Source organism: Hippoglossus hippoglossus, chromosome 3, assembly GCF_009819705.1.
Source record: "Hippoglossus hippoglossus isolate fHipHip1 chromosome 3, fHipHip1.pri, whole genome shotgun sequence".
NCBI lineage: Eukaryota > Metazoa > Chordata > Actinopteri > Pleuronectiformes > Pleuronectidae > Hippoglossus > Hippoglossus hippoglossus.
Window position 1 is genome coordinate 11,609,515 of NC_047153.1, and position 135,082 is coordinate 11,744,596.

Here is a 135,082-nt window from a genome sequence, read left to right on the forward strand (position 1 = left end):
TATCGGACAAGTGATGAGAAACAACAGCGAGCTCTGTACTGATGCTAACATTCTCAGCTCGGAGAACATAGCTTGGGGGGACAGTGTCACAATGAGCATTTATACAGACGGAGCGGATGAATGACAGGACCACATGGGCTGATCGTGAAAGAATGCCATGACTGGACATGCATTCTGGGAGATTTTAAATGGCAAAACATCTTCACCTACACAATTTGTGCCACAATGTTCCTCCACTGAGAGACTTTTAACACAATATGAAACATAAGCTCAAATACACGCGAGGCTCTTCAACAACCTAAACCAACCATTCTTTGATTAAAAAAACCTTGAACAATTTGCCCTCTTTTGCTGGTAAGGCATTATATCCATGAGTAACTTTTAATGAGAGTGGTAGCTTAAGGCCTTAAGACTTTGACGCTTCTTTAGAGCAATTTGTCCCCCATTGCTGCTGAGGAATTATATCCATGAGTAACCTTTAATATGAGAATGTTAGCTGTAGGCCTTAATAGTTAACATTTCTAGGTCACCATATCCGCAAGCCTCATCTATCTGAGTCAGTACAACCTGATCCACTTTCTTTATAGGTTTATAGTAAATGTAGTGGCTCTCGGTTGGGAGATTTGAATTGATGCAAATTATAGTCAAGAGCAACAACAGCACATTCAACGAGACGTGAATGGGCAGAACGATGTATGTCCTTTGTACGATATGTACCAAGGTTATTCATATAATACTGTCTGAACCAAATGAACAGTGCTTCATTACCTTGGAACATCAATGGAGACTTTTTTCAAGTTCACTTCACAGCCCGTTCTGTTTCTATGATCATTTTGCCGGAGATGCTCCTAATTTGTGTCAGCGATGGTCATCTCACAAAAGAAGCTTTATTATCGTCTGGGGAATGACGAACATCAGACCTCCAGTGCAGTTTCTAGAAGAAGGTGATCATTGTGACCACTGACACTCCTCCGAGGACAGACAGATAGCGTCATCTGGCGTTTCGGTCACACTATCCCTTACTCGCTAATAACTCTCCGAGCCTGAGCGTCAAATTGTCCCTCAGGGCTTGCCTTTCTTATTGGGCATCAGAGCTAAAAGGAACAGCCTGGCAGAGAGAGACAAAAAGTGACAATCACTGACATTTTTCAGAGGATACAGTGGAACTGGGTCTCTTATATGACAACAGGGCGGAGAAAGGATTCCAAACAAACCTCAGTAGAAGCAGAATGGCCTGAAAGAAGCTGTGTTGGTCATATCGAAGGAAGAACAAGGAATTAGATGTGTATGCTGCATAATTCAGGGTGACACAGTGGGGCTGTGGTTAGCGTCACAGCAAGAGGTTTCACGGTTTGAATCCCGGTTCAGCTGGGGTCTTTCTGAGTGCAGTATACATGTATACCCAAAGTCCAAAGACATTCAGATTGGTTAATTGGAGAAACTAAATTGACTTTAGGAATTTGAACAGTTGTTTGTCTCTGTATGGTGGACCTCTGGTGACCTGTGCAGGATGTACCCCACCTCTCGCCTGCAGGGATCGGCTCCAGCCCTCAATCTACCCTTATAGGATAAGCAGTACAGGTTATGGATGAAACAATTCTATTCAAATGTTTATAACTGTGTTTTTTAAGTTTATAACTTAGCTTTATTGTTGTAATACTGGAAAATAGTGACAGCTGTGCTTTCATACTTTTTGCCTCGTCTTTTTTGTCGGATGAGGGGATAAGTGTGAAGTTGGGGTTGAAGGTGGAACAAGTGCAAAGGCCATACTGGTACCTAAAGGGTTGTACCACCTGCATTTACCTGCAGTTTGTTTGGGTTTAAATTGTCAGTCTATAAAACAATCACCACCAGCTAACATGTTTTTTTTCTCTTCATTTTCACAAATGAAACAATCCACACTGACTCCAGATGAGAATGTCCGCTGGTAAAAACGAGCCCATAGGTCAAACAGTTTATTATGACCCGTTACGTATTATGAGGAAATCTTTAGCAGCCACAGCTGTTATAGAAATACAAAGTCCGAGTTAGCAGGAGGAATTTGACACAGTAGATCTCAGATTAGATTCCATGTTTATTTAACCATGACAATGACGGTTCTCTAACCTTATTGAGGTACTTATTTCAAGTCTGCTGCATCTGAAAATGACCTCAAATAATGAGTCCAATGTTGCTATCGAGCTTCATATGTGACAAATTTGAATTGGGGCTTATTCTCTGTGGGTTTGTCACTATATGAGCAACCATTTTCACAGTCCCCTGACTTATTATTGATATAAGAATATTGATTAGAGCAGCTTTAATGTCAAAATGTTGCAGCTTGGTCAAGGTGGAGCTAATTCACTGCTAAGTAGTATAAATTAAGTCACATTCATAAAATAATAATGAATGATTTCTTCATTGGTAAAATCTCAATCTGACTAAATACATCAAAAAAATGTAGCACAGTAAAAAGGGACAAGAAGAGAAGCAAGTTAATACAAGCAAGTTAGGTTCAAGTACCTCAAAATAATACAAAAGTCCAGTACTTGAGTAAATGTACTTAATCACTTTCCACCACTGCAATTACCTTATTACTTTACTGTAGTTCATGATTTCCTTTAATATTTCAGTTTATTTGGGGTGTTTGGTGTTTGATAATCTGGGTTTTAATTGTTTTCCCGCTTTATAAAACCTAAGAAGACATTGGTTACACATGTTAAAATGATGAATGTATATATCTATTACATTTGAATGCATCCATACTGTTCCTTCAGCTTCCCTCACATGAACTGCGTTAATGCTCCTTCCACTGAATACCACATGTACACAGTGTCTCTGTCTGAGCAGCCTGCAGTGTAATACTCCCGGGGAGAAAAATACATGACTGTTGAGTGTGAAAGGAGTTTGGAGCACTGAGAAAATCTAACCACTGTGGGGTAGTGTTTCTCTTCATAAGAACTCAGCTACATCCATGAAAGAAAATAATATAAAAAGAATCTCCACGTCTGTTTGCTTTGTCTGAAATAGCACAACACCAACATGAATTTCTGATGTTTGCACTTATCAAATAATTGTGGACCTTGATTAGTGCTTGTTGCCAAATGGGCTTTAAACATCAAGACAAAGCTTGAAATCAACTTCTCCAACTCTTAATATGAAATAAATGAATCCTAGGGTTGAATATTGGTTTTCAATTAGATCATTTAAGAAAATACTGCCCCTCAGTGCATGTTTTCATTCGTGCCAATACACATATTTTATCAAGGTAATGATCTAATAATAATGCCAGAACTCACTGCTAATCTCTTTGGATGTTTTGGTGGAATCATTCAATGAGGCAAAGTGAAAAGTTCATCGTATTAGTTACAGCACACGACTCCATGTACTCTAAGCAGCACTATACCTGGAATGAAGTTTCTCCACAAATTCAGTCGAGTGGATGATTCATTGTGCTTTGACCTTTCGACTCATGTCTCACTCAGTTAGATCACAAGAGTGATAAGTCATCCCACAACTGCTATGTTTACACACTGAGTAACTGCTGGACTTTATGCATAAAGAGATGCTCTGAGGCTATGTGCCTTACGGCAATGGAACTTCTCGAATAAAAGATAGGTTGGGCATGGAACAAATAAATGTCTTGGTGTAGAAACCTGACCTAAGGCCAAAAGTCATCACTGTCACTCAAAGTTTTTACCTCCATCACAACTCACTGCTTATGTCTTTAACAACAGGCTTGTTTGTAATGTTACCAACAGTAAAATAAGACAAATGAAATGATCATCTGTGTAGGTCAAGTTCAAGAGTAAAACTGTGAACCATAGCTGATAGATTATTACATTTTATTTATTACTTATGAATGTAACAGTGTTATTTCACTAATGTTGATATGTGGTGAAAAGGCAATATTTGATTTATTAAATCATTAATTTATCTTAGTATATTTTCAGAAATGTTCATATAACTTGACACTTCCTGGACAATCATACTGATATTAATACTAATAAACTTTATTTACGTAAAAAAACAAAATCATAAGACAAAATGTAGCTTAAAGGGTGTTGGACAAGAGAAAATAATTAAAACGACAAGAATAAGACTTATGAGAGCAATGAAAGGTAATAAAACAATAAAATATTGGAAAGATAAAAAGAAGTAAAATCACAGAGAGATTGAAGAGGTATGAGTAGAGGATATAGGTGATAACAAGACAATAGCCCATTCTTAGGTGGAGCCACGCCACTGATAACGTATTGCTTGTAATCCAACCCCAGTGTCGATAATGTTTGTGCTGCAGTTGCTCTGAACGCCTCTGGCTATAAGAATACCAAACATCACCACACCCTGTGCACCTTGTCCCTCATTTGGTTGATTGGTCTTTCCCCATGCACCAGTGATTATCCCATAATGTGAAAGGTGGGGATGCTCTGAGTGTTATGGGTGCTGTCAGGTATTGTAAGAGCTCATGTGTTAGTGGTGTGAGAAGAGGAGCGGGTAACTCATGAGGTAACTTATTATGATGATCATGGCATATACACAATGTAGAGGTCTCGGTAGAGGGTGGACATTTTCAATGGGGTGCAAAAGTCATGTTAGCATTTATGTAGTTTTAGAATTTTGGACCAAACTGCAAGGGTTCACGTCCATTGGGATTTCTTGTCCCATCTAATCAGTCTTTTCAAATATACAGTACATACAAGGATGCATCGAATGTAACGTGCTCACAATATAAACAAAAAAAAACGGTTGTAAACTCAGAGGTTTGACTGGCACAAAAAGTTTAGACATTATGTCAAGACTATGCCTTAACAGTATTATTTTTCTATGTCTGATATGTTGGGAAAAGTGATTAACTTTTACCCACATATGAATGTAATTCAGATTTGGCCGAAATCCCACATCTGGTCCACATTCTGTGTGGAATGATGGCGATTGGACGGTCGGCTCTTGTTTGCCTGATCTGGGTCACAAGTAAGCCAGAGCAATACCACATGTCAATTAAAGGTGTCAAATTAGTTTTGTGCTATAGGGCCATATTCCCCATTTTCCCCATTGGCCACTTTAGGTTCACAAACAGATTACACCTCGCAGAGAACCACATGTTTGCTAAAAGTGACCGAAATATGGGGCATTTTACAAGTGGGCAACTTTAGGCTCACATCCATTTTGTTCCGGCCACAAGAAGGCCAGCAGTGCCTCATCATTGCCTGAGGTGACCCACATCAGTGTGCTATCTGGGACTGGATCCCTGAATTTCTACATTTGGAGACTTCACTTGTTCACTAACGCTGGCTTTGAAAAAAAAGATCATGATCATCGAGTATTTGAAAGAAAGACCTCCTCATTATTATATGCATTGCAGTGGATTTATGTCAAAGTGGTGGTTTATTATTAACTACTGGTGTTTTTAAATGTTCGAGCACTGGATATATGGAAGCATTCAGAAGTTATAGAAATTGTAGATCACAAACTGAAATTGTTCGATGCATGCTTGATCAAAATGGGTAAGATAGAAGCTCAGTGTCGAAATTGTACAAAACATTTGATAGATCAGTTCTAGCTTGTTAGCTCGTAAAATGAATTTAGGCTTAATTGACACCTAGTTAAATGGACATGCCAGAGGTTTAGTGTCTTCCTGTAAAAAGCTGTTTGACGGAAGGTGTTTATTCATGCAGCTCCTTGTGCTTTCCTGTGCGTTGTGGGTTAAACAAACAGGAAGTAATAGTTAACCCTTGAAACAGCAATGTACAATCCGTGATGTGCTGTGAGTGTTACTCTGCATTCTTTAACTGGTTTAACTTTTAACGTCATCACATTTCTAAGCTTCACAAAAGGAATGTGCAAACTTCTCATATGATTATGACATAAATACATTTTTAGTTAGTATATATTAAACTCTAAGTATTACTAGTGGTTGGTATTATAAACTGTGTTATTAAATATAGTTGTGTTGTAGATTTATTTTAAATGGATACAATTGCCATTTTTGTCATCAATCTACCTTCAATAACTCATAATGAGAAAGTGTTTATAGAAATCATTTAAAATTTAAAAATCAAAAACTGAAAACTATTTGTTAAAAAAGTATTTGACCCTTTGCTGTGATCTTTGACATCAGTGTAGAAATTGATTGGAGCTCAACTAAATTGATTAACTCTAGAGTCGTTTTGAAAGTCGCAATTCACACTGAATGGGAAGACAAAACCCAAGTCAAGAGGCTCAAAACCATTTATAAAGCTCTAAGTGATTGAGAATGGAATAGGTTTAGAATCACAAGGAATCTTATGAGAGTTTTCAGTCTGGTCGAAGTGAGTAACCAGGCAATAAGTGTGTCAGTATGATCAAGAACCCATTAGTCACCAGCCATTTTCCGACCTCTGGAGAATGTCCGCAGTATCGCATAAAGACTTTCTCCGGAGGTTGCTTTTCCCCATGAACAACGCAGTGGGAGATTCTTAAAAACACAGAAATCTCCGGAGCGTTCAGGTGAGGGGTCGGTGCGGCAGGAGGAGGGAGAACAGAGCTCCAGAAGTTGGAAGGACAACCATCTCACCAGTACGCCATCAGTCAGGCCTTTATAGTAGAGAGGCAAGACAGAAACTATTTCAAATTAAAAGGCATATTACAACTTTCCTGGAGTTTGCCAAACAAACAAATCTGCCCGATAATGTATGTGACCTGAAACAATGGCGATTGTTTCAGGTCACAGCCCAGTGATCGGAAGCATACAAGCCAAGACGACACCGGCTTCAAGAAAAGTCTCAGAATTTCCTTTAGCGGCCAAGCACAAGCTCAGACTTACACCCAGTAGAAGATCTGTGAAGAGACATGAAGACGACAATCTACAGATGCTTCCCATCCAATCTTACTGAGAGAGAGAATCTACCAGGAAGAACGGGACACATTTTCAAAATCCATGTGTGCAAACCTTGACGAGATTTACCCAAGAAAGCATATTCGGGCAAAGGGAATTCGAATGATTTAAGGGGCTGAATACATTTGGAAATTAAAGATTTTAGCTTTTTATTTTTAATAGATTACACCTAAATAATCTCAAATATCAATTTTTTACTGTAACTAAAAGACTCTGTCCAGACGAATGTTGTAGCTCTGTATCTGGAATAATGTTGGTCCATGTAAACTCACCTGAAAACACACATCACATGACTATTTACATTCACTTGGCATTCAGGTGTAACCAGGAAGCAGACTGTCTACTGTATAGTTGTATAGTTGTATTTCTTGTTACCGCTGTAATATAATTTTGGGATTAACTAAAAGGGGTTTTCACACGCAACAAATCCAACCATGATTCAATTGATCTGGTCAATCAAAAATGTTGGTCTGTTGGTCTTTCACACCTGTTTTTCTGGTTCAGATGTGAAAGCCTCCTCAAATGCAGCCCCGGTGTTTTCCAAATTTAAACAGGGCCAGCAGCTTTTTCAACCTTCTCTGTTTTAGGCGCTTGAAAACTCCAGAGTAGTGTGGACACCAGGTGTAAACACACAGTGATGCATTTTAAAACTAAAAAGTAATGTGGACACAGCCTGTGTCTCTTTTTACTCTTGGTCTCTTGTGCCTCTTTGTCTTTTCTACGTTTTCCTTTTGCTGTAATTTTACATCTCTTTGTTGATGCTTTGTGTCTATTTTAAGTGGGTTTGAATCACTTTGTATGTTTTTTAATATATTGTGTTCATTTCACATCTACCTGATGTGCGTTGAGTCTATTTTTAGTCATTTTGAATCACTTTGTATGTCTTTCCATCTCTTTTGTGTTCATTTGACATCTCTTTGTTGTTCTCTTTGTTGTTGTTTTGTGTCTATTTTTAGTCATTTTGAGTCACTTTGTATGTTTTTTCATCTCTTTGGGGTCATTTTACATTTACTTGTTGTGCTTTGTGTCTATTTTGAATCATTTTGAATCACTTCTTATGTTCTTTCATCTCTTTGGGGTCATTTTACATTTACTTGTTGTGCTTTGTGTCTATTTTTAGTCATTTTGAGTCACTTTGTATGTTTTGTCATCTCTTTGTGGTCATTTTACATCTCTTTGTTGTTGTTTTGGGTCTGTTTTGAGTCATTTTGAATCACTTTACATGTTTGTTCATCTCTTTGTGGTCAATTTACATCTCTTTGTTGTTGTTTTGTGTCTATTTTAGTCATTTTGAATCACTTTGCATGTTACTTTTCAGTGACATTCTGCAGGTGAAGCCCAGGGCCTCCCCTGGCCGTCTGGGCCCCTGGACCCGCCCATGCTCGCAGTGCAGCATGTTTGCAGAGCGGTGTGAGGAGCTGAACACACTCATCCACCTCAGGAAAAGTTTGACCTGGTGTTTTTCCTCCTTCCCAGCAGTGAGTGCTGGTTGTTGGCTGTGCAGACTGACGCTGTGGTGCAGGTTCTCGGTGCAGCACAGGCCGGGCCCAGTGCTGCAGGTTGTCCGGTAGGGTGCCCGCCTGCCTGCAGAGCTGTTGATGTCAGGAGCAGAGGAGGGGGACGTGAGGAATGGCTGAAAACAGACGGTGATCTCCTGCGAGGAAACAGCAAGTGATCGTCCGGTTACCGAGAGTTTCACCGGATCCGCTTCACAGCGACGCGACACCAGGCGCCGCTCGGTGTTTTCTCCGGGAGAGGGAGGGGGGTGGGGGGGGGGGGGTATTTAATGGGACAACGAAAACGCAAAAAAAACGCAAGGTAGGCTCCCGCTCCTGTCGCCAGCTCCGCCGACTGAATGTTCACTCACAGGGGGCGAGGAGACATGTCCAGCCCCTCGTCCTCGAAGGCAGCTTCTGGGGTTTAACGCTTAACTTTACGTGAACGTGGGTGTTTTTCGCTGGGGGCTCGTTAAACGTGTGATATGTTTTGAGAGGAAAAAAGCGTCATCTCTTCATGCCTCAACCGAGAGAACCGCGCGAGAGGAAGCCCGGAGCAGACTAACACGCCGCGGACAAAGCCTCCCCTTCCCGCCCGCCTTTTCCCTCCCGTCGCCTCCACCTGAACCGACGGGCAGAAACAATGCGTGCGGATCTGCTGTGGATGTGTTTGTGGGCTTTGCTTCGTCCTGCCGCCGCCGGTCAAGGGCAGTCGGCGGCCGTGTGCTCGCCCTCATGCGGCTGCGATGAAGATGGAGGTGCGGACTGCTCCGGCAGAGGACTGACCAGCGTCCCGGCCGGACTCAGTGCTTTCACCTACTATCTGTAAGTGCCACCACCACCACCAACATCCAGCAACTCTAAACATGGCTGTGCACTCAACACATGTCCCACAGCGAAGGGCCGCATGTGATGGGATGTTGTTGTGCCAGTGATGGGACACTCCACATCACTAAACTTTCCACTGAAGGAGAAATACCGTGAGGGAAGATATAGCCAGACAGTGTTAGGTAGTGAGGGCTCCAGTCGTGATGTAATGTGTCACAACTCTGTGTCACTTTTACAAACTTTACAACAACTTGTCACCAACTTTCCAGGCACATCTAGAAAAGTTCAATTCCCACCAGAAGCAACGTTAAGCCAGCTTTCAGTGTGGACACGTGTAGGTCTGCAGCTGGAACTTTTAAGTGTTTTCATGATGAGGATGTTAAAGATAATGTTTGATTATTTAGCACCTTTTTCACGAACAAAAGTCACAAAGTGCTCTACAAAGAAACACACTAAGAGAACAGTAGGTAGAGGCGACACACAAACATTTAAAGCAGACAACTTAAGACGATCAGTCTTAGAAAACAGTCAAAATACCCATTTCAATTTTCCTGAAAAAGTGACATCTTTAAATATCCTCTTTTCTCAGATCGTCAGTCAAAAACCCAAAGAGCTTCCAATTTGACAGAGAGAAGCATCCAATTCTCACATTTTAACAAGCGTCAACCCGTAAAAGTTTTAAAATTTGGTTAATCGATGAACAAAATCATTATTCAATTATCCAAGTAATTGGCAACTCATTTTCCGGCAAATCAACGTATCTATTAATCGACTAATAGCTGCGTGTTGTCATTCTGGAATAGTTTAGTCAATTTATCTACAGAGACAAATCAGCTAACTGTATTGTTTATCTATATTATTTAGATATCTGTTCATAGGTATTCTGTTTAAAGAATTCTCCGTGGTTCCAATTCCTCAAATGTGCAGATATTATTCTTTCATTTGTCATGATTGTGGACTTAATATTTCTGTTGTATAGTTTTGGTTGACGAGGCGAATTCAATAGATTTCATCTTGGATTTCATTTTGGTATTTTTGGGGATTTCATTTTGGTATTTTGCTTGTTTTTCCCCGACTATCAGTTTACATTTAAAACAATATTTACAGTTTTATAAAACTTAGGTGAGCAGGAAAGTTTTAGAGTCTGGAACGAGTGAATGTTAACCAAAGACTAAACAATGAGTCAGATATTAGAATTACTGCAGATTACCTGTCTCTCAAATAATAGATCATTTAGCCTATGGACATACTGACAAAGTTTTCTCCACTTTATCATCAGCATGATTTGTATTTTGTGACCTTAGCATTTTAATACGCTGTCTAGCAGAAAGTTGTTTTAAAAGAAATATATTCAGGTCTCAGAATTTTTGCCAGGAATGATACAAAGCTTGGAGCCAAACCAGCTAAGATTGGACTTACAACCAGGATATATTGGATTTAGACATTAGTTTGGCCCCTGACAAACATTTTATTTTTCAGGCACAAAGAACACATTTTATTTTCTGAGACCACAAAAACAACCTTTCTTTTAAAGACGTCCTGCTGCTGCACAACAATTCCCCCCCCCCCCCCCAAGGTTTGGATAGGAAACACTATGACTTGATTGTAGAGTAATGTTTGGAGTGCTGTGCTCACAAATGGGGCTACATTTGGGTGAGTTGTGCTGCATGGATTGAAGCCAGCAGAGCCTTGTACATTGCTGTACATACATTAAATAATTAGTTGTCAAACTTGTGCCAGACTTAAACTACTGGATCAAGTAAGGGGTGCTTATATGAGAGCATTTTTGCTTTTTTAAAGTAGAAGAAATGGGCACCAGGTATGTTCGGTCTGTGGAGTGGTGTAGATACAGTTGATGATTGCCCCATCTAGAAACTCCTTTGTTTCACAGCCACTGGGTTAATCATAAACTTAAGTACCCACCTCTGCAGCAGTATTGAAAACAACAATTTATGGCGTCGTGCTGTAATTTTTCAACTCCCTTGAATAATAAATAGGAGAAGTTATGACTTTTTAAGTTTACAGAGACACATGTTATTTAGAGTGTATTACGTGTTTGAGATAAAATAAACTTGTGTTGGACTGTCACCTTGTCTTTAAGTGTAAAGGTTTGCTCTTGTTCGTGGAAACCTCTGTGCTGTTTTGCCACCTTTCTAAGAATGGTGGGTTAAGTCTCGCTTCACCAGAACCAACACTGTACCACTTGAAATCACAATTGTGAAGAGAGTGTTAGGTAAAGTAAACAGAGGGAGTGGATTCATATGCCAGGCTGTCAAGACATGTCACACGGGGCCTGCTGCCTACAGCTGAAACTGTTAAAGCATACTTTTTTCCTCTGGGAAAAACAATGCTCCAATGTATTATGGGCAGTCTGACATCTTCAACATGAAACAATGTTTTCACAAAATGATATCATACCCCTTACCGCCACTCTGCTGGACTATTTTATGCCGAAGTGGAAAACAATACTTTGTTTTCACGATTGTGTTGTCTTCACTGTCTGCTCTGCACATGGTTATCTAAATGCTCTGCGACAGGTTTTAAACAGTGAAGTGCCTGGTACATTCACCTCAAACTCTTCTAAAAGTATGTGAAAGGTTGTTTGTCCCTCTCTCTGTCCTACTCTCATTTGTTCTCCTGGTCTCTTGAACTCTAGTTGTCCTCTCCCACTCCCTCCGTCTTTTGTATGTGAAGCACTGGGGTTAGGGATCATGATGGATTAGTGAGACATATTGCAGCTGCAAGGGCTCCTTCTTTCGTGGCTAATGCAGCTACAATGGTCTGCTGATGTGTAAAGGAAAAGTCTTATACACGAGTGTTTTGCCATTGCAATATCTCAACAGAACCTGCACAAATGTTTTTGCAGACATCATGCATGTTGAATCAGTGTCGTGGCGCAGAGACACCGAGAATAAAATCTGGTCTTGTCAGTGTGAAAAACACTTAAAGGTGTTTTGTAAGCATAACCGTGCCCAAAGGTCAGGAAAATTACATGGATAAATATTAAATGCTATTTATTTTATTGTTCTATTGACTTGTACTTTTTTTATTTTAGAAAAAACATGCGTTGTACAATAAATCATATGACAGTGTTGGACTGGACTCACCTACAGCTCACAGGGGCTCGAGTTTTGGCATTTGTAATGGAAACAGCCCTGTCACAGAAAAGCAGATGAGAGAAAAGAGGAGGCCCCTGAGCCTGTTACAAAGCAAACACTCCTTTTGAAGGTATGTAGTTTACCTGCCACCGAGTCTCTGCACAGGTTTAATTCTTGGCACGGTGTCTGCATGAACTCTTGCACATCTAAAGGGAGCAAGAGCGAGTTAGCGGCTTACATCTCACTTGAGTTAGGCCCTTTCATATTATGAACAAGGTTAAGACTTACAGAAAATGGAGGGGTGGAGTCAGGGGTCTTGCACTCTGCTTGTGAGGCTTGGCTGCTTCACCACTGGTGCCCTCAATCCATTTTTAACTGAATGATACTTTTGTTCTTGGTCAGCAGAGGTGAAAGGAGCCAGTCAGTGGTTCCCGCTCCCAAACTGGATGACTTGTGGATGGGAGAATATTAATGCCCTCTCCCCTTCTCTGAGTCCCCGACCCTGTCCTCCACTTTGACACCTATCCCCTCCCCCGTCACATAGTTCAACCATGTTGTTTTTTCTGAATCTTGTGCCAAGTATTCATAAACCAAATATTACCACGAGCGGAGTTTGATAGAAATTCAAGTTTTGAAGTTTTTGGCTTCATGTCGTACACCTGGCACAAAGTGTTTCTAAGTGTGACCCAAGCGTCTTTGCTAGTTTAAGACCCACGTAGGTCATTTTATCGTCTACAGCCCATTTTGTTTAGATTGAAAATATGCTTGTGCCCATTTGAGTGCCCATGGGCATGTTGGTTTTGAGATGAGATGTGGTCAGTTGCATTGTTATCTTGAGACAGCAGACCGTGATTGGGCTTTTGACCAATAAAAACATGGTCTGAAGTCAATAGGACGGTATTTCACTGTTATCCTAAGGACCAGTTATCAAGATAGTTGGCTAATATGGGCTTACAAAGGTGGGTTGGACCACAAGCTCTGTGTTACACAAACAGATGGTGTGCTCACATGCATTCACTTTGCACACAAGCAGATCTGTTTCTTCTGCAGAGAAGAATTCCCTCTTACTTCCTGGCAAATCTGTCATTATAAGCGCACCTGCCCTTTCGGGAACGGGTGATGGCACGCTAACTGGTTAATTGCTTGTTTCACTCAGACCACACTCTTGATTAATTTAGAGGAGTACAACCATCTTATACACTTGGCTAACAAAACTTGATTTGGACACGCTGTAGAAGCAGTTGCTACATGCGCATTAGACCGTGGGCTTAGATTGTTAAAACAGAGCCTTAGGTCTTAGGACAGAAGTGATGATGTGAGAGTTTAAGATAATGGGAAGATGTTCAGAGGTTAGTTTGACACAAATATTTATTATGTGCTATGTGTCATATGGAGAGCAAATCACGGACTTGTGACCATAAATCTCTGTAATCGTTGGTAGTTGACATGAGTTTGAAGAAAGCAAAGTGTAGTATAGCTCAAGCCATGAGCAGAGGGAAGCTTCAAATTCTGTATGATCTTTCATTCATAAAACTGTGCTGAAAGTCCTATTTGTTTGTTTTTTAAATGGGATGTAATGTAGATGGACAAAAACAAGTTATCTTTTAAATATATATTAAAAATCATTTGCTTATTTACCTTGTATAATATGAACTGCCAATGCATTACATGCTTTATTTGACAATGCTGATTCGTCATTCCTGTTTGTGTATCTAACTCTGTATTTGGCTCTCCAGTGTTGTTGTAATTGAAACAACTGCTTTTAATCAAGACTCTTTCTTCATCTTACGTTTACCACTGAATGATGATGTGAGGAATCATTGTTTCTCTATAAAGCTTCTTGGATGCATTTTAGAATACAAATAATTAGAGGTATTATTTTTCTTGAAAGACGATGCCTTTATTATGTTAAATTGTTATCATCAGCTTTGTTTTCAGTTTAAGAACTGTTCTTTGTCACTTTCTCACCACTTACCATAAAGATAAAGCAGATCAGTTGGGTATACTCTTCAACTGTTATATTCTGCTGTTAGTGTGTTGGATCCATTCACCTGCAGTAGTGTTGTACACTCAGGAGCAACTGAGAGACCTCATAGTTTAACACAGTGTGTCCACAAAGTTATGTTTAATGTTCTTTCTGCATTGGCAATCTTTCCCTAACCTAAACCAAGTCATGTGATTAGGTAAACGTGAGCGTGAAAAAGTTCAGCTGTTGATTATTTTAGTGTATTTTAATGATACATTCAAGAGTACTATCAAGGAAAAAAACTGTAACAAGGAAATTTGTAATTGGCTAAGTTTTTGATCAGAAATATTGGTTAGAAAATCATCATGTGTGGCATCATTTTGAGTGTACAATGGACAACCCCATGAAGGTGCACGCCAACTTGAGTCTTTAGTACATATAGGCGGTAGGTATTAATGTTTGCCTGTTGAGACCTCCGTGCCTTGTCGCAGGAACACGAACAAGCAAACTAGCAATGTCCTGCCTGCAAGCTGTGGATGGTAAAACTAAACGGATATTTTGACAATTCACAGTAAGATTTCTTCTGGTGTTGCTGATGTCCAAAGACAAATTAATCAATAAGCTGGAGATTGGATAGACGGCCAGATTAATAAAAAAATAATGTCACCTTACTTTATTTTGTTTCTTATGCTTTAGGGTATTAACTTGGTACTTGGAACTCCATGCAGTGCCCTCTTGTTGGTCACTCTTCGTTTAGTCTAACCAGTGCAACATATTTTTGTCTGCTTCCGAACACATTTTCCATCGTCCAGGGGATGCTGAGATGCAGTTAGTCTCCAGCCGTGGTGAAAGAAATTTACTGATACCTGGTTGTAGAAGCGTTTAGCCTTGTCCCCATTTATCACAGCTGCATTTTTAATGTCCTCTTCAATCCATCTTAGCTGGGACAGGCCCGGACCTTGATGAGTAAAGCAGCCAGACACAGAGGGAGGGAGGAAGTGTGACAGAGGCCTCCCATGCTCCCCGACCCTGCATGTGGTTCAGACCAGTCAACAGTCTGAGGAAGATTGAGTCAAACTGTTTGAAATGTGGTTAGGGATGCATCCATCTGACAGCCCGTGGTGGCAGATCTGCTGTGGTGGTTGCAGAACCACCACTGTGTTGTCAGGGTGGGATAAAAAAAAAAACCCATAAAGAGTAGGTGTACGTTGATAGAAGTGTTGTTGTAGCTGCACACTCTATAAGGTAATTGGATAACCAGGTAAGTGGAGATGGGACATAGGTTGCCGGTATGATGAGGGTTCTGTCAGGGCCCGCCTTTTAGTGTGTGTGTGTGTGTGTGTGTGTGTGTGTGTGTGTGTGTGTGTGTGTGTGTGTGTGTGTGTGTGTGTGTGTGTGTGTGTGTGTGTGTGTGTGTGTGTGTGTGTGTGTGTGTGTGTGTGTGTGTGTGTGTGTGTGTGTGACTGCAGAGGAAGGGCAATATGATCCTCGTAGGATTCAGAGGCCCACACACAAGGTCCTAGAGAGATCTGGCAGTGAAATTCAAGATGACCAGTTGGAGAGTGAAAGAGAGGGAAGGCTCATTCGCTCACTCACGGGGTTGCTACATTTGTGAATCCCGGATGTTTTTTCAGTCTTGATATGAGACGTCTCCTCTGGGGGGGGGGGGGGGGGGTTCTTTGGGGCAGGTTAGTGGATTTCTTTTCAAGATTAGGGAACAAGAGCTGAGTCTTCTTTCACTAGATTTCGATTGTAGACACAATATAGCATTTTGTCCCTTTTTTAAAATGTCATTGCCAGTAGAAAACTCTGCAGTGCTTTCCTATAGATAAAACATTTTCAGCGCTGTGTATATATAAGTATCTAAACTCATATTAGCTTTGGTGGGGAAGCAAATCAAGTCCTGCTTGCATATTTTTCATGCTGCCACATGCCTATCTCTACTTGAAGTTGGTTTGAAAAATGAAGATCCCTGCGGCTAAAGAGAAGGGCCTTTTCAAGGCTTTCTGTCATTCATGTTGCACACATGCAGGCACAGTAAAAAAACTCGTAAAACTCATGAAGGATGTGTGACATAGCTAGTTGTTTGTATATGTAGTGACCCCCCCCCGCCCACACACACACACACCTCATTACTATCTTAATTGCATGTTTTCTATAGTTTAAGGGATTAAATAAGACCCCATACACAGACAATTTTATTTTGAGGGCTTTGCAGTTACAATAGGTAAGGAAATAAAAAGGGATTAAATGGATCAATACAAGGAAAATGATCAATTAATAAGGTGCAATACTGCCACAAAGAAGCATTAATAAGAGGCTTTTGAGAATAAATAGGTTTCTGAAGTCTGTTGTTGGGAACTGATTTTAAAGTCAGTTTTCATGTGAACCCACCCACCCACGATGCTTATTAACATCCTAAAAGCAAGTTTAACCAACTGTGATTTAAAGTTTTGAATGAGCTACTTGGGTTTCTAACAGATTTTGTTTTTGTTCCCACAGTGACCTGAGCATGAACAACATCACTGAGCTCCCGGCATACGTATTCAAGAACTTCCCCTATCTGGAAGAACTGTGAGTACATGCCCCCTTCTTCTCTCGCTAATGATGTATTTACTGTGTACAATGTTGACATGAGGGCTGGGTTTTTATGATATGCACCTGGGTATCTCAATATGCACTGCAAAACACACAGTGCAGGCACACAACATGCTCTTCCTCTCATCTGAAGCAGATAAGCACGACATGACGTGAGGCAACGAATCACTCACCATTCAGGAGTTGTATAAGGGCAGTTTTGAAAAAGGTGCAGTAAACCTCAATTAAAAAGATGAGGTCAGACGACACGTATTGAGGCTATGATCATGTGACATCCTGTTTGGATTCTTTTGCTTTTAAGGGATTATCAGCGTGGCAACAGCACATCTACGCTGTGGGGCTTTGTTGAGTGGCGTACATCTAATCTTAGCGGGTGTTTGTTATTTCTTCGCTCTTTAAATACTCCGCTGTCTGGCCCGCTGCTGCAGGGAGCCCGAGATAAAATCTGTCTACCTGATATCAGGTAACACGCGGCCCTGAGAATTCAAACTGACCAGCGAGCAGCGGCTTTAGCTCCACTTGGTCTTAGCAATTTTTTTCCTTTTTTAGCTCTCGTGCACCTTTTCAGCCGATTAAGTCTTCACCCTCTTCTTTTCCATACAACACTCCAATCTGCTTTGTTGAAAGGCAATTTACTTTTCATCACATTGTGCGGAGGAATGCAAGACAGGAAGGAAGAGGGCAAAACAATTGTTTCCATAGCAACAAGGCCAAAAAAGCAACCCTGTCTCGCTGCTACTTCTGTCTTGCTTTGAATCATCGTAACGAATGGACTCTCGTTGGGGTTGTCAGTTTCTGAAGAATGATATTTTGATTGACATATACCGGTAGTTCACCTGAGTTTGTTTAACCGTTTTTTTTCCTGGTTCGTCTCAGTGAACTTTGGTGGATGAGTTTTTCGCTCAGGGCTGCAGCAGTGTCAGTGAACCAGAGCATGGGCCCTGAGGGCAAAGACAGGGAGAGAAAGAGTTGACAGAGGAGGAGAGCAGGCCATCCTCATTCACGACAGGAGTGAAGACAAGGGAGGAATATTCCCTCCTTCGCAGTCACGCAATCTCCTGTGCTTTCTTTCTTCTTTGCCAAAGGCACAACAAAGCTCAGCAGATGTGATGACAGGTATTCTCCGTCTCCATCGCAGTTTGTTTGTATTCTTGAAAATAACCCGTGACCAATAGACTATATCTACAGACACCTTTTATTTTCCTGTCTATTTATTATGGTTTGTAAAGCACCAAGGATATTACATTAAATAATATCCTATACATTTGTTTTGACTGGTTTGAATCCGGTTGAACGATATCCCCTAAAATCCAATGAGGTCTAATTGATCTTTTACCTAGAACTTTTATGTGAGCTCAACTTTAAAAATGCTTTTGTCAGAATTCTCAACTGACAATTTACTCTACAGACACAAACTCACTGGAGAGCCTCTTCTAGTAGAGCCGCTGCCCCATCTACAACACAGGTAGCCACACAGTGAGTCATTCAAAGAACCTGAATGTTCTTCCAGTGATTGCAAAAGCTCTACTGGGACTCCCTGTCTCTCCAGCACAGAGAGTTAAAGTACTTACTCACCATACTCCGAGTGTACCGTGACCCTCTGCATCACACACGTTTGTTGTGAGGGAGGGTTCCTGTTCAGAATTTAAGGGGGGAAGATACTTGTTAAAGATTTTGGAGTTATGCTCTGGAATGTTGGCTCATTCGTTGATTTTCTTGAACATGTAATAATGAGGCTCTACTAGTTTTTCAATTTTGAAAATTTCTTTAAAAGATTAGGTTCATCACTTTTACAAGAAATCATGTTTTTGCGAAGTGAACAAATTCATTAACTACAAAACCTAAGAGCCTTAACCTCTTCTGTCATAAAGAAGCTCAACAGTGCCATAAATCACAGCAGTAGCTAATATACACTTCATGGTTGCATGAAATAAAACACCACAGCTGCTGATTTGTTCAAAAATAGTTGAATGTTTCCTTCTCAGATGTATCTTTTGGATTATAGTTAACTTCTACTTTGATTTGTTTTTAATAAAAAAACGAGATATTCATGATTCAGCCATGCGACATTGTCTTTGGCGAAAAATGTGACTTAAAGAGCTATGGCACTTCCCAACTCTGTTATAATGACAAGGTTGTTGAAAATGGTCATATGAACATTGACATTAACAGAGGAAATGAAGTCATCAACCTCTAATTACTACCTTCACCAACCGTGATCTAAAAGGTGTGTGTGTTGCACATGTCGGAGCATGTTGTGGGGAGCGGGTGCTTGTTTGGGCTTTGCCACAGTGGTTTCCCATATAGACGTTAAATAGTGCTGTCACAGGAAAGTGGAGGCCCAAATGCTTTTATTTTGTAATTTTAGCAACTGATGTTCGTGCCTTTACAGCTGTCAGACCACACTTCTGGCCTCTTTGTCAATGTACTATTGACAAAGGTAAACCTGTGGGAGTGGTGTTGCACAAGGAGAGGATTTAGCCTTTCCTCAGTGAGATTTAGCACATTCTTTAGCCCCTATCGAAGCCTGGGGGGACAAGTATTGAATTTGCTGAGAGATGCAGAAGGAGAAGAAACCTGAACACTTTGTCAAACCATGTTTGCATGTGATGATTAGCTTATTGGGCATTTCGTTGGAAATCCAAAAGAACGTGCCATCTTTTGATTTCTTGGCTTCCATATCCTTGTGAAGACGTCATGATCATAACAGCAGATACAGATTAAAAAAGCTGTTGAAATGAATGCTCTCCACAAATTGTGTATTTAAAAATTTCAGGTATCCCTCAAAGCCAAATCAAGCTGAATTGACAGCTTATGATTAAGCTGTTGAGCTTTCATATCCAAATATGACAGCATTGTTCAACCAAAACAAATCAAACTGAACTGGAAAAACACGGCATTTGGATCTTAGCGCGCAGTGGAAGATTTGTTGGCGGAGCCCCGTGATGATGAGACATTTGGTATTTTACAACATTGTAAATAAATATCCAGGTTAGCTGCAGGTTTCCAGCTGTAATGACACTCAAGATTGACTTTTTTAATACTGCAACTGTGTCCCTGCAAACTAGGCACACTGGCTTGTCTTTTTTCTTCAGAAGAATATGTATATTTCACCTCGTTTTTGCTAAATCACTGTTATGAGAATTGTTATATAGCTGTTGTGTTGGAATTGGTTGAATTATCTTGATGTCTGGACCAATTTGTCTTATGGGCCATACACGCCTGGAGACTGGAAATTCCCCACCCTTGATTTAAAGATGATTTATTTACTGAGTCTATATTCATTGCATTTTGTTGGACTTTGGTTTTATTAACAATAAACCTTTTCTCCCTCAGCCGTTTTCCTTTATTTAGTATTTCTTCCTTTGGTGTTTGCATTTAGGTTTGTGGAAACTGTATCAAAACTGGTGGATGGAAACTTGTTGAACCAGTCAAATGTATTGCAAACAAACAAAGGTCTACATGAGGGGTACGTGGTCTAACACAGTCAGCCACGGTTCTCAGGCTCACACCCAGCAGCTCCTGTTGCAGGGAATTCGGCCTGGCCTGACTCACATTGCAGAGTGATAAATCTGTTGCTAATCTCTCAGGCCAGATAATATACTTGGGCTCTGTGTGCCAGTCTGCCTGTCCCATGCTTATTTACACCCCTGTTTCCGATACACTTCCTGTTCTAAGCAGGAAAGGGAGGTGTTCCCTGCCCCCTCAAGTAATTTGTGCAGAGGCTCAAGCAGCTGTCTTATGATAAATCATTGACGAACATAACATTTTTCCTCCACTGGCCCAGTTGGCCAGTAGATCAGAGTTTTACTGGCCTCTTGTATATTTTCGCTGGCCTGGCAGTAAAATATATGAAAACTACTGTATTTTTCCGTATAACCTAAAAATTAAATAATAATGACAATATATCGCAACACTTATTACGACAATTTCACAATGCAACAAATTTCAAATATTTTCAGTAATTATTTACATATTACATAATCGGTGAGTACCGTGCAGTAAATGAGATGCTGATATTGTGCGCTATGTATTGTTTAGACTGCTGTCTGTGTCGTGTGAATAAAACTTAACTCTATGAAACATCATGGCAACTGCCTGCTAAAATCCACAGCACTCGGCATTAGTTAGGCGAGTGCTAGCGCTATTAACTCTATACAGTCACTGAGCAATGACCAGGTGAAACAGAAGCACCCGGCTGCTCCACTTCTTGCCTGAATAATGATGAGGACTTGTTGCTGTTGTGAACGCGTCCATGCAGAGAACCTCTAGATATGCATCGTGGTTCCATTGCGTTGCCTTGCTTGCGCTTTGTACACAGAACATAGCAGAGATTCACTTTTCATGCAGCATTGGAGGCACCAGCCAATCAACTTGTTTCAACAAACACTCAAGTGCAGACACTAGCCAATCAAATCCTGTTCCTGCGAAAAGAGGCCACTGAGGCAGCTGGTGAGCCTGATATCTGGTTATGGATTTTATTTTCTGAGTACTTCTCTTAAGCATTTCATTAATAGCTAGCATGCCTAGCTAGCATGCCTAGTTAGCACGGAAGATGACTGCGTTGTTTTTTTCCCCCAAGCGTGGAACTGTGAATTGTTTTCCACTCTCTTTAAAGAAAGCATTGACCATTGATGGTTGGGAGGCACAAGGAGGGATGTAAGGAGGGGACACCCATGAAAAAGTTCTAATCTCTTGAAGGCGTCAGACGAAGTGACAACAGGCCATGGCACAGACGCATGTCTTCGACACCGCAGACCCCATGTTCAGCTTGAGAACGGAAACTTGATCTGCTGAGGCGCTGGATGTGTTCCTAACACTATGCATTGCCTTATTCAGAAACACAATAAACTCTGTTGTTACAGAATGTTCTTTTTTGCAGAAAATAAAAATGGTTTCCTGTAGCCTATGAGAAATGTCTTTTTAATATGATCTCAACTTTTCTTCTCTCATGCAGACGACTTGCGGGGAATGACCTGTCATTCATCCACCCTGAAGCCCTGTCTGGCCTGCATCAGCTCAAAGTCCTGTAAGCACACAACCTCCCTGTCTCCACCACCACCACCAGTGTTTGTACACTAACAAACACACACATTCATGGCTGTGACAGCGTGAAGTTTTCCACACACTGGGGGAGAAAGTAAATACTGCAGTTTGTGGCAACGTTATGGTGCTGTCAGTCATTGACACCCTAATCATAGTCGTACAACATCCACGCAGAACTGGAAAAATTTCTCGAAGAAAATGCATAAGTTAAATCTGGCAGCACACACAGTTGACTTGTATAGACTTGGACACTGAACTCTGTTGATTCTGCTCTGAGCCAAAAGTTTAAAGTCCTGTTGAGCTACAGGTGAGGTCTTGGATACCAGACTGAAACACAAACACATGGGAGCAATTTCTATACTCTAATATCAAGTGATTTATACTTGTCACAAATGAGTATTTTAATGGCACACAGATCAAACAACCCCATTCACATTGGGTGTGGGTCAGTTTTTACAAATATAAGTAGAGGGCGCACAGTTGTTTCTACATCAGCTGACAGTTTATGAGAGACCTCATCCACAGTTTGGAGTTGTGTATTTGTTTTAATTTTCAAACACTGATATAGGGAGAGTGTCAATTAATTGTGTTGTTGAATTTAAACAACAACACACACACGCACTGTTTTAGATTGATGATGTGAGAAAAAACGTGAGTTGAGTTAAAAATCACCATTTTGTCATTATACCTTCAGGATGCTCCAGAATAATCAGCTAAAGACTGTTCCCAGTGCAGCCCTGAAGAACCTTCAATCGCTCCAGTCTCTGTAAGTCATATATACCCCCCCCCCCCCCCCCCCCACACACACACACACACACATGCATATATGGGGAATTGTCTTTTATAATCCTAAGTGGACCTTTCCATATTAGGGAAAACACACTGTTATTGCAGCAGAGACATTGATAACAATTTTGTCAGATGAATGTAACTTTGGTTGGTGGTACAGTCAAACATTGCCTAACAGCAGCCTCAGCTGTGGACTGAAACATGTCTTTTGAATTGTTGGTGGAACATTTAATTAACTAGAAGGGCGATGGTTTTGGTGGTGATTCATTCATTCATTTATTTTAATGCAAGAAATCACTCTCTGATAATTTCAAGCCATAATGTCACCCCAGCCCAGTTAGTAAGTTTTATGTAGCTGCAGTTGATGAGTTATTTTGACGTAACCTCTTGGATGGAAAGTTACACTGCAGTCATCAGAGCTGCTGTCAGATACAGCTCTGCGGTGTATTTACACAGCCGACTATCCAAACTGAAATTCATGGTGTTTGTGCCAAAGTAACGACCGCATTCTAGACAGTTACTCACAGAGATGAGAAAATAGTCACAGCAGTAGTGGTGCTGCAAAGCAATACAAATCATTTCTACTGATGCATGTAAAGATCATTTTGCTCAGAAAATTTGCAAAACAAATTTATGCAGAAGTTGGTTTTCAGTGGAGTTTAGTTTGAGGCTACTGCTTCATCAGTGTGACTCAGGAATGATATGCACTGAAAGAATGTTTCCAATTCAGATTGGGCTTTCATACTTTTTGCCTCATCAGGGGCATGACTCAATGTATGACAATGTTGGTGAGTTGGTCCTCCATCTTATCACCTATAGGATACATCCCCTGAAGGTTGTGCCATCATCAAGCAGCTGACATTTGAAATTGAGAGTGAAATGTCATAAACGGATTCATATCCCCCTCAGGGTGAACCAGTGACCTTTGCTGACTTTTAGTTTAGGGCCATCATCAGGTCAATTCTTTCATTTGTCCAGTACTTCAACTGTACTTTGTGTTTAGTGCTAATTAGGAAATGGCACGATAACACATGTTAAGATGGTGATGATGGTACAGATCAGCATGCTAACATTGTTAGCATTAGAGATGTTCTTATTCCGATACCAGCTTCGAAAAATGCCCCCGATACTTCAGGAAAGGCCAGATTGGGTATCGCCAAATATGCAAATCTATGTAGCGATCAAATTCTGTCTTAATTAATTTTCTTAGTATCACCCGGATAAAAATGCAACTTTCTTCTTCAACAGTTGCGCTGTACTTTCACTGACAAATACTGTTTTTAAAGTGGTGAAGAAAGAATTGATGTCCGGTGATGTAGTTAAGCAACATTTGACACTGGAAAGTCCTAATGGTAAAGAGGCAACAAGTAACGAATGCAAGACTTCAGTCTCGTCGTACAACAATGATAGCAATCCTCACTTCCATACAGGGTTAGTAGCATATAGCTGTTAAAATACATTATATTACTAGTTATTTTTTAATGGCACTGGTATTGGATCGGAACTCGGAATCGGCCAAAGTGCCAAAGTTCAAATATTGGGATCTGTATCAGGAAGTGAGAAATCTTATTGTGCTCATTGTAATGCTATGGTGCAAAGCTCTGCTGTGCTTAAGTGAAACATCTATTGGCTGCCAGCTTGGCCGTAGACTCCTCATCGCTGTAGACAAACATAGTGAACTTTATAAATCATGAAAGGTTTTGCTCCAAACAACATTTAAAATAAATGTGAACTCTGGAAACACCAAACTGCACTGTGTGACAGTTTCAGATTTTCAAACATATTGTGCATCAGATTAATTCAACTGTACATAACTAATTCAGACAAATTGTTGTTTTTCACCGAGACAGTTACAATGTTCTTGTTTACTATGAGGCTGCAGCCATCACTGTTTGTTCAATGTTATTTCACTGGTAGGACAACAGTATGATGAGGGTTAAAACTTCATTCGTCCTCCAAGTTACACAGTTCAAATGTCATTATTTACTCATGGACATTACTGATGTCATGTCGGGGCGGCTCCACTCGTATCACATACTTTACTCCTGCTGCAGTGTTTGTTGTTCACTAAGCCCGGCAACAGCCCAGTGCTAATGTAGGTCAGTCTTATTGAGCAGATCTAACTTCTCTGTCCTCATGTTGCATTGTTGAGTTTTTAGGAGCTTATGTGTTTCTACGTGTTGACTCAAACATTAGCCCTCTCTCAATTTCCTCCTCCACTCACCCTCACTCTTCTCATTGTGTTTCTGTGCACACTGACTGTCAGCTGCACTGAGACCATAACATTTACATGTCTTTATTTGTGCCACCTCCCTCCACCACTGAGCTTTTTGAGTTTGACAGGGACTAAAGGAGGAAGGGATCCAGCTGGAGAAACGTCCTGAAAATTCAGCTCTCGGCTATTATCACTCCTCTATATCCCTCCTCGCGTCCTTTACTTCCCCTCTTCTTTTTTTTTTGTGCTTCTCTTCTTTTCTTTTTAACAGATGTCTCTTCTCTGTGAGGGTTTTAAGGTCTGTAGCTGAAGTAATACGCTTTGGCAGAGCCAGGACTTGGTTTGTATAAAGCCTTAGAGAGCTAAATGTCAATCAAGACTGTTTTTCTTCCAGCCCAGACACTTGAGGAATTTTGAGGGAGGGCGAGACACTCGGTGAAGGAGGATAGCAGGAGAAAACGGTGCAGTGATGGTGGAAGGAACACTTGAGCAGCCGTGATGCCCTTTAAATAAAGGATTTTCCCTTTCTTACAACCAAGGTGTTGGTTTCTGATCGGGGGTTAGAGCTCTCTAGTACATTCTAGTCCATAGTGAATGCTAAAACATTCGATTCAAGAAATACAGCATCAAACTTGACATTTGACTTTTTTTTTTTTAATTGACCGGTAAAAATTGACAGATTAACTTATCACATGGTCGCCCAATAAATTCAGTCATAACATCCTCTTAGTGCGAATAAGAATTATGATTTGTATAATTCATTTGAAGGATCAAGAATTTCTATTGGTGAGGGCTTATAGATTTTTCTGAATTGTCAGAGGTAGAGATGAATAAGGCCGTGTGGTTACAAACAGGCAGCGTAGCTACAGAAGGAAGCTCAAACCTCGGTCTGCAGTAATAAGACGTAGGTCCTGAGTAGTTTGCAGGGAGGATGTTGACGTTGAGCTGCCGACCCTCTGCTTCAAGATGAATGATTTGATGTTGCAAATGCCACTTGGGCGTCTCCTTTCATTCTGGTGGTATTCATGATGGGGCTAATGGAACACACCTAAGAATTAGATGCTGCCCTTTGCTCTGGTGTTTTAAAGAAATGGGCGTGGGTGTGGTTGAAACAAATGGAATCATTGAAGCTTAGTTAAGTCTTGCTGATGGATTGTGGGAGAACATTGGGTCCTGTAGCAGTGCTGTATGAACTTTGTGAAATGTGACTTTGACAGATTCCGAGTGACAGGTACACACAGACTAAAGACTGAAAGATAAGTTCTCACGTGAGAGAAACAACTGCATTGATGCCACAACTGGAGCAGAAACTATGAGGTCTGACTGTCTGCGTGGACAGTAACAACATTATGAGAAGTGTGAAAAATGTATTGGTTCATTATGAAACTGGGGTGAGGGCAAATTAGAACAGTGGATAATTAATGAGAAATATTGTATAGTATCTTTAAACTATCAATTCTTAAATCGCGAATATACCGCTCCTCCAAGAATGCATTGAACCAAAATCCGGGGAAGTTAGATTGAGTTGTTGGGAATAATTCTGCTGCTTTCAAGACATTTATAACAGCAATCAGATGTATTTGTCAATTTAAGCATTATGTTAACTAAATGAATCTGTGTTTTGCAGTCGCCTGGACGCGAACCATATTACCACGGTTCCAGACGACAGTTTCGAAGACCTTCAGCAGCTGCGTCACCTCTGGTTGGATGACAACAACCTGACGTCGGTCCCCGTCAGTTCTCTGGGTCACCAGGCAAACCTTCAGGCTCTTACGTTGGCACTCAACCGCATCTCGTACATACCAGACAACGCCTTCGCAAACCTCACCAGTCTAGTTGTGCTGTAAGTTTTCATAAGCTACAGGATATTTATTTAACAAATTTTTACCTACCCAGTTCAACTGTATAAACTGACCTCGTCCGGTGACCTAAAAATACTTTATTTATTGTTTATTTATTTATCAACTTGAACAAATTTTTTTTTACATCCGTACTATATTTAAAAAACACCCAGAAGAACAACATATGTAATGTAATATGTATGTAGATGAGGTTTAGTGTTCATGGTTTCCTTCATTCATTAATTCAGAAATTACAGTTAAACATTATGACATTTCATCAATCAAGGCTTTCAGTGAGAAGCTTTTCAAACGGTTTTCAGAGTCATTAAAGTGAGAGCGTTCCCTTGACAGACGAGCAGAAGCGTGCACTCAGGTGTTCAGAGACCTATACATTACATAACTCAGGAACAACCTGCTCGTGTACCTTTTTTAAAACCTTAATTAACCAGGCACACTGACTGAGAACATTCTATTTACTAAAATGACCTGAGGCAGAGCTGACAAGGTGAAAGACATTGGGCGTCAAGTGGATTAGGATATTTCTCAAGTTGAGAACAAGCACATGCAAATCCTCTGCAGTTCAATGAGGTCGCTTTCGTTTCTGAGCCATGTAAAGAAATGAAAGAAGCGGTAATTCCTTCTTACTCTTCTATACAGTATCCACATCATTTTATCACCACAAATTAATGTGACTGAGTTTTGCTTATGCTCTGCTTCAGCTCTGAATGAATCTTTCTACACCGTTCACTGCAAATGGAATATTATGGATAGAGATAAGCACTTATCAAAGTGCACTGGCACAGGATGTTTGAACCAGGGTGAATACTGTATTTGTGCATTAAGTATGTACTGCTGTTTGATTTGGAATGTTGGTGAAAAGGTTGCCCAACTCTGATACTAATGTAAAATCCAGATTACCTTGTTATATTATGCCTGGTGGGCAACTCTAAAACCTTCCATGAGAGGAACTTGTACAAATACTGTATGTCTGTCTCAGCAACAAATCTGATGTTGTTTTACATCCACACAACCGCACACAGACAAACACACAGACTGAGTGGTATTGCTGCAGGGTTAGTATAAACATGTCAGGATAAACAGGAAGAAGAGACCTTGAATCTATTAGTGCAGGAAACTCCTCTGCATATACACATACAGTATATCCACCTGATTTCACAAATCACAAGAATGTGGAAGGAATGTGAAAGATAATTTTGTATCTGTCACAACATGAAAATCTGAAGATGTGTGTAAAACCGCTCCTGCTTTTTCAGACATCTCCATAACAACAGAATTAACGAGATAGGAGACAACTGCTTTGCCGGACTGTTGAACCTGGAGACGCTGTAAGTGGACCTTCCTCGTACAGTGTGCATCGGTTTCAGTGTGTTTGTGCTTGTGTGTGCTGGCGGCTCCCCCCCCCCCACCTCTGCTCCAGTCCTCCAGACATCATTGTGTCCACTTCCTCCTGTAATTGCTCTAGAATAAATAGAGCAAAGTACATGATGCTTATCAAATCTGCCCTCCCACTGTTCCCTTCCTCCTGCCACACAGCCGCACCAAATGGCAAAGAGTTACTCTAGAACACACAGACCTTTACAGATGTCCTGACGTGCTCCATGGTTTTTTTTTATCCAAACTTCCAATGTGATACATTTGAAATGAATGCCCTGTCCCAATTCCTCTCCCTTGGCCCTCTCCCTGTATATAAAGTGCCCCTCGCTGGGAGTGTCCCCTCTTAACCCAGTCTCTCACTCAGACTGTTTACAGGCTTGTTTTGAGTCATTTTCCTGAAACACTTATCACAGCGATTCAATGACATTTTCATTTGCTACTGGATTAAATAGATATTCCGTCAACATGTTGAATTTCCGTCTACCCCTTGGTTTTTAGTGGGGTCCTGGATACACTACGGTTGAAGAGGTGTTTGAAGGGCTAGATGGCCACTACCCCTACATCACATGGAGAATCAAGAGAGAGAGGGAGGCGCAAAGCCAGGCGCAAAACGAAGGGGTAGAGCCAAGTGGTAGAGCTAAGGGGTGAATTGGGAGATGGCGGTTCTTCAGTCCTGCTTTAAGAGTTTTAATGTGTTTTTGGAGCTTAAGCTGCTCTCAGGCATTCACCGAAACAGCTCTATTGTGATCTGTTTATATTTAATATTTTGAGGAGATTGATCTGAGAAAGGAAGGCTTGGTAAGAATCAAAGAAAGTGATGCTGTGATTGTAATTACATATCTAGAAATGTGAGGAGGGGTTTTCTTTTCTTTGGCATTTTATAGACTAATTCATTTATTGTATTAATCAATAATTTTAACAATGAAGATAGTAAAGATTAACTACAGCACAAACTTGGAGGTTTGGCTTGTAACACAATGTGTCAGGAATAAGATTCAGTGTTTTATCAGTGTGAGTCTGATACTAATACAACAGTATGGACTCAGGATCATGTGGTGTAGTTTAATGTGTATTGCTGCTTAAAGAATTTAATTATTCAGAACAGATAAGTCTAGTAGATCTTGTTAAAAGGATTATAACGTTTGTAATCCTTGTCCCTTTTAATGTGTGGATAAAGTGTGTGATATTGAACTGACCACAGAAAGAACCTAATAATAACTAAAATCATAAACAGTTCTTTTTCTGGGGTCAGAGGGATGGATTTGTTTTGACATAAGGAAACTGCACTGACTGATTCCCCCTGTGTCTCTCTGTGTTTCACCCCAGAGATCTGAACTTCAACAACCTGATGGTTTTTCCCAAAGCTATTGAGGCTCTGCCCAAACTGAAGGAACTGTGAGTGCATCGTCCTGTTTCTGCTGCGGGGAGGAAATGTTTCCTACTTTTGTTTTGACATTTATGTCAGAGAATGACTCTTTTCAGCATCTTAAAAGTTTTCATGGGGTTGAAAAAGATAAATATCTGACAAAGTAGCTGTGAACTAAACAACTGTTATAAGCTGTACCTATTATTAATGAGAATCAGTAAAAAACAAAATTCCACATATAAAGTACAAATTATTGAGTTTTTCTTTACAGAGAAATATATTTGTTGAAATTCTTTCCTACATGATTCACCATTTGTGCTTTTATATTGAAGGCTAAATGCTTCAAGTATTACTTCCTGTTCTTCCCGATCAGCACATTATTGTGTTGGAGACTTTCATAGTTGTTTGACACCTTTTGTTTCGTTACTTTTGTTTTTCTTCAGTCATCTCTTTCTTGCTCTGCACATTTAAACCTGTATGTTGGATTTCATTTTTGAGCAGAGTGTCTTTACATCGTCTCTCTGACCTTCTTCCTGCAGCGGTTTTCACAGCAACGATATTGCCTCCATACCTGAAGGGGCCTTTCACAGCAACCCCCTGCTGCGAACCATGTAAGGTCACTCACTGACACACACACACAGCTCAGTAATAACACTGACATGCACGTTGTACAGTATGTTTACACACGCACACACAGTGGGTGAGATGATATGGGACACACGTGTCAGGCTTCAGTGGTTAAATGTCCAGAAGATGGTGCCATTCTTGCACAGTGAATGATTTTTGGTTTGAACTCTTCCCCTCTGCTCTCGATGCCCTCAGACATCTCTATGACAACCCTCTGTCCTTCGTGGGCGCCACGGCTTTCCAGAATCTGTCCGACCTGCACTCGCTGTAAGTCCCGCTGTCAGCACAGCTCCTGACAAATCACAATCAATATCCTTTCATGTTAGTTTGAAAAGGTCAATTTTTTGCTGTTTGACTTATTTTAATATTGGTCACCGTGTGTTTCAGGATGTTGCGTGGGGCCAGTATGATGCAGGACTTCCCCGTCCTGACGGGGACTAATAACCTTGAGAGTCTGTAAGTGACTAAGATGCAGCATCTGGAGTTCTTAATTGTTTTGCTCGTCTCAGGAGTGACTCATGAGGGTTTTTATTTCCAGGACCCTGTCAGGAACCAAGATATCGTCCACCCCCGCTGATCTGTGTGACGCTCTCAAGTTGCTCAGAACGCTGTAAGAGACTTTAACTTTCTCCTCAGCTGAAACTAGGATCTTAGAAACTAAAGCTTGTTGGGTAAACAATTGTTTCAACACTGCTGCCCACAGAATTTAGAATCCCTATCATACTAAAATGTGTATCTACTGATAGTGAAATTGTCAACAGAATAATAAATCTCACAAAGTGTAAAGTGAATAAAAATCCAACCTTTCGTCTTTATTCTTCCATTTGAATGTGTCCCAGTTGTCTTATAGTTGATCATTTTTATTTTCCTCCATCAGAGACTTGTCCTACAATGAGATCGAGGGGCTGCCGTCGCTGCAGGGCTGCGTCCGACTGCAGGAGATGTGAGTGTAGCACATGTTCATTTCACAAATGATTTCAGAAAAACTCATATTTTAGGCTTAAAATTACAAACAAGCTTATAAATGTGGTTTACTGCTGTTTTATAACCTGTTATGGTTCTTGTTTAAATCTACAGAAGCTTTCAGCACAACCATATTCAACAGATTGAGAGAAACACTTTCCAGGGTCTCTCTGCTCTACGTCTACTGTAAGTCCACTCAGTCACACACACACTTAGGGACTCACACACTCAGTGACACACACTGCATGCTTTAAAAACAACGGTTTTATGTCTGGACTGTGGAGTTGATTATATTTTGATTTTACGCAGGGACCTGAGTAGGAATGAAATCCGAGTCATTCACCCAGATGCTTTCCTCACCCTCACTGCACTCACCAACCTGTGAGTACGACCTGTGTTGTTCATCATAATGAGAACAGGACTCGAGTTACATGTCATTGTTCAGTTTTAAATGTCTGCGTTGTACAACATTAAATGGCTCGTGTGTGTGTGTCCATGTGTTTTTTGTGCAGAGATCTGAGTATGAACTCTCTGACTGTGATTCCAACAACTGGACTCAGCTCCCTCAGTCAGCTCAAACTCTCAGGGAACCCACAGATGAAAAATGTGCTGACTGCAAAAAACCTTCCCAAACTCAGGTGAGGACGAAATTCTGTGGCCTCAATGTCTCTTGTGATCTTGTGGGTTTGGGCTTCAAAGCATTGACTACAGCCGTTCTCTGACATTAACTCCAGAAAACTTCAGGGAAATATCAGGACTTGAGTGTGTCTCTGAAAGCAGCTAAAGTAATAGCAATTTTCCAGGTTCTACTCAAGCCAGTGACCTTTGGTGGGTGATAAACAATCTGTCTCCTCCATTAATTCTCTGCTGTCACTGTCTGACACAAAATACCTTTTAAAAGTACTTATTTAAAAGGTACTTTAAGAAAAAGTTTAAAATTATGCAGCTGATACAAAGGAATTGTTTTTGAACTATCAAATATTTCTTATGAATTGGTTTAAAAAACGAAAAGTCACATCGTTAATTTATAATTTGAATGAATTCAGTCCTCTGAACAAAGTCCTCTCTGGTTCCTCTCTGGTATACAAGGGATATTCTCCATCTTGTCCTACGTTCTAAAATATAATAGTATTTGATTTAATATAATTGTTAATTTTATTGTTTTACTTTTTTTAACACACTAACATTTTAGCATTCTATGAATAAGCTGGTATTTAATGTATTTCTTTATCATTTCACCCCTAAGTTGCTTTAAATGTCTTATAAATGTGTAACTTATATTATATTTTTCACAGGAGAGAAAACATTACCGGGAATTTCCTGGTGATTAAAATTAAATACATCACTTTCCTTGTTATTCTGTGTGATTACACATCTGTTACTGAAAACTGCGCCTCATCACTTATCTTTAATGAGAAAACCAGCCGAGTCTGTTTTCTCCACAACTGTAGACACACTATGGAAACATCCAATTGAAAAAAAAAATCCGAAGGGCCAGGTATTTGCAGACAAACATTATTTATTATTTTTCCAGTATGGTTTGAAGATCCCGGAGCATCTGTGTTATCAACACTGGAACCTCTGCAGGATTTTACAGCCTCTATAAATGATGATCGTTTGTTTGCAGGTCCATCTCTGTCCCGTACGCCTACCAGTGCTGTGCATTTGTCGGATGTGACTCAGTGACGAGCTCCTCTGAGGAAAATGACATAAAGAAATCGACAGGTGGGAACGCTGCAGTCAGAGCTTAAGATGTGTTGGCTTAACATTTCTAACATGTTTAAAAGCAACTAAAATATCAATAGTTTTTTACAGAATCCTTTTAGAATATTCCTTATAAGACGAGCAAATATCAGATTTAGATGTTGGGCTTACAGTAGATTTCCTTTTTTTTATTTAACCTGTAAACCTTTTTTTTGTGCATCAGTTGTTTTTTTCATTGTACACCTTAACATTTTAAATACTCACCTATATTTCTTACTTGTCTTGGAAAATGCACAGTTTAAGGAAACTTAAGGAGAAAGTGTGTACTTTGATTTTCTGTGCACATGACTTGATTTATGTGATCTCTGGTCTGTTAAAGTTCAAGATCATTCAACTTGACTTTATCTCTGGTACAGATGTTAATCTTCAGATGAAACTTTTTGACAAGACTACTCTTTAGGATTAGGTTTGTCTTTTTAACCTTTGCAGTCCTCATATATCTCTATTTTCTATGGTTTCAGCGGGGGAGGATGTGGAAAGAATCTCGATGATTATGCACTGCTCTCCTTCACCAGGTAAGCATTAAACAGTTTTTACATCTTTTCAGTGTATTTTACGAATCACATTTTCAGAGCTTTGAAATAATTAAAAAATCATTGTATTTTTTCATCTCCACATTGTTTCAGGAGCTTTTAAGCCGTGTGAGCATCTCCTTGGTAACTGGATGATTCGTCTGACGGTCTGGTTCATCTGCCTGGTGTCGCTGGTCTTTAACGGGCTGGTGCTGGTGGTCACCTTCTCCTCCGCACACCGAGCTCCAGGCCATTCCCACTCCCTGTCTCTCTCTCCAGCCAGGCTGCTCATGGGGCTGTTGGCGTTGGCCAATCTGCTCACAGGTGTGTATGTCGGCGTGCTGACTGTGCTCGACGTCGCTACCTGGGGCTCCTTCGCAGAGTTCGGAGTGTGGTGGGAGATGGGGCCTGGCTGTCAGATCTCAGGAGCTCTGGCCGTCTTCTCGTCAGAGTGGGCGGTCTTGTTACTGTCCCTCGCAGCCGTGGAGCGCAGCGTGGCTGTGCGGACTATTCTCGGGAAAGTAATGATGTCACCCAGGAGGAATGGTGGCAGCCCTCAAGGATGTTGGAGAGGAGGTCGACGCTTCAGCCTGGCTGCAGGACTACTGGGGCTCCTGGCTGCTGCTGCGGCCGGCCTGTCTCTCCTGACCACCAGCGACCAGACAGCGTCTCCCCTCTGCCTGCCATTCGCTGGTGGCGAGAGTCCAGCTCTGAGTGTCACAGTGATTCTGGTGCTGCTCAACGCGCTGGCCTACCTGTTCACTGCAGCCGTGTACACACAGATGTACTGCCACCTGGGCAGGGTGGAGCTGGCTGATCCAGAGCAGACGGGTGCCCTGCGACATGTTGCCTGGCTCATTTTCACCAATTGCATCTTCTTCTGCCCTGTGGCAGCTTTCTCCTTCGCCCCCCTCTTGACTGGCTCTACAGCTGGCGGCCCAGAGATCGCCAAGTCTGTCACCCTCATTTTCTTCCCGCTGCCCGCGTGCCTGAACCCAGTGCTGTACGTGTTCTTCAGCCCGGCCTTCAGGGAGGACTGGCTGAGACTACGTGGACGCAGAGGTTTGACCAGGGAGGTGAAGGCTGGTGCTGAGAATCATGGAGATGATGGTGGAGGAGGGTCGGAGCTCACGGACGGAGGCTCCTCCACCCACCTGGGCTTTGACTGTGGGGTGTACTCACAGCTCTGTGGAGAGACAGTTGTGTGCGAGCAGTGCGAGGCAGCGCTGCATGCCAGGACCTGCTCTTCCCCCTCGTCCTCCACAGTCTGTAGACACTTGGTGAAGTCTCACAGTTGTCCCACCCTCATGGCGGGAGCAGCCGTGTGCCAGCGTGCCGAGGGGTTCTGGGCCGACAGCGGCACGCCCTCCGCTCAGTCTGAGTATGCAGATGAGGGGGACTCGTTTGTGTCGGACAGCTCGGACCAGGTTCAGGCCTGTGGCAGAGCGTGCTTCTGTCAGTCCAGAGGCCTTCCGCTCGTTCACTACTCATACAACATACCTCGAGTCAAGGACTAAGGAGACTTCCGAACTCCACTGTGTGCACAGATCTCTCTGTCATGTGAATTTAGGTCCGACAAGAATATATAAGCGTTTGTTTTACCGGACAACAAAATGTGCCAACTACCCTGTTGAAAGACTATTCAGCAAGCACTTATGTAAACACAGTTGCAACCAGTCGTTTAAAGGGAACTTGGAACTTGTCTGAGTGAACTGAAATGAGCACATCGTGTCACAAACTGGTCAACAAAGGACCTTGCAAAGGAAACTGTTGCCACCAGTGCCTTCCTCTTGCTTTCGAGTGGATATCATGATGTTGCGATTTTACGTGTCAAAGATTTTGTGATTTATCTTTTCCCTGTAATTCTAAGCTTTTAAAATTTAATTTTTTAATTTTATACTTTGATTTTTTTTAAAATATAAATGTAGCAGAATGTAGTAATTATCCTAGACTTTTCCGTTTGAATGTAACTTCCAGGCGGTTTTCACCCACCAGAATAATGTAACGTCAGTAATAACCTCTGGCCTTACTGCCTGCGATCAGTGAGGATGGTAAACGTCAGTCTATTATTAAAAACAACTTCTTTGCTTTAAGTTACTAAGACTAAGAATGTGATGAAAGTAGCAGATATCACTGTTTAAGCAACAACCATGCTCGGTGGTTTTGAAAGATGTTATTTATTGTGTGAGCAGCAGGGGCTTCTGGGTGGAGACGATTTCAGGTGTTTAAAAGGCTGCCTTTTGAATGATGAATATACAATAGAAACATAGCATTTGCCAAAAGAGAAGCACCTCTTTTTTTAAATTGTTCACAAAATGAAAAAATATGCAAACAGGGTTAGGTCATACATTTTTTTTTTTTGTCTCAAAGGTTATTCCTGATATTTTAAATCTCAGCCTTATTCCTGAGTGTTTTCTATCAACCTCTTTGAATTGGATCAAAACTTTTCTTTTTATCTTAAACTGCACAAAAGCCCATAAATAATTCTAAGTATAGTAGCACTTAAGTGCGTTCTGCTGTTATCTAATGTTCAGATTCATTTTGGCTGACACAATAATTGTTGGCTTGATGCTGCGCTGAATAGCTTAAAAAAACCAAAGGATTAAACAAACAAGATATAGCATGATAAATAATGAGCTGTAGATATGGTGGTAAGTGGATGACATTTCCTTCAGAGGGACAAATGCTAGCTGCTTCCAAGCTCTATGCTAAGCTAAGTGTCCAAGTATTGCTTTTCATGTCTAACTCTGTTAATGAAAAGAGAATATTTGCCAAATATCCCAAAAGACATTAACCGTAGTTTACTTTTACCCCATAAATTGAAAAATCTTCTTGGCAAACAAGCAGGAAATTCAAAAACATTCTCATGAGATGAGTGATTGGTTGATTTAAAACCCATTTAAAGTACCATAATGGTAAAACCTCCACCAAAGCCCAACAGCCCCTTTTTAAATTCAATCAAACTGCACCAAGTTTCACCCAATTCGCTAAACATTACCCATCACGATCTACGAATTAGTCCCTGGGAAAAATGTCAAAAAACTTCAGATTTCGCAATGTAAAAGAAATTGACAAAAGAATTCCTGGATCCACAAAAGGATTAAACAGATTCTTCTAAATCGCATCCCTCCACCGAGTTTCCTAGAAATCCATTCTTTTGTGTAATCCTGCTTACAAACCAACAAACAGTGTGATCCGAATGTATTCCCACTCCTCAGCCTGGAGCAACATGCGAGCCTTCCAGCCAGCTGAGTCAACAAGTGTAGAAGCAGTGCTCAAAAGTTAGAAATGGGCTGTTATCAAAATGCTTATTCAACCACAGACCTTTTAAAGACAAGTATCTACAGTGATTTTGCCGATTGATAATTTCTCTGTGTTTGTATATAGCTACATTTTGACCAGAACAAATGGGCATGATGGAAAAAGTTAGGAAAACAAGGCCTTTATAGAAAACTCTCCATTTTGTTTGAAATCCAGCTACATTACCGGTGAATGACTCTGAAACTTGCTGCATCACTATTTAATTCTTTATCGTCCAGTTTGATCGAACAGGTCATCAGAAGCTGTAAAGCATAGAAACCTAGATCCCTTTCGCCCTGGGCGATACTGTGAGTGACGAGGGATCGACTGATGTGTGGTGTGCCGGAGCGTGACTGTTCACATTAAGGTGGATACGCCCTCGGAGCGTGTATCCACAAGCGCACGTCATGTGAGCGCTCAGGAATTTGGGCAATGTAGGGAAACGTTATCCTCCACTGACATGTCATTCAAGCCCTGATGATGCACCGGTTAATCGTCATCTCTCTGGTTTTTATTTTCTGTTTTCACGTGGTCTCGACTGGGTGTAAATTCTTGCACCAACCAAAATGTCCGTTGATTGTTTGTACATTTTCAGCAGATGGGACATCAGACATGTCAAATATTTTATTAGTTTGGTTATTGGTTTCTCTTTTTTTTTGTATTTGTATGTAAATTATTTGAAAAGATAACTAGTAATCAAGAATGGGATGCTAACTAAGGAAGCTACCTCCTCGACTGTAGTGGCTACCAGCAGTGCTTTGTAAGAGAATAGTCTATTTTCATTTGTTGTTGCTCTTTGTTTGCATTCTCAGTTTTATGTTGACACATGGTTGTACATCATCATTTTAGTTTAAGAGCAAATTGTGGGAGGAATCTATGTACTATAAGCTGTGATTTTATTTTTTAAATCAAAATATAGACTATGAATTGTTTTTCTGTTTTTACCTTTTATAGACACAAACCTGCAGAGTAATACAGCTTATGAAAAAAATATCTCTTAATTTCAATTCAAATTAAATTTTATTTGTCTCCCCAAGTTGTTATTTTCTGTTCAAGTAGCCAAATAATTCTACAATGTGTATGAATAAAATTGGACAAATACAATCATATTTTTTCTCCTTTTTGTTCAGATTGCAACAAAGACCTGACCTTCGTCTTCATCAGATACATTGTAAAACTAAAATTATTATTAAAAATAAAGCTAAAATATCTTTCTTTTGGTTTTGATGTCATTTGGAGTCTAGCGATGGTGAAGTGGAGCCACAGTATCGATGTCCTGCTGATATACGAACTCGACCAATTACAAGTCAGTCCCAGCTGTCAGTTATGATTTCACCACATTTTTATACCATCAAATAGCCAATTAACTTAGTTATCCGGAATATTCGTGGAAATTGTGACCAACAACTAAATCGTGCTTATTTGAAGCAATTTTAACATTTGCATTTATTAATTATGTGAATTATGTGACTAATTCTAATGAATATTATTCTGAAATGGGTCATTCTGCAGAGGGAGTACTTTAAATAACATTTGGCTGCATGGCTTGAAGTATTAGTCTAAGTATATTGTACCATAGACTTGTGTATAAACATCGTCAACACATCTCCACCTCCTCCCACTTGAAAAAAATGAAGCCAATATATCTGGGATACAAACACTGCCATCTTGTGCATTTGGAGCCAGTACTGCTGCCACGTAGTGACCAGGACATGAAGCCACAGCATCGAGGTCCCACTGATACACGCGCCTGACCGACTAGAGCCAGTCTCAGCTGTCAATTAGGTTTTACCCCGTTATTATAGCAATAATTAACTAATTTAAACAAGACGTTTTACAGAAATGAACACAGGGATAAAGATGAACAAAGATCAGTGTGATAAGAACATGCTAAAATTACAGAAACTAGTCTTTGAGGAAAATGTTATTGTACTTTAACCTTTTTGTTTTAGGCCACATCACATACATTAACATGGAGGCAAACTGGGTGTGTCGGCTTTGGCTTCACTTTTGGGGAGCTGTCGTGTCGTCCATCTTCAATCTGATTTGTCCACTGTGCTGTTGTTCCGTTTACTTAAGTAAAAGATCTGACTTCTTCCTCCGCCAATGCTAATGTTAGCATTTAGCCTGAAGCAGCTCTGTTTTTAGACTCACAATGCTGCTAGCGTCGCTGCTCTTACGCTTGTTGAACTGTTCTCAACTGAACGTGGCCTTGCAACATTATTTTCGGCCGTGAAATTCAGAGCCTGTTGACATATGTGAGACCATTCAGCGTCACTCAGTGGAGTTGCTTCCCCTGCTGCTGCCTTCACTCACGTACATGAGCTGTGACTCGGTGATGAGTGAGAGAACCAACCTCTGGGATTATAGAAGGAATCGGACATGAAATTCGATGAGTCCTGTTTAGCTTTGAACCATGTAGACGTTTCATTTTAAATTTGTGGATTCCGGTGACGTCTCATGTCAAAACATCTGGCACAGGCGGCGGCGCTGCGAGACGTGGGTCATGTGTGTTAACAGAGACGCAGTGACGGGTACAAGGCTCGCTGGATGTGTTGCAGCTGTACGCCGAGGGGGAGGGCACAGGAAATATTTACATCCAAGGCATCAAAGGAGAAAGTGTTGAGTGATGTTCCTGCAGCCCCCGCTCGACAAGCGCCGCCATGTGTTCTACTTCACTAAGACATCCCACCTATTCCAACCATTCACCCACATCCCTGCGCGGCGTGCACATTAGTCGCATGCCTCACACCGCTAACTTTACTGAGGCTTTGTTACAATAAAACTAAGCCCTCGACAACTCTCGTCCACACCACTGGACCTCTGACTATTGGCGGCATGCTCTCTAAATCTTCCTTTTGACCGTTTGCTGCTGCTGTGATTGTGATGGCAGTTTCAGGAGCTGCAGCGTGCACAAGTACTGAAACACTGGGACATAACACCACTACTGTACACGTGACTGAATGAAATCTCTGTATTTTGTTTTTGAAACTTTTTACATGCACACCAATCAATCACACACACATTATCCAAGGGTTGACAAATCATTAACATTGCCGTTGTCTATTATCCATATTTCTACACAGTATTTATTCAATCTAGTTTTTGAAATAACAGAGAAATAGTGACAAACCATTAATTATTTTTTTAAATAATACATAAGTACTTTCACCATGAGCCCAGTCAGTGGTTCATATGATGTGAACATAACAGTGAGGATGACTTGATGAAGGCTGGTTGGAGATTGGGGATGTGGTGCAAACACAAACGGATGAAGATGCAGGTGAAAAGTTTCTCATGACACAAAACAGACGACGTTCAAGAGTCAGCTCGCTGGAAACAGATCGACCTTCTCCTCAGTCGGCAGCTGGGGCCTCTTTACTGTTCAGCTTTCTTTTCTTCTCTAGCAATTTGAGCTGCAAGGCAGGAACATATACGGAGGCAGTGATGAATGAATTGCTCAAAGTTAAACTGTAATGTTCTTTTTAACCCATAAACTATTTAGATTTGTTTTGTTCACGGAAGCAGTGGAAACAAGGTGTGAACTCATCATCAATGTACTATATCATCAGTTTTGAGTTGATGTGGTTATGTCAGACAGATGCGTGGTTCCTATTTTTCAGAAAATTAGAAACACACATTGATCTTTACAGGAATGGCAGTAAGGAGAACACACGCTCGGAGTTCCACTTCTGGATCCAAAATCCTGAACCAATCTCATTCTTTCTTGAGTTTGTACAAAACCAACAATAGCATTACAGTCATCCATCTTTTCCTGATAAATATGATGCCTTTGTGTGCTGCTGATGAGCCAAAAGATGAAGTATTCCTGTATTTTATAGTTATGCTAAAGTGTAACTAAACAAGATGCTCCACATTCCTCATTTTAACACAGGCGACAGAATTACCCTCTGATATTCCCCCTCTAAAATAACACATAGCCTAAAATTATGACTAATTCTTGTAATAGTATGACTTTATTAAATGTCAGTTTTACTTCATATTCTTACGTTTACACCAAAGCTTTGATGTTTTATTATTTTTAACGGGTGAAGACGAGAGAAAGGCTGCGGGGTCTAAGTGGGTCACAAAAAAAAGGACCAATGCGTTAAACTCAGACTGATACTTACGGCGAACCTCCAGTTTACACTCCACCGTGTCCTCGCCGCTGTCGTTCACTGCTTTGCACGTATACACCCCCCCGTCGAAGGTACAGGGCTTACGTATCTCCAGTGTCAGGATGCCTTGCTTACTGAGCATTCGGTACTTGGCTTCATTTGTGATGTCCATCTTGTTTTTGTACCAGGTCACTTTGGGCTAATGAGGTAGATAAAGAAAATATAACAGATGATGCCACGCCACAGATTATTTATCAGAGGTTCAGTGACAACCCTAATCTCTAAATTGATCTAGATACTATGTCACTGATCTAAAAGACGTGTGTGTGTGTAGAGATGTCAGTTGTAATGACCCCTGACCTTTGGTATGCCTCTGACTGAGCAGCTGAGCGTCGCGTTGTATCCCGAAATGACAGAACGGTTCACTAAAGGATGCGTGAACTTGGGAGCCTCTGTGAAGTCGGGGTCCTTGTAGCTGGGCGGCTTGTACTCGATACCTGAGGAGGCATTTATGACGACCACTCCGATTTCACATAGAATATAAAGACTAATTCTGCATGACGTAAAATGAGAGCAGTAACTGCTTATATATTATTATGCGTGCAGTCAGATCCCACCTGTTTTCTGGATGTAAGCGCTGTCTTTGGTGTTGCAGGCCTCGGGGCTGAGGCCCACCAGGTTGATGGCAGAGACGCGGAAGACGTACTCATTCCCCATGATGAGGTCAGACGCGATGCAGTTGGTTCGCCGGTACTGATCGTAGACCGTAAACCACTCCTTCATAGGAATAAGGAAAAAATGATCTGATTCAGTTTATATACTGTATTTGTTTTATGTTGCACAGGATCTGCTTTACATTTACATCAGGTCCTTTTCACACCGTCAGCACTTTCCCCACGATTTCCCGCTTCCTCCCACAGTTCAAACACATGCAGCTATTGGTTAATTGCACATAGATGTAAAAGTAAGCGTGAGTAGTTGTTTGTCTGTTTTTCGGCCCTGTGACGCAGCCTGTCCAGGATGTACCCCACCTCTCGCCCAATGTCAGCTGGGATTGGCTCCAGCTCCCATAAGTGGTATGTAGCTAATGGATGGATATAATGACTACTAATATGATGGTTAATTCTATTAGATTTCCTTTGTTTGCACGTGTTAAATCAACTCATACAACAATTTATACCCAAATGAAATGACACAATCTAAATTGAATGAATTATATTAACTGCACCCTACACTAATCACCTGTTGATTTAATTTACAAATAGCTTAATAATCTACCTGGAACTACAGGACTTTTTACTTATTTATTAATTTAGGATGAAACAATGAAACAGGATATTGGTGGTTTTAAAGTACATGTGCCCTCAGCACTTTCATCTCTGAAACAGGTACACGGTGCACGTTGTTATTGGTAACATGATGATCAACATCCCCAGGGTCGCTATAAAGAGATGCAGATGAAATTAATTTGATCTAATAATGAGTACAGTGAAACATGAACCGTGCGCCGAGCCGGGCGGGAGAACAATGGTCCCTGCGTCACTGCACAGACGATCCAGACCGGGTCAAGGCTGCGAGGATAAGATTAGGACATTCCTGCTCGCCGTTGTTCCTGGCAGCTCGCGGTAGAGGTTGGTGACAGCTGGAGCTCTTGCCAACAAGCCCATAAAGTATCACTCCTGCTCCACAAAGGAGACTGTGTGCTCAGCAATGGCTGATTACAGTGGATGAGCCACAAGAGAGGCTAAAATATCCCTCGGTGTCTATGCAGCATTCATCCTCCCACATGTTCACCTTCACTCGTGTGTTAACAGAACAGGTTCGCTCAGTTGGTGTCTGTCAGAAGTAAAACTGAAGGAGCTATAACAACATGGTGGCCACTGCCTTCCTCTGAGGAGACATCTCAAGTCAAGTCTGTAACCCAGACTTGACTTGAGATCAGTGTAGGTGAATTCATAGTTTTCACATCTGTCTGCTATGGCCCTCGTAACGTAAATGTTGTTTTCACCCATGTCAGCCAGGGTAGGCACGAACCCCTATTTGACGTCCACGTGCAGACCCAGCTGAATGTACACATCAACTTTCCAATTCCAGATACAATATATCCACTGACTAGAATGAAATCGAAAGTGGGATTAGGTACGCATGCGTTAAATGCCAGAAAAACACGGCCCCCCATTTTAGTATAAATGGAACCGTAGGCATGTATGACTGAGACGAGTAGATCAGAGGACACGGAACATGGAGAGTATGGTGAAATAAAAACAGATGTGAGTGTTGTCGAGCCTCACCATGGTTTTCTTCTCAGCTTTCTGAACATGGTAGCCAATGATTTCACAGTTACCGTCGTCTTTGGGCGGTTTCCACTCGAGCGCCACATTGAAGCCCCAGATATCCATGATCTTCAGAGCCTCAGGAGGCCCGGGCAGATCTGCAGAGGAGAGAGGCTGAATGAATTCTGCTCCACCGTACGTGAGCAGGTCACAAGTGCTGCTACAGTTACCACAGGGGCTGTATTTACTCCTGTTAACACCCACAGTCAGCTCTCCACATGTTCACTCCTGCTTACCGACAATCTGCAGATTGATACTTGCTGTGTCTTCCACGTTTTCAATCTGCACGTGGAGCTCATACTTCCCCGAGTGTTTTCTCTCCGTCTTGCGGATGAAGAGGATCGTGTCTAGGTCGCTGTTCCTCACACTAGCGAATGTGGCGTCTAGAGGCTCCCCGTCTTTGCTCCATGTCACCTTAGGCCTGGGCTTCCCCTGCACGACCACACAAATCACAAAACAACAGTTTGCCTTCAAAACGCATTTGTGTCAGTTTACAAATGACAGATGGAGAAAGTCAATCTTTAAACAAAATACACGTGACTGTATGTTGTTACTACAATAATGATCTATTACAAACTTAAGGTGTCTATATACTTTTCATAGTTCCAACTTGGGCTGGGTGCATTGAAGGAATATAAGACACACTTGGACGGTGATCACTAACAGTTAAAAGGCCCCATACCCCTTGTATTATTTACCTGTTTGTAGATGTAACATGTCCCCCTTGTGTCTTTTATATGAACAAATAGATATTTTGAACAAGGTAACCAGTCAGTGTCATGGCTGAGTATTTCTACCTTAACACTGCAGTCCAATGCCAGTTTGAATTTTTATTTTATTTTATTATTTGTAATGTTTACTCCACCTGGAATGGAATCATAATGTTGACTGTGTCTCCAACTATCTTGATGAGAGTCTGGCGGAGATTTCTGGGAAGCCAAATTTTTGGGCGCTCTGTGGAAGTAGAAAACAGAAAACACAAAGTCTTGAACTGGAAAAGAGTCAAACAAACGAAGATGGATGAAGTGAGAGAAGTTCAGGGATTCCTTTAAATACAGGTTTGACTATGTGATGCTTGCGTGTCATATGTGTTAAATTCTGTCTATTTATTGTTTTATCATTACTCCAACATACAAATGAACATGAGAGATACATAGAATATCTAACAGCTGTAATGTTGAATGCAGCCCTAAAACAACAGTTGTCAAGCATCATGAATCCACTATCTACTCACGCATTATCTCCCTGATGGTGATGGGTTGAGCCAGGGTGGAGGCACCGCTGGGTCCCGCCATGTTGAAGGCTCGAACACGGAACTGCAGCCTGTCCCCGGTGGTGAGACCCCTGACGACCAGTGATGTCCGGTCAGTCAGACCCTCCATGGCTGGTATCCACTCATCAGCTGTGAGCACAACACACATGGTTCACTCGAAGGCAAATGTTACTATGGACCAAACGTTAGAGGTACAAATAGAAGTTCAATTGAGCCTCTATGTTGTAATTAGATGTTTATCGCTATGGTAAAGGTTGGTAACTGAAACAAAATGTCTAATGATCTAAACTAACATGTTAAAAGAATCATGAAAAACTACATTTCTTCAAAGATTGCACTGTTGTTGTTAGGCTTTTGCTTTCGTACACTTTTTGTTCGCTTTGTTCGTTCTTTCCTTCTATTCACGTTAAGTGACAATAAAACATCACAAATCATTATCAATTCAAACAATAATGGATTTTTCTGGCTGTTTGGAAGAGAGATCCATTGCTGCACATCAGTGTGTAACTGTTTGCTAAACCGGAACTTAGATGATGTATCCTGTAGATAAAATACTTTCTTATCAATAGCAGGGGTTGGCTCTAGCACTTACTGCCCTCCTTGCAGTACTCAATCCCATAACCCTCGAGTTCAGCCGAGCCGATCCTCTCAGGCTGGCGCCACTTCAGCGAGATGGAAGTGTCACTGATGTCGTCGACACACAGTCCGATGGGCTCACTCGTGGGGGCTGAGAAGGCAGAAAGATTAGCTTTTAGTGCATTAGTGCAATCATCTCAGGATTGATTACTGATAAAATAGATGAACCTGATCAGGAATTCACAAATTAAAGGAACAAGAACCTTCACTAAGCTTTGTAACGGAAAACAAGGCGTATTTTCTATCAACATCACCAATTACAACTTAACATTTGTCGTTCGCTTGATGGTTTCATTTCAAACATACAATGAATTCATGAACCAATCTCAAAAGAAGAGGGTGGAGTGTATGGAAGGACAACACACGGTCTTTAAATAAAGTTGCTTGCAGATTTACTGACATGTAATTTGAGTCTGTGATGCTTTCAGTGGCATCACCAACGCAGTTACTGTACCTGAAGAACAGGTTTCATACACCATATGCAAATAATTCTTATGGTTTACGAGATTGTAACTTATCAGTGACTTATCTGTTATTAATGCCTTTCAGTTTTTGCTCAGCTTTAAGTGCATTCAAGATTCAAGATAAACTTTATTGTCCCACAAATGGGCTCTTGTCCTACGCTGCAACCATAAAAATACACACACATGCGTCATAAGACAAACATCCATCCGCCCTTGTACAAGCAGCGTTTCAAGCTCCATATGTAGCAGAAATAATGTTTTGAGATCATGAAAACCCTCAAAGTACAGCCATCCATTATCTATACCACTTTGTGGGTCAGGCAGGAAGCTGCAGACAATCCCAGCTGACATTGGACGATAGTCGTATCACAGGACCAACATACAGAGACAAGCAACCGCATACTCCACACAGAAGGACCCTGGTTGAAGGATTCAAACGGGGAACCTTCTTGCTGAGAGGCAACAGTGCTAACCAAAGTACCACCGTTCTGCCCCTAAATGTACAATGTCCCTTTAATCAGACAACAAAAGTAAGCAATTCAAACACAAACACTAAATGAATGAGAGCCTACTTAAAAATGTCTCCATTGTATAATATGTTTATGCTATTTATTTACTATGTTAATGCTAGTCCTCAATTTAAAAAACAGACTTGATTATGATGGTCCCACATGAATTTCTTTATTAGATATTTGTGTCATCAGTAATGAAAGCCACACAGGCTTACAGTTGATTAGCCTCTAAGCCTGTATGTGGTATCTTTTATCACCCAGGGAAAGATGAGCCGTCTGACCGACCTGCTGAGCCGACGTCCCCCAGGGATAAAATGACACGATTAAAGTTCACTTTAAAAGACTTTGGTTCATCAGCCACGTCCCACGCATTGCTTATAGAACACAAGCTCTATGCAGCTAAATAAAAAAAGGAGTGAAAGATTCAATATTATAATAACAGACTTTCAGCCTTGGGATTTTTGGACCTGTGGTCTCATTTACAAGCTGTAGAGGTCAGGTTGAATTATATAAGAGCAGAGTAAATGTAAAATAGAATACTGATAGATTATGGAACGGTTAAAGCACGTGTGGAGCAGCAACCTCAACCAGCAAGCAGCTTGATACATTTATGTTTTAACAGCTGAGAACCCAGTGGTCCCTGTATAATACACACTACTACTCACTGTGAATATACAAGTGAAGAATCCTCCCAAGACAACAAAGATATATTACCGAGGTAATATTTAGTCCACCTTGTTTCAACAACATTTTGACAAGATGACTGAGTGAAAGGTGCTGAATATTAGTTGTGGCGTTGTTGTAAATAAGGCCAGGATGTCATAGCACAGGACAAGGGCACTGCAACGACACAGTGCAAGCATATGATGGGAGCACCTGTCAGAGGTCAAGGGTTTCCATGTGTATAGAAAGTCGCCACAGCAGGGAGTGTTTAAAAATGGTAGCCTGGACTACAAGTGTAAAGTGCAGAGGTGAATCACTTTGCAAAAACAAGAAAACAAGAAACTTGCGACATCAGCCACGTGATTACCAAATCATGCTGAAAGGGGAATTCTGGTATTTTGCAACTTGGGCCCTGTGTTTATAAATGTGGGTGTTTAAATGAATGGTACTCACAAAAACTCAGTCTCAAGTCCAGGGGTGGCATCTTATGTAATCTTATGGGGCAACTGCGACAGTCTACGAAACGTTTTATCAATTAAGGGCTCAAATTGTTCTTCTGGGTCTTTTCTAAGAGTCTGGCAACATGACACATCTCGCTTGATGAGAAGTCTCACCCTCAAGTAGCGCAAGTCCTGGGTTGATGCCGGCCGGCAGCAGCTGGTCCGATTTCAAAAGCTTTGTACCATATTTACAAACCCACAATTAAACACAATCAATTCTCATTTCCATTTCTGAAATCTACACAATAAACCAACATCTCAAAGTGAGTATTGCCTACTGTGGACAGGTTGCAGCTCTAGCTCTGGTTCAGGCTCCACAGGGGTCTCCTCTGACAGAGGTGGAGCTCCCTCTCCCAATCGGTGTGCTGCCTCTGCAGGGGCTTCTGGTTCCTGATCAACCTCAGGTGTTCGGGCCTCTGTCTCAGACTTCCTGACTTCTGCCTCCACTGGTTTCTTCTCAGCTGTCTTTGGAAGCTTAGGCTTTGTCATTCTCTCCTCATGTAAAGCAGTCCTGCTGCTGATTCAAGCTGGTGGTTGTATGTGTCCTCCTCTTCTGACAAATGCCTTCCTCTAACCTATGCTATCATTCACTCTCCCTCTCTTTTGTTCTCTTCTGTAGCCAATACAATTTTTCTACAGCAGCCCCCACAGAAGCATGAACCCCACTGTGTTAAGCAGCTGATCCCAGCAGAGACAAGCGCTTCCAAGCCATTATTTATGGAGAGGGATGCCACGGATAGTTTCCTAATCAGCTGTCTTGTCTTACAAGCAATTGGCCATCTGGATACAATGATGTTCTCTCTTAAATCAACAAGTGGAGGATGATATGGTTGTTAGAAATCAGTGATAGACAAAGGGATAATCCGAAGCTGAGCCCCTGCCTTGTAGGATACTGTTACACAGAGTATATTGGTACGAGCCTGGTTCCAGACCTCTGGATCATGGCACATATTTCCAAGAAGTTTGCTATTCAATTAAAATGAAGAGACAGGGCAATCCAATTCAACTCTGTTCTCATTTGTATGTTCGGTCTTATTATAACGGCCAAATGTCAGCTTATCGAGGTATTATTGTATATTTACTGGGGCCTGATGTGTGGCACATTTTCCAGGTATTCTTAAGTTAAAATGTTCATGTGGTGAAAAAAAGGATTTGTTAGGTCACAGCAACCTTGACCTTTGACCAAACCTTGACCAAATCTTATCACTTCCTCTTTGTGGCCAAAAGAATGTTTGTACCAAATTTGAAGTCTGTCCCCATCGATGATGTAACACAGACACACAACCCTCATGACCGATATTACTCAGGAATGACCTGTGGATCATGCAACGTATGTGCAACCTATATTTTTGTGAACAAACATCAGCTCTGATTGGCTACACAGTCACTTTACTCCCCACACAGGCTGCTATCGCTTCTTAAGGCAGATTTACGCTCCGTCGTGGACGCGAACCCTCATCTTGTAATCTTGTATTACAACAAATATACAGCAAACATAACTCATGTCATGACCACAAGTTAACCAGGCCCCATGACCCCAGAGAAACCTTAGACTGACCAAACCAGAGACGGAACAACCCCAGAGCGGTGAAACGTCACACACATACACTTTGTCACCAGGTCTACCAGCGTTCATGCAGACGATCCAACAATCAAGTGTACAATACAGATTATTTTTTTTTCAATTTGGGAAAGTAATTAATGTATGATCTCATAATTTCAACAATACACTAATGTTTAATAATCTCTTATCACTGAATGTGCACTGAAAATCGAGTAAATGTGTGAAATCATTGACAACATGTGGAACAAAACTCACCGACTGGCACAAAGGGCTGTGAGGCCTGACTGTGACGAGACATGCCGATGCTGTTGACGGCATACACTCGCATCTCATACGGCACTCCTTCAATCATCCTCTTGGCTTCATAGGTGGTTTCAGAGAACGGGTCAAAGTTCAGCCTCATCCACCTGTAGCCCTTCGTCTTCTTTCTCTCCAGCACGTAGCCTGAGAGATGAAATGGAATCGTCATGAACTTGTTTGGAATAACAAACCTGAGGAATAACAGAATGATTTCACTATGTTTTCTTTACCAATGATTGGCTGTCCGCCGTCAAAAGAAGGGGGATCCCACTGGACGACACACGAGTCCTCCCCCACGCTGAGGATTCTGGGAGCCTGGGGAGGATCTGGAACATCTGGAGGGAAAACATTCCTCATATGATGATTGGACAGAACGAGTTACAGAGCTTTTTTAAGAAATGAAAACCATTTGACATTCAATATTTTTAAGCTTCATGATTACATGTCATGAGTTTATGAACTAGATTCCTTCTTTGTGTGTGTGGAAACTATAGACTGTAAATAAAGATGGAAGACATGATGGTCCCTCAAAAGTGAAGCCAAATCATCTTGATGGCCTCCTAGTGGCCGGCTGTAGTATAGGTTATAAACCTGCTTCCTCCATGTTAGTGGATGGCACATGGACAAACTAAAAAGTCCACATCGAATACATTTATCTGAAAAATGGTTTAATAATAAAAATAATAATAACAATAACTTGAATTTATATAGTGCCTTTTAAGACACCCAAGGACAATTTACATGTGTCAGTATTCCATCTTTATATACAGTCTATGTTGGTAACAGTGACAGTGTTAAGGCTTATGTCTAGTTCAATTAAAACCAACCCTTCTCATTAATTACAGTCGGAGTTGTTTCTTACCAACAACTTTCACGTTGATATCTGCAGTGTCCTCCCCTGCAGGGTTTCGGACCACAACAGAGTAGATGCCCTCGTCCTGCCTCTCAGCCCCCTCGATGGTGAAGACACAGTGGCCCTTGGTGGTATCAACATGGACCCTGCTGTCTCCCTCTGTGAGGATCTACACAACGGGAACCAGAGCAGAGTTACTGGATTGTGCCTGAGCAGAGAATCTACTGGCGACTCTCCATCCGGATCCTGTGATGGTGGTACAGTAGATGTGGTTGAGGCAAGTTAACGACATGCCACGTTTGGAGACATGATAAACATAACACTTTGCAATAGGTACGTTTCTCAAAGCATTTGGGTAAATCATGCTTTTCAAAGCCAACAACACATGTTGATTTGAACAACCGACTCCAGATGTCCCCAAAACTTACCTACAGTAGTTTGTCCAAAGAGAAACCTTAACTCAAGGTCCACTCAATCTGTTACTGACTCTGACAGTAAAAAAACACTTTCACACTGTGGAAAATAACAGACCTTTTCTCTACTGTCCAAATGACAGCCAGGTGACATTCTAACAGTAAAGTTAGTCTGTTTGACTTCTGGATATAGTACTTTACTCAAAAAGTTAGGGTTAGTTTATTATTTCTTTTTATAAAATTACCATAGAAAATACTTACTGCCCAGTTTCCTTTGCTTTATGTCTGAAGGAAGATTTGAGACATGCTCTTACCTCACTGACATGCTGGGTAACACGCATGCAGGATTTTTTTGCACCAGAGAAACTACTTTTCATCTCTTTGTCTTTGCTGTTGCTGCTGCAGCCCGTGTTTCTCCAGGGTTGTAAATCAAATGGTAGTAACAACAATTATTTCGTATTTTGATGGCGGCTGCATGCATTATCTTTCAATTTCAAAACTCAAGTGGTGAAACAATAACAAGTTTACACAAGGTTGGCTAGACTCTAGGTGAGCCTATTTCATTATTTGTGTCTGTAAGGGCACACGTGGTAAAAAGCTGACACACCCGACTGCAATGCAAGCAAGACAAGATCCATACACACAGGCATGTACACATGCACACTTACTTCACCATCCTTCACGGTCCAAGAGGTTGCTGACCGTCCTTTCTCTCCTCCATCAGGTTTTACAGAACTAGCCTACGTTTGAGCAGAGCAAAGCGGTAAAAGCCAAAGAGAAGCGAGAGGCCCTGAAACCTCTCGTTCTCCTCATCTGTAAGATCAGTAAGCAAGTAGGCATCATTGAATTGAGCTGTTAGGAGCATTATCTACAAAACTAAGCATAGATGGTCCATAAAGCAGCTTTGTATTTGGCCTCTTTTGCATTTGTTTACATTTTTGCCAGCATTTGTCTGAATTATTTCAGCATTAGTAAAGCTGTATTTTTGAATGAGGCGTTGCTCATTCAGAAATTTCACACCTTACCTACCGAATTCTGGACAGACGGCACATGTCGGATCAACAACACGAGACTATCTGCCTGTTTTACCTTCTCTCCTTTGGTCCAGATCACTGTGGGTGCCGGGTCTCCAGTGATGGGGACGTCCAGACGCAGCTTGTTTCCAGCCACCACCACAATGGTTGAATCAGTGGTACGACCCATACAGTCCAGGTGGATCTTGGGAGGATCTTAGAAAGGGGCAGACATGGTGAATAAGAACAAGCTCTTGCGTTTCAACTGGTTTAATCTGAACGCTTATAGAGGTTAAAGTTGTGGTACCTTGGCGCGGCACGAAATCGATCTTCACCTCTAGGAGCACAAGAAAAAGAAAAAAGTGAGAACTTTTTAGTAAAATTTGGATTGTGAGGCTTTACTATTGATACTGACTTTGTACCGTTAAGTATGAAAAGTACAAATATTACCCAAGAAATTGAGTTTGGCAGAAAGGTTGAACGCGTAGCCGTCTGGCACAAAAGTGTAGTCCCCCTCATCCTCTGGTTTGACCTCGTCAATGGTCAGTTTGTGGATCCTAAAAAGTTTTTCAGACGTTTATTTAATGGCGTCTTGGGATGTACGCAGCACATTTGACGTGTACAAAATTGTCCTCACCTGCCAATATGTGTGATATTTATTCTGGCGTCAGGCTTGACCTCTATACCGTTCTTAAACCAGGTTCCCTTCACGTTCTCATCCGACACCTCACACTTGAAAACCGCCTCATCCTTGGCCTTCACCGTGAGGTCGGCGATGCTCTGGTAGACCTCCAGCTCTTTCTCTGCACAGTCAGAAAAACAACAGGCTCAGGAAGTGGAAACGTCTGAGGCCGTCAGACTTCAGGAGGGGGTGTCGCTTTATGAGATGACGGAATGAGATTCAATCATATGAAGATGCGTGAGGATAATGTGATGAAAGAAAATAGATGCAGAAGTTGTACACAAGGATATTATGGTAATGATGTATTCAAGTGTGAGGTGTTCATTATCTTTTGAAGCCTTTGTGTGTTGTATCATAGCAACAGACACGAGGGGGTTGGCTGATTGGATTTACGATAGAAAATAAAGTGGGTGGATATGAAGACCAGATGCACAAGCCTGAGGGTTATTACTGTACATCACGAGAAATATTGTACATGGGAGTTATTAAAGTTATCTCCAAGAAATTGTTTTCTGGCTGAGACAGCTCACACTGAGCTCCTTGTAAAGGTCACACGAGTTTCACGTAGGCTCGCTGCCATGGAGGCTGAATAAGGTGGGAATGGCATCATAATGGGAGTTCTGCTGCGGACTGAGGTGTTGATCCCTGCTGCACGTTGGCAGCTAGTAGTTCTTGGCAGGCTCTGCCTTCAATTAACAGGCCAGACAAGCTTAACAGGACTGAGAGCAAAGTTTTGGTTTGAATCTGAACACAACAACCTCTGTGGGGACACACACTTGTACATCACACAAACAAGTGAATATATACTGTATATATACAAACACAGCAGTATATATATCCAATATACAACCAGGACTAAATTAGAGCTTCTAACCACAAAAAATGTCCAATTATAATCAAACACTGATGGCTGCCATGTCATGGAAGTGGTTTTGGTACATAATGAGTTCTTCTGCTCTGTGAGCTGATGGTACTGAGATGAAATGGTTACTGGGGGGGTAGAAAAAAAGAGGATAAAACTATCTAGTTTATATTTTGCCTACGTCCTTGTACTGATGAATTTGAACCGTCACCATCCTTCATTTTTAGATCACCTGTGGATTAAAATCAAGACATATAAACATGTGCATCCACCTTAAATCTCCACCTGCAAAATATCCCATTTTTTAGACACATTGAAGATCATCAAAATATAAAAATCTAATAAATATCTAAAAATCTGACTTTTCTGAGGGGCCCAGTGCACATCTGTCATCAGCAGATCGTTGTGACGTGGTTCAAGAGGAAAATCTACCGTATACTAATAAAACAAACCTTTAAAACCACAACTTGCTTTTTCACATACGTCAAATATTTGAAAGATTTTTGAGGCAAATAAAAGATGAGTTTGCATCATGAAAGTGTAGCATTCTTAAGAATGTCTGGTATTTTTTGTTTTGTTATAAACTTTAAGAAATTCCAGGTTTTATTTTGCTTTAAATTGCACATGGTGATAAAGCAGTGATTTAATCGTGACAAAGAAGCAACAACAGGGAAAACAAAAACAAGGAAGTAAAGGCCCTAAGTTGATCGGAGACTTCCACCAAGGCCCAACAGTCTCCTTAAAAACGTCCCTGACATATACCACATCCTTCCACCCAGTTTGGTTGTTTTTTACGTAATCCTTGTTTAATTTTGCTTTACAAACAAACAAACAAAGTAAAAACCAGTTAACAAACAAAGGGACGGGGGCGAAAACACAACCTCTTTGGTAACAAAGACCAAAGAGAGAATCCAGGTCGCTCGAGCAGACCTGTGCCCTTCAGGTGAAATATGGTCCAAGTCTTCTAACTTTAGCTGGCATGCACACATCACTGCAGTAACCTTGGCAGAGTGACGCGGGCAACGACAAGAGCCACTACATCCTAAGAATAGACGGCATGCCAAGAGTGTCGAGGCCACGTGACCGTCGGTGTGGTATGAGAATGTGCGCTGGGAGCATTCATCACTGACAAAAGAGGCTCGCGCTGTACTCAGCACACAGCATGACTGAGACTCACCCTGCACCAGGAGTTCAGCCATCGACTCATCGCCGTTTGTTTTAACCTTGTAGTGGCCGCAGTCTTCCTTGGTGGCCTCGTTAATGATCAGAATGTGTTTGCAGCCGTCTTTCTTGAAGCGATACTTGAAGGACTCGTCTCTTGTCAGTTCCACGCCGTCTTTCTCCCTAAAATCAATAGTGTTTAAATGCATCATAGTCAAACTCAAGAGCTGGTTAAAAACATCACATGTTAAAGTGACTCCAAATTTAAAAAGGCTTATTTTTGGAGCTTTCAAGCACATCTCACATTATGATCTTCTTCCCACATATGACCACTTCACCACATGTTCTCATTAAGTTCATGTGACGACAATTTTCCTGTATGAAGATAGTGTGAAGTTGTTAAAAGCCGTGAAAACAAGCGTGACCTTTGACCTATTATTTTGACCTTTGACTGCTGCCAATCGTCACCTTTGCTGCACAGGCTAGTGACTTAATTTGAACCCTGAAAAGTCCAATAGTAGAAAAAGTTTGCAAAGGTGAGAACACAAATTTGTGCACAGATCTTTGTCGACTTTGTATTCTGACAGTTCCTCGTTCCTCATAAATCTTTAAGTCTGAGTGAATTTCTTAGCTTCGTCAATGTGATTTTTTTTTATGCTTCTGTTCATTGATCTTTGGCCTCAATTCCATAAAAATGATTTTAGACTCAAATAGAAGCCATCACACAACTTTCTCCTCCAGATAAAGGTCACATGGAACATACTAAAATGCTGACGTGACCTTTTCATTGAGGTGATAATTTACAGCTTGCAGGACGACTGCAGTCTATCACAGAGGCAGAGCTTTAAACACATGTCAAACTCAAATGCCATCTGCTGGGTGTCTGAGCAATAAACACTGGGAGTGAGAGTGAAAGAAAATCTGCTTTAAACTGAAAGAGAAACTCAAACAACTGTGATTACATTTGATTTGATGACACCTGATAAAAGCTTTTATCCAACAATTGCCAATGATTTCTTTTGTCAAAATTTGATTAGTAGCTAATCAAATCACAGGTTCCTGTTTCTATACAGTATCCTGTTGTGGTCCCCTCTGTGTAAACTCAACAGTATATCAATGGATTTTCACCAAACTCAGTGTGTAGAGGGTATCTCCAGTTGATGGGTTAGGGTTATCCCATGGGGCATCGGAAAGGAATGATACTCCTGCAGTAGAGACCAGTATGATTACTGCATGAACGCGCGCAGAAAAAGCACAATCTTCTGAGTTTATGCTGAATATTACCATTCAGCATATTATTCAGCTACTAACAGACGGTGGATTTATGAGCGTGAAGAAGAAGAACTAACCATTTAACATTGGCTCCTTCCTCTGAGACTTCACACTCCAACTCCACCCGCTCACCATTCATGACCATCTGATCCTCCAGAGTCTTCACGATCAGGATTGGAGGCTCTGCAGAGAACAGATAAGAATGGAAAAAAAAAAAAAAAACTTCCGTGAAACTCTTAATCCTGCAAATTCATATTCTTCTGGATTTCTCTAAACCTTTGATCACCTTTAACAAAGAGCTCGGTGGTGCACTTCTCCTCCCCCACCACACAGCAATACGCAGCATCATCCGCCAACGAGCAGTGGTTGACGGTGAGGTAGCGCATGTTGCCAACGCTCTCAAATATGTACCTGAACAGAGCAAGAGGATTTTCAAACACTTATCATACAACATATTGTTTTTCAGGAAACTTTTGTTCTTGTTTCATTGACACTTACTTGCTGGAGAAGTCACGGAACAACACGGTCGGGAATTTTATGAAATATGAATGAAAAAGACACAAGACAGAGAAAGTGAGAAACTTTAACAATTCAACTTGAGAATTTCTGGTCTTTGTTGAATTCACAACAATGTACAGGCGCAGCACGTTTATTGGAGATGAGGTGGATTCAAACCTTCCAGTCGGATGGATTTCCTGCCCGTTCTTCAGCCATTTCACCTCAACATCCGAATTGGCGACCTCCACTGCAAGTTTTATTTTGTGCCCCTTTTTCACTTGGTAGGCAGGATCCAACTTTTTCAGGAAAGCTGAGTTCATACGTACGATATGATAATCAGTCAGTGTTTTTGTCCCCTACATTTTGTTAGATCAAGAGCGGCTCATTAAAAAGTCCTACCTTCACTTTTCTTCTCTTCCTTCTTCATCTTCTTCAGTCGCTTCAGCATGCCCCTCAGGTCGGTGATGCCGTACTGAAAAGCAATCTTCTCAAATTCTGAGGCAGGAGCGTGGCTGAGAATATCCCACACGTCCAAGTCGGGCTCCGTGTGCACCTGCACGGCTCTGATCCACGGGAAAAACAGTCAAGACGAAACCATAGTGTGTTACATCATGAATATAGACTTATAGACATATGCTAACAGTAACATTTTGGTAATAACAAAGATAAATACTGATTAATTTTATTATTTACAGATAATTTACTATCAAAGTAACAAGCAAATGAGGATTAGTGAATTTCCTAGATTGTTTATTGCTTTATAACAAACATATGGTCATTAAGTTGATAATATATGACTACACTTATGCATAAGTACAAGTAATCAAGTGTTTTTATACAAAATCATAATTTCCTGCAATAAGTGTTGTACAATATTTCAGATTTTGTCCTTTTCTCTTTCACCTCATAAAATATTGGTCATTTTGTGATCATGAACAAGATACTGTCTATATGTTTATATATTATGAATGATCTCTAACCTTAACCATCTTCACTAGTTTAAAAACATATATGTTCATTGTTTTAAGGCCTTACTCAAACTTCTTACCTCCCTTGTTCATATATATGTAAATGAATAATCAATTTAAAACCTAAAATATATACTTTTCTTAAGATTCAGTGCTTCCAAATTCCATTGGAGGTGTTTCAGTAGAATCAAAAATCGATTCACATTTTTTTCAACCGTGAGCTAAAGATTGTATATCACACCCACACATTGACCGTTTACTGTGCATATAGTCTGGTTTGACTCACTTTCTTTTGTTTAACTTTTCCACATATTGAGCATCTGCCGTGAGTCAGGCTGGATTCTCGACACAGCAGCCGTCTGTTGTCTCTGTGTGTTTTTACCACACCTGTCCACTAAGTGTCCTCAGCAACTTTTCTTCCTCATTCATTCACAGACTGCTGACTCTGCTCCTGCAGCCTCCTCTTATCAACTCATCGATGTATGTGGACAACACTGTGTCTTTACAAGTTTCAGCTGTTTATCTCTGTTGCCTGAGCTGCTTATACTGTTTCACCCCTTTTTGTTCTTTGTCTGTCTGTTTTCTTGTTGCTTACTTATTGTTGCATCTGACTGATCAGAGAGAATTGTTTTCATGTTTTGGGTTTCTGTGGTTTCTGTGCTATTATTTAACTGTTTAAGACTGTGAACGCCTTGTTGCACCTAAATAATACGATATTTAAAGTATTTTGTTGTACATTAGGTCAAAATTATTCTGACGTATTCTATTAACAATCAGGGGACAACACACTGTAAAATAATGTGTGCACATATGATAAATCCTTAGTAGAGTATACTTAACACTATAGATTCGCAAACAACATAATATGATATTATCACTTATTGATCAGAGGATAATTGGAACGCCTAACAGCTCTTCCAGCATTGTCATAAATTAATACAATAATGTGTTATGTTTTTTTCAAATAAATAAATTGTTAAAATAACAGAATCTTCTTTTCCACACAGCTCGTCAACAGTTTCTTACCGATGTGAGGATTTTAAGAAACTGCTGCTCATTCAGAGGAAGAACCCAAGAGGCAAATATGGCAAAACAAACCAGACAAGTTAAAACACAGCAGAAGCAACACAACCAGCATATTAGAAATGTTCTTTTATCGCACAGTAGGGACAATGCGATAAAGCACGGCTGTTATTAAATAACAATGTCAGTTCAATCACATGTTAACAACATCATGCTTTGGTTTAGGGTGCGACATATTGTCCAGTTTCTCCCGTGCACAGAGAACAGGAAGTGTGTGTGATATTGGTGTCTGATGTGTTGGAAAAGTGACTTGGGCTTTTAAGAAAAAAAACACGATAAGTGAATCTCAGTGGCTGGAGACAAAATGTCTGGAAAAAATAATAATAAAGGGGTGAAAAGAAACAGCAAATCTTTGTCTGTTAGAGATTAGAGAGGTGTTGCTGTTTTAATAAGATAAAAAAGTGCAATAAGTTTGGGCAAGTAGGTTCCCAGGACCCTTTATGGTGTGAATAATTGGATGCATGTGTATATACGTATGATGTAATTTCACTGGCAAAGAAACTAAAATACTTTGGAGAAACCTTTGCAAACTCAAAATGATGCCAAACCTCATTTGCTATTTCAAATCCGGAGAACAAAGGTCACATCACGTTACTCTTACGTGTTAATGTTGTTTTACACGCAGGTTAAGTTTGTGATTATTCCAACTTTAAGTTTGCAGATGCAGATGTTGCTTACTCTCTGAAGACGCGGGGCAATCCAGAAAGAATGAGATTGAGACAGAGTTAGATTTTTTTTTTAAAGTGAAAGGCTTTACATTAAAATCAGTATTTTATCCTTGCTCACCTCTTCTTTAACAAGGTGCTGAAGTCCAGCTCTCCTGAGTCTTCATTTCCATCGGTGCTACTGCGGAAACATCGGCCACCAGCAACAAAACATAAACAGCACGAAACGCTTCTTTATCTCTCCACAGAAAAGATAAATGTTAATACTTTACAGGCATGGTTTGTTTTACAGTAAATAAAACAGATCCATATACCCAGGTTTTTACACCACATAAAAACAAGAGGAATTGTGTTGGACTGTTGAAGACTGACAGGAAACGAGTGGGTTGATAGATACAGTGGAAGTGAAGACAGGCAGATGTTTTGCTGGGGAGACAGGTGCTGCCATGTTTGAAGGAACGGGGCAACATTTTGGGAAATACACTCGTGGATTTATGCCACTTCAGTGTTTGTGTGGAACCAGAGCTGGGGTCCATTAGCGTAAAGACAGGACACAGGGGGAAACCATTAGAAGAACTGGATCGCCACGCCACAAAGATGGCAGCCAGTCATTTCAATGAAGGTTGCTCACAGTGTGCGTAGCCACAGACTTCCAGGTTTGCATCCATGTTGTGCAGCCCACTTTACATTTGTGTTTCTCCCACCTGACACATAGACTTTTCATAAGGGTGATGTCTTTCACTCCTTTTAATGCTTTTTGAAGCATCTTACTGTGGAACTTTTACTGAATTAGAGAGTTTGACTGAAAGTAAAGTGGCAAGACAAGAAACTTAGGGAGAGACAGAGGATGACATGGAAAAAAGCATATTACCTTTAAGCGGTCTAAACGTTAAAGGCTGTTTATTCCTGCTTCTACTCCTGCATCACCGTCAAACCTTTACCCAAAGATATGACTGCGGTCTCAAACCTTTCAATTATCTCTTGGCAAAAATGCTACGAAGTACATGTATTTCCCAAAATGTTAAACTGTTCCTTTAAGCCATCGACAGCAGCAGCAGCAACAGTCGTCCGAGCAAGAACAATAGAAAACACTCAAGGTTAAAGAAACGAACAGTGGCTAAATAGGGTGTGTTCATGTGGATCAGGAGATAAAGACGAGGTCACAGATTGGACTGTCTGCTTTTTTCCTGCCTCTGATCCGACAGAAGGATTAGAAGGTGAGTCCCTGGTTTATGTGGTGAAGTTACAACACACCATGGCTGCACTTCCTCTATGTGGCAACCGAGTGGAAGAGCTCGGCGCGCTCTCTCGATCAAACCCCCCGTCAAAGCCCACTCTGTGGTGGCTGTTTGTGCAGCTGGCTCTGCTGTTTTGATTGAGACCCAGGAGGGGATCAGAGAGAGCTCCCGGCTGCAACAAGTGCATGTTACTTAACAGTTTAATAAACCAAATACCTTCATATCGAGAGTCAAAGGTTAACAAGATGACAGTTTGTGTAAACAGCTATAGCTCCATCCGGGGGTTCAGCTCTCTCGTGTTCTCCCTGCTGTGTGAATCAAATTCAGCAGATCGGAGGCGGCAGCATCCAAAACACTGTTTCTGTTCTTCGACAATCAGAGTTTGAATTTGAGCCTCCACTGTTGCAACAAACCACTTTACTACCTTGCTGATGGTCCTGTCCTCTTCTTACCGGCTTCACTCCTGATAGGTCAGCATTTACATGGTTATTCTTTCACATATAACATGGTGATAATAATTACGGGACCTATTAAATCTGACAACAAACTGGTAATGTTTCATCTCTTATCAACCATATTCACAAACTTATATAAGAAAAACTGTAAGAGGGGTTTAATTTGTGCTTTTTCCTTCCTTTGACCTCTAAATGATCTAATTTGTCCAGTTTCAATGTGGGCTCACATTTGGTCTCTAATGAATTGAATATAAACCAAAATGCAAAGAGCGCTAAATAAGTGTTGCATATTCATACTGTAGTGTAGTTAATGTTCCCCGTAGATAGCAGGAAATAGCTAAATTCATTCTTGATTTAATTTGGTGACGCATTACAAGTTATGACATTAATTTGAGATTATGAGATTTAATAGATGGTTGAAGTTCCAAAAAAACAACAACTGATAAGATATTGGAGCAAAAGAAGATCCTCTTCACGTCAAGTTTATTCAGTTCATAATCATTACTTATCAACATGGCATCCGATTTAAATGTTTCCTTTAAACACATTTTTGAAGAATGGCTTTAATAGATGTTTTATTGTATTTTGACAAGTACATGTCAAAGAACGATATGACGATATTCAGATTGTATTAATGTTTGTTAACTTTTATGAAATGACAGATTGTTGAATAAAATCTTGTGATTTTTATGTAAAATGTAAGTGAAACCCAAATGGGTCTGATCCTAGGTGACATGGTTTGTATAAGTTCTGTACAGAGGCTAAACACAGAGGCTGACTTTTATAACAGTGTGATACCACTGAAGAGATGTGCCAGGGATCCAACACTAAAGCACTCGCTCAGCAATTACCATGAGCTCTCCTGTGTGCATCAGATTACAATATTTACCACAAATAGCAAACAGGGATAATCAGCATTTATTCAATTTGAATGTTAACTGCGACTAAAAGTATTATATATTTTCGACAAAGTAATAAAGTGTCATAATATAACTCACGTGCGCCTGAATGCTGCTCTTATGTCGAAGCCCTCAGGAGCACTCGCCTCTGAAATGCAGAGCACAATCCACAGTCATTGTCATACAACGCAATCGTGTTAGTGACCAAATCATTAATCACGATTGTAGGTTACATTAACAAAATCAAAAATACACAAAGTACTCACCATGCACAGTCAATTCAAAATTGCAGCTGTCAAACTTGTCCCTGGATGAAACCTCACATCTGTAAGCTCCGGCAAAGTTCGCCTTGGCTGCGATGACGAGCATCTCAAAGGTGTAGACCTGCAGCGACACGTGTGAGGAGAGATGTGAGGGAGGGTCCATGACAAATATCCTTCATTTTACACCATAACCTATGAGCTACAGAATATGCTTCATACAGAGAACATTATAAGTCAGCTTCAGGTTTCCCCTGCTTCATTCCCATTTAAATATTTCTCATTCCGTTTTATTCTGAAAGGAAATTCGTAGAGGTGATATCTCTGCCACAACTTCACCTTTAAGGTTGCAGCTCGTCGTGTTATCATGTTTAGAGGGGCGAGTTTGAACCCAATTAAAATATAAATATGTCCCATGGGCAGTTCAAGAAAATACAAATATCAAATTCTTCAAAAAACAATAAATTTTCTCCTGCTGATATCTATGTTCCTGTTCTCGTGTCTTTTCGGTACCTTAGTGTTGCGGTCGACCGTCTCCTTCAGCTGAAGGTGTTTTCCAGACTTGCTGGCGAGGTCCATCCACTTCCCTTTGAACCATTTAACGGTTGGTTTCTTCAGTAATGACCCAGCGTTCACTTTAGCCACAAACGTGATGTTTCCACCTGCACAAACGTGTCAGTTGTCATGTGGTTTAACACACGTCTTTTAGATTCTGATATACAATGCACTGGAGTACCTATAATTTAGCAGCAGAGACTCTATATTTTATACATTTTCTGTCATGTTATATATGTTTGTGAATTTAAACAGCAGTGAAATTTATAGGTTGGAATTTTACATGTACATATCTGTTTGGTATTATAATTCCTTTCATCATCTTTCTTTTCATTTTTTAAACTCTAAACCTTGTTATGACTTGGAACAGGTTTCTGTCTAACAAAACTTGACAAACCTTCAACTTTCTGTTGCATATTTTAAATTGTTTCCGACATACGAGAGAAATTCAAATCTTAATCTTCACTTATGCATAATCTTCTATCATTTTGTTTTTGTTTTTTTGTTTTTTCCAAGAGAGATCATAATCATGACTCTTTTTATGAAGTCACTCACCCATAGTCACTTCTCCACTCTGGGGTTTCTCTGTGAAGATTCCAATCAGGTCCTGTCTGGTGTCTGGAGTCTGTTCCTCTGAAAACCCAACATGTTCATGACAGAAATGTCACAACGTGGAGTCCAGTAGCATGTTGGAAATCAGAGGAGGGAACAAAAAACACTTTCATTTAGAACTGATGCTGGAATCTTCATATGAGCTCGGAGCCATAAAGGTTTCATCTGCACTATTTGAAGATTTTTGCCACTTAATTCAAAGCACTTATATTTAACCTAAAATTCGGGAAATTGTTGAATTGAAACCCTATTGGGTTAAAATTCTGATAGTATTTTTTGAATTCTTCCAACAGGTGATTCCAAAATCTGAGGGACTCAATCAAAGTTTCAAAAGCAGAATATTTGATTATTTTAAGACAACAAATGAGGTTTAGACACTTGAATAAAAATACATTTTCATATTTTCTGTTACTCATTTGGCAGGAGCTCATACCCAAAAGCAACGTACAACTGACAGCTACAGTTTGGTGTCATCTGCATAGCAGTTATATGAGATGTCATGCAAGCAGATAATTGGACCCAGGAAAGTATTTAAAAGTAACAAATTTAAATACTTTTATTCAGGTATCACACACCAAAGGGTGCTGAGGCCACAGGGGCTTACTGACATGCTGTGTCTTTGTATGTTGGTGGCAGCAACTCTTTAACAAAAACACTGGTATGTTTTGACCTTTCAGGTGGAAGCTGAAGTCAAAGATCATAATAGCGTGGGCAGCAGGATGTACCGGACAAGGGAGTGAAAGTGTGACTGATTATATGAATGTTGGAACTGAGTAACTCACCCTCAGCTTTGGCAGGTGGAGCATCGGTGGCAGGCGGAGCGTCTTTTGCGGGCGCAGCGTCGTTTGCCAGAGGGGCATCGTTAGCTAGTGGCGCGGACTCGACCCCATTTGGTTCTGCTGCAGGCGGAGCGGGGGCCTGTGCTGGTTCAGCAATGGACGCACCAGGTGCATCAGTAGTGGCCTCAGCTGGAGCTTCTGAGTCACCAACATCCACAGAGATAACAAGGCACAAGTGAGCAGTAAAGTACAAATACAAATAATGGGCCTGTACAGAATTTTGACCAAGTAAGTGTCCAATCTGCCCTTCTTAATTTATATGTGTTGAATGAGTATGAAAGAACACTTCCGCCTTCAAAATGTGTCTAAAAAAGGAAATTAGCTTAGAAAACGTCTTTTGTTCTGTCCAGAATATTTTAGACACATAGTGAGTAAATTCTCCACATTTGAGCTTTTCATGTTTCATCTATCGTTCGTCCAAACATTGTTTCGTCTCTGGTAAACATTTATCGCCCAAATATTTCTTTGGTCTTATCATATTTGAATGGCCGACTGGTTTTCCATTTGTTATCAGCTGCCTCTTCTGAGCGCCAGTCAAGTGGTGGTTACTCATGAGGAAATAATGTGCTGGTGTGAGGGTCAAGGTCAACATGCAGCCAGAGCCAGAGTATGAGTGGCTATGATATGAGCCCCAGACAGCTGTGGGCAGTTGTTTGTCGCACGCTGGGCCCATTAGTCTGCTGCCTTTCTTTAAGATTTGTTTCCACTTTATCAAATCCAAACAAACGACCTCGAGTCTCCCTGACGGAATAATGGCACAAATGTTGCTCAGTGACACACTTAGCCCTCAGTCAATGCAGTTACTAACACAGTGCTCTTTAGATTTGGTAAAGTGCTGGACAAAATGATTGTGAATAAGACATGGTAACACACGTTCACAGAATTTAAAGAATGGTAAGATTTTCTTGGAAATGTGCTTATTCACGATCTTACAATGAGCCAGGAGACCGTTAGTTGAGCTTAGCTTAGCATCAACAATAGAAACGGGAAGAAACAGTAACACAGAGGCAGGATAATTTGTAAAATAAGTAAAAATGAGTCTAAAGCATCATTAATAGTTAAAGCTTCCTCAGTTTAATAGAATAATGAATAACTGAAAATGTTCTAATTTTAATTTAATATCATTAAACAGCTTCTGTTTGTAACTTTGTGTCGTCTACTGTCACGGACAGAGAAAGCCTCCATCCATACTACTATGTTTTATTTTGAAAACTGTCACGTGACCACTCACGTACGCTGGGCATGTGCGTGCCAATATCAATCACTCCCCTCCGACGCATGTAAACAGTTGTAAACAAAGAATTTTACTGCACAACAGCTGTTAGCAAAGACAACAGGGTCAGCTGGGCTTGATTAATAAGCCCCCAGACTAAAGCAGGCAGTGTCATTTGTAGTTTGTGTCTCTTTGTGGTCGTTGGAATGGAAGGAATGTTAACAGGTAGCACCCTTTGACCCCACTAGGGGTTGGCTTCACAACTGTAGTTTGAAAATGCCTACGAAAAGCAGGTCTTTTTTATTCCGATTGTCACGTGTATTTTAGGAGATTCATTAATGAGATTTACAGTGCTAGGAGGCTTTTTTTTACCACCACTGGACCTAGCCAGGCTCGCAGTTTAACCCCTATTTGCAGTCTCTATGCTAAGGTATGCTAACTGTCTCCTGACTGTAGCTTTACACTCCCCATTGGTCTCATGTGGTATCGATCTTCTCGTTTAACTCTCGGCAAGAAACTGAATAAATATTTACCTCAAAATGTCAAAGTAAAAGTGTTTTTTAAAGATAGACAGGAAGCTGTTTCAGGGATTCGGAGTGGAGCAGCTGTCAGACGGTGCAGAGTGTGTGAGTTCATGTGCAGAAACATCAAGTTCATGCAGTGCATCAAATATTAATTTCCGCATTGAGTGCTCAGTTTCACTCTGTGCTCAGTGTCGATTATACAGCCTGTAGGCGAGCGAGCACACCCACAGCTGCCGCTTCAAAGTGCCCCACCTGGCTTTGATGTGACCTTCAGGTCAAACTTGACCTTTGACCCCCCAGCAATCACTGCATAGACATTGGCGTCCTCCTTGGTTATTTCTTTTATAGTGAGGGAGTGCTTTTTTCCGTCGGCTGTGATCACAAATTTGTCGCTGCTTGAGATGTCCTTTGAGTTGCACTGCCATTTTACTTTAGCATCAGACTTCTCGGTTTCTGCTTCAAACACCACAGAGGACCCCTCCTCTGCCGCCTGACTCTTTGGTTTCTTGGCAAATGCTGAAACTGAAGAGGGAGGGTGGATTCAAAATAGAAGTTAGCCCCTTTTCTTCTTACCACATATTTTGGTGTTAGCAAAGACCTTGATGAGAAGTAGACTTTGAAGTGTTTCGTCAAGTGAGATAACAGACCCATTTGCATTTATGTGGATTTTGTTTCATCGGAACTTCATATCAGAAGTTTGGGTCTGGGTCAGTTTGTCTGGGTCAGATGTGTTCACAACAGTCGCTGTGAAGTTTTACGGATATTTTCCTGATGCGTTCTCACTTGGGTTCACTCGGAAAAATTCCTTACATTTCACCAGGGGGGTGGCAGGAAATAAATCTGCAACTGACTCGGCAAATCCTTATTTTAACCAAAGATAAAGCTCCTGAGCTGAGTGAAGCCGCTCATGTGGAACAATGACAGTGTTGTACAATCCTGAGCTCACTGGCAGGAGCTGACTGAAAACCAGTGAATTGACCTTCTCTGACAACACACTGAATTCTTCCCAAAACAAACATTTGGCTGTCATACATGTGCAGTGTTGGTATGATATGGAAATACTAAAAGACTTCAGTGAAACATACATGATCCTAAATAGCAAAAAATTAATAAATTAAATAAATAAAACATGTCAAGGTGTCTATGGACAATCTGTCAAACTATTCATAGTATGTTTTACACTCATTGTGTAAAACATCTGCCAACTTTCCTTTTCTTTTTGAATATATTCATTGTCAGTCTCAAACATCTTCAAAAGGATTAAAAAATTGCTCTGACAACAGACACGTCTTAAACAGTAACACCATTTAGGTTTGGAACTATGAAACATGTGTGAGCAGAATTCAGATGCATATTACTCACAGGTGTAGGCCTGAGCAGTTATGCATGGCGTTGCAAAACCACGCAATAAAAATAACAACTCTCCACATGCTGCAAGATGAGCCTATGAGTTTAAATATAGGTTAACTATGTACTGGTCTAATAAATGAGGCTGGCAGGCTTCAGCTGCAGCAGGGGCGCAGGTATCACAGTGGAGGGATTAAGTCGACTCTATTTTAGTGACTGTGGAGGCTCAAAAAGAACGACGTGCCCTCACTGTGTCACGACATCTCTCGTCATGTTGTCAATTATTCATGTCACTTCACCTTTCACATCTTTACCTGACTTTGTCCAAAGTCAAAATGATTTCCTCCTCTCTATTTTAAAATCTCACCTTTCCTTGTTTTGGATTCTGAATGAGATCCTATGCGTCATTGTTAAAGCTGAATTTCAGATAGACAGGAAATGAACAGACACACCATGATGTAACTACTACACTGTCAACTACTCTGTTTACTAAGGTTCAAGTACAAATTCAATGTCAATAGTGTTTGTAGGTTAAAGTAAAAGCTTAAATTAACAAAAATGTTTATTTACTGACTCATAAAATAATTGCCTATAGCCTTTATGTTGTTTATCTAAGCTGAAGGTCAAAACACAAGGTCACTGACTGTCCGGCATGTATCTAAGTCACTGACACAATTTATATTTATAGGTCACAATATTTTAACATTAATACATATCAACTTTACTATCAATATTTAGGAGGATTTATGGTTGTGGTTTTGTTTAAATTACTGTTTGGTTGTATTTTTTTCCCATTAATTTTGTTCGTCTTAATATTCATATTTATGTTTAAGTTGGGTTTTTGAAATGAAATAAAAGTAAAAATGTGCTCCAGAATAAACCAAGTTAATTTACTTTTTTTACTGTATAAAGTTCTTATTTACTGTAGCTCAAAAAGTGAAAACAACTTTCAAACCTCCTGTTGATTCCACTGGTGTTAATCATAATTGGTAATAATGCTTCAGGCTCAAGACAATCATAACTGTTATTGTCCTCAACAAATCCTTGACACTAAAAGTCTTAGCGGCCATGTGGCGCTGCTCTGTGTCATCTGACACCAGACACATCCTCACTCCACACACACACATCCCCTTTCCACTGAAGACAGGAGGGGAATAAAAAAAAACTGTGGAAAGTCATTTGTCAAGTTGGAATCCTGTCGGGCATTTTTGGATCAGCGATGCATTTTGTGAATGTGAGCGTGTGGATTTCACATGGGACGATCTTTCCACCAGGACCGTGTGTGACGTGAGGTCCTGACACGGTCAGAGGGGCTTTGTACTAAGGATGGGTAATTGCTTCAGCTACTGGTTCCTAATATTACCAAGTTAAGCCAAAGATACATTCAAATTAAATGGGTTGTACTTTTACTGCCACTGCATCATGACTTTATTGCGAGCTACATTCATCTGTTTTACCCCCCTCTCAATTTCAATACACTTTATAGTTACTATTTATATTGATGTTTAAGGCGTTTCATGATGTTTCTTTAGTTTATCTATATTAAATTAAATTTGACTAAAAGCTGGTAATAGATTAAAACAAAGAACCGATCTGAAGTGAGTGCTTTGGTTGTGGTGTGAAGTTGTTTAAGTGAGAGGTGCAGTCAAATATTTTATAGTATTTTCTTACAGGACCTTTCTACACAAAGAAATATTATTTAGTGTCATTCTGCTGCAGTGTAGTTGAAAGATCACAATTTGTCCACGTTCCCTAGATGAAGACAGTGGTCAATAAGAATGTGCTAATATCCCAAAGTTGACATCTTTAAACAATTCACTGGACGTTGATTCATTTTCAAAAGTGGTTGAATCATCACTGACCGTTTTTTTTGACTGGCTCCGGCATCCTGAATGATCTCCTCTTCTCCTCCACAGCGTGACTCACTCGTCCTGCACAGTCTGCGGTCTATCTCAGCCCCTCTGCCTTTAATAGTGCTGCCAGCCTCCCCTCCTTTCATGAGCCATCCCATCTCTCAGGCATCTTCTTTTCTTTTTTTTTTTCTAGGCCCAACGCAATGTCCGAAAAAACAACAACCACCCACTCAACAAAGTTCATCCCACAGCAGCGGCGCCCCCCACCCCGCCGCCAGTAATGTCTGACCTCTTGGGCTATATTTCAACCATCCTCTCCTCCAACACCTCGGCTGAGTGACAGGACTCGAGAGGGCGGGGAGAGGATGTAAGGCAGCAGTTAAATTTAGAAGCCTGGATCCCAAAAAAAAGTTTGTTTGTTCTCGTCTCATCCCTCTGTCACCCTATAAATCTCAGAATGAATCCTGCAGAGGTTGGAATGAAGTGCTCCTCAGTTTGTCTGGTGCCAGAGACGACGGTTTTCCCTTGATGGACGAGGTCTTTAGGAAATCTCATACATTTGCAGACCAATAACCAACTAAATTCCAGGTTCATTAAAGTTATTTGTCATATACTGATTTAATTAACTTTAATAAAAGGTTTTTCTACATTTTGATATTTCAATATCAATTTCAACAACGCAAATGTCACTGTTCTAAAATATTTTACTGTTTATATATATGTTCTATTCTAAGTACCCTTTTCATGTAAAGCACATTTATACAATGGAAAGTGCTAATAATATAAATACTTTAATATTATGATTATTAATATTATTAATGGCCTTTTATTATTGTTATTATTGTTGTTGTTGTTATGCAGTGCTCATTCCATTATATTCTATTCTATTACTCAGCTGTTAGTGAGGGGTATGGTTTAGACCTTCACCATTGAGGGGAGCTGTTGGCTCTTGGGACAGCAGGTGTTGTTGTATATATATATATATATATATATACTTACACACTGCACGTTACATTTGAGCAAGTTATTACTCTTTATTCGTGAATATTATTTAATTTTGAGGTTTTTACTGTTGTTTTATTACAAATACATTTCATCTGTAAAAGTGAAATCTGTTGAATAGTTTTCTGTTTAACGTGAGGAGTGTCAACCCAGTTTATACGACTTCAGAGGTTAAACTTCTTTGTTTTGGAAAATGCTGAATTAAACAAACTGTGAAAGCTGTGAAAATTCATAGAAAACTCCAAAGCACCTTGCTTTTAAACAATTCAAATACTTTTATTATCATGACACGATCAAATTAAACTCTCAAGCCTTTAGAGATCTACTGGAACACATGCTCTCGGTCCACTGATAGGAATCTGTCACTCATGTGAACTGTGATAACGACAGCTACACGATCAAGCTGTTCAAGAAAAAGTCCGATATGCAACACAAAGAAAAAAAAGATTTAAAACTGCATGTCATGCTGGAACAGAAGATTAATATGAGAACAGCAGAGGTGTGAGTGTAGAGAGCTGGTATCTGCAGTGTGTCAGGCCACACAGGCCGATACATGTGAGAACTGAGTGACAAGCCACTTCACCCATCCTGGCCCGTATTAACCTCATAGTTCCTCATCGTTCACTTATCTTTAAAGCCGTAATGAAAGGTGAGAGAGCTCTTCGGTGCAACTCACACCAAACAACCCGATATGATCTTTACTTCTACGTCTTCTCCTTTTTGTGCCTTAACTCTGTTGTGAGATCTTGACACTAAAAAGGTTAAAATACACAGATGAACAATTCATTTTTTCTACAAGCAAAACACAAAGCATTACAATAATATGATCACAGTGAGCATTCCATCTCATTAATGACTTATTGGTGTCTCCCTCCTGTTTTAAATATGAAATGGAAATTTAAATATGTACAAACAGTGGTTTTACTCATAATTAAAAGAGAACCTAAGACATGAGGTGATACGAACATCAAAGGCAGAAGGCCCGGGCCCTCCTGGACCTTACTCATCATTAAAGCATTGAATTTAATGTTGAAAATGTGTAAAGAAACATTTCCCAAATATATTATGCACTAATAAATGTGTGTATATACATTTAAAAATGCATACAGGACATAACAGTGACTTGCAGTTAAAATGCAACACCCCTGTCTCTCTCTTCCCCCGACTGTACACTATTAATTATAGTTATTAAAGAGTAGTAGGTTATAAAAGATGATCCACTTGAATGTAAAGAGTTAGATAAGAAGATTGATACCACAGGTTTATAAATGTATCATATCATTAATTGTATAGACATTTAATATGAACTTAGTCTCTGACATCCTCACATTCAGACTACAGGAAGTCACCGGACAACAAACAGGCCATCACGTAACTCCACAAACTGTTGTGTTTAGGTTTCTGTCCAGATTAGATAATATGAGATCATCACTGAGCTTCAGACGTGTAAAACAACATAGAAAGAAAGATTTTAATACCTGCCTGGAAGCAGGTTCCCACTACTTCCTGTTTCTCAATGGAAAGCTAAGATAACCCCCTGCTGGCCACAGCTTCATATTAACTGTGACACTTTCTCAGTCTTGGTAAAGCCAATAAACATACGTCCCAAACTCTCAACTAACTTTAATTTTTACATCAAAAAATCTAATTAAACTAAATAAAGAAGATGGATAATTTGCCAGAGTTTGGAGCCTGTCACTGTAGATGATCAGGTTGGCCAGTGGTGGTTTTGGCACCTTGGATATATTAAACAGCGGTATTTTAAAGTGCGGCCTTTTCATTTCAATGAAACTTGCTCACCCAGCACATGCTGCACGTACTGTCTGCTAAAAAAAGTTTTGTATGCTTCCTGCGGGCAAAACTATGACGCTCATGTGTTTGTGCCTTTACTCTCACAGCTGCAGTCGGTGGCATTTGAAATGTAAACTCAGTTGCCAGTTGCAAATACAGTCTAATGCAATGATAAACAGTTCTGAAGTAAATCCTGCCTTTATTTAAAAACTTGTGTAGAGAGGTGTTGGTCAGTTTGGTGGATGTTTGTGTTGTTTCTGAATTTTATTGCATTATACAGAGTTTTAAAATATGTCACTGATATAATTTTGATTAAATATATTAAGCCCACAGAATCAGTGACAATCACTTCTTATAAGTTTTTATAGACTTACTTTAATGTGATGTCATCTTTTTACAATTTTTTTATCACCATGTGTTTATCTATTTATTCTTTATATGACATCGTCTTACATACACAGTACTTTGTTTTCGACTACCTCAACGTTGTTGTCTGGCTTTCTTGTCACATATCCTGCTGATTGTTAATTCTCTTATTTTTTGCTTTTTGGATTTGCGGTCAAAGCACTTCGTAAACTTTGTTTTTAAAGGTGCTATATAAATAAAGTTTATTATTATTATTATTATTATTATTATTATTATAGACTCACTGACTGTATCTGAGCTAATGATTTAAATTGTGATATTCAGAAAATGGTTTAAAGTTAATGCTGCTCTGTAATTCTTTTCATTCTTTTACTGCTGTTAGTTGTATATTTCTTTACAAGACTCTATGGAAAACTTTCCCTCTGAGTCATAGCATCACATGACTTGCAGTTACAACTTTGGCCACCACATGGAGACTGCTGCTCTACGAAGCAGCCTGCTGCCACCACCTGGAAGTAGTGGGCAGGGGTCAGAGTTCAGGCTTGGAATATTTCAGGATGAATCTGAGGGAATCAGAACATCGGATACTTAAGGCAAGTGGTCTCTGTTATGTCTTTCTATTCCACACTTTCATGCTGCATTACCCAGTATTTTCAAGGGATTGATTCCTCTGTACAGCAGTATTGGTGCTATTCACAAAATCCTACAGTTTTTACCAGAAGAACAAGGTTGATTAAGCATCTAAGACCAGAAACTACTTTTACTGACCCCACCCGGACGTTTCCCTCCTTCCTACATGTACGTTTTTCTCTCCAGGTGACCCCTCCCCAGGACCTCATCGCTGAACTGGTACGTGAGCTTCTTCTTGATCTTTTTCACCTCTCCAGTTTTGCCGTAGTTGCGCAGAGCTCGAGCCATCTTCTGGTAGGTCATTTTCTTGCGGTTGCCCTTCTGGATTCCCCAGCGGTGAGCCAGAGCCTCTTTGTGTTTAGAGGAAAACTGGAATGTCCCTTTGTCTCTGTCCACCCACCAGATACTGTCCTTCATATCGCCATTCCTTAAAAGGTCCAGCAGGAACTGGTACAAACGGATCTTCTTTTTATTTCCTTTTGGAGACATCAGAGAGTTGTATGTATTATAAATTTGGTTGCTCACAAATTCGTTTACACATGAATTTAAAAGATAAGAAAAGGTTCGAAATTCTGTCACATTCCTTTTAGCAGACATGGGGAGGGATGACATTTTAAATGTATTCTTGTTAAAATCAGTTCAGCTTATAGAATCATAGAGTTGTAGGGTTTAGGTCACAGAAGGTCCTCTGACACAGGGGACTACGTTGGACTGTGAAACAGTGAGTCCTGATGTGCTGGACACGACATCTGCTCAACAAACAAATTGCTGACACATTTCTGCAGTAAAACTTGGTTACTCTAAACAATGCGAACCAATAACCTCCATTATTCCCACAACCCAATGAAAAAATCCAGCTTTGGAGACAAAAACCACAACACGACATTGTGTCCACTTCTGTTGAGGATGTGTCACCACTGTGTCAAAGCAGTTGTGCAACAAATAGCTCGTCCTAAAACTGCGTTGTAAGCTGTCAGCAGAACATAAAGCTGACGTGAGTCAATACCCAACCCCCCCCCCCCACCCCAATAAAGACAAACTCTGGCCTGTTACCCAGAAAAGAACAGCTCTCATTCTTTGCATGGTGGGTGGAAACCATTAGTATCCACTCACAATTATTAAATATCAAAACACACATCTCACCCCCTGGTGGGAGGAGTCGTGGAATCAGAGAGACGACGAACAAAGCATTGTTGCGGCACAACCACATGTTGACAATATGAGCAGGGCAGCAATTGGACCTGCGTCTACTTCTTGAGATTCAACCATATAAAACAAGTCCAGTGACTTAGCACGTCTCCATATACCATGACCTGGAGGACTGAGAGACTCCACATGGCCTGCACAGTTGGTGTTCTTAAAGTGTCAGTGTTAACTGCTTACCCCCCCCACACACATACAGATACATACAGATAATATGACATGCCCTGTAAGTCTGGCCCTTACCCAGCTCTCCTGGTATGACATAAGGAACTCGATCCCTCAGACACTCTTCGTCAGACACCTCCAGTGGGGGACTGCGTCCTCCGTGGTCTTCGTCGTCAGAGCTGCGCTGGGACACGTGCGGCGGATACAAAGCCCGAGGGAAGAATGCCACCTTCAACACAGAGTCAGGGTTAATTCTCTAAACAGTCTTAAATCTTAATATTTGATTATACATTATTGATTATAAAATATTTGAAATAATATAATTTAGAGTTTAAAAGTGTTACTTGTAGTGTATACGTTGTATTTTATTGTCAAGTCTATATGGTATTTTAATAGCTACACAATTCTGCCACAGTAAAGTTAATAAGAAGATGAGGAAGAAAAAATAATTCATTGTATTTATTGAATATATAAATAAAATCATTCATACAAAGACTTATCTGTAACTTTTGTTTAGCATTATTGGAATAGTATTATTTTAAATTGCAAAATATGCTGCTGCTGATATATTATAGGCCAATGTTCCTAACATCAAACGTAGCACACAGCTCAATCTGTATGAGCTGTGGATCTGTGTGATCTGTAGTAGTAGCTGTATGTCTGGGTGGGCAGCGGTTAACATTGTTATAACATCCTTTACAAAAACACAGTGACTGGTGGAAACCTACATGGGAACTCACTGTGTGAATCGTGGTTTTCACATTGTTTTCTCTTATCACGCTTAATGCATTTAGATGCATCAGCACCCTTTTTCCACACTCAAACACATTTTGCTGCCATTAAAAAAGTAGCAGCCAATTTTTCACGTGTTCACTAGTGAAATGTGATGTGTGTCATGAGATCGAAAAGCACACATGCGTTGTGCCCTTGTGAGGGATTCAAACAACAAACTCACAAGTTTAAACTTGTTTATTTTTTCATTGTGTCTCTGCATTTACCCTGAAACAGGCGTATGAAAAATAAAGTTTTCTGCATTTTCCATGGAAATGTAATTCGTTTTATAAATTAATGAATTATTTACAATGACAGTCATTAGTAATGTTAGTGATAATATTGAGGTTCACCTGGAAGCAGTGCTAAATGCACAAAGGATAAATTACATGAAATTCATTATAGTATACAGTATATATAAAGTATTATTTTCTTGTTAAACATTCCTTAAAACAACAAATGGTCTGTGTATGTATGTTCACAAATGTATTACAGTTTTTTCAAGTATTTAAAAAAAATATGTATTTGTTTGCTTTTTACTGCATGAAATGTATTTTATATACCATGGTCACCAGCGAACTATTTATATACTTAAATACAGTATATTATGTAGAGAGGAAGTGTTTACGTGCCCAGCTTTAGTTTTGACTAGAATTTAATATAATTAATAATTGAAAGATAATTAAAATAAGCACATGCATGTTTTTTCTTTTAAATATGTAAAGCACTTCTGGTCTTCACAACACGACTCAACAAATGGTAAATGTATCGGAAGAGATTTGAATTGTTGTCTAAATTTAGTCTAAAACCATCTCTGCTCTATAAGCTGAGTAAGTTAAGTTCAGACTCAAGACCGTGTTTATTTATATAAATATATATATATATACTATAAACTGAAATAAAAAGAGAAGAAAAAAAAAATTCATAAACTAAAGATTTTCTTGTAACTCAAAAGATTCACTTCCTGATTTCTGTCAGAGGACCCTAAAATGCCACTAACTCTAAATTTCCCTTCTGATTGGAAACTCAACTTTGAATTATGCTGAGTTTTCACTTTGCTGTGAATCTGATGTAGATTTAAGGATTTAGAGACTTTACTGTGAACAATATCCGTTAGCATGTGTTCAGTCATATAACACCATATATGTGTGATAATTAACCAAGAATCGTTGTTTTAATCTTTTCTCCTTTAGCACCGTGAATACTGAGACCCTCGAGTCCGATCAGAAGTTTACATATTCAAGTTAACAGTGAGCGAGGACACCACGTTGTATAAACTGAATCATAATAAGGTTACATTGCTTAAGAAGTCCGACTGTTCATCATTGAAACAACAGACTATAGAAAACCAGGCATTCTGGGCAATATCTGTTAGGAATTTTTGTAATCCATAAAATCATGATGGTGTAATATACTTTGAGCAGCAGTGCATTCTGGGTGTGATGTTGGAGTCAATGGCAGAAACGCTGCTAGAGGAGAACATGAAGTTTTAAAGGAGTTTTTAAGGATATTTTATTTGAATCCTTCACTTTCTAATTAAACCATGCGGTAAGTTGAAATACATTTTATCTGTGTATCTACATGTTTGCTGTCATCCTCTGAAACAAACTAATAATAAAAGTAACTGTGACTAATCAGTAGCCTAACTAAGCTAGCTTGTAGCACTCTGATCCTCGTAACTTGCCGTACTGTGACGCTCACGCACAACAATAGTATTAACTTTGTTTAACTGATTTTTGTAGGTGAGGCAGAATTTTGAATAGTTTAAAGTAGTCAGTCATATTAGCTTTAGTTTTTGGGGGGTTGGTTTGTGGGTTAGCAGCGTCATTACGCTCAGGTTTGACAGTTTTTCCTCTTTTTGTCCGAGCTTTTCCACATAAAAGGTAAATATTAGATGTAGCTTACATCAAAAGGCTAACTGCAGTAGAGCAAGTTACAGCAAATTTTGGATTGTTACGCTTAAATGATTGAAAAGGACATCAACGTTAATGAACGTTAGCTAGATTCTTTACAATGTCTATCACAGTCAACCCCTAAATATCAACAGTAATACAGTTTTTGTTTTATTCATTTTAACTAGATTCACGTTGATGTTTAAATACACATGGACGTTTCTTGTGTCCAGGTATACATGCATCCATATGTGTGTGTGTGTGGGGGGGGGGGGGGTTTATTTTGTAGGTGCCCGATGGACTCACCGGTTGCTGTAACACATGTGCATGTGCCCCAAGATTTGGATCAAGCAGGCTTTCTGCGTCGTATCTTATGGCGTCGTGACGTATGAGGCCGGGCGGGTGGAGAGCCTGCACGCTCTGCAGTTCTGTGAAGTTTGCTTCTTGGAGGTTTTCAAATTCTGCTGGGTGCACGTGAGGGTGAGGGTGGTAGTCCCACTGATCTAAAGTGAGAAAAGTGAGAAACGACACAACGGCCACAGGCTGTTGGATGGTACACCACTGGTTTGTTTCGATTGCAACTTGTACCCCAAAAACAAAGCTCAGGAAGAATTGTCTATAAAATATTTTTTGATGTCTTAAAAAAAAAAAGATTAAATTAAACATGACTGATGACTCTTTATATTTGTGATAAAACGTCTAAAAGTGTGAGACAGTACTTGACACTGAGCTGTTAACTCATAGTGCTTGAGTTGGCATTAACTGAAATTACATGTGGAGGATAATAATGGACCATTCAGCAAGCTCTTTCCTGTTTGTTGCCACACTAGCGGTTTTGCCGCAGCCGCTGACTTTGAATTTGTACTTTTTCGTATCGTCTTTGATTTTTTTCCTCTCATTGTTTTTAATCAAGGTTTAACATTTTGTTTCTATATTTTAGGTATAACTACCAAAATAGAGTGGAGCCAGACAGAGGTGAACACACATGAAAACTAATCCACAATGCATTGTATATCCTTGGTAAATAAAAGCCTTGTCATGCAGCTTTATCTTGATTTCAAGACACATTTATGACAATTACAACTGGTGCCTTCTCAGCAGCACATTTTATGCTCTAACACTCCTCCCATTGAGGTTGTTTTGGTGCAATATTTAAAACAGTTGATTACCAGAGAAAGTAAAGCACCTCTCTTGTATCAATAAAAACCCCTTGGGGCAAAAGTCGTTCTATGTCTGTAGTTGTAGCAGCCAAAAGAAATTGCATCTGTTTCCTGTGTTCCATCCACCCTGATGTGGTGCGCTCCAGCTGCACACACTGCAGCCTTTTTATGTACAGTACAACAGAAAAGTTACTGTCACCACATCAGGCCATGGTGGTGGATTTGAAGAATAAAAAGAGAGATGACTATAAAAAATGACGATAAAAAGATTAGAGCACCGAGTTGAATACAAGATTCCTTTTTAGAGGATCTAGTTGATGTAATTAACATTTGCCCTCACAGTCCTTATCATTTGCTTCTGTTTCATAGTGTTTTAAATCAAAAGTCAGCAATTAAACGAACAAGTGATGGTTTGATTTAATAAAAAATTAGACAAAAATGGTGAAGTAAAACTCACCTGCCTGGATATCAGTATCAAGGACATATGGAGTATAATATTCCGTGATTTGAGGTCTGTAGATCTCTGGGTCATACATCTCTTCTGGATGCTGCAAAAGCAAATAAACAAAATACATTATACATTTTTGGACACAAAATAACATTAAAATGAAAATCTTTTACTGGTGTATATACTTCAGACGACACACATCAGCCCTTATGTGAAATATTGATACTCAGCAAATTTGGAAAAATATTACAAAATATACAAAGTTTGAAAATTCTTGTAAACATCTTAGCAATGTTTTAAAACTGAGATGAGGCATCAACAACACGTGTGATATAATGATCTTTTTTCTTGCCACTGCCGTTGTGAAACTCTCCAGAACGTTTGAGTTTCATTTTCACGATGATCTCAGTATAAAAGGCTCACACTTTGTATCCTCTATTCAAAGTGAAGTAGACTCACAAAAGTCATGTACTGAAAAATGAATATTGTCTATCCTCTTGAATATCAAATGTGTTTTCATTTTTGTCTTCCTTTAAAAAAAAAAACACAGCCGTTGCTTTGAGCCTGAGATGTTAAAAGTCACCGGAGAGTTTAGAAAGGCCTATAAATAAAAGAAACCATACTTACAGGTGGGATGAGATAGCTCTCCATTCTGTATGGATGCAACATGGAGACCTCTTCTCCAATGGACCGACTCTAAGACGCTTTGCTGGCAAAACACTCTCAACCTTTCAAAACTTTTGCGGCACCATTGCACAATGTTTCAAAATTTCCTCTCACTCAACGAAAAACCCCAAAATGTCTCCCTCTCTCTTATTGTAACGCTCGCACACAGCGTCGACCTTCACTGCCGTCGAAGGCCTTCAGCCGTGTCAGATAAAATGGAATAAGCGAGGCCTGCTGTTTAACTGTGAAATGAAAAAGGAACTTTTGACTTCTGTAAAATGTGTGTGTGCGTGTGGGTGGGAGCAATCGAGTGTGTCTGCTGAAGCTTCCTGGGCATTGATGATTTGTCTGAGGAGACCATGACATTTTTATCAGGGTCTATCTACTGTCCCCTCCCTCAGCAGCCAATCACCACCACGAGTTTTTTGCCCCACTCCCTGAAATGTTTTAGCCTTTTAACACATTTTCAATTAATGCATGTGTTGGTCTCCACACCAGTAGAGAAAATGTGGTGAGGCAGATCATAATGGGTACATGCTGTAAATGAATATACACTAGTAACTGGTCGAATAGAGGATCTTAATACTCAGTTAGTGCAGGTTAAAGTGAAGTGTTACCCAATATCCTTTATAACAATTAACTACATCAAACTGAATTAAAAGGTTTATTAAAACATGCCACTCCACTCGCTTACACATAATATCAAACAACACTAAGAAGCATTAAATGACTAGAACATTATAAATACATTTATTTATTAGATGGATATGATTTCATTTACAGTTCACATGCACAACAAAGACAGTGTCATTCATTCAATTTGTCCTCACATCAAACAGCCGGGTTTCTAACTGCTGTCCTGAAACTGACGGACTGAAAGTGCACACGGTGACACACACACACATCTGGAAGATAAGATGGAGGTACAGTATCAGTGGTGTAACTACACTGAGGTGAGTAGAGATTACGGTTATCACAAAGCGGAGACGCTGCTCGAACCTTTCCTGGGGGAACTGATTCCATCTGCTGCAAAACAACAATAGCCAACAAAGAAACCACCAAAGGATCTGTTTTTTTGTAATTGGTATAAATAAATGTTGCTGTTTATTTTTGGTCCTCTGTATGTTTGTAAGACAAAAATAAAAGTCAAATATGTTGGCAACTAGTTTCTGAACATATCATGGCAACTGTTGATGATAAGATAAGATATTCATTGCATGGTCCAGTAAGTGTGTAGCACTTTTTAGTGTTTATTGTTAGACCTGCTGTTTTAAGAAGATGACTGCAGTATTGAGATAAGGTTATGTGCTGAAAATATATTTCTGAAGGATAAAAATGTTCTGGTTATTTTGATCTCCTACCAACATCAGTATGTTTCTTCCTATTGGTGATGAGAGCTTAACAACTCTGTCGTAACTTTGACTAATCCTCTTTAAAACACTATACAGGATAGTAAGGTACAGGAATGTGCAGATTTACAGTGTGTACACCACTTCTCCTCTCCTGGATTTTATCATGTCACAGCTAAACTGTAAAACAGTTGGTTCAGATCCTTCGATCTTTGTGTGTGTTGTAACTCTTGGTCAATATGTCGTCCTGTCCTCTTTCCTAACTGATGGAGGACCATCAGAATCTCTGTATGTGGAGCTATTAAAACCTCACAGGCTGTGGCCAGCCCCCATCTTAATCACAGCTGGTTGAACAAAACCGACGGTGTATACAGCAGCATTTTCCGAGACTATTAATACACAGCTGCAGCAAACCATGCACTATTTCCATCACAACTATTTCCAGTGAAGCTTTTTTTTGTTCATCCTGAGCAACAAAGTGACTAAAAGCTGTTTAAAAGGTTAAAACTTAAGTCTGTCAATGTATTAAACTAAGACAGTTTTTATATTTTTTAAAAAGTGCTGTCGTTTTAATAGAGGTACTTGGATCATTGAAATAATAGTAGTAGTCGAAGCACATTGTAAAAATACCAAGAAAAAACCACAGTATCAGCATCGAAATATACATTATGATATATTGGGACTTAAATATTTTGTCTATAATTGTGTACATTAAAGCTGCAGCTGGTAAATGCAGATTATTATTATTTATTCGTTGATATTCTGTGATAATTACGAGGAAGCGTGGCTACATATTTCAATCAATCAATCAAATTTTTGTATAATTTGTCCCATAGGGCTTAACAATCCTCTGTTCTTAACCTTCAACAAGAGTGAGGAAAACGACCAAAACAACCCTATTAACAGGGGGAGACAACAGAGAAACCTCAGCAAGAGCCACATGTGAAAACCCAGGATGGACAGAAGTGCAATAGATCAGCAAAATATCAGTATTTACAATATTGATTAGAAGAAACAGTTTGTAACATAATGGAAAAAGTGTGTCAATGTTTAAAGTATTTGTACATGTTTGATCGAGATGAAGGGAACAGCAACGACAAATGAATTGAGGAGTTATGGTCAGTAATGGTGGCGTATGTGAGCAGATGAATTGTATGTGAAGCCGTCTTGTTGTTATCATTGTCCATGATCAGCTGCCACCACGATCACGCTCCATAATCCATCATCATGGTCCACCACAACTATCAGGATCCACCATCAGCGGCCAACACGATCTCTGTGTTGTAGTTTTTGTGTCAAAGAACTCATTTAAACTGTTTTGTTAACCAGGAGAATAAACATTATTTCAAACAGATCTGTGAATGAACAAAAAGAAAATCATTCACACCTTCATCAAGTAAAATTCATACAGGCAAATTTTATAAGCCGTATACAATTTATTTACGTTATTTGAGAAGTAAAATTTGAATAGATATAATGTTCACAGGCAGTGGGAGCTGCTGCCTTTTGCGTGTCCTTTTCTGACCTTATGGGCAATAACACACTACAAATGTATGATAACAATTTGACGAGACACTTTCAGCAGCTTAAAGAATGATTCAGTCAAACATATACTTTACTTTGTCTAGTGTGGTTATATCAACATTTACTGAAGAAATTATTGAAATAATTGGATTGTAAATTTTTATTGAAGTTGCAAAAGAAAACTGTATTAAATTCAGCTCTGCTGTACTCGTCACTGTGTCTGTTTTTCCTCTTTACACACAGACATCTACAGACTGTCTGTCTGATCTGCTTCTCTCAGCATTTTTCAATGACTTTTTAAATGCCTCCTGGTTTTCTACACAGAACTCTATTAGTCGCTGTCTGTTTGTTGTGCTTGTGGCCTGAGAAATAAAGTACACGCATACAGTGCATGCACACCAAGAGTGACATATTATTAAATGAGGAACTGGGTACTTTTGTCTCAGATTCAGTTCCTTGAAGTCCGTCTTTAAATGAATCCATGTCGTGTCATACGGTGTGGATGATCCAGGCTTCGATAAGAGCCGGTTGCTTTAGGATGGCGTTTGTTTTCCTCTGAATTTTCTGTGACTTGAAGTGGATTTCCACTGTAACCCTTTAATTGAAGTGCCAAGTCTCTGAGCAACCATGTTTCCTCCTTGATGCAGTTTGTCCTGTTGAAATGTCCTTTGACAACAAACTGAATCCATACGAGCTCCAGGTGCCGCAGCCCAGTTAAACCTTCACTGCCTCAGTGTCTGTGGGAAAGCAAAACCAAAGTGTAAGAACAAGAACTGACATTATTGTGTAAAACATATGCGAAAGTGCAGTTGAATCATGGAGGCAGATGACATTTTGGTTTCATTACACAGATATATTTTCCACCATCATTGTTTTTCCATTTCCTATTATCAAACAGTTAAAGGAATGTAACTGGTGGGTTTAGACCCAAAGTGGTCATTACCCAGACAGATCACATGCTGTGTCTTGTTTTTACAAAATGTGTACATGCTACTTATTGATCTCTTGCATTGAAAATATACCCACCTTGTTAGGTACAACTCTAAAATACTGTATACTGCTTTCAATACAGCATCATAAATACTAGACGGGAAGGTGTGAATTTAAATACGGCTGAAGTCGAAGTTTGTAGTGTAAAAAATATTTAACATGATTTTCACACTCCCGATATTCACTTTATATATTGGCTTTTATGTGCCGTATATAGTGGTGGAAACAATGGCATGAAAAAAACACAACAGCCACGCAAAACATGTGAGAATGACCATGTTCAGTGTTTGTCTGTGTCACATGAGTCATTTATTTGTGCTCCCACAGAGAAACACAACTGACAAAAAACATCAATTCTCAAAGTATCATATCAGCAGTGGTGAGATGTAACTCACTACATGTCCTCAAGTTACTTTTTTTAATCCGTCCATTTGATAGCCTACTCACCGTTATGCATTAAACCCTAACCCTAACCCACTTTGGCTTAAGTGTTTCCATATATACATCTTAGCTGGTGCACTGTTATACATAATAATGTAATAATGCATTAGTAATATTTAATGGCCATTTTCTTCCATCAGTACTTTTGCCCTTGATATTTAAACATTTTTTGCTAATAAAACTTAGATATGTTCCCTTTTAGAATTCCTGGTCAAGTGTCAGCTTTGGAATAACCTTGTCTGGCAGTAGCACAATTAAACAATCATACAGATCAGAGTGAGCTAACTGGTTAAACACCTTCAATTTATTTTGCTAACATTAGTGTCCACATTGCTCAGACCACATGGTTCTGAAAGAAATGAAGGTTGTTTCTGGGGTTTTTTACTTAGAAATTCTCATTTGTACTTCTTAGCGGGAGAATGTGCCATTTATCATCCAAAAGGTTATGTATTCTTGCTTTAAAGAACATTTTCAAAGCTGGAATTTTACTTGTCATTGAGTATGTTTTTCAGTGGGCTGTTGCTGCGGCCTAATGGAATAATTTGACATTTTTAAATAATACACTTTGCCTCCTTGCCTAGAGTCAGAGGAGAGGATCAATACTTCCCTCATTTCTGTAAACTGCATATGACAGTGACACTACAGCCAGCAGATTAGGTTGTTTGTTATCACCCAGACTGGAAACAGGTGTAAACATCTGGCCTTGCTCTGTCCACAGGTAACAATCTTTTTATCTGTATATGTGTAGTTTTATGAGTTGTGATGCGGTGGAGTGTTTCTAACAAATGAGATGCAACATCATTCATCCTTAAAGGTGCTGGTAGGTAGAGCTATTTCCAGGCTTTATACTAAGCTAAGCTCACCAGCTGCTCACTGGATCTTCATATTTAAAGCCGATCTTTTCAACTTGTGACAAGAAAACTAATAATCCCAAACTGTCAAACCGCTCTCAACACATCTCAACGGGTTTTCATGTTATTATAAACGTACTCTTACTCTATGATCACAACTTCTCCAGGGAGTTGTAATGTATAAAACAAAGTCGAGAGCAGGGATATATTTGTTACGCAGTGTGAAGTTGCCCTGCCTGCATATACTGGCTTCTGGTTTGGTCCCACCACAGGGTGTAACTGAACACTTCACAGTTTTGTCTGAATACAGTCACAAGATCCGTATCTGTGATGTTTCAAGCCCACACAGGCACACACACAGTTACAGTGGCACCTCTTTCTTCACGGTGGCAGAGTTTGGCCCCAGAGGTCTCGGGGCTTGCTGTGTGGAGGTGTCAAAGCTCTCATCACTATCTTTGCATGCTTTTATTTTAAGAGCCTACTGAAATTCTGACGGAGTCACCGTCTGCTGGTTGTACAGTACTACTATTACTGGTGTTTGTTTAACACTTCAGTACACATGAGCTATATTCAGTGAAACCAGGCTGTTATTCACTGTATTCTGCCCCCTTCCACTTTTAACTGCGCAGACTAAAGTCTCCCTCGTTTCTCAACAGAACGTGATACAATAATGTGATGTTTAACATGCGCCTGTTGCTGTAAAACAGTGTGAGAGAAGTCACGGCACAGGGTCACGAGGTTTTGCCCACACAGCCGAGCAGAGGGGAATGACACGCATGACCACTGACTGTGGAAAACAGGATACAGGGTACGTCGCAACAGGAAGTGTTGCACTCCTCCTCTGCAGAATATCAGTTTGACCAGAATGACTGCAGGTTGATGTCCACACTCTGTAACTCCTGTGGCTCGATTCACATTTCGTAATCGTCTTCGCTCGCCATTTCTTCTGAGATAGTTGAGTAATTCGGTTGAGAAAAAGAAAAAAAGAAAAAAGGGTTTGAGCAAAAAAGATAAAGAAAGAAAAGAAAAGAAAAAAATCCCTGACAAGCTGCATTATTGTTTTTACTGCGTGAATGCAAATGGCAATGGCAGCATATTTATCTATCTATCTGTCTATCTGTCTATCTGTCTGTCTGTCTATCTGTTTGTCTGTTTGTCTGTCTGTCTGTCTGTCTGTCTGTCTGTCTGTCTCTCTGTCTGTCTGTCTGTCTGTCTGTCTCTCTGTCTTACCATTTTCATCCAAATTACATTGCATTCTGCTCACAAATGTAATTATTAATGCTATGATTTGCTGAGAGGGTATAAAAGCTATATCAGTTTGAACAAATTATAAATAATAACATAAGTAAAAGAACAAATCGATAAATATAGTACAAACAGACATTTGGATATTGTATTGCAGATACGGATACTAGATAAATATAACAGACATGAGACAGAGAGTATATTGCAGTGAATCCATCTATCTATCTATCTATCTATCCATCTATCTATCTATCTATCTATCTATCTATCTATCTATCTATCTATCTATCTATCTATCTATCAAATTATCACACACTCTAGAAATTGGGAAATAAAAGCAAATCCTGCTAAATCAACCTTGCAAACCTAAACTCTATGTCATGTCGGTGTACTCGTGTGAGGAAAGTCAGGAAACGCCCACAGTCTCAGGCAGAGACCGAGTCTCAGGTCTTACCGTCGCTCTCAGTTCAGTACAGCAGTGATCAGTTGTAAACGTGTCCACGACAGAGTTGCTGGACGGCTGGAAGCAAATTGCCAAAGGTGGTTCAAAAACTCAGGCTTTCTATTTATCTCTGAATTAGCAGGGGAACTAAAAACTTCCTTAATTTTACCAATTTAGGTTGGTACCATGAGGCTTCTTCTTCTTCTTCTTCTTCTCCTTCTTCTTCTTCCTTATTAAAACAAGAAGGTGACAAAAACTCTTCCTACAAAGCACATTTTTCAGGCTGTGAATCCAGTATGGACTCCTGCAACTCCATTCAGTCAGAGTAAGACTGAACTGCTGACCCTGTTAATCTTGAATTTACTGTAAATGAATCTCCAAATCACACTGATTGTATGATCGTGACCTTATTGAGTCAACACTGCATGTCCATCAAGAATTCATAAGTAACAGCATTTTTCTCTTTCATTTTTTCTTTTTCTGTAAAGACTATATATTAGCTGAGAAACGTGAAACAGGCTTAATTTAAATAAATTCTTAGAGTTTGGCCACTTTTAATTTAGCGGCATGTATTTGCTTATCTTATTGGTACAAATAAGAATAAATACAAAAGTAAATAGATGCTTCCTCTTTATAGCATTAGCAACTTCCACCAAGAAGATTATGTTTTTTCATCCATCCGCTTGTTTGTTGCTTGGTTTGTTTGTTTGTTTGTAAGCAAGATTTTGCTAAAACTTCGGGAAGGATCTTTTTTGGGGATATTTTAGTTGTTTTCTCCGAGAATACTTCATGGATCTTAAAGGTTCAGTGTGTAGAATTTAGTGACATCTAGTGGTGAAGTTTCATCTTGCAGCTGAATCCCCCTCACCTCACCCTCCCCTTCTAAACATGAAAGAGAACCGGTGGTAGCCTTCAGTTGTCATAAAAACTCAAAAGGTGTTTGGTTTGTCGAGTTTGGACTTCCGTAAAAAACATGGCTGCCTCCGTAGAGAGGACCCGCTCCCGATGTAAATATAAAGCATTTAAATATAAAGGACCCATTTTAGCGTAAAGAAAACACACACTGGTGAAAATATCACTAGGATTATTTTATACTCAATTTCTAACAACCTTTAATGAAAAAGAAATCGGACATGTTTATGGGACTGATATTTAGGAGTGTGTGCAATTTGGTGCAGATAAAAATAAAAATCTGGATCTAGTGTGTTTAAATGTGGTTTAACAAGGGTACTGTTGGGCCTTGGAGGAGGTTTGTGCTCCACTGAATGCCATTTTAGTTTATTTATACTTTTAAAAAACAATAAACCACTTTCAGGATGTAGTGACAGTTAAACTGAGGCATCAATTTGAACGTGACAAACTGATTTTCGTAACAGTTTGAGCAGTGGTGGTACCCCTGTGACAACAAATATCAAGCATTAAGGTCAGCACCTTTATTTTTGAATTTGTTCTCAGAGGGTGCAACGTCCCAGCACAGTTGGAAATGTCTGATGTCTGTACGCATGGAAAATAGTTGTCTGAAGACATTTTTAACTCAAAATCATGTAAATTAATAAAAGATAACTTTTTATAACAATTTAATGTGTCTGCTTTATGTAATTGTTTGTTTTCGTGACTGAAAAAGTTAAGAAACAAAGTGAGCTTGACCTTATTTAGATTTTCATGTGATATGATCCGATGCATATTGTCTGTATAATAATTCAAGCAATGAGCTAGATCTGTATTTAATTTAATAAAAAACGGAAAAACATATTGTAGATGATGTATGCAGTCTCCCTTGTAGGACTCAATACAGTGTAAGCTACCAGCAGTCACTTCAACATGCAACATGCAGTTTTGGACGGCCTTCTTCACAAACAATTCAGTATAAAGTTGTATCTAAAACCCTCAAACCCTTTTTTCCCCTGTTTCACAAACGACATTGGGTGGACAGTCCACAGAGAGGGCCCAGGTTTCTTGGCTGATAGTCACCAGAGGTTTCAGTGGCCGTCGTGTGTTTCACAATGACATGGAACGGTGGCTCGACATGCATGCGAGGGGACATCCAGCTCCTCTCACTTCTTATTCCTGATTCCTCATTTTCTCTGGACTCCACAAGGTTCAACTATCAGACTGGGCTGTTGGTATTATTAGACAAAGGTGAATCACAAGGCACACAGACAGGCTCACACACACACACACGCTCGCGACATGACATGAGTAACTTTAAAGTATATAAAGTAATCTACTGTTTGAATCTGTTAAATAACATTTGAATGTAACTTTTTTTTATATCTTCATTCCCAAACTACACACACAAACACATACATTTACCCATATACACCCATATAAGGCTATAAGGGCTGTGTGGGCCTCTGTCCTAGCAAACATCCAAGTTCCTCTTTTTATATATTGCTCAAGTCACGAAGATGACTCATTACTGATATTAATCATGTTTTTCTTCATAATCGTCACATCTCACTCTGCTATGAATGCATGTCCGAGTTCGTCAGTCTATTTTTAGGAATCTGAGAACTTAAAGAGTGGTTAGACTTTATATCATACTTATGTTATATAAGTATATTATTGTATCTTGTATTAATATTAAAAAACGATGCCCCTGATTGTACGGTCAGTTTGAATCCACCAACGTGTTTTTGACAGGAGTTAAAACTGGTCGTCGTCATTCTTCAACATTTAAGCCATTTGATGTTATTCATTATTATGGTGGTAAATGTACCTGAGAATGTAGACCCATATTATTCAATCTCTTTAACAACTGAGTCAAAGTATAATCAAAAGGAGGATGGAGCAGAAGTCCTAAAGATGGCTGAGTTATTGACTATACATGTGGTCTAAACACAGTTTAAAGTGAAGATAATGCTCTGGCAGGGGATGAAATGTAATTTGCTTTGGTGAAATAATAACGTAAATATTTGGGGCCGTTGTCAGGGCAAATTTGACACTGTAAATCATGCAGTAAACTCCTGTCACGTACACCACCTGGTGGTCAGGCAGTTTATTAGGAGAAGTTACAGATGAACCTTGGGTGTTCTACTAGAGATGAAGGGCTGAGAGCATCATTACATCACAATATGAAAATATTGCTTTGACAAAAATACAGGCCGGTGCATCAATTTGTGTATGTTAAAGAGTAAAGCATAAAAATCTGGGGGGAAAAAACACTTCTGTGACTTATTCTGATATCTGTTTTACACATTATATCAGAATATTATACCTTTCTGTAATCCTTGATGTGTTTTCTAACCACACCAGGAGTAACAATGTAATATCATACCCAGAGAAGACATGACACAGCTTTTAGTGTTCTTTGTGGCCAAAAAGAAAACTCTGCCTTAATTTGATAATCATGGACCAGTCACTTTGTAATCTTGTATTAGGCTTTTAAAAAAAAAGCCTGAATCACCTTGCTCAATATTACCAGATTTTAAAAAGCATTATGCAAAAAGGACAGAGAGCTGAATAAGAGTTTTTTTTTAATTCATATTATTCATTCTATTAATTCATATTGACATACAGAAGTCCTATTTTTTCAGAAAGAAACCTAAATAAAGAAACCATCATAATTATTTCAAACATTCTATTAAAGGTGTATCACATTTTTTAAAATCGAATAAAATTAAATCAACAGCAAGCAACAATAACAGATTTTTCATTCAGTAATTCGTGAAACCAATGGCTGCCGACCCCAGGACAGAACAGGACTCTTCCTCTGTCCTAGAGAGCTAACTGATTATGTGCTAGTTAGCTAACCAGACAATCAGTTTGAACAGAAAGGGACAGACTCCTATCTGACAACAATATAGAATATAATCACAACAGTACACATGGATCAAAAACCATATAGACTTTTGTGCCAGTGTTTCCAAAGACAAGATGAGAACTTTGTGTCACTAGTGTCGTCTCGGTTAAAGTCCTTATGATAGCATTTTCTGGGTCAGTTAATCGAAACATACATTTTATATAAATTTATATTGCTGTAAATGTATGGATTGCACTAATCCATATTGGAAGCTTGAACAATACTAAGTCTGTGTTTTAAAAATATGCATTTACTAATTTAAAGGTCCAGTGTGTAGACTTTAGTGACATCTAGTGGTGAAGTTGCATGCTGCTCACTCACCCTGTCAGACTGAACTTTTAAAGGGATAGTTCACCGAAAAAGGAGAAATTCACTTATTATCTTCTCACCACTATGCCAATGGAGGGGTGGGTGAAGTGGTAAGAGGTAAGCAGTGTTGCAGCCAAATCCAATACAATCCAATGTGTTATCCTGTTATCCTCCTCTGGAGCAACGAATGAAACGTGGATCACAGAGAACATTTGGTGTAAATGACCTCGTTTCGACTTGAATTTAAATGTCGGGCCTTCCGGACACCTGGAAGACACCACAGGAGCAGTACGGAGGCATTTTATGTTTATTCTGCTGGTTTTTTTACATTTGAAGAATCAGTCACCATTTACTTCAATTGTATTGGATTTGGCTGCAACGCTGTTTACCCCTGAAACTCCAAAAGGGTTTTGCGGACTCAAACACTTCCCCCACCCCTCCATCGGCACAGTGGTGAGTGGATAATGAGTGAATTTTCATTTTTGGGGTGAACTATCCCTTTAATAAGTTGGATCAATAAGTTCATCGTGTTGATTATCTACATTTGTTTCTCTTTTGTTGAAAGAGATGCAAAGAAAAAACAATAAATAAGAAGCATCTCTTCGCTCTGATCCAGCTCTTTGGTGTGAGTGTGTGTGTTCACTTTGAGGGCAGAAACTTCCGAAACTTCCAGAAGTGTGAGTCGGGGCGGATCCAGATCCCGACCCTCCTCCTCCTCCCCCCCCCCCCTCTGATCCAGTGTTTTCCTCCGGGATGGTGCTGTGGACGTGGCTGTTTGGAGAAGCCGCGGTGGGCGCTGCAGTCAGCGGATGATCGCAGCCCTGAGCTCAGCAGCAGCAGCAGCAGAGTGTGGAGGAGCCCTGCGCCGCCGCCTGCCCTCATCGAGCCCGCCTGGATGGCAGGGACACCCCGGTGCGGGGACAGCCGAATTCACAAGGTATTTCACCGGGAAAACACCAGATTCGTGGTGCGGTTGGACGCTGCTTCGATGTTTCGACGCGAGCACCAACTTAGTGGAAGTGATGCTAGTTGTAGCTGCGCAGTCTTCAGTGTTCAAATCACTGCGTAGATGTGTCGGAGCTAACGCAGGCTAACGTTAGCCTGCTAACTTTATTTCACTGACACTGAGAGTTAGCCAGTTCAGGTGCGTGTTCGTTAAAAGCTCCGTCACATGGATGAACCTCGCTGTTTGTTCGTGTTCACGCCGTTGAGTTTAAATGTGTTTCTGTATTTTAATATCACAACTCTGAAGTGTCTCCGTCCTGCTCACTGAGCCTCACAGGAAGATGAGGAGCAAGGGTTTAAAAAACCCTTCAAACACCAACAACAACAACAACCTGCTGAAAGAGTTCTGCTAAAGTTAGGAATCAATAACCAGTTCAATCTTTACTCTCACTTTACTTCTCACAGTTTATGAGCAGCTGCCACACAGAAGCAGACACTGGCACATTTTCTCAAGTACTTGAGTATTTCCATTTCATTTCTACCACTTACATGTCAGGAATAAATACTGTGCTTTTTACTCACTGTATCCGATAGATGGATATTTTACAAATGATATGAGCAACTTAGAAAATATACCACATTGTTGATTTAAGGTTTAACCAGTGATTACCAGCCTTCTTTTGGCTTGTGACCCTTCAGGAAGATCCCACGGTGTCATGTGGCCCCTTTTTCAGAAATGATCTCCGAAAGAGTCTTTCCAGAGTTTGTGTTGTGTGCACGTAGGAGGAATGTAGCAGGCGATTGTTCGGGTCAGACAAGTTCACCACAACCGGAAGATATTCGGGAAATGTAGAGGAGAGGGTGGCCCCTGGGTAAACCAGGACAGAGGAGGGAAATCTGCTGTGGAAATTGGGAATCGCTCCAAATGCTCTCGAATCTCGTCTTTCCAAGTTGACATCTTGTTCTGCGTCCTCTACGTGTTTTGCTCGTCTTTTTCATCCCAAGATATTAGAAAGATCATCAATACACCCACTTTTTTCTGGACATTTTCTCACATGGGCTCACTCTGGCATTTTCTGGACATTTGACAAGGGGGCTGGCAGAAAAAGTTCCGGAAAATGTCAGAAGCAGCTGACTTGGTCATTTGTGGAAATCCTAAGTTTTAGGAAAACCTTGGGACTTCAGTGCCTGTCTGAAAGCAGCTGGAAAGTAATAAACTCCCCCACTAAATAAAGTGTTTATCTCATTTCACCAGAAAGCTCTGGAATCTCTTAGTCTTTCCAAGTTGACATATTCTTCTGCGTCTCCTACGTGTATGGCACCTCTTTTATCCTGAGATATTTGTATTATTTTTTCTTCTTTTTTTTTAACTTAAGTTAAAACAGTCATCAACACGCCCACTTGCATGCTGTGAATTCTCCAGACATTTTCCTGCCATATTCTCACATGGGCTCACTGACATTTAACAAGAGGGCTGGTCGGAAAAGTTCCTGAAAATGACTCAAGCAACTGACTCAGACTCCTCAGATTTATCCTGTGACCCTTTGGAGGGGCCATACTCGCATGGGAACCTAGAAACTAAACTAGCAAATTGTAGTTCTTATCTTACTTGTACATTCATTTATTAGTATAAATCTAATGATGTCATTCATGATAAATTACACCATGGACTTTAAGAAATTGCGACTGGAATTTTCTGACATTTAATTGACCAAATAACAGACCTGGTTAATCATTCAAAATGATCAGTAGTTGTAGTACTTACCTAATGCTATTAACAATATCCATTCCTTGTTTAAAAAGGTTCAAGAGAGGCCTGTCTGTCTGACCGTGTACTTCTCTTGCAGCTTTACTGGTTGCAAGTGCTCTTCGGACCGTGGGACGGATGGAAGGTGGAAGCTGTCGGAGGCCCCACTGGGCTGTAGCTGCTCTGTTTATCCCAGTTACTCTGCTGATGCTGACCTCCACGGGGGCATCAAGCAGACAGAATATGGCACAAACCGCGATGGCTCATGCAACCGCCACGGCTGCGGGACCAGGCCACAGCTTGACAGATGACCTCCCAGGCCTCCAGGCGGTAGCAGCCTTCATAGCCAGTGAACACGCTCATGTTTGGCTCCTGTCCCTGGTGGGCTCTGTTGCTGTAGGCCTCAGCGGGATTTTCCCCCTGCTTGTCATTCCCATCGAGGCCGGAGCAGCCCTCAAAACTGAAGGTAAGAGATGGTGATATGTAACTTATACACTGTGCCTTTGAATGCACAGTACTCTACCATCGGCAAGTGAGCAGCCTGATGATTTTAAATCATGATTCATTTTGAAGATATAATCTACTTTCAAGCAAATTGTAGATGTCTAATGTCACATTTACAGTTGTTCAACTCTAATAAAATGGATCCTCCACACTATGATCACAAACTAGCACTTGCTAGATAGCTGTGCTGATTTGCCAAATCACATCATATATCTCAAACAGTCTGTTTCAAATGTGACATATTTGAAAACATGCCCACGTGAGCAGATGAGGAGCTGGGACAGATGATCCACTTGGCTTTGCACCTTCAGATATTTCTCAAAGCAGAGTTACTGTATCTGTAAACTCGGCACTTGCAGGATTAATACAACAAATGTATTCAACCACCTTAAAAGGAAGCATCCAAAGGAACAACCAAGCTCATGTGTATCTTAACAACGTCCCAAAACACAAACCTCGCTGACCGATGCATTAGCACTCAAAACAAAACTAGTACATCAATTTGAATATTTATTTGCATTCTTTCTAGTGTCACCTGGTTTCAGCCCGTCATCTGTTTACTTCCCTCCGACTCTCTGTGCTCAAACACAATATTTGAATACTGTTCCCAATACAGTAGTTCTCATGTAAATGTTTTTGTGTTACTGTTGTCAGACACTAGAATAAGTATGAAATAGTGACTGAGACGTGTCCCATCAAAACATTTATGTTACCCACAAGTCCCTTCCAGGCAGTTACAACTTTGGGCACTGCCAGACATCAAGATTTTACAACCACACTGTCTGACAAAAATCACTCAACACACAAGTTAAAGGCTACGGCTGAGCTGTGACTTCAGCTGTAGTTACTTAAAAAATTATCACTCACAGACAAAGTTAGAGGCTCATTCACAACTGTGTCTGTGGCAGTGGTGTCAGTTTAATGAGAGGGATAGAGAGGCGTGCCTGTTGAGGTAAAGCCCGGCCTCACACTCCCAGGCAACACTAGCTCTTCTATAGAAAGCACCTAGTAAACAAACTGCTACATTTTTCACTTGGTTGTTTTTTTTAAAAGAGCAACTCAGAGTAATTTTAGGACTAATCTTATTTAGTATAAATATTTTATTTGGTATGAATAAATATGTGGATTGAAGGTATTTTTAAGACATCGACATCAACATGAACACAAATCAGACAATGTAAATGTCAAACAGCTAAATTAGTGCAGTTAAAAAAAAAAGGAATCATCTCGCCTCATTAACCCAACACAGTGTATAACAATGCTGTTTTATAGGCAATGCATTACAGGAACTCCACACAGGCGAATCCGTCTGCTCTGGCATCCACAACTCTCCCACTTCTCACAGCTGTATATAAAAACTTCAGCTCTTTACTGGCTCTGTAGTAAATCCCAGCTCTCCACTCCCCCTGAACAAGAGAAAACAAACCCAGTAGGCTCAACAATAGAACTGCCGGGTCTTTATCAGCCAGATATAGAGCCAGCTGCACCTTCTTCATGGTTTACAATGTCAGATGTGCACAACTTTAAATTGGTGGTTGAAGTTGCCTGTAAAAACAGCCCATTTACAGTTTTGACTTCATTGCATGTTTTTCTGAATGAAGCATGACTTGCCTTAAAGTATGAATGAAACTAAAGAAAGCAGACTGCCCAGAGATCCTTTAAAACATTCATTTACTTTACTTTAAATTGCCCTATTTAGAAAACTTTATGTAAGCACCATACATGTTAATTCAAGAGCATAGCAGCATTCACTATATTTTTGTGAAAACAATTTCAATCGCTCCAATAGTTGTTGTTTATTTGAGTGGAGTAAAGTGGTGGCAGACAGACATTACCATCCATAGAGACACATGGCGGTCAGTCCACATGTAAGGGACATGAATGTGCACTGATTACAACAGGTACAATATACTATATCTCCTTTTTTAACCAATTCATTCATAGCTGTTTAATTTGAAGGATAATGTTGCTCTAACACTCAGTCGACAGATGAACTCTTGAGAGAAATATGGTCTTTTGTAATTTTTGAATTATAAGGTACATTCATTCATCTTCTCACCTTCTGAGCTTCAGCCACCAGGGCTCAGTTACTGTAGGTCAGCCTGAGGCCTCTCCAGTGGCCCCACCCAAGAACGTGGCATTTTAGATTTATTTTTGGCCTCTGGCTTTCAAGTGCACTCCTAACCGGGGGTTAGGCATTACCAAGGGAACTCGTCAAGAATATCAAAGTCTGTGGGATACGTGACCAACCACAGTGTATGTTAGTTTCCCAGTTTACAGACATTTTAGTCCTTATGTTTCAATCCAGTTTTTTTGGTTAAGAAACATAAATCATTATGTGTTGGGGTTTTTTCAAGGAACTTTAAGAGCTGTAAATTCTTAGGTGTGGTTGTGATCTCTAGCCAGAAAGAAACTTCACATTTAATCAATGCACCTTTCTTCTATTAATCCCTGTACACTGTTACTTTGTTTATTTACTCTTCCTTTGTGTTTCCTCAGCTGGATGCCAGAAGCTCAAGCAGTTGTTAAGCTTTGCAATTGGTGGTCTCCTTGGCGATGTTTTTCTTCACCTCCTTCCTGAGGCGTGGGCGCTCTCTGGCTCTTCAGGTTGGTCTCCTTTGCACCAATGCCATCGCCACCTTTGTAGCTGAAGTGTGTGATGTTTCTTTGACTAACTCTTCCCACTCAGCAGTACACCAGAATAGTTGTTTGCTATTTCTCTTGCAGCTTTACTGGTCACTTGTCACTTGCTGTATTTGTTCACTCAGTCTTGTGTACAATCTGTGCTACTCCACAGGTAGTAAACATAACCACTACAAGACCCAGGGCTGGTGGGTAATCGTCGGCCTGTTGGCGTTCCTGGTCCTGGAGAAGATGTTTCCAGGCCGAGACAGCCATGAAGATCCCACTCCAGACTCGGACCTTAATTCTAATACTCCTGTAAGTGCTCCAGCTGTAATATTTTGTTTGCGGAGAATATGTTCACTGCTGTCCAAAGTCGTACCGCAGCTCACAGACCTGTCAGAACAAGATTTCAAATATTTCATTGCTTTGCATAACACACACCGCTTCCGTGTTTGGTTTGCATACTTCTCTCAGTGGTGTCAGTGTTTTGCTGACTGAAGCATCAGATGACCGACTGTACAATCGGCATATAGGCTACACATTCTCCTCTAATTTAAAGGACTAGTTCGACATATTGGTAAATATATTTAGTGACTGCTTGTTTTTATGGTTAACATTAGTTTTTATGGTTAATACAAACGCATGAAATAAGAACATTTAATTTCTTTAGCGTTAGATTTCCCTCATCTGAATGTTCCGTACATTTTCCTGTTGTTGTTGTAAACTTGTCTGACTCGGAAAATCTCCTGCTACATGAAAGACAAGCTCTGGAAAAAGTCTGGACCCAATGTTTTGGACATTTACCAGTTCATTCATGAATATCAGGTCTGTTCTTCGTCAAACAAAGTTGAGCTTGCAAATCTCTCAGTAAAAGACTCATTCAAGGAAAAGGTGTTTTTGTTTCTACAAACCCCCCCCCACCCCCAAATGCCAGTCTATGTGTCAACCAGCTAATGGCTCTCTACACACTAACCATACAAACATGTGAGTAGTTTCAACCTTCTCATCCAGCTCTCAGAAAAAAGCAAGCAGTCATATTTTATAAGTCAACTCAAACTATAAACACTATACATAACATGGATGACATTCATTGAACAGCCTGAACTCTGAGAGATATTTGTCTAATGTGTAGTAGGTGGAACCAGCTGCTCATGTTTTTTTTATTAGTAGTATTGAATGAGTGTGTTTAACAAGCATCAACATGAGATGCTTGTTAAACACATGGCTTCTTTGTAGACTGTTGTTGTCTGGTAGTTGCAGAGTGTTGCAGGGACGGCCTCGTCCTCCCTCCTGTTTTTTGTAACACGAGTGAGGGAGAAGATTTGAATCCACGACTCAGCTCCTCTACTAGAGTCTATTTTTAGTGCCAGGTGAAGCAGCTGCTTGAGCCATTTCAGTGTCCACAGGAGAGCTGAGCACTCAGTTTATAGACAGAGGCTACAATAGAGTGTGACAGAGAGGGTCAGTGTTTTAACACACTGTGTGTATAGGCTACGCTGAGCAATACATACTAGGGTTGTAACTTTATTAGGATTTCTTTTGTATTGGTCAGTGTTTTTTATATATCATATTTGTAGAAAGTTGCAGTGCTTAATGTATTATTTGCGTTTTCAATTTCTCATTGAACAAACCTAACAAAGTGTTTTTCAGTGACAGTGTCTGTCAGACTGCAGGAGGTGATTGATAGCCATGGAAATTCATCACACTTTATTACTTCTGCATGCTTCAATCATAGCCACAGAGGCAGCAGGCTATTTTCCTCTCATTTAATGTGACTATCATTTTAAATAGCAACATAAGTGGTTTCTGTATGAGGGAACGGGGAAGTTGGCTGTTCTCGGAAATAGGAGGCGACGGCCTGAGACAAATCCGTCTCCTTTTATATAATTCATATAAAAATATGTTGACCAGTGTTATAATTTAAGGCTCATAAGTTTTGAAATGTTTGGAAAATGAAGCCGAAGTACAAATGACTGCTTATAACACCACATGTGGAAAGTTCTGAAAATAGTCTGGATTTTTTTCAATAGCTGTTCTGTTTGTGGTGGGTGAACCCTGACACAGTGGGAGAAACAATAAAATCCTTGTTTATTGTTTCCATTAACATTAGTTTTTATGAAGATTAGTGTTAATGGTCATTGTGGGCAGCATGTTTCCTGGGGGGAGATATGTCCCTCCAAGTCAATTGCATGTAACGGATGGTAAATGATACTGTTAGTAGGAAAATACAAATTATTCATAAAAATGTTGATGATGATAGTAATGTGAAAAAGAGGGCGCACATAGAGTGTTCACTGTAGCTTTGTTTTTCTTCCCTTTTCTCTGCAGGCACAGTCTAATTCAGTTTTCGGTGAAAAAGCAGTGGTATCACTCCGAAACGGGCACCATGCTGAGTCATGGAAATCCTCCAAGCAACAGAGTCTGCAGGAAAGATCAAGGAAAATAAAGGTAATGCTGACAACCAAAACATCCCCTACTTAACAAAAATGACAGAAAATGATTTTACAAACTGAACAAATGAATAAAGAGAGACACCACTGGAGTTAAACTGTTGATATGTAATGTTTATTTAATGAGATGCATTTTTTGCTTCTTCAGTCCTCTCCAAATGGAGTAATTTTGTTTTTCATAACTAAACACAACTTACTGGCTTTAAATAGAGCACCCAGCTCCTGACACCCCAAACCAGCCCCCACTCATTTCACGGTGCACATTGTTTCTCAGCATTAAGTTACGAGCGAGTTAGAGTGAATACAACTGACCTTCATGTAAATGGGTCGTCGCATTTGTTCAGTCTGGGAATTCATGAATGAATTAATGAGGTAACAAATTAATTAATTAAAATACACAAAAGTAATTGAACAGTTCACCTCCTCAGAGTCTCACTGACAATATCAGGACAATCTGATATAGTATTTCAAAGTAAAAGCCTTTGGAAATATCATATTTTTACTGTTTTGGCTGTGGCAACAGAGAAGGAGATTCTTATGGCACTTGACAAAGATGACGTCATTGAAAAGATGGCAGAGGGCAGTGAGTTACTGCGCCGCCTACTTGTTTACTACTCTGGTAACCGTTACATCAACAATAGGGTTAGCCTGCAAAATAAGAGGTCTGGTGTTTTGCGGGAAAAATGTGGCCTGGAAAGGGAGTCAAATTCCCAGCCTAAATTATTGTCAGACAGACAGTCCACCACTGTTTTGAGGAGAAACTGCAGCCATCTGTATGATGATACAACGTGGGCGCTTTTACATCTTTTCTGCCTGTCCCAAATACGTATTGGTCAAAAGGAAAGGTGGGGCACATCTGAAATACTTCTAGAGCATATCACAGCAACAACAACAAAAACTGCTCCAGAAATTCCCGACACATCACCAGCAGTTGCTTTCTCAAAGTGTTTTAGCTTTTTTACACTGGACTCAGATTCTGGGTTTTTTCAGAGGAACAGATCATTTACAGCCTTATTTTTTAAATGGGGTCAGACAACAAAGAAGAAGGTAACTCTATCTTTAAACTAGAAGACTGACTTAGTATTTAAACAAGTGTACGTACGTTCTCTTTATTGACTAACAACTTTCCAGATTCAGCCAGCGTTGTTTTAGCTGATAAATGATCACATTCTACAGTCCGCCATAGTTTTGGTTGTGAATAATGAAGAATAATGTGAGTTACAAAGGCTTTATGTTTTGTGTGTGACAGACAAGTGGATACCTGAACCTACTGGCCAACTGCATCGACAACTTCACTCATGGACTGGCAGTAGCAGGAAGTTTCCTGGTCAGCAAAAAGGTAAGAAACAACGAGACTAACTAGACTGGCACTCAACAGAGCACAAACTTCCACCAAGGCCCAACAGTCCCCTCAAATTTAGTTAAGTTGCACCAAATTATACACACTTATAAATATCAGTCCCCTAAACATGCCTGATTTCCCCCCCCCCCCAAGAACCATGAATTATTCTCTGGAAAATTTGTGAAATTCTCAAAAACACAGCAATGTTAAAGAAGGTGAAAGTGCCCCTTTGTCGTTATCCATATATTCTTGGGCAATGTCCCATCCTTCCACCAAGTTTCATGGGAATCTGGTTGATTGTTTTTGTGTAATCCTGCTGAAAAACAAACAACAACAAACAGGGGTGAATTCATAAAAAATGTATATATTGTGAATATGTGTGAATGCAAATGTAGTTGTTGACACTACAAAAGGCTGAATATTAAGTAAAGCTTGAGAGCTGCACAATGACCTAAGAGGAGCGCTGTAATAATTAATGAAAGCAAAGGACAAAAATAAATCAGGGGTATGTGGACATACGACTCCTCCCTCGTGAATACAGACTCACTGTCTGAGTGTCGACCTGCTCCAGCAGCATTCTGCCTTTAAACAGGACCACTCAGGACCTTCGTTAACACTCTTCAACAAACTTTTTCTCTCCGTTTGTTCAGTTCCCGTCGTATTGTGTTTTGGGCTTGTTCAGAACAGGTTGACTTTAAACTGCAGGGACTTGAGTTTGCGTTGCTTCAGCAGTTTACTGTATGTATTTGTAGCAGTGGGAATGAGAGCGTCCAGCTGGAGAGACATAAGGCGAGCAGCATGAACTCTGGATCAGTGCGCCAGAGAGGAAGTTCGCTAGATGTCTCAAACATGCACACATTTCACCAGCATGTTGTGTTTACACTCATGCACCGTTGTCACAATGTGATTCTGCCACATTAAAATGCTGTGTGAAAATGATATGTTCCAAAGCAGGGTTGATTAAAAATGAATAAATTATAGTTCAGAGTTTGTAATTCTTAAGGGCTGATGAACATAGCTTGGACTTAATTTATTAGTTAAGAGCACTTAATTATGTCAAGAGGATCGTTTATTTCTTTAACAAGTCAGACAAAGCAGTGTTAATGAGCCTTTTCTTGCAGGTTGGGTGTCTCACCACCTTTGCCATCCTGCTCCATGAAATCCCCCACGAGGTGAGATTACATGAGTCTTGGTTGAATTGTACAGTCTTTAATTTTTATCCTAAACTTAGAAGTTCAAAGTTTGCTTTCAAAGTTTCCCGTTTCCATGATTTAAAGGATGTAGACAGAATCGGACCTCTATGGAAGTTAATTCTTGAAGGTTGAGCTGTCCCATTGTGTTTGTCTGCAGGTGGGAGACTTTGCCATCCTGCTGAGGGCCGGGTTCGACCGATGGAGTGCTGCTCGCATGCAGCTGTCCACAGCGCTGGTCGGGGTCTTGGGGGCTTGCTTTGCTCTGTGCACTCAGTCACCTAAAGGCACAGGTAAGATGAGACCAGTAAACATACAATCAAACCCAATATTGATGAAGGAAGACCACGTGGAAGTTGCCAGAATCAGTCACAAGTGTTTTGTTCCATTTCTAGAAAATGCCACAGCCTGGATTTTGCCTTTCACCTCTGGGGGTTTTCTCTACATCGCCCTGGTGAACGTGATGCCTGACCTGCTGCAGGAGACCAGTTTAAGGTACGTTGGATGTTTTCCAGCTCTAATGTTGTTAACCCTCTGAACCTCAAGCAGCTTCTGGGCGTTTTTTGCTTTGGTCACATTTTTATGCACTTTGGGTTCATTTTCACTGCAATATGAAGTCGAGAGTGTATGTATTTTGTAAAGTATAACAGTAAATGCCATAAACAACATTTTGTTGTTCTTGCATGAATCCAATGCAGGACCTGAAAATTCACATTTTGTCACGTTATGGAATCATGTTGTGTTATGGAACATAGAATTTTATATCTTTTACAGAATCTTTTTGGTACAAACATTGTATTTTGGGTAAATTTTAGAATAAACATGTTGAATAAAGCGATTTTAATCAAATATCACAATTTCCATTTGAGATTTATTTATTTTTCCCTGACAGAAGGTCTTTTCACATGTGATAGTTCAAGGACCGTGGGATAGTTCAAAATTGGACAATATTTATTTTTGCTGTGTCAACCAATGAAAAATGGCATCTTTTGGCGATTCGTTTTTTGTTTTCTGCATTTGTTACATCCATGTTTACCAACTTGTCGTCCTGCAGTCTTCACTGCTTCATGGGTTTGTTGTTTTGTTTTGCAGACACACTCTAGTGCAGATCCTGCTCATTTTCTGTGGCGTGGCAGTCATGGCTCTGCTTTCTGCGATTGTCGACTGAACACGGAGGCCTTACCAAAGACTAAATCTCACCACTAGAGAGAAATCCCGTTCTCCACAGACCCCTCACATCTGGTACCTACCATGCTTAGAAACCTTTTGTCTAAGACACTACACCTCTTTGATATCACCTTAATGTTACACTACAACAAAATGTCCGACAAAAGAACAGCACTTTATGGATGGATGACTTAGCGGGCGACCTCGATCTGCTGACAGGACATTTTTGTGGACACTTCAGACTGTGCCAGACGTAAATATCAAGGGAATTCAGAGGGTTTGTGTGGAAATCTGTTACCAAATTATTTTCTATTGTCGACAATCGTATTGTTTTGCACATTTACACATGTAAACCTGATGTACCTGCTCAACAGACCGGGTGTTATTGGACCTCCTTCTTAAAATCATTGAACCCTAAATAGTTTAAACAGTATTTAAACAGATTGTTGTGCTTCCTCGATTTCTGATGTAGCTGCTGCCTATTTATTGAAAAGAAAAGAGACACGCAACTGGGTTTTATAAGAGTTATGCCAGAACCACCATGCCATAATCTGTGTCTTGTCAAGAAAGAAGTGCCAAGAAGTCAGGACGGGCTGTTCCATAAGTGTCGGCTCTACACCAAAGTACAGTTTTCCAGTTGTATCACCCTCACTCAGAGCAGTCTGCACCGGCTCAAGTTGATGCTCACACGAAGCTCTGCTTGAATCAATGATTGTGATAAAGTTGCAGATTGCTACTGTTTGTATAGAGTATCCAGTTTTGACTTATAGTTGTTATAGTCATGGAACATACAACAGTTATTAACCACAAAGGCTTATTCACGTCATGTTTTATCATTAAAATATTTGTTGACTCACCTCCTGGTGAAAGTTTCCACTCCTGAATAAATAAAATGTAAATTTCTCTATAATCTTTATTTACCAAGTCTGTTTATTTTTATGTATACGTACTGGAGGGTAATTTGAAGAAGTGGGACGCAGGCTTTATATTGATCTTAGAGAGATTAGTAACCATGGTATTGATCGGTAGATCTGTGTTAAGGTGCTGAGGCAGCACAGTGGGTTGAGTTGACCTCGCCGCACAAAAACCTGTCCACCATTAGCGTATTTTTACTGCAGAGATCCTATGCCCGAAATGTCATATGGGAGTGAAGGGAGGGGGCATTGACTGTGTGTTCAACTCTTGTCCAATTTTCTACACAGTCTGTTTGGCAAGCTTCTGTTGCCATAACGACTCCGCCGCGGGTTGCCTTCCTTAGTCATCAGCCTGTGAGCAGCCTATTGTCTGTGGGAGCCTTCCTCAGTCACAGCACCAAAGGACAACAAACAAGCACTCGGCACACACTAGTAGGGGACATTCAGAGGGAAACAGTGCAAACACATGAGTGAAAATTCGTTCATTGATGCTCAGCTGAGTTCACACTACCTCACAGTTTAAGACAAGTGTGGAATTCCTGGAGTCTGGATTCAAATTCAAGTTCTTTCGGATGACAGATATGACTCTTAAATTGCCCATAGGTTTGAATGTGAATGGTTGTTTGTCTGTATTTGTCGGCCCTGTGTGACACTGGCGATCTGACCATGTACCCCCCCCCCCCCCACACACACCTAATGTCAGCTGGCTCCAGCGCCCCTACCACCCTCAGAAAGGACAAGCGCTATAGATGATAAGTAGATGGATGACATATATAACTTGATATAAATTGATTAAAGTTTTGTAAAATTATTACATACCAGTATATTTTTACCACTGAGTAAGTGTACTATAGTAAAAGAAAAACTAAGTATTGCAAACAAATCATTAACAAAGTATGAGTTGCACTTAATTCAAATTCAATTCAAATATTAGATTTAAAAAATACATTTTAATGTTTTGCTCCATTGAAATCTTTCTCTTGTGATCTTTCTCTCTTTCCCATTGAGCAACTGCATGTTAATGTCAAACTGAATCATCAACAGACATCAAATATTATACTTCACTTGAATCCCCTATGGCTTCCAGTAATTGATAGATCTGAGCAGGTGGAGATTTATTAGTTTAACTTGTCATTTATTCCAAAAAATGTTTACCTGTGGCCTTGTGACGTTATTACCTTTTAGCTGTAGTTTTATATGTTTGTCTAGTTTTCTTTACATATGCCGAGGAGGTACAGTTTTCTTAGGGGTACTAATGCACTCACTATTTTAGTGCCATTCTAGTCATCACTTATTGTTGTTAATGGCCTTTATCACAAGGTGACCTGCAGAGTGAATTGCTTTTGTTCGTTCCCGTGAATAAAGGTTAAATTTATGAGATCAACAGAGATTAACTTGCTAAGTCTTCCTCCTGTCCTTTCACTATAGAGTCTTGAGCTCTCGTGGCACATTTATGAATTCTTAAAATTATACTTTATATTCAAACATGTAAATATTGATATTTAGAAAACAGATCAAATCTGAGGTGAAACTTAATAGCCATGAGATAAATAGCCTGAATAATTCACAGTAAAAATAAACAGTGCAACTCATAAATTATAACCACCACTTTGTGTTGCTGCTGTTCAGGAATTCCCTGGTTGTTCCTAGGGAGAAAAATGATTGATCATTGTTTTCAAAGATTTTGCACGTGATTAAACTCCCCCCCACCCCCACCCCCTGCACCTGTGTTTTTACATGTTTACCAAATCCATAAAGGTGACCATCCAAGCGTCACAAATGACCACTCCCCCCCCCCCCCTGACGGAGCCCGGTCCTGTCTGCTCCCCCATCCCGCAGCATCCTGGAGGAGAGAGAGCGCGCAGCTACATCACTGACTCCTCCTCACAGCGCTGGTCTCCATCCATCCATCCCCTCTCCTCCTCCTCCTCCTCCTCCTCCTCCTGTACCATAACAGATGGTGGAAACAACATTGCATCCACCGGGCACCACAATAATAGACCGCAGCATCCAGTCCGGACGACCCTGGCCCCGCACCGTCATGCGCCCAGTGCGGGACTGAGCGAGGCTGTGAGCGGGGTACCAGCGCCGCCACGGCCGCGGAGGAGGAGGAAGCTTCTCGCGACTGTTTTGGGCTCTCCATCGAGCGGGGGGAAGATGGCCGCTATGAAAATATTAACCAGCACGGGGCTCTTCTTGGCTTTCTGCGCGCTGGGGCTGCTCGCCATGGCGATCTGCACCGATTACTGGTACGAGACGGACGCGCGGAGGCACCGGGAGAGGTGCAAGAACTATGCGAACAAGCGCAACGACCCGGGCTACATCTACATCTCGAACGGCAACCTGCCGCTCCAGATGCCTCCAAAGAGCCTGGAGAGGAGAGGCAGCGGCCCAGATGCTGCTGCTGCCGGCGGGCCGGTCATCAGCAGGGGGAAGCGGCACTTTGTGGCCGCAGCGTCCGCCATGGAGTCCCACTGCAGCCGGCAGTTCAACTCCACCATCTCCGGGCTGTGGAGGAAGTGTCACCGGGAGGGATTCGACCTGGAGACCGAGGACCTTATATACAAAGGTAAACAGGGGCAGTGTGGAGCCTGCAGGCCGTGATGCTCTGCGATGAGCTCACACCTACAGACACAGGAGCATCCACAGGCCCAGGCTCCCCCCTCACATCACCGTGTGCCTGTGTGCTTTTAAATATTCATGTTAGGATTTGGAGGATTTCGTCTTAAATTCATGTGTCATGTATTTGTGGGTTTTCGCTCTACATGCTGCTGAGTCCCTCTCTGGCTGCATGAGATAATGGCCGGTTTGGTTTAGCTCCATCTTCTTTTTTTTCTGTTTTGCATCTGCAGAAGATTGAACAACATCTGGTGAAGGTTAACGCCACACAGGGGGATTTTAGCTCAGTGCAAAGCAGGATGTAACACTGACAACACAATGCACGGCAGCAAGAAGCCGAATCTCAGGCCTCACTCGTACCTGCTCCACAACAAGTCCCAGACACAAAGAGGGGACTGGCACAAATGACTGTTGTTGTGATTGGAGCTGTCAGAGGCTTCATACGTATATTTAATGGCACATTATTTAAAGTATTATCTGTCAGCTATATACGCCATATTGTATGTTTGGGCCTGCACCACTTTATCTGTATAGAAATAATAAACTAAAATGATACCGAGCGCAGACCTCCGCCAGGGACAGTCCCCTTATGAAACCACATGCAAATTCACTAGATCCAGAATTTGACCAAATTGCACACACTTAAATATCACTGCCCTAAACGTGTCTGATTGTTTTTCATCCAAGTCTATACATTTTTCTGAGAAATCAAGGGAAAAGCCAAAAAATGCCCCATCTCGCATCACAATATCATGGATCTGTCCCAAATTTGAATGGGTGCTCTCCTGACCCACACCACATCCTTCCACTTAGTTCCGTGGTAATCCGTCCTGCAGTTTTTGTGTAATCCTGACAGACAAACAAATAGAAACGCAGACAAAAACATGACCTCCTTGGTGGAGGTATTTATTTATTGTAAAATGCAAAGTCTGACCGCCTTGTGTTATAAAACCACGCGTTCACTTCCGTTTCAGCAGCAACAATGTACAGATGACGTATAAGTGCCATCATTGTAGCTGACTGTGCCTCTTGGCCTCAAATGACTCCAGTTCTTGCTTCCTTCACGAAGCTTGTTGACGTTGTCTCAGGAAGGTGTCAATTCAGTCCTGTTTTAATTATAAGGTTTCACTGGATCTAAACACACATCTGTGTCTGTCTCTTACACATTGTGTTGGAAAGGAAATATTATTACGAGCCTCACAGAGGTAGGTTAATTGTATTTGGCGTTGAGCTGTTATAATGGATATTAATTGTACGTCTGTTTATGATCATCTGTCCACCCACCCACTCCTTCACTGCTCAGATTAGATTCTGCTTATATAATCTATTTAACTTCTATTAAAAGGGCCTATTAATTCTAGCTCCTGCACCTCTTGCTCATTCAAATCACACAAATAATTTAGTCATGTTCGCTCTGACATGACGATGCTCACCAGTTAGGAACCAAGTTTAAACCATAAACTGTAAATAAAGATGGCGGTTATGACAACTATCCATAATTCAAGGCAAACCGCGTCGATAGCCACCTGGTGACTGGCTGCAGTACAGGTCATAGGTCCCGCCTCCTCCATGTCCATTGATGGGACATGGACCAAACGAAAAAGTCAAAGATGGTTTCTGTCAGTTTAGGTAGTTCTCATCACACTGATGCTTGTTTAACTGTTCAATTCCTTGGTGAGTTTTATGTTAATTGGTTATTTGATGCTACAATAATGGGCTGAAACATCGTGATTGACAGCTGAGACTGACTAGCGATTGGTCAAGCTCATGTATCGACAGGACCATTCACAGACTTTGGCTCCAAATGAGCAAGATGGCAGCGTTTGCATCCAGTATATTTTGGCTTCATTGCTGGATAGTGGGAGGAAGTGGAAACTGGATGTCCATCTTTATTTCCAGTCTATGGTTGAAACACATTGTGAGATCAGATGTTCAAAACTTTCCTTCTTTATAATCTGACTTGTAGTTCAAACAACAAACACACAGCTCTCAAGTGATGGAGTTTACATTCCTGTGTTCAGGCTCAGACAGAATCAAAGATAAAAGCCGCAGAAATGTTTTGTGCGTCTCATCAGGGATCAGGATTTATAGGAAATAAATTTTTCAAGTACTTGATGTGGTGAACTTCGCCGGTGGCCGAGTGTAGAGGTGTGTGTTGTTTGTGTAGTCACGGTTACAGTGTTGATCATCAAAGTGTCGTGACAGCACTGATGCCAGGAAAAAAAGCAGCTTCTGCATTAAACAGATCCTGTGGCTTTGGAACAGACACTGTACTTTTCTGTGTCCATATGAATGATGAGGATAATATGAACAGTGTAATCATTATTATTCATTAAACATAACGTTGAGCTCTAATCCTCCCAAAAATCAGATATAATTGATACCTGATAAAGCTGCAATCATAAGCCTATTAATAGATTAGTTGATTAAAAGAAAGTTAAATGGCAGCTATTCTGATTATCAATTAATTAATCACTTCAGGCGTCTGTCAAATTTAAATGCTAAACTTCCAGCTGCTCAATTTAGAAAATAATCCCAAATTAATTCTTTGGGTTTAAAATGTTGCCAGTACCTACCAATCGTTATGAAGTTAACATTTCCTTAACATGAGATGCAAAATTTTTATATCAAATTCAAGTCCTACCAGGTATGATGGTGCATTCTTTCTATATGGAGCATAGAGATATATTATATACTAAACATTTTAAATCTGAATGTGTACAGTTTTAAATACTGCTCTGACAGCCAAATACATATGTAGAGAGTGACTTTAAATGAGAACAATTCAGGTTCTGTACATGTCCTTCTTGTGGAATAATCCATATTGTTTCCTAATCCCTCTTTAATAACAATGTAGGAGTGGTGGGGAACATGAGGTTAATAAGGCCATCTCCGTTTATTAAAGCTCAGTGATGGTGTATAATAAATGTGTGTATATTTTATTATAATCCCACGTGTGGGTAGAAGGTTCAGAATTAGATTTTTACTTGATTATCTCTCTCTGCTTGTATTAATATTTGTGCTCCAGTTATAATTGTCTCCATCACTTTTTTTTCTCTTTTCCAGGAATAATTCAAAGATGTACATCAGTCAAGTATCACTACTCTTCGTCCATCCTACCACGAAATCTACCTATCAACATCACAAAGACCATACGACAGGATGAGTGGCACGCACTCCGTAAGTCTGAAAGTGTCCGTCTGTCTTCATCCAGTTTGTTAAACTTAATAATGACTGTTTATTCCTTCTTCGCATCTTTTGTTCATGCACATTTATTCTTCTGCTTTCTACTTCTGTTGTATTGAATTGACAGACTATTTTAGCAATGAAAATAGGCGAGCGGAAAGAAAAGCCATAATCTATCATCTGATAATTGTCAACGTTTCACTTTAAGTCCCAACCAGAAATTCTTCCTATGAAATTAGGGGTTTAGAAGTATTTGTGAAATGTGGTGTACCTCAAGGCACGACTCTGGTTCCCATCTTATTTTCATTGAATATGTTTCTTGTAGGTCACATTATTTTAGAGATTTAAAAAAATAAATAAAACACTTTAGCCCCATTTCCACTACTCAAGAAAACCACTATCACTCATTAACATCTGGCTGTTGTCTGCAATGGAAATGGATACTGTCAGTATTCAGTCAGAGGTCAAAAGACTCTGCAGTAGACTCAGGTTTTTATCGGCTCCAGTCGGCTGTGATGGAAACATGAATATGTTCCTTTCGTCTTCTACTTCTTTATTTTGGCAGTCGAGACAGTGATGCTGCACCTTTTCCAGTGCAATGTTACGAACGTTCATGTACTTATTGTTTCTTACATATAGGGAACAAACAGAGTTCATCCATCTCCGTTTAAGTAGCAATCTAAAATCAATCAGTCGCCACTGAGTTTGAACGACAGACTGAAGTAAAATATATAAAGGTGTAATCACTGTATAACTAGCGCTGGTCTCCATGGTGCTTTCTTCTGTTGTGTGTTGTGTTCACCGCTTCTGGCTAGTTTGTGACGTCGAACGTGACTCACTGGGAGGAAAAAAAACAGAAAGGCAAACTTGTACACTGGCAATGGGAAAAGAGTCAATCACCTTTTTTTAGTAGGTTTACCCTCGTTTATAAACACCATGTATAACCATTAGTGTTGGTGTAATAGAGATAGATTTTTGTCTCGGTTTTGCTTGAATAGATTCATTATTTCTCTGTGCTGTGATCATTCATTCACATCATCTATAAAACAGTCAAACGCTGACCCTTACGTCAACCTCCTTACACCGCTCACCTGTCACATTCTGACTTGTTTGAAAGATTGTCCTCATCACGGTGAAGGCACAGCTGCCCCTCACTCCTGAACGTGCAGTATCATTGATATTATAAGCATCTCTCCTCCATGTCTGGACCCATGACCAGAGTTTATCAGGTCATCTCTATTAGGGAGCTATTGGCTTTAGTCTTATCTGAAGACATTAAGAAGGACCGAACTGTGTCATCTTTTAAATCTCTCACTCAGACACTTGGACAGGCCTGTGTGTCTGACTTGATATGTTTGACCTTGGATTGCTTCAGTAACGATTTTCAGTTTGATGTATGGGAGCTTTTATTTGACTGCTTCTGGGGGTTTTCTTTTATGTTCGGTGCAGATGTGTCTGGGATTTTCCGCTGTTTGAAATACAGCGTTGTGATTCTACTATGATGTGGCTTTGAACACGCTGTACTAAAACACCACATTCTTATTCTTATTCGATAAATTGTCCAATCTAAAAATGTCTATCATTACTGCTAACATGTTATACTACTACACTATACTACTGGTATAATGAATGCATAGTTAAATGGTAATCAAAGACCAGAATAATCAGGAAAAAAACCATCATCATTAAAACAGTATCATAAATCAGCATCATTAGCCAAATAATGTTTCAATGATAATCAAGCACAATTCCACTTGGTCACAGCTAGAAAAATAAATAATTATCATATATTACAGTTTGATCCTGTGAGCTTATTAATGATATTGACGGATTCTTAGTTTGTCAATTACTTCCTGATATATTCCTTATTGTTAGTTGGGTTTTTGTATCACATCTGACATAGTGAAGTAAAAATATATTCATTTTCAAGCTTACTCAGAAACATTTGTGTGGTAGACTGATATATGGTGAAAGATGCTGTGTCTCCGGCTTTACCACACAGCACAGTTATCTCCTATGTTCAGTGACTGAGGAAAAACAAAGAGAGTATTTTTCATAGATCTTTTATGTGATCTGTTGTAAGGCCAGTCACATTATTATTTGACACTTGATAAACAGCAAAACATTTTACAAATCTGATGTAGGTCAGTTATGTGTTATACCTTCTCACTGTGCTTCCAGAATATATAAGCATTATATTTATTGGACTTTTGTTAAATTGCTATTGATGAAAATTAAATTGTGATAATCATTGATATTGTTTATTACCCAGTAAGAAGTGTCCCAGTAAGACATGAGAATGTACCAGTATAATACAACATGCACAGCACGAGTAGCCTGAAACTGCTACATAATCAGCCACCATTTATTTTGTGCTGTTCCTGCTGTGACATTTCTAAATGTCCTCAATGAAAAAGGTCTATTTTCCTCTCTGCTTCCTTAACCACTTTTTCGTCACATGCACACGTACGCTAAAGTTCACTGTGACGTTTTCCTCTCTGCTTGCAGATCTACGAAGGATGACGGCCGGCTTCGTGGGCATGGCTGTGTCCATCATTCTTTTTGGCTGGGTCATTGGAGTGCTGGGATGCTGCCAGCAGCATGACCTCATGCAATATGTAGCTGGGCTACTCTTTCTCATGGGAGGTACTGTGAGAGCACATATGTTCACATCCACACACAAGCACGCAGACCAAATCCAATTACATTCAATTTCAGTGTTGATGTGGCGACAGCTGAGAGCATCTTTGGGTTTGCATGAGATAGTAGATCAATGTTGAGCAGTAACATGACTCCTCTCCTGCAGTGGGATGCACAGCACGTGTAAGAGTTTACTAATCGAACTGGAACCATTTACAATCACCGCTTGTCTCTTCTCTTCACACAGGAACATGCTGCATCATCTCCTTGTGCACATGTGTAGCAGGAATCAACTTCGAGTTGTCCCGCTACCCCCGCTACATGTATGGCCTCCCTGAGGACATTAGCCATGGCTATGGCTGGTCCATGTTTTGTGCCTGGGGGGGCCTCGGGCTCACATTGCTGGCCGGCTTCCTCTGCACCCTGGCCCCGTCCCTGAGCACGCCCACTCGCACAACGACCCACAAGCCAAGGCAGGAGAATGGAACCGTGTGACAGGACTGAGGCGTTGTGAGGCCAATGGCCCACCGAACACAGAAAACCCCACACCCTACCAACTTTGATGTACAACTCTGAAACAGTTTTTGTCTGATCACCATCTTACACCGCCCTCAACATCGCCATCCCCCCTCCAGTGTTTTCAGTGTGTGCCTGAGTTGTGACAGAAGGAGCAAAGTAATGACAAACTTCACGCACCTAATCCCCAAAACACGTGAGGGACCTCCAGGAACCGGAAGAGCAGCACCGACGTAACATATGACTGAGACACGGCTCTCACAGCACAAATAAGACACTTTTTGGTTCAGATTTTTGACCTGCTGACTTTCTGGTGATCTAAAGGTGACTGTTTTCTCTAAAGAGAATTTGTCTTAAAATGGTGCTCTCTTAAATGCATATAGCCACATACACTCCCACACTAACACACGCACACACACAGGCACACACACACACCAGCTTGTCCACACATGCTCAGTTACTCTGGGTGAATCACGAGAGAAATCATCCAAAAGGAACAAACCCACAAATATCAGGCATCCTGTCAGCATTCCTCTTTCAGTCGAGTGACGTGTGCTGTGTTGTTGTTCATTATGAAAAAAAAGAAAAAGAATCAGGTGTTGACTGCCCATCGCTTATCTGTAGTGTATCACACTTTACGAATATCAAACGTGAGCCCCGGGGGTAAAACGCCTGCAGCGTCTGCAGAGAACAGGACGGGTCGAGCAGCGAGGTCGGCTCGATAAACACACGGAAGTAAATTTGCATCGAAAAGAAAACTCATTTGACGCTTTTTTAAAGAATCTATATGTACAAATGCATCTCTACGTAGACCCAGATCATTCTTTGTGTAAAGTAGATTTTGAATAAGAAATGTTTTCTGTTTGTGTAGAGGTGAGGACGTCTGGACGTATGGAGACGATTGAGAGTGACAGGAGAGAATAATGAATCCATGATGTATTCAGTGTGAAGGTATTTTATGAGAAGTGAGGAGTAGAACAGAGCAGGAAGTCTCAGTAAACTGCTGAGCTGTGACTTGAAGCCGCTGTGCTGTTGCCGCTCTGAGAGACACAGTTGTTTGCCGACAGCTGAATCAAAACCTGACTGTGGAGGATGTGTTTCATGACTCGATTGTTTACCCTTAACATCGGTCAGCTGCTTTGTGTAATATTCCGGATTTTAACATAAGGAAAAAAAAAAGCGACCTCAGTGAACCCGCTCAAAAAGAAAAGCACAAACTGGAGTCACGTTTCTTGTCACTTGGCACAGGGGTAAGAAGCGTGATGATATCCTGACTGAAATCTGAAACAAGCTGAATATGGGAGATGATTCATGGAATAACAATCGTTTGGTTTTGTTTACCTGTGGGTGAGACGGCACAATCAGAGAAGCCCGGAACGGCACGAATCATGACATTTATTTACCATCAGCATGTCATTTACAAACATGTATCAGGACAAGCAAACAAATCACATTTGACAATATCAGAGCACAATAATATGACAGTGACCTGAATCATCTGCTGCTACTGAAAGCAAGATACTTCAGTCTTCTGTACTTTTATGATTCAATAATTTGATTAAAAACGCATTAAAAAAAAAAGCATAAACAATTTAGAAAAACACAATACAAGGCACAATGTGTACATACTGTGAAACAGACACAAAAAAAGAAAACCCATCTAGTTTGATTGATCTGTGGAAACATCGTGTGTCTCTTGATCATTAAAATACATATTGATTGTGTTCTAACTTCCAAAGTGGTAGAATACACAGTATATTATGTGGTATGTGATAGGAACATGAGGTTGTTAAAATTTTTCTATAACTTTTGGAATTCAATTGTTGGATTGACAATGCATCCAAATCTGCTGTTTGAAAAAAAAAAAAAAAGCACAAATAGTGATTAAGAAAGGCTCTTGACTGCAGAGACGTGTAATCCAAACACGCACCACATACTCATTTAGTGCTTTTAGTTGTGACGCGTTCACGTGAGGAAAATGACTAAATTAAATATACATCAAAATCGGAGGTATCCATAGTCAAATGTGAGTTTTGTTAATTGCCGTTATTCTCCAAAATACATTACATACAAGATACATGGTTTGTGTGGACGTCCGCTGCATATTCAAAAAGAATTTGGAAAAAAATAATGTCTTGATTTGAAACTATATGAAATTTCTTATTAACAGATTGACTGTTACACATCTTTCAATCGTGTCATCAGTTTTGAACACATAAGTATACACATCATAGTATGAAGTATGAGATGGGCCAGGGTCTGGAAACAGAGTGTAGTTGATAGGAGTGGAAACGGAAAAAAAACAATTTGTCCTGGTGACGCTTCAGGATGCAAACCGGATTATTTCCCCATTAATCACTTAGTGGAGATGAGCGATGAGATATTCAGCTCCGTCAATCAACATTTTTAGAAAAAAATAAGGTGTTATAATGTGTATTGACGACACTGTGTGTGATGTTCAGTCCTCTCACCGTCACCATGAACCTCCTCGTGAGGCCACCACCACTACCCTGAAGTCAAGAGCATTAACTGAGGCATGATTGAAAACTGTATCTCCAGTGTCTTGTTGAATCTTTGCACTTTGCTGGGTCTCACAAACGTCCATGAAGCTGACGTCTGAGCAGGCGGAGTTCGATATTATCCAGTATGTTTCCGAGGCCGCACATGGGAGCAAAAGATGATCAGAGCATGTAGTAAGCACCCTGTTGTGTCTTTTACCAAGTGTTTGGGTTTAAACCATGTTGTGTGTTTAGGGTCAGTGGGTGCAGGCTCTTATTGTGAACATATTTCAGGCTCTTATTGTGAAAATATTTATGCCAGAAACAAGGACATGCCATAAATATAAAGAATATTTATATCTATGGTTATTACACTGACAAACAGAGTCGGTGTACTTTCTGACATCCAGCGACTCACAGAATGCAACGCTGTTTGGTGTTTTGTTTTTATAAACTTTTAAGTTCACAAACTGATTCACAGTTACGTTACTGTGAGCAGTGAATTGTAATGTATAAGTATGTGGTGCAAGTATAATGTGTCGTTAGGACTGAAGCACAACTGCACACAAATCTTACAAGTTTTCTTTGTGTGTGTACGTGTGTGCGAGTGTGTGCGAGTGTCTGGGTGAGTGTGTAAATCTGACTTTTCCAGTATTGATGTGCCACCACTGCACATGTGCAGGAATTCCTAAAAAGTATTCAGAGCAAAAACAATTTTAAGCACATATTTACACCCCCGTATCTGAAATTGTAAGATTTCAAGCACATAACAAGGTCTGTATTTAAAAAATGTAAGATTTTGCCATCGATTGGATTCAGCTTCAACAGCAGCACACGGTAAAAACAATGTAAAGAACGAATGAGGTCGGCGCAATGTTACGACGCATCTGAAATTGTTGTAAAATCCCTCTCAAGTCACAACTTCCTGTGTTTCATGAGGACTCTGGAAATGTAGTGTGTGTGTGAAGAGAGATGCTCTGTGAAAACGCCACCGTTTGGTGTGGTACTTTGTTTCAGTAGCACAGCTATTATTTTCTACAAGTCATTTATACTGGTTCAATCCACTGCAGATGTTACGTGGGGACTAAAAAGACATTACAGTCTTGCATGATCTCATTACAGCTAGTTTCTTTCAATATATTTAAAACTTGTGTCCATTTTTAATTAATTTATTTTACTGAAATAAAATATGTAATTACTAATGTGTTGTGACTTTCAGTGTTTTGCATGTAAATCATCTTTTTACGTGACTGAATGGGACATCAGCATGTGTCTGTTACTGGGAATGTTGTAGTTTATGGAGTTAAAGCAGAAATAGAAGATTCAGTTCAGCTGAGGTTGGACGTCCTCAGCAGCACTGGAGACGGAGGCCTGGCTCTGTCACTGAGGACATGGTGCCATCTAGAGGGAGGACGTGATGTTTGGTGCTTTTGTCTTTTTCAGGCTGAGGTGATGAACTCACTGCTACACAGGGGTATTGTGTGTTTGTGTGTGTGTGTGTGTGTCTGTGTTTGTTTGTGTGAGTGCGCACTTTCTCACAAGCCAGTATTGGACACATACACACAATGTTTACAGTCTGAAAACTAACGTTATAAAAATAAATATGACAGTAGGCTGCAAAAATAATTGAAATAACAAATTTATTTTATCTTTTATTTTAAAGTTTAAACTAACTATAAAATACAAAAAAATTAAAAACACCTATACCTAAACACCTAAAAGTCACTATGCTTCGTTTTTTTGCTGACTACTACTCAAACTGCTCAGATTCAAACTCCAGTACCATGATACACAGAGAAATAGGTACTTTCTACACTACAAAAACAAAAGTCACTGTACAAAATGCTATATTATACTACACTGATTTGCATAGGGTGCTGCACAAAACCTTTGACAATGATTTTTAAGAGATGATACAGGAGTTGCTGCAGGATTTCCTCAGAGTATTTCTTGCTTGTTCTGTAAAATGTCAAAAGATAGTGAACATTTCCTGTTAAAATCTCTCACAGTTGTGTTCAAATTGTTTTAGCATTTATTCCAAAACCCAAAGATGTTCAGCTTGTGATCATATATGACAAAGAAAGGCAGCGATCTTTCACAGTGAAGAAACTGGAACCAGATGTTTGGCATTTTCCTTTAGAAAGGTGAGTGAGATAGTTCATTGTTTATTGAGTTTGTACTAGCTTCACTCCCAAATTGTTATGAGTATCAGTATATGGATAATTCATACAAATAACAATCAGGTCAGAGCAAGTCACATCCACCACCTTCAAGGAGGAAAAAGTTTGAATTTCTTTTTTGAATTTAAAGCTAAACAGATCTGAACTTTGTATTAAAATAATTGACCTTGTACAGTTTGGCCTGATCCAGTTTCCACCCCCACCCATTCAGAGTCTACTTCTTGTTGCGGTAATGGGCGCCGACCACCATGTAGCTGTCAGGTGAGATGTTCAAACTGGGCGACTTGGCTTTGTACCGACAGGCCCTGACCTCAGACCTGCCGGCCGGTCCTCCTCTGCAGGGGTCGTGTTTCTGCAGGTAACTAATAAAGGTTTCCCAGCCGCCGCCTACACGCACCATCACATGACGCTCATTCAGCATCTGCAAGGGAGACAAGAGAGCGTACAGTGAGTCGAGACAGGGATTGCTGGGTAATGAAGTATGCATACATTTTCTGGCAGGGTTATTGCCAGGATGTTAATGAATTCTGAATTACATGGGAAGGCAGTAATCACACACACACACACACACACACACACACAGACACACACACAGACACACACACACACACACACACATACACACATCAAAGTACTATTCACAGGCTTCTCCTGCATCCGGTGGCTATGACGTGATCTCTCAGATTGCTTTGTCAAAATCTCATTAAACCAAATGAAACAACACCTCATGGCACCAGCTGAGCACACACGCAGGATTAATCCACATATGAACACGCACACGCCACACGCAGTGACGCACAAAGGCACACGCCCACATAGGTCTGCAACGCAAACTGCACAACAATCACTATTTCAAATTAAAAAGAACTACAGCACAGAATGCCTGTCTTTTAATAGTAGCCTCAGAGACGTCAGTTTTATCTGAATCAACACATCCTCCTCAGACAGCCGTCCTTACAGCTGAAAACCAACTGCTGCCATGGCAACCGCTGCCACAATATCAAGCCTGGAGGGGGGGGAAAAAATGAAAGGAGAAATAGAGATGAGTTCAGCGCAGACCCCTCAACTCCCAGGAGACATTAACATTCCCAGGGGGTCTCTCGAAGCCATCCGTTGTCCTGTCAGCAGCCCACCCCCCTCTTGCCTTATCGCCAATAAACCCTTCATTACAGAGCCATTAAGGATGTGATAATACAAGTAGATCTGCCCGTCCTTATGAGGGGAGGTAAAAAAAAAATCATTGTGAGCACGGGGCACCTTTGGGGGAAACTCCAGACGTGCTGCGTCTCAGCTGTCGTCCTGCAGATTAAAATGTTGAGGTTGACAGGGGTCGAGGCTGACACCCTGAATAAACCCCTCTGCTGTCACACGTGGGGGGAACGTCTCTCTGGCTGGCCGTCATCTCCAGTTCAGAAATAAGAAACCAAATTATATCCATGCAACCAGGAATCATTGATCAGTTACGATTAGATGTGAAGCTTTATTCTTTTTGTCTTCTAGTTTTAAATTTTTTTTTTTTATGTAACTTTGTTTTCTATCACTTGTTGGTCATTACGCTTTACACGTCTCATTTGTTGTAATCTGGTCGTCGCTCTCCCTCTTCGTCAGACAGACTCCTTTATTTCTGTCTCTACAACCCCCCCCCCCCCCCCCCCACCCCCCACCAGGCTCTCCGTACAAAGTGTGCTACGTCTGCGGCCCATAAACCACCGTCTGGATTCCCCTGTGTCCTCGATGGCAGCGCCATTGATTCCCTCTCTCCTTCCCTGCTGAAAGATGCATGAGTGTACTCAGGGAGGAGGAGTCGTTTAGATGCTTGCCAGTAGGAGGCAGGCTTTAGCCACATACGCCGCTTCTGATGTTTCGAGCACAGTCAGTCCTTTGTGAATTTACAGTAAAGAGACAAACTGAGAAGCTTTTACTGTGTGTGGAGGCTATGATTGTTTCAGTGCCCCCCTCACGTTGATCAAACCTGCAGTCTCTGGACGTTCAGCTATTTTTCAAATTCTTTTCCTCATCAAATCCCGACTCAAAGGCAACGTTCCAGATTGTTGTGCATACACTCACGGTCCCTGGAAAATGAAGCTTAAGCTCCTCTCAGTCACGCAGTTAAGTCCGCACATATTCCTGAGATCTTCAATATAGGAGCTGTATGTGAAAACGCAAATGTCCGAGTGAATTGCTCCCGAACATTTTCAAGAGCACTTCCTGCCAGCGCCCGAGTAAAATGTCAGAGTGAGCCGACTTGAGGATACAGCGGGAAAATGTCTTGAACATTTCCCGCAAGAGAGTGGGTGTGTCCATGACGTTTCCAACACGCAATAGATGGAAAATTTAAATCAATAAATAAAAGGCAAATATCAGGAGCCATACACATAGAAGACTCAGACGAAGATGTCAACTTGGAAAGACAATAAGATTTGAGAGCTTTTGGTGATAAAGGCCAACGTCAGTGTCGATGTGCTGTGAACAAAACACGTGATCATGTCCTGCCTCATGCTCGACCTAGAAACCACCCCTCACCTGAATGTTATGGACATTTTCCTGCTGTTGTTGAATCTCCTTCCGCACTCTTCACATGTGAAAGGCAAAATCCGGAAAAGGGCTGTGCCCATTTCCTTTGGTGCCACCATGAGGTTCACATTTTTGGTCTTAGGCGAAGAAAATTCAACAACAGCTGTAATGGTGGCCATAGAATTTGGTACAAATATCAATGGTTCCACGACGAAATGAGGATGAAGTGAAAATTTTAGTTTACGACTAAATACTAAATAAGCTTTGTCCTAGCATGCTAATGTTAGCAGTCAAGTAACTGCCATACCTAAGTACCGAGTTGCTAATGTACATGTAGCCTATTAGATTATTCACGATTATTTCACAGAGGACTTCGCTTGTTTTCTGCGATTTATAATTTACATTTTGCATCAATAATATTTGCAATGCTAATTGCAAAAACATGTTTCACTTCCTCCTGAGCCGTAAGGTCAGAGGTCATTGTCGCCTACAGAGCAAAGGCCCTTCAGCTTCTATGGAGTCAGCGCTCAAGGACACTTGAGAGGGAAGGATGGTGAAAAGGTTTTATACCAAAAGTGCAGAATGAAGGTGAGAAAATACAATGACCTCGTCCTCGTTTTGCAGATTTTTGCTAAATTATAACTCTTTAAAACATTTTTTTCATTTAGTTTGTTAAGTTTGTAGGTGGATGGCATGCTGAACAGAATGATGCATGATATTGCGAGGTGTTTGCATGTCTCTTCACTCCACAGACAGAGTCAGCCAGTGTCCCTGATACAAAGCTGAAGGAGAGCCTAATTGGGTGCAGAGAAGAAAGAAAAAGCCTTCCTCTATTTTAACACCAAAGAATGGCGGAGCACTCCGGGGCTGGCATGATTGAATAGTCTCCATAGGGAATAGAGAGGTGGGGGAGAAAGTTTACATGTGATGGGAGGGGGGGGGGGGGGGGGGCGGTCATGCTCAGCCGCTCATTAACAAGCTGTCTGATTAAACCCCCCGCTAATGACTTTGTCCCAGTAATCAATAGTATCTGCTCTTTAAAAAGGTCTGTACACATTGAATAGCACACTCTCCCAGGAGCGGCACCGGGGTTATCGTGGTATATGGTAATTGAAGTTCATGGCATGTTTCCCTGCACACACACATGCAGGCAGCTGTGAGCTTCAAGGTAATGGATGGAGTCGGGCTTGATGGGCTGCGGCGCTCTATTCACACAGCTGAGGTGTGTTTGCTCGTCGGAGGTTTGGAGGAAAGGGAAGCGAGCGATGCAAATAGAGAGTAAACTAGTGATAATGCCAGAAAACCGACGCATGGACAGGGTTTTGTTGAGATGATGTATTTGTAAGGCTCTGCCGGGAACAAAAGGTCAACGGTTGAAATGGAGAAACATAAAAATGTCATTTTTCTCTTTCCTCTACGTTTCGTTTTCTTTACGTAAACGCGTTCTGCTGACTTCACCATAAACTAATGACACGTCTCGGTTATGGCGTCTTTATTGCCTCGGTTTTCTTTGATGTGGTGCTCAGACACGTGCCGGCGTGTTATCGACAGGTCTGCTGCGGAGAAACAGATGTTCTGTGACTCGACGTCGAGCGTTCTTTGCTAAATGGGCAGTAGGAATATCTTGTCTGTCAGCAAGTCGAAACGTAGATGTAACTGTGCTGCAGCAAACTGACACCGACAGCATTGATCACCAGTTTAGAGAGCGTTGGGTCAATGGGATTAACAAAGCATTCAATGGGTTTCAGGTAGAGACCAGTTAGTCGCCAATGCTGGGACAAATACCTCTGTGTTTAATGAAAGAGATATACACCGTGAAATCTGATTTTAGCTTGAATGAATGTGTTATACCCAATATTCTTATTTTTTATTTACCGCATATGCTCCTCTGGATTTCTGGATAATGCATAACTTAAATATACAACACACTGAAGCTGTTATTATTTTCTTTGAATGGATGGATGGTTGTTTTCCGACAGTAAAGTAAAACCTTCTTATATTTCAAACCCCCCTCACATAGACGGACTTGAACTCCCGAGTGGGCCGCCATTTGAACTGCACACCGTGGCCATATCTCCGCAAAATCCCCCTGAAAGAGACGTGTTTGTATTTCCTTCAGGTTTGAACTCTTTGCTGAAGGTTCGTGTGCCGAGCGTTATTGTCAGCCCGGTCTTATCCTGACCATCGGTTGCCAAGCAACCCAGCCTCCCAGAAGGCCATTCCTTGAGCCTTTGTACAGGTGGAGCACGACTCGCTGAAGCTGAAAGGCGCCTCCATCCCAAATGATCTCACTTCAGTCGCTCTGACACAATGCACTTGTTGCTGACTCAACTGATGATGAATCACCTGAACACCTCACATCTTAATATGTGTTGAAGAGTCAACGATTCGTCTTCATTGGATGAGCAATTTGATGTGGTTCACAATGTTCAAGTCAAGGTGTGAAGTAATAATTCCACACTATGAAATGAATGAATGTGTCTAATTTGTAAATCTATTTTGATATATATATTTTTATATATTTAAATCTTTTCCATTCTATTCTCTTCTAGGTGGACGTGAACCAACCTTGTCTCCTGGAAATTTATACAACTATTGGTTTTGATGTGGAAAAAGTTAGAACTACACATATGTCAGGTAGAATGTTGGGTGAACAAAGTGGAGGACTTTGAGCTGTGGTTCACATTCACGTGTGGTTACTGAAGGTTTTGGCAACAATTGGTTGAGGGTAGGGATGGATTGTGAGTCATGGTAAACAGGATCTGTTTCATGCTTGAAATCTGGATTTGGAAGCACAAGTTATTTTTTTTAACCGATAACACCACATTTCTCTAATCTTAAACAATTCCTGCAAGTTCTTAAACCTTACTATAAGATGGTTTGATCAGGATTACAGAAACAAGGATGAAAGAGTGGTTCTGATGTAAGCATTATCCCGAGGAGACAGGATCTGTGTGATCATACTTACGCGTATATACAGAATTTTTTCTCCAATGCGGTAGCAGCCTTTAGGTTGCTTCTCCACCAGGAACCTGGTCGGACAGCTGCAGGGCGGATTCTCAATAATGTTCCTCACCTGGAACACAGAATCCAGAGAGAGGGAAAATCAAGTAAACATACAGAAAACACCTTTAACACATGTGAGCTCAAATAATAAATTACACACAATATCATCCAATATGTTGTTGGTGCCTGCGCTCCTCCTGCACATGGATTTGCCAGAGGATCGAGGAGTCGGGGTTGCAGGTGGGGAGCTGATGGGGGGCGTCGCTGTTGGAGTGTGGTTGTTTACTGTGGCTTTGGCGTTGGGTACCAGGGTTTGTCCTGGCGAGGGCGCTGACAGCGGCGTCGAAGCAGGTGCGTTAGTGGAGCGGGATGAAGAGAACAAAGGTGTTTGTGTTGAGGCTGTGGTTGTACAAGGGTGAGAGGCTGAGGTGCAGGGCGGAGGGGGGGATGAACACGTAGGCACTGGGTTTGTTGATGGAAGATCAGAAGCGAGGGATGCGGCGAGTGGTTCAGACAGACAGGTCGTAGCTGGAGTGAGTGGCGCAGGTGGAGGAGGAGGAGGAGGAGGAGGAGAGGGGGCCGAGGGCAGGGATGACTGTGATGGTGAATACAATAATGTAGTAGGAAAAAAGAAGAGGGGCAGAGGGGACGATGGGGATAAGCCGCCCCTCTCCTCCCTCTCTATCTCCCTCTCCAACTTCACCAGACCTGGAGGCTCCACTCCGTACCTGAGAGGTTTTACAGAAACACAGGATAAATCACCCATAAATCAAAGAGCAGTGATTTCCTACCAATGGAGCTTGAATCCCAGCATATACTTCTGCAGTTATCATTATTACAACTTTTGAGCATGTCTTTTGCATCATGATTGTTGTGCGGTGAATATTTCACATTACCAAAATAAAATGCAGCAGTTTTCTACTCAGTGTGAATCAATTGTTGTACTGTTCAGGAGCTGCACCATATGGGGGGGGGGGGGGGGGGGGGGCGGACTGTTTCCCAGTTACCTGGCTGCGATCCGTCCCAGCTCCATCAGGCACAGACACACCTCGCGAGGCTGCTTGTGGAGGACTTCACACAGCACATACATGAAGTACAGACAAAGAGGGTGGAGGGGCAGGGATAAGAATTTACTCATCTGAAAGGAAAGATGTTTCCAGAGATAAACTTCAGCAGTCTGGACTGAAAGCACATTTCAGGAGGTTTTTCTATTGTGCATCTGTATCTTTGAAGCTGAAGAGGAATTCCTGTGGGCCCCGGTTGTGCAGCTGAGGGCATGAGGGCAGGAAAAAGCCTCCAGTGCAGAATTTATACATTTTAAAAAAGGTGCTTACTTTTCCTAACTCAATTTGGGTCAAGGAAAAACAAAGCATGGAGACAAATGTTTAAAATATGATGTACATTATGTGGTGCACGATCTCAGTCAACAAGATTTCTGACAGAATTGTCGATGGTATTTTTCTACCATGAAAAGAGAAGAGAATAAAAACTATATCATGTGTGCATTTGCATCAGTGCGTCAGTCGACTGACGCCTGTCAAAGGAAAGTAAGTTTACTCTCCCCGTCATTCAATTAGTCTGGTGAAGTAGGTTAGTGTGCCTGCAGGCTGGACTCATTGTTGCCGGGGATTAACCTGCACATTATCATTCTCACGCATCTGCAGCCATGCATAGACATGCCCAGGTAAGAAGAGCAGAGAGAAGAGTCTGCTTAATGACACAGAACCATGTTGGTAGCATGTTGACTGCAGGTTTTCTCCTCAGGGACACAGAGCTTCATACAGGCAAAAGGTGAAACGTGATTTGAGGAGATATAAAGCACAGAAATAATCACATTCAGTGTGATCCTCATGACTCAATTAGTTGCTTTTAACTGCTTTATTTTAATTCGTTTCTGAGCAGTGTTTTGAGTTCATTAAATATATTATTTTATACTTTATAAAAGATTGAAGCAAAATTGAAGTATCTTATTTAATTTAAATGCAGTGAGTTATTTGAGTTTATGACTAAAATGAACTACAAATAATACCAAGGAAGTCAAACAAAAAATAATATAACTCAAAAGTAACTTCTGCTCGCAGAAAATAAAATCTATGTGTTATTCATTTACTTATTTACAATGACTAATGTATTATCTTTCAAAATAAGACACAATCCATCATTTTTATTCTGACAAAATCAGAGGGTTAGAGCTGGAATAAAGACAATAAAAAGATTTAATAAGAACTTGTTATTCACACACAACAAACAGTTGAAGACAGAAAAACACAAACACAATGTCTACAAATAGCTCTTCTGACTTGTTGGTATTATTTTACCTCAGTAAGGTTCCTTCCTTCAAATCTAAAGTTTTTACTTTAATCAATAACATAACAAGTGCTGTATAACTTGGTTCTCTTTCAGGCCTTTCACTGGCAAAAAGGAGGGAAAAAGGTCAGAGCTCCTTGAGTCTATTCAGAGCCATCTCCCGTCTTAACTCACCCAAATCCTCGGACTCAAACAGGTAAGCCTCATCAACGCCAATCTTTCGACACCAGTAAAGGAAGTTGGCTGTGTTGTCCCGGGCGAAAAACGATCCCGAGGTTGCATCCGCTCGCCAGTGGATCACTCTCCTAACAAAGGGCTGTAATAGTTTTCACCACACATACACACACACGGGTTAATGGATTAATGTTGTTTATTACAGGAGTGTTTCAATAACAAATGATGGAGACAAAAGTGGAGACGTCTCTTTCTTTATCTCAAGTAGGATCTTGTCAAAACAAGATCTACAGGTACGGACAACTTCTGAAAGCACCACAGGAGATACTGTCATTGCCAACCTCAGACCTGACCTGGTTTTACACTTTAAGTCTCAGTAGGTTTTGTGGGATTTACAGGCAAAGTTTCTATCAAGCATCAATCCTGCAGCTCACTCGTTCTTGAATACAGGGCCTGAACAGGTCCTTTTAAAAACTGATTAATCTACTAAATCAGCATCTTCATCAGCAAAGTGTGCTTTTGGGTTTTTGTCCTCGTCTCCTCTGTATTCAGGTTTGTGTGTGTGTGTGATTGTGTGCAGGATCTTTGCGTTGTTGCAGCACCTTGCCACTGTTGCCGTGGATCATCTTCTCCTGCAGCAGCTGTGCCATCTGACAGAGGAGAACACCGTTATCTAGCCTCTCCATCAGACTGTCTGCTGTGAGCTCCACACCTGAGGAAACACACACACACACACACACACACACACACACACACGCACACACACACACACACACACGCACACACACACACACACACACACACACACACACACACACACACACACACATGCACGTTGAATATACACAGAAATCTGTTTCTCAAGACATACCGAGTAGTACTTAGCAGTAAAATGAGTCTGAACATCAAAAACGTTTTCAGGTTGCACGGCCTTCAAATGATAAGATTAATTTAAAATTACCTACCAGCTTTCTGCAGGTTTCAGCAAGATTTTTTAAAAGACGGTAATAAATGAAAGTTAATGATAATATTTTAGCATATTTAAGACTTTTTATGGTCTAGAATTCAGATTATTGAACTTTAGACTTTATTAGCCCTGCTGAAACCCTGTAATATGAAATTAAGAAATATTAAGGTAAAAACATAAAAGATGCTGATTATACCACTGCCTAGTCTAAAAGATAAAAACCTCAATAAGCATATTTATCACCCTCGTTGCAGTTCAGAAGTAAAACTAGTGTCATAAAACACCTTGGTTAATGAGAAGGTAAACAGATGCCCCATTCCTGCTTATTAATGTAATACAACCTACATTTATGTATTTATAGATTCACAAAACTCCAAACGTGGCCACAAGAACCCTGAAAAGCTTTGGAGCATTGAGCAGCAACAGATAATGAGGCTTTAATTCCCAACACAAACTAGAACCAAGAATTGTTGTTTTTCCAAACAAACCACACTCGACAGATTGCATCATTCAGAAACCGGTGGTGCCTGAGTCCCTTTCCAGACACCCACCGACAGGTTGTGGCATGTGCACACACCTTTTATGTTTTCCCTCACAATGCAGTAAAGTGGAAGAAAACATCCCTTTCCCTGGAATCCCACTCACGTTTCCTCTAATGGAGAGGGTGCTTCAGGGATCTGGGATAATAGGAATGTTAATGTGTCTCTGTGTGTAATGTGAACGCAGCTTTTTTCACCAGTGTCTTTCAAAATAAAAAAACAAGTTCTGAACTCAATAAGTCTTGCAGTGTATCTATGGGTGATTGTTATAAACGACACTATGGATATCAAAGATTAAATTTGTAATTAGCATTCTCCCTTGTAATGTAGCTGTCATTATTTTTTGTAGAAACAATGATCCCAGTTTGCAGTTGTACAGACTTAAACCAGTGGTCGACTGTCTCACCCATCATGGTGTTGAGCCAGAAGGCCAGGTCTTCTTTCATGGGCAGTAAACTGGCGTCATGGCGGTAAGGAAGCCACTGGTTGTACTCCTGAGGGCTGGTGAGACCCGGTCCAGAGTGTTTGTACTTTGGGCTGAGAAGACAGTTCATACCCAGTCCGGTCTGGTGCATCGGGCTCAGAGGACTTTCAGGGCTGGTGCCCAGCATTGCTTCGTCAATGTCCATTCTTCAGCTCTTTGGCCGTTACTGGACAAAAGGAAAGATATGTTATTTATTTTGATCAATCATACTCTTGTCAGCTTTTGATTCAGACGTTTTTCATTAGTATCTGAGTGAGAGTATTTGAAGGAGGCGTTTATCTTGCACATGTTCAGAACTGAGCTACATTACACATTTCACATGTGAATGATGTTTACACCATGAGGTGATCTCTGAAGATAATAACAAATAGTGACAGCTAATACAAGTGGGAACAGAGAAAATAAACATAAAGTGAAAAAAATGTTTTATATGCTAATGATATTATATTTAAATGTTTTTTGTCTATTTTGGAAATAGCCTGATACTGTTAATGAATAGTGGGCTAAGGAGCCAGATTAACATTTTTGTATCATAAAACATTACTCAGATGAGTTGATCAATCTTTCCCCTTGTTCAAACTGTCTGGCAAGAGATTCCTTTTCTCCAATGCAAGAGATGCACAGTCCTTGTTTCATGCAAACATCCATTCATGTTCACCCACAGCTAATACAATACTTAGTTAATAGCAAATCAAGAAGTCACTGTTTAATTTGTGCATAGATTTTTCAGATGCTTTACTTGCTGCTGAATTGCTGCACAAAAAGAGGACCATGGATTTTGTTCTACACTTTTTCCATTGAAATTGCATAAGGGGGAGATCTCCTCCCAGGCAGTATGGACACACAGTAACTGTTGAAATGTATGGTCATTGGCGTATGGTACAGGGTATGAGCGTGTCACTGTTGTTTTAAGACAGACTAGAAATAAATCTGAAGCAACCATTAATGAAAACGTACTGGTTTCTGAGTATAATTATGGTCGATCTTTGCAGTGAAAACACACAATAACCACAACATTAATCAAAGGGGCTAAACTGGCTGACTTAATAAGACGTACAGCTGCAGCCCTGAGTCTCCTGGTGCGGCTTCATGGCTCATTTGTTCCTAGTGCCGCCTCCATCATAAAGCTCAGCCCCATGCAGAGGCACAGTCTGACGGCCAATAGCCCTCGCTGCTAATCAGCTGGAATTAAAACAACAACACGTGCACTGGGTCACTGGATCTGCTGGGCAATGTACAGTAAAGACACAGGCTCAGTCTGTGCAAGATAACTGAATCTAAAGTTCAGCTGTCAAGTAATAATACTGTTGGAGCGTTCAGATCCAGAACAGCCCAGTGTCAAAACAATGCAATGGTTGCAACAGTGTTGTTTCATGAGAAACAGTAATCCATGTCCATTTTGAGTGACAGTAACTGTGAATTTTATAGCTTCTCGGATGCAAAATTTACAAGTTTCAGTCATGGAGCCAAAAAACTATAAACCAAGAGACAAGGGATATTTATTCAAATACCAATAACATCGCAAATAAGTGGTTTGATGACCACACAAATCCCTTTCCAGTAGAGTTTTGCTATTCACTCATTCACACACACATTCATAAAGTGTATGTGCAGCACTTGTCTCTCTCACACACTATCGACACAGCCATCAGGGACAATTTGGGATTCAGTATCTTGCTCAAGGACACTTTGGCACATGGAATGGGGGAGACTGGGATCGAATCACCTGATCTTCTTGTTTGTGGACAAGCCACTGAACCACCTAAAAACCTTATCTCTAACACAGACTGTATCTTAAATAGAATAGAAGAAGCACACCTTGACAGCAGCTGGCTAACTTTGCTCTCAGCGCTCATGTACACTGGTGTACCACTTGTGTTTTTACATGAATGTACCTGCAGCTCATGTGTTACAGATCAACACTGTAATTTGTCAAAGGGTTGATGTCAATGTCCTTGCAACGCGGCTACAGAGGAAGACATATGTATGTCAGTGAAATCAGGGCTCAGGGTGATACATGTGAGGATGTTGCCGACAGACGTTTCTTCCTGGATGTAGTGAAAAGGTTCTTTTGTAAAAAACATGCAGACATGGGCCAGAGACAAGTTAAATGAAGAGGCTTCCTGCCAAGTTTGAGGCTGGTTTACAGGTTGACCATCAGGGCATGAGAGCCCCTGTCTCCAACAAAACATCCAGGTGCAATATTCACACCTCTGCTACAGGATGGCTCTGCTGGGAAGGGAATGCAGAGGTCACCCAGTGGCCTAACTCCCAGACACAAGCAGTCTTTATATTCCTGCAGGGCTAAGGCTCCATGTATGTAAATACACAACACTGGTGCACAGACACACACGCATGCATACACCTTGTTGACTTTGCACAGCCTTTAATGTTTCCAAAGTAAAATATGCTTCGGTCGTCTTTCACAACCTTTAATTATGTTTTCGCAGTAAAAGCGAACACCCTGAGTCTCAGCAGCTTTGTGGTGGAAACAGGTAAAATTACACGGCAGCCCACATGAAAGACGTGAGCAAAGTGAAGGGACTGAGCGGCAGCGTCGCCTGGAATACCTGAACATGTACTATATGTGTAGAAGATGACAGTGATTGATTGGTTGCCGTCAGCACAGCTCTAACACTGGTGTCTCTGGAGAATGGAACAAAAGTCTGTGTCAGGTAAAAAAACTAGTTTCACGACTAGTTGTATTTTGATAAGTTTTTCAGAGGGGATGTGTGTTAGAATGCAAAGTAGCTGCAGACATTTTTTAGAACGTGTAAAATGTCTGAAAATGAGCTGTAAACAAACACACGTGCACAGCAGGATTTATTCATCGCATCCCGCCTCCTGCATGCTCTCATACCCTCGCCTGGATGTTCTAGAAACGTTCCTGTTGCTGTGATCACATTCAACCTGGACAGTCTCCTGCTGCGTTCTTCATATATGAAAGGAAAACTCCAGAATATGTCCGGACCCAATTTTCCAGACATTTTCTGGAGTTCATGACTGAAAATGGCTCCACAGGCAAAGATCTGACCTTCAAACAAAGTTGAAGTCGCAAACATGTCAGTAAAAGACTCTTAACCTACAGGCTTGTGCTTTGTGCTTTTGTCTTCAAAGTCTGTTTAGCCTCCACTCTGTGTAAGTGGCTGCCGGCCGTAGTAGTTTTCTATCCATTAGCTTTGAGTCAAGGATCTGCTTTGGAGGTGACGTACATTTTGAGAATGAGCAACAGGCATTGAATGAATACGACTGCATGTCTGAGGTACAGGTTCCAGCCACGGTGGTGCACTCACACTATGACTTTCCTTCAGCCGCCTCTAGACTAAATAAACCTCCCATCAACACAGGATGGAAAGGTCTATTACCTGCTGTTGTTTACGCACACGCTGAACAGTGGAGGACCCCCCCCCCCCCCCCCCCCCCCCCGATACGTCAGATCCAGTTAAACACAATAAAACCCAAGTTTAAAAAAAGAAAAACTCTCCAGTGATTGTTTGAGTGTGAGGTAAAAGTCAATAAACACCGAGCGGCTCTGAACAGTCTGTTCATTGAGTTCCTCCTGACTCAGGCTGTGACAGCTCACACTCCAGGAACATGCAGGAGAATTCAGCTCAGCATCAATGTACTGAGAGAGCGCTCATCCTAAAACACAAAGTTACCTAGTTCTTTGTTGTTGTTTGATTCATAGAGAAATCTGCTCATTCAAGAAAAAAAAGAAAAGAGAAAGAACACTAAGAGTGGTTTGAATTGTGTGGCTGTAAAGTCGAATAGTGGAAAAAAACACTTTGAACTGTACATACTTGTGTAAAATACTCAGTTTGAATAGTTTTCAGTCAGTTACTTTAAACTGCCATGTTATCCATATTATAAACAAAACAGGGTATACCATTTTACATTATAATGAAAAACTTAATTGACCTACTTTCAAACACCAGTAACACACTGGAAAAACTTCTGCAGAAACAGTGGAATAGTATAAATGAAGGACGGTGGTGGAAAGTAGCAAGGTAGAGTTTTGTACTCAAGTAAAATTTGGATGTACTTGTACTTTACTTGAGTATTTCTGTTGCTTTGGCACTTTATAAACTTCTTACACTACATTAAAGAGATGTATAATAACAATATATTACTTTTTCGTGCACTTTATTTATCTCATATGTAACTAGTGACCTTGTGAAAAGTTGTTAAAAGTTGTTAAAGAACCATTGATTGCATTATATTCCTGCTCACACATGAATTAATACACACTTTGCATAGGCAGTACTTTTAGATTTTATACTTTCAGGCCATTTTGACAAAAATATTAACTTACTTGAATGCAGGGCTTTTACACACTTTTACACATGGTGCCTCTTCTACCACTAATTAGAAGTATATGTTTTTACCTTCATCATCATCATCATCATCATCATCATCATCATCACTCTCAACATCAACAACAAACTTTGCAATAAATGTAAAATCCACTCACTGAACTCCAGCCTCCTGCTGCAGAACTTTCTCTCTTCTCATAAAACTTTGCTCGCAGCTTCTTCCCGCTCGTGTTCGTCTCCTCGCGCACATGTGGACGTCACACAGATCCAGATGTTGATGGTGCTCAGGTCAAACAGCAGCGGGACAGACAGGGCGTCACTTTTCAAACCGTGAACCCGACTGCGCGAGTCAGAGGCGTCAACTCACTGCAACACGAGCCTCACTGAAACATTCACACTCAGGAAGATCAACACCGACACCGTCTGCCACGTGTTGCTCTACACGTCTGTCAAAGTTAACCCGACAAATGATAAGAAATGAAACTTAACTCAGTGTCTAATAAAGTTGAAGTTCATGCTGTGGCCGCTTGTTTCCCTTTTAAGAAACCCAAGCAGGTTACATCAAATATCAAATACTCTACTGACATTCTCATCCACTCATTCTACTCAATAATATATTTTATTTTAGTTTGTAATTTATATTTTAGGTGTATATTTAATCTTTTTACTTTATTTTTATATTTATTTTATTTTATTTTATATATTCTTTATTTTATTTTTTTGCTTTTGTGTTTTTAAAATATTTCTGAGCATGGCTAGAAGGGAGCCTGTGACCCAAGAACTTCATTGCCAGCGGCTGCTGTGTGTAATTGTTGTGCACAAGACAAATAAAGTCTTGAAGTCTTGAAGACATGATTTAGTATCTGATAAAGCTTTGTAATACAGCCTGTGATTAACATCGTATTTCCTTATGATAGAATAATCTTTCCAGTCTCCACTGAACTGCATGGCCGTTGATGTATGTTTGCAGGAGCGTCTTAGCAATTTTTGGGGGCCCCAGGCAAAAGGGAACCTGGGGGGCCCAACATCAATCCGCACCAACACCCCCCCCCCCCACAAAGTCAAACAATTTTAAAGACATTGTTTAAATAAAAATCCTGCAGCCCCAAAATTATTTTCTTTTAAAGTGCAATTCTTCAAGTGGCCACTGGGATAAACCAGCTGCTTAAGATGCTTAAGCTTTGTGCAACAGAAACAGATACAAGTGAAACTGTCTCTTAGGAAAATGAGACGAAAACATATGGGTCAAGCGCTTTGGCTCGCTTCTGCCCCCTAGAGGCTTTGCAGCTTCCTCCAGATTGGCAAAAGGAGACTGAACTAACCAACATCCAAGTGGTGGACCCAACAGATGTGGCAAATACGGTGTGTTGGTAAAAAACTAAATTTATAGAGAAAGAAATACAGAATTTTGAGAAATATTTTATTGGTCACCAAGAGTCACATATGTAAAAAAAAAATTTTTTAAATAATAATAATTTAAATACTTAATTGAAACACAAATACCATGAAAGGAATTTATCATCATTGTTAGACATTTATTTTCATATGATTTTAATTTGATATGAAACTATAAAGTCTGTGACTTGTTGAACTTTAATAAATATGAGTCAAACTTTGTTGTCATTCTTTCAAAACAGTTTTCTATTATGTTAAGATTTGGAATATATCTACAAAGTATAATATTAAAATAATTCTATTTATTTTATCACTCGATTCTTTTTCTTAAAAAAGAGAAATATTTTAATCAATGATGTAATTAATTATAACATTGAAAGATAAAAACAGTTTATTGTAATATTGTCAAAATTTGTAATTAGGTCTACATCTCTTTTACTTACTTGCTTTAACCGTGTGTGTGTGTGTGTGTGTGTGTGTGTGTGTGTGTGTGTGTGTGTGTGTTTGTTCCAGTGCCAGGTGGAGCTGCTGGTTCATTTGCAGCGCTCTCCCAGGGGGACGAGTCCCTCATGTCAGAACGTCAATCAGACCCTCCCCTCTTCCTCCCTACGTAAACCTCCTCACCGCCCCCTCGCTCATTTGCACTGGTTAGTATTCAACAACTGACCTGTAGTGAATATTAATGTGTGTATGTGTGTGCCAAATTAATACAAGATGTTTGATTAGATATTGTCTTGTCATTGTCAAAGTTTTTCAGTCACACTAAATATAAAACACAATGTGTTAAGCTGATATACTGATTTATCGACTTGTTAAACTAGTTTAAAAACGACTCAGGAGTGAATAAACAGTCCCGTGGCATCTGGAATAGTCTGGGTTGTAAAGATGAATCCAGAGAACACTGTCTGGCACACTGGCCCATTTGTTCCTCTTTATAAGAAACCTCACTCAAAGAATAAGGGTGGTGGTATTTTGTCAGGCAGGGGCAGATCCAGGGGCGGGGCCAGGGGGGCACTAGCCCAGGCTGAAATCAGATTGGTCCCTGAAGTGTTCCTGTCCTGTCAGTAATCATTCTTTTCTAAACAAACTACTTAATAACAATACGAATGAAAATTTGTTTAAACATTTTTTTTTTAAATATGCAATGTGCTTGAACAAGGAAAATCTTTCAAAAATATATTCAATGATGTGTGACTTTTCTCAAAGCTACAGAACTAACCGTGAGCAAGTAATGTACACCTCACTGAATCAGGAATTTTGCATAGATGTTGGACACATAATTGGCCCCTCTGTGTAAAGTGTGGCCCCTTCAGGGCCCCTGATTCAGAAAAATCCTAGATCCGCCACTGCTTTAAGGATTCAACTAACAGTCTCTTTGTTAAATTGCATACGTAGACATTAAATTCAGCCACAGTAGAGATTCATATCAGAACCCATCATGAAACACTGAACCCTCCTGGTTAAACACATCCTGCCACGAGTTCTTAGATTTTAACAGGAGGGTCCTTCTGGCAGTGAGGAAATGTTTGAATTAAAAAAATGTCCCGGCGACACGACATGGATCAGCACACTCCTGACAGATGGCATCTCAGGTTGCCAAGACAACTGAACCCTAATCCGCCTCCCTCTTATCCCCGCTGCTGTGGCAGCGGCGGCGGTGGGGGTGATAATTCAGCACAGGGCACCATGTGCTGTGTCCCACTCAAATTGGTCCCCTGGGTCAAGAGGACCCGAGGCCCCTCAGATGGGGACACAGTTATTAGAGACTTACAAGTGTTTTATCATTCTGTCAGATTGAAGCAGATTTCATTTGGAGGTGGAAGGAGCTGTGTCATTTGAATTACATTGTGTGTGTGTGTGTGTGTGTGTGTGTGTGTGTGTGTGTGTGTGTGTGTGTGTGTGTGTGTGTGTGTGTGTGTGTGTGTGCGCGTGCGTGTGTGTGTGTGAGCTTCTGCTATTAGTTGGATATGTGCATTGATCTAGTTTCTGTTCAGGTTTCACACAATTTCTCTTAAAGAACACATTACATTAACATTTCTTCATACTGACAGTTCACATGAGTAAGTTTCTGTGATAAGCTACTTTTTTTCCACCGTTTTAACCTGCTGAGTTTTGTATTTATGTTATATAAATAATAATAATAAAACAATACATTTCAAGTAATTGGATGAAAAATAAATACCCCTATTAGATGTATTGTTCCTTGGCTGTATAGAGTTTGTCGTCTGAGTTCTCCCAACTTTATAGAAGTGCAATAATAGATTTTGAACTAGACGGACACCGTAATCTTGCTTTCAAACAAACATACAAAACAACCAACAAACAAATAGTGGTTAAGACAAAACCTCCTTGGTGGAAGTAACACAAATTTTTTCTACAGTGCAAAAAAAATCAGGCTGGATTGCTTTTTTGTGACCAGTCATTGTGTTTATTTATTTTTATTTTCTTTCCTGTTTGCTTTACAGAGATGTCGATCTGTTTTTCTAACAAGGCTCAAAATTCATGAATTCCTAAAAAAAACAAAAATCCCCACATTATCTTTAAAATCACATTTCATCTTTTTATTCAAAAACCTTCAAATTGTTATTGCTTTGAAAAAGCAACAACCCATAGAGATTTCCTTTTTGACAAAGGGAATTCCTTGAAATCTCTCTGTGTTTTTATCCCACAAAATGTTCCACCACCATCATCATGTAATGATGTGTGTAAGAAAAAAGCCCCAGACTCATCTCAGAGGAATTCACTGGGACTGAGCTCAGTCATGTCGCGGCCTCATGATGATTACTGCTAATTATTCCCACAAAGTATTAAAACTGTCTTACTGTCAGCCGCCTGTCGCTGGCTGTGTGGCTGCAGGGCATTCATATAAATGACTAATAAATAATATGTCAGTCGATCCTGCGTGTGACAAACGAGTGCTGGTTACCTCGGCTCAGGCTGCCAGGCCAGGGGGTCGGTAGCTGCGGGCGGACCTTTACTTTAATTAAACTACCTGTCACACTGAGCTTCTAAACCTGGAGCCACTGTGGAATCACTGCCAGGAAATTACTGTAGTTAGACTACAAAATGGGTTCTGTGGAGTGTTAACAAATGGCCACTAGAGAGCAGCATAGCTACTCAAGCACAAGCCCTTGGTGCTATGAGGAAAAAGAGAAGCCATCTTTACTTTTAATGGAGAACACAGCGAACATGTAGTGATTCCATGTATCCAAAGAAAGAACCAGTCTATCAATGTGCAGGTTCTTCCAACAGTAAACAGAGCTCCATGGTTACCTGACAAAAAGCTTGGTGCACGTTCACAACCTCCCGTCAGACGTGGGCAGGGCTCGGCTCCTCACCGCCTCGCTGTCACTCGTCTCTCTGTCACTGCTGCTGCAATCACTGGGATTTTAACAAGATTACCGGGAGCGAGTGGAAGCAATGGAGTAGCAGTGTAATGTAATTATGAAGTGATGGAGTGCGTTATCGCTGGCGAGTCGGTTGACCCCTGTCAACACATGAGGTATCACAGCCTCCATCGCCCCC

At 40.5% G+C, this 135,082-nt stretch overlaps 6 protein-coding genes and 1 long non-coding RNA gene across 14 annotated transcripts; 3 read left to right on the top strand and 4 right to left on the bottom strand.

Moving 5' to 3' along the window:
- The first annotated feature begins 8,240 nt into the window (after positions 1-8,240).
- Positions 8,241-35,328, top strand: lgr4 (leucine-rich repeat containing G protein-coupled receptor 4). 2 transcript variants are annotated; one of them, XM_034578371.1, is made up of 18 exons: positions 8,242-9,177; positions 16,747-16,818; positions 21,800-21,871; positions 22,583-22,654; positions 26,520-26,735; positions 28,008-28,079; positions 29,455-29,523; positions 30,034-30,105; positions 30,317-30,388; positions 30,509-30,577; positions 30,660-30,731; positions 30,999-31,064; positions 31,199-31,270; positions 31,394-31,465; positions 31,597-31,722; positions 32,712-32,809; positions 33,310-33,363; positions 33,475-35,328. In XM_034578371.1, exons 1-18 carry the CDS (start codon positions 8,996-8,998, stop codon positions 34,875-34,877), a joined length of 2,931 nt encoding a protein of 976 aa, XP_034434262.1. In that variant the 5' UTR covers positions 8,242-8,995; the 3' UTR covers positions 34,878-35,328. The 2 variants fall into 2 exon arrangements, with proteins under 2 accessions (XP_034434270.1, XP_034434262.1); XM_034578379.1 differs by lacking the exon at positions 28,008-28,079 and having other exon boundaries at positions 8,241-9,177.
- A 4,309-nt stretch (positions 35,329-39,637) lies between these two features.
- On the bottom strand, positions 39,638-68,493 carry mybpc3 (myosin binding protein C3). Of its 6 annotated transcripts, XM_034572616.1 has the most exons (33): positions 68,298-68,493; positions 65,341-65,610; positions 63,295-63,489; positions 62,456-62,533; positions 61,859-62,007; positions 61,352-61,469; positions 61,185-61,233; positions 60,156-60,194; positions 58,615-58,674; positions 58,507-58,509; positions 56,177-56,340; positions 55,955-56,087; positions 55,778-55,780; positions 55,566-55,690; positions 55,357-55,462; positions 54,024-54,190; positions 51,940-52,105; positions 51,753-51,859; positions 51,610-51,639; positions 51,379-51,518; positions 50,958-51,029; positions 49,886-50,045; positions 49,254-49,358; positions 48,979-49,167; positions 44,977-45,111; positions 44,346-44,513; positions 43,977-44,065; positions 43,348-43,543; positions 43,070-43,209; positions 41,396-41,555; positions 41,139-41,275; positions 40,791-40,977; positions 39,638-40,076 (listed from the first exon to the last, which is right to left on the bottom strand). In XM_034572616.1, exons 1-33 carry the CDS (start codon positions 68,320-68,322, stop codon positions 40,039-40,041), a joined length of 3,903 nt encoding a protein of 1,300 aa, XP_034428507.1. In that variant the 5' UTR covers positions 68,323-68,493; the 3' UTR covers positions 39,638-40,038. The 6 variants fall into 6 exon arrangements, with proteins under 6 accessions (XP_034428507.1, XP_034428515.1, XP_034428534.1 ...); XM_034572624.1 differs by lacking the exon at positions 60,156-60,194; XM_034572643.1 differs by lacking the exon at positions 50,958-51,029 and having other exon boundaries at positions 68,298-68,491.
- A 1,052-nt stretch (positions 68,494-69,545) lies between these two features.
- Positions 69,546-78,731, bottom strand: spi1b (Spi-1 proto-oncogene b). The gene is made up of 5 exons (XM_034572682.1): positions 78,344-78,731; positions 77,726-77,816; positions 76,415-76,611; positions 73,524-73,674; positions 69,546-72,553 (listed from the first exon to the last, which is right to left on the bottom strand). Exons 1-5 carry the CDS (start codon positions 78,383-78,385, stop codon positions 72,240-72,242), a joined length of 795 nt encoding a protein of 264 aa, XP_034428573.1. The 5' UTR covers positions 78,386-78,731; the 3' UTR covers positions 69,546-72,239.
- A 3,063-nt stretch (positions 78,732-81,794) lies between these two features.
- On the bottom strand, positions 81,795-85,435 carry LOC117754051. The gene is made up of 2 exons (XR_004612353.1): positions 85,237-85,435; positions 81,795-81,992 (listed from the first exon to the last, which is right to left on the bottom strand). It is a non-coding gene; the product is annotated as an uncharacterized LOC117754051 (long non-coding RNA).
- A 4,513-nt stretch (positions 85,436-89,948) lies between these two features.
- Positions 89,949-102,110, top strand: slc39a13 (solute carrier family 39 member 13). The gene is made up of 10 exons (XM_034572670.1): positions 89,949-90,272; positions 92,128-92,493; positions 95,031-95,138; positions 95,329-95,471; positions 97,485-97,604; positions 98,856-98,945; positions 100,070-100,120; positions 100,299-100,431; positions 100,534-100,633; positions 101,231-102,110. The coding sequence occupies exons 2-10, from the start codon at positions 92,166-92,168 to the stop codon at positions 101,304-101,306; spliced, it is 1,149 nt and encodes a 382-aa protein (XP_034428561.1). The 5' UTR covers positions 89,949-90,272; positions 92,128-92,165; the 3' UTR covers positions 101,307-102,110.
- Positions 102,111-104,026: 1,916 nt separating this feature from the next.
- On the top strand, positions 104,027-112,818 carry si:ch211-150g13.3 (transmembrane protein 178B). The gene is made up of 4 exons (XM_034580327.1): positions 104,027-104,788; positions 107,905-108,018; positions 110,533-110,670; positions 110,912-112,818. The coding sequence occupies exons 1-4, from the start codon at positions 104,377-104,379 to the stop codon at positions 111,157-111,159; spliced, it is 912 nt and encodes a 303-aa protein (XP_034436218.1). The 5' UTR covers positions 104,027-104,376; the 3' UTR covers positions 111,160-112,818.
- Positions 112,819-115,426: 2,608 nt separating this feature from the next.
- On the bottom strand, positions 115,427-130,581 carry gas2b (growth arrest-specific 2b). Of its 2 annotated transcripts, XM_034580318.1 has the most exons (9): positions 130,321-130,581; positions 125,772-126,015; positions 124,462-124,571; positions 123,860-124,001; positions 122,386-122,449; positions 121,539-122,106; positions 121,341-121,448; positions 116,025-116,279; positions 115,621-115,812 (listed from the first exon to the last, which is right to left on the bottom strand). In XM_034580318.1, exons 2-8 carry the CDS (start codon positions 125,992-125,994, stop codon positions 116,073-116,075), a joined length of 1,422 nt encoding a protein of 473 aa, XP_034436209.1. In that variant the 5' UTR covers positions 125,995-126,015; positions 130,321-130,581; the 3' UTR covers positions 115,621-115,812; positions 116,025-116,072. The 2 variants fall into 2 exon arrangements, with proteins under 2 accessions (XP_034436199.1, XP_034436209.1); XM_034580308.1 differs by having other exon boundaries at positions 115,427-116,279.
- Positions 130,582-135,082: the final 4,501 nt, after the last annotated feature.

Bases quoted from the DNA above. Each gene is read 5' to 3' on its own strand.
- mybpc3 (XM_034572616.1), bottom strand. From the start codon at position 68,322: ATGCCGGAGCCAGTCAAAAAAAACG. The intron at 61,234-61,351 runs GTGAGTACTTTG...TCTGCATTTCAG, and splicing joins TTTTGAATTGACTGTGCATG to AGGCGAGTGCTCCTGAGGGC. The intron at 52,106-54,023 runs GTGAGTCTCAGT...CTGACTGTGCAG, and splicing joins GGCTGAACTCCTGGTGCAGG to AGAAAGAGCTGGAGGTCTAC.
- si:ch211-150g13.3 (XM_034580327.1), top strand. From the start codon at position 104,377: ATGGCCGCTATGAAAATATTAACCAGCACGGGGCTCTTCTTGGCTTTC. The intron at 108,019-110,532 runs GTAAGTCTGAAA...CTCTGCTTGCAG, and splicing joins GGATGAGTGGCACGCACTCC to ATCTACGAAGGATGACGGCC. The intron at 110,671-110,911 runs GTACTGTGAGAG...CTCTTCACACAG, and splicing joins GCTACTCTTTCTCATGGGAG to GAACATGCTGCATCATCTCC.
- slc39a13 (XM_034572670.1), top strand. From the start codon at position 92,166: ATGGAAGGTGGAAGCTGTCGGAGGCCCCACTGGGCTGTAGCTGCTCTG. The intron at 98,946-100,069 runs GTAAGAAACAAC...CTTTTCTTGCAG, and splicing joins GTTTCCTGGTCAGCAAAAAG to GTTGGGTGTCTCACCACCTT. The intron at 100,634-101,230 runs GTACGTTGGATG...TTTGTTTTGCAG, and splicing joins CTGCAGGAGACCAGTTTAAG to ACACACTCTAGTGCAGATCC.
- lgr4 (XM_034578371.1), top strand. From the start codon at position 8,996: ATGCGTGCGGATCTGCTGTGGATGTGTTTGTGGGCTTTGCTTCGTCCT. The intron at 30,578-30,659 runs GTAAGTGACTAA...TTTTATTTCCAG, and splicing joins ACTAATAACCTTGAGAGTCT to GACCCTGTCAGGAACCAAGA. The intron at 31,466-31,596 runs GTGAGTACGACC...TTTTTTGTGCAG, and splicing joins CTCACTGCACTCACCAACCT to AGATCTGAGTATGAACTCTC.
- spi1b (XM_034572682.1), bottom strand. From the start codon at position 78,385: ATGTTGCATCCATACAGAATGGAGAGCTATCTCATCCCACCT. The intron at 76,612-77,725 runs GTGAGTTTTACT...TTCTCACTTTAG, and splicing joins TGATACTGATATCCAGGCAG to ATCAGTGGGACTACCACCCT. The intron at 73,675-76,414 runs GTGAGTCCATCG...TCTGTGTTGAAG, and splicing joins CACATGTGTTACAGCAACCG to GTGGCATTCTTCCCTCGGGC.
- gas2b (XM_034580308.1), bottom strand. From the start codon at position 125,994: ATGGACATTGACGAAGCAATGCTGGGCACCAGCCCTGAAAGTCCTCTG. The intron at 124,572-125,771 runs GTGAGACAGTCG...GTGTTTCCTCAG, and splicing joins CTGGCTCAACACCATGATGG to GTGTGGAGCTCACAGCAGAC. The intron at 124,002-124,461 runs GTGCTGCAACAA...AAACTATTACAG, and splicing joins TCCACGGCAACAGTGGCAAG to CCCTTTGTTAGGAGAGTGAT.